This window comes from Panthera uncia, chromosome X (assembly GCF_023721935.1).
Source record: "Panthera uncia isolate 11264 chromosome X, Puncia_PCG_1.0, whole genome shotgun sequence".
Lineage (NCBI taxonomy): Eukaryota > Metazoa > Chordata > Mammalia > Carnivora > Felidae > Panthera > Panthera uncia.
The window spans coordinates 38,007,814-38,151,992 of NC_064817.1; the positions used below are offsets into that span (position 1 = coordinate 38,007,814).

General features: G+C 42.4%; 1 non-coding gene and 1 pseudogene across 1 annotated transcript; one reads left to right on the forward strand and one right to left on the reverse strand.

The window, feature by feature from the left end:
* The first annotated feature begins 6,029 nt into the window (after positions 1 to 6,029).
* LOC125931274 (nucleoplasmin-3-like) lies at positions 6,030 to 69,655 on the forward strand (annotated as a pseudogene).
* Positions 46,516 to 46,600, reverse strand: TRNAR-UCG (transfer RNA arginine (anticodon UCG)). Its single transcript has one exon. It is a non-coding gene; the product is annotated as a tRNA-Arg (tRNA).
* Positions 69,656 to 144,179: the final 74,524 nt, after the last annotated feature.

The window sequence follows — 144,179 nt, forward strand, 5'->3', positions numbered from 1 at the left end:
GGCATGCAAAACGGAACAGCCCCTGCAAAAAATAGTCGGGCAGTTTCTCAAGAAGTTACACACAGAGTTACTATTTTACCCAGCGATTCCCAATGCCTAGGTACATACTCAAAAGAAATGAAAATATATTTCCACATGAAGACATATATGAATGTTCATAGTAGCATTGTTCGTAAGAGTCAAAGAGTAGAAGCAACCCACGTGAATGAATAATAGCTAAACATAGTGAAGAATGCCCATCTAGCAGGATATTGAGGCCATAAAAATGCGCTGATACATGCTTCACCATGGATGAACCTTGAAAACATGCTACATAAAATAAAGCAGTCACCAAAGACCACATATACTTCATTTTGCCTTCCCAAACAGGCAAATCTAATGAGACCGAAAGGAGATTAATGGTTGCCGAGGGCGGGGGGCTATGGAGGTGGAGGTGAGAGCTAAAGAGCATAGAGCTTCTTTTTAAGGTCATAAAAATGTTCTAAAGCTGACTGTCGTGATGGTTGCACGTCTCCGTGACAATACTAAGAAACATTGACTTGTACACCTTAAAATGAGCACTGGGTGCTGTATGTAAGCGACGAACCACGGGAATCTACCCCCAAAACCAAGAGCACATTTTACACACTGTATGTTAGCCAATCTGACAACGAGTTCTATTAATTAAAAAAAATTAGGGGCGCCTGGGTGGCTCAGTCGGTTGAGCGTCCGACTTCGGCTCAGGTCATGATCTCGAGGTTGGTGAGTTCAAGCCCCACATCGGGCTCTGTGCTGGCAGCTTGGAGCCTGGAGCCCGCTTTGGATTCTGTGTCTCCCTCTCTCTCTGCCCCTCCCCTGCTCACACTCAGTCTCTCTCTCTCTCTCTCTCTCTCTCTCTCTCTCTCAAAAATAAATAAACATTAAAATAAATAAATAATAAATAAATAAAATTGGTATACGTGGGTATAAATAGGTCAAAAGAATAAAAATAAAAATAAAATGTATGAATGGTGTGGTAGTTGAATTATATCTCAACAAAGCTGTTACCAAAAGAACCCAACAACATAAAAACAAATAAAAACTAGGTGAAACAAGATGTAGAGTAAAATTTAGACCTGTAAATGCATATAATTGAAAACGAAATCTGAAAATTGATCTCAGGAAAATAAGCAAAAATAAATTCAAAAAAGGAAAAATAATGAAACAGAAAAAATATAGAGATCAACAAAACAAAAGGGTGGTCCTTCGAAAACACCAAATTTATAGACCTCTGATGAGGCCATCCATAAATTAAAGAAAAAAGGAATAACCAATACTAAAAATAAACAAAGGGTATTTACTACAGTGTAAGAGACAAACATTGGTGGAACTGAATGGATAAATACACAAAACCACAATAATAGCTAGAGGGGTCAAAAGCCCTTTCTTAACAAATATATGGAAATAAGCAAGAATATAGAACTCAATGCTACCATCAACCAACAGGATTGAATTCACATTTATAGAATACTTCACCCCACAATAGTAGAACACACGTTCTTTTCAAGTGCCTATAATATATTTATTAAGATAAACCATATTCTGAACCACCAAACAAACCTTAACAAATTTTTAAATACTGAAATCATATAGTGTATACTTTCTGGCCATATGGAATCACTCTAAAAGCTAATAACAGAAAGAGGGGCACCTGAGTGGCTCAGTCGGTTAAGCATCCGACTTCAGCTCAGGTCATGATCTCACAGTTCGTGAGTTCGAACCCCTCATTGAGCTCTGTGCTGACAGCTCAGAGCCTGGAGCCTGCTTTAGATTCTGTGTCTCCCTCTCTCTCTGCCTATCCCCTGCTCACACTATCTCTCTCTCAAGAATAAATAAACATTAAAATTTTTTTAAAAGTAAGTACAATATAATAAAATAAAAACCAATAACAGAAAGATAACAGGAAAATTTCTAAACAGTTGGAAAGTAAACAAAACACTAATAACCCATGGGTTAAAGAAGAAATATCAAAGGAAATCTAAAAATTCACAGGATTAAATGAAAAGACAACTTATCAAGATTTGTACGATGCGACTAAAGCAGTGTTGAGAGGGAAATTAATAGCACTAATTGCTTAGATTAGAAAGGAGGTCTCAAATCAATAATGTAATTTCCTACCTAAAGAAACTAGAAAAAAAGAAGAGCAAAACAAGTAGAAGGAAGGAAATAATAAGTAATACAGGTAGCAAAACTCAAGGAAATGGAAAACAAGAGAACAAGAGAAAAAAGATCAATGAAACAAAAAGCAAGAAAGATCAGTAAAGTTGACGAATCTCTCGCAAGAGTTATAAATACAAAGAGAGAAGACCCTATCACCAAAAATGGGAATAAAACTGGATATAACTTGCAGCCATTCATAAGGAAACTAAAGTGACACAGGCATCCTCAGAGATATTGCGGGTTCCAGACCACCATACTAAAGTAAACATAATAATAAAGTAAGTCAAATAAATTTTTGGTTTCCCAGTGCATATAAAAGTTATGTTTACATTATACTGTAGTCTGCTAAGTGGGCAATAGGATAATGTCTAAAAACAAAATACACATACCTTAATTTAAAAATACTTTACTGCTTGGTATGCCTGGGTGGCTCTGTCAGTTAAGTGTCAGACTTCGGCTCAGATCGTGATCTTGTACTCTGTGAGTTCGAGCCCTGCGTCAGGCTCTATGCTGACAGTTCAGAGCCTGGAGCCTGCTTCGGATTCTGTGTCTCCCTCTCTCTCTGCCCCCCACCCCAACTCACGCTCTCTCTGTCTGTCTCTCTCTCTTCAAAATAAATAATTTTTAAAAAAAGTTTAAAAATACTTTACTGCTGGAGCACCTGGGTGGCTCAGTTGGTTAAGCGTCTGACTCTTGATTTAGGCTCAGGTCATGAGCTCATGGTTCATGAGATCAAGCCCCACCTGGGGCCACTTGGAAGAGGCCACTTGGAATTTTCTATCTCCCTCTTTCTCTGCCCCTCCCCCACTTGCATGTGCTCGCTGTCTCCCTCTCTCTCAAAATAAATGAAATAAAACTTAAAAAATACTTTACTGCTAAAAAATGCTAACCTTCATCTGAGCTTTCAGTGAGTCATAATCATTTTCTGGTGGAGGGTCTTGCTTCAATGTTGATGGTTGCTGGTCAGGGTGAAGACCATGAAGTTTTCCGTATCAATGGATCCTTCTCAAAATGATTTCTCTGTAGTGTGAAATGCTGTTTGATAGCATTTTACCCACAGTAGAAATTCTTCCAAAATTGGAGTCCACCCTCTCAAACCCTGCCACTGCTTTATCAACTACGTTTGTGTAATATAATCCTTTGTGGTCACTTCAACGGTCTTCACAGCATCTTCATCAGGAGTAGATTCCGTCTCAAGAAACCACTTTCTTCGCTCATCCATACGAAGTAACTCCTCACCCCATAAAGTTTGATCATGAGATTTCTGCAATTCAGTCCCATCTTCAGCCTCCACGTCTAATTCTAGTTCTCTTACTGTTCCCCCCACATCTGCAGTTACTTCCTCCACTGAAGCGTTGAACCCTTCAGAGTCATCCATGAGGGCTGTGTCAACTTCTAAGCTCCTGCTCATGTTTACATTTTGACCTCTTCCCGTGAGTCACAAATGTTCTTAATGACATCGAGAATGGTGAATCCTTTGCAGAGGGTTTTTGATTTCCTTTGCACAGAGGAATCACAATCCATGCCGGCTACAGCCTTATGGGACGCATTTCTTAAATAAGAAGTTTTGAAAGTCAAACTACTCTTTGATCCATGGGCTGCAGGAGGGATTTTGTGTTAGCATTCACGAAAACATTAGTCTCGTTGTACGTCTCCATCAGAGCTCTTGGGTGGCCAGGTGCATTGTCAACGAATAGTAATACTTTTAAAGGAAGCTTTTTTTTCCTGAGTAGGTCTCGAAAGTGAGCTTAAAAACATTCAGTAAACGATGTTGTAAACAGATGTGCTGTCATCCTGCTCTGAATTAGGTCTTGGTCTGACAGAATGTGGTGGCTAACTTGATCTTCCGTCTGGACCGCTAAAACTTTCTCCCTACCAGCAAGAAGGCTATTTCCCTTTCTTTCATTTGTGTGTTCACTGGAGGGCCACTTTCAGTTTCCTTCAAGAACATTTTCTTTGCACTCACAGCTTGGCTGTTTGACACGAGAGACTGGCTTTTGGCCTATCCCAGCTTGCAACATGCCTTCCTCAGCAAGCTGAATCATGTCTATGTGTTTCATTTGAAGTGGGACATACAACTCTTCCTTTCACTTGAACACTTGGAGGCTGTTGGAGGGTTAGTAACGGGCCTGATTTCAACATTGCTGTGTCTCAAAGGAGAGGGATGCCCGAGGAGAAAGAAATATAGGAAATGGCTGGTCAGGGGAACAGTCCGAACACACGCATTTGGGTGTTAAATTTGCCGTCGTATATGGGTGTGGTTCATGGGATCCCCAAACAATTACAACAGTAACATCAAAGACTGTTGATCACAGACAAGCTTAACAAATACAATAATCATGAAACACTTGGAGACATTGAAAGAATTATCAAAATGTGACACGGAGACACGAAGCGGGTCAATGGTGCCAGTGGACTCACTCAACCCAGGATTGCCACGGGCCTCCAATTTGTAAAAATGCAGTATCCCTGAGGCGCAACAAAGCGAAGCACAATCAAATGAGGCATGCCTGCATTACAAACAGCTTAATGCACATAAATTCGACAACGTAGATGGAACGGACTGGCAGAGTAGAACCAAAAAAACTCGAGAGCACCCACACACAAAAGGGAAGGAAGACAGCTTCGCTTTGCGTCCATCATCCCCTACCGCAAGCCGCCCCCCCCAGCACTGCTCAGGGTCAAGAGGAAATTCCCAGCTAGAAAGAGCTTCCCTGGTGGGGAAAGAAAGACTGGTGTGAACGATCGTCTTCCCCAGCCTTGGAAGGCCCTGTGCGAGGGCTCCGCTTTGGTTTTCCCCGACCCAGGGACTGGAACAGCTGGTGTGTATAGGGATGGCTAGGAACAAGGAAGAAAAGCTGGGGTTCCCAGGAGCAGGGACTCACTGGGAGCAACTGGGGTTCCCAGTGACCAGCTATGTAGGCAAGCGCAGCAGGTTTTGCCACTGACGAAACCCCCCCGCCGCCCCCCTGCTGCAGACTACACTGGCTTCGGCCCCCACGGGCATTTATATTCCCTGCTACCAGCTGCCTGAGTCCCTCATCACGCCATCCCCCTGCATAAGAGCAGGACACCAGCCTAGACCCTGTGTGGACGACCCACGCTGCTGGATGCGCGCTCTGGGCTAGGCTGGGCCGCTGTGTACCCGCATGCTGCGGGCCTGTTACCACGACCAGCCTCTATTGCCAGACCGAGCACACTCGGAGGGAGGCCTGCAGCCACAGGACAGCATGCCAACAAGCAGGGAACCCGCAGCTGCTTCTGGGGCCAAATCGGGCCCTTCCAGTTAGGTACTTGCACGCCCTTGGCACGAGCCCCGTCCCCAGCCTCCATTGTTGTGCTAGCACGGCCGGACTCAGCAGCCACATTAGTGCACATCACTAACGCTGACACCCGGGGCCTCCGCAGCCGTCAGTGCACCTGTAGGCGGCCCTGTCCCTTGCCGCCTGCCCTGGAACGCCTCACGTACAGCCAAGGATGTGCACCCCGCCAACTCTGGCTACTACCACTGCTTGTCCCGGTCCCTAGCTACTGGGCCTGGAGGGATGGCTGAAGACCCCAGCAGCTCTTGTAACCTTTGTGTATCCCCTGCAGGGCCTGCCAAGGACCATGCAGTTGTCAGTGGCCTGAGTGGACGAGCCACCAGATTTTCCCCAGAGCTGGTGCTGCCACATGCCCTTGCACTTGGTGCCTTATACCACCAGACCCAGGGTCACAGCACGCTTCAGCACGCCCCCACCTGAAGTCGTCCCTTAATGAAGTCAACCCACGACATCTGGAGAAGGTGACTGCTTCTTCAAATGTGTAGATATCTGTGCAAAGCTCTAGGGATCACGGAGAATTAGGGAAACATGACAGGACCAGAGGAACATAATAACCTTCCAGTAACTGATCCCGAAGAAGTTGAGGTCCAGGAATTGCCCAACAAAGGATTTAAAACAATCGATCTAAAGATGCTCAGAGAACTACAAGAGAACACAGAGAAACCAAAACTAACTACTGGAAACCAAAAAGGCCAATGTGATAGTTAATTATATGGGTCAACTTGGTTGAGCCATCGCACCCAGATGTTTGGTCAAGCATTGTTCGGAATGTTTCTGTGAAAGTGTTTTTTGAATGGGCATAATAGTTACGTTGATGGCCTTTGTATAAAGCAGATTACTCTCCATAATGTGGGTGGATCTCATCCAATCAGCTGAAGGCCTTATTAGAACAAAAACTTTCCTGAGCAAGAAATTCTGCCAGCAGACTGCCTTCGAACTCCGACTGCCTCTCTTCCCGAGGTCTCCAGCCTGTAGCCCAATGTATGAGTTGTGGCACTACAACATGAATCGAATTCACAACTTCCCAGGGTGCCTGCCATCAAAGTGAGGGCATTGATTGAAAAGGAATGAGATCCTGAAAACTGGAATGGGGATGTATGGGAAGACCTGACGAAACTGGGGACATTGAACCTCTAAATTTGAATGAATCCTCATGGCCAGAGGAAGTAGCCTCAACAAAATAAAGGCCATGCATGACAAGCCCACAGTTACCATCATACTCGGTGATAAAAGCTTGAAAGCTTTTCCTTTAAAATCAGGAAAAAGACAAGGTGTCTGAGCCTCACACTTTTATTCAACATAGTACTGGAAGTCCTAGCCAGCATCAGGAAGGAAGAAGTTAAATCGTCTCTGTTAGCACACGACATGGTCTTAGACATAGAAAACACTAAAAACCACACCAAAAAAAAAAAATGTTAGAATAAACAAATTTAGTAAAGTTGCAGGATACAAAATTAACACACAAAAGTCAGTTATGTTTCTATACACTAACGATAAGCTATCTAGAAAGAAATTAAGAAAGCAATGCCGTTTACAACTGCATTGAAAAGAATAAAATACTTGGGAACACATTTAACCAAGGAGGTGAAAGATCCTTATACTGAAACCTATAAGACTTCAATGAAAGAAATTGAAAAAGACACAAATAAATGGAAAGATATTTTATGTGCAAAGATTAGAAAAATTAATATTGTTAAAATACCCATACTACCTAAAGTGATCCACAGATCTAATACAATCTCGATCAAAATTCCAGTGACGTCTTCCACAGAAGTAGAGAAATAATATTAAAATTCATATGGAACCACAATAGATGTCAAATGACCAAAGCGATCTTGAAACAAAAGAACAAAACTAGAGACATCACACCTCCTTATTTCAAACTATAGTACAAAGCTACGGTAATCAAAACAGTCTGTTACTGCCATAAAAACAGACACATAGACCAATAGAACAGAATAAAGAGCCTAGAAATAAACCAGTACATATATAGTCAACTCATCTTGGACAAAAGGTGCTAAATACCCAGTGAGAAAGGAGCGGTCTGTTCAATAAAACTGGGTACCCACACACAAAAGAATGAGATTGGACCCTTATGTTGGACCAAACACAAAATCCACTTGCAACGGATTAAAGACTTAAATGTAAGATTTGGAACTGTAAAGCTCCTTCAGAAAACATATGGAAAAGGCCCCTCGAGACTGGTTTTGGCAATGATTTGGGGGTAGGACATCAAAAGCATAAGCAACAAGAACAAAAATCGTAATGGTGAGAGCAGGCATCCTTGTCTTGCTCCTGACCATAGGGGAAAGGCTTTCAGATTTTCCCATTGAGCATATTAGCTGTGGGCTTTTCATATATGGCCTTTATGATGTTGAGGTATGTCCCAGAGATCCCGACTTTGTTGAGGGTTTTTTTTTTATCATCAGGAATGTGTGCTGTATTTCATCAAATGCTCTTTCTGCATCTGTTGAGAGACTCATATGGTTTCTATCCTTTCTTTTATTAATGTGGTGTATCACATTAAAGTCTCAGCCTCAGCAATCAGACAACGAAAAGAAATACAGGGCATCCAAATTGGCAAGGAAGAAGTCAAACTTTCATTATTTGCAGATGACATGATACTCTATGTAGAAAACCCAAAAGACTCCACCGAAAAATTGCTAGAACTAACACACAAATTCAGCAAAGTCACAGGATATAAAATCAACATGCAGAAATCTGTTGCATTTCTATACACCAGTAACAAAGCGGCAGAAAAAGAAATCAAGGAATTAATCCCATTTACAAGGGCACCAGAAACAATAAGACACCTAGGAATAAGCCTAACTAAAGAGATAAAAGATCTGTACTGTGAAAACTATAGGAAGCTTATGAAAGAAATTGAAGACGACACAAAAAAATGGAAAAAGATCCCATGCTCCTGGATAGGAAGAACAAATATTGTTAAAATGTCAATACTACCCAAAGCAATCTACACATTTAATATGATCCCTATCAAAATACCACCAGCATTCTTCACAGAGCTAGAACAAACAATCCTAAAATGTGTATGGAACCACAAAAGCCCCTGAATTGCCAAAGCAATCCTGAAAAAGGAAAACAAAACTGGGGGCATCATGAGTCCAGATTTCAAGCTATATTACAAAGCTGTGCTTATCAACACAGGACGGTAGTGGCACAAAAACCGACACATAGATCCATGGAACAGAATAGAGAACCCATAAATGGGCCCACAGCTATATGGTCAACTCATCTTTGACAAAGTAGGAAAGAATATCCAATGGAAAAAAAGTCCCTTCAATGAATGGTGTTGGGAAAACTGGACAGCAACAGGCAAAAGAATGAAACTGGACCACTTTCTTATGCCATACACAAAAATAAATTCAAAGTGGATGAAAGACCTAAATATGAGGCAAGAAAACATCAAAATCCTAGAGGAGAACACAAGCAGCAATCTCTTTGACCTTGGCCGTAGCAACTTCTTACTAGACACATCACCCAAGACAAGGGAGACAAAAACAAACATGAACTCTTTGGACTTCATCAAGATAAAAACCTTCTGCACAGCAAAGAAAACAATCAACAAAACTAAAAGGCAGCCTATGGAATGGGGGAAGATGTTTGCAAATGACGTATCTAATAAATGGTTAGTATCCAACATCTATAAAGAACTTCTCAAACTCAACCCCCTCCTAAAACAAAAACAACAACAAACAATCCAGTTAAAAAATGGGCAGAAGACATGAATAGACAATTTTGCAATTGTCTATTGTAAAATCCACATGGCTAACAGACACAGGAAAAGATGCTCAACATCACTCATCATCAGAGAAATACAAATCAAAACCATGATGAGATAGCACCTCACACATTGTACGAATGGCTAAAATTAACACCGCAGGAAACAACAGGTGTTGGTGAGAACGGTGAAGAAGGGGGATCCTCTTACATTGTTGGTGGGAATGCAAACTGGTGCAGCCACTCCGGAGAACAGTCTGGAGCTTCCTCAAAAAACTAAAAATAGATCTACCCTACAATCCAGCAGTTGCACTATTAGGTATTTACCCAAAGGATACAAAAGTACAGATTCGAAGGGGTACATGCGCCCCAATGTTTATAGCAGCACTATCAACAATAGCCAAACTATGGAGAAAGCCCAAATGTCCATCGACTGATGAATGGATAAAGAAGATGTGGTATAGACATGCAATGGAATATTAGCCATCAAAAAGAATGAAATCTTGCCACTTGCAACAACGTGGATGGAACTAGAACTTATTATGCTAAACGAAATAAGTAAATCAGACAAACATCACATGATTTCACTCATACGTGGAATTTGAGAGAAGTGACAGATGACCATAAGGGAAGTGGGGGGAAAAAGAAGAAAGGGAAGCAAGCCACAAGAGACTCTTTTTTAAAATTTCTTCTTTTTTTACGTTTATTAATTTTTGAGAGAGAGACAGATTGTGAGTGGAGGAGGGGCAGAGAGAGAACGGGAGACACAGAATCGAAAGCAAGCTCCGGGCTCTGAGCTGTCAGCACAGAGCCCGACGCGGGGCTCGAATTCACGAGCCATGAGATCATGACCTGAGCGGAAGTTGGACACTTAACCGACTGAGCCACCCAGGTGCCCCAAACCACAAGAGATTCTTAACGATAGAGAACAAACTGAGGGTTGACAGAGGGAGGTGAGTGGGGATGGGCTAGATGGGTGATGGGCATTAAGGAGGGCACTTGTGATGAACACTGGGTATCGTATGTAAGTGACGAATCACTGAATTCTACTACTGAAACCAATATTGCACTGTAGATCAACTAACTAGAATTTAAATACATTCATCGAAAGCAAAGATAAACACGAGGGAAGATATCAAATTAAAAAGCTTCTGCACACACCAAAACGAAACAATCAACAGAGTGAAAAGGCAACCTACAGAATTGGAGAAAATATATGAAGACTGAAATAGATATATACCTGAAAGGAGTTAATATCCAAATACATAAGGAACTCATAAAACTCAAGAGCAGAAGCAAACAAACAATAACAATCCAATTTATAAGCGGGCAAAGGACATAAACAGCCATTTTTCCAAAACAGACATACAAATAGCCGACAGATATATGAGAGGGTGCTCAACATCACCAGTCATCAGGGGAATGTAAATCAAAACCACAAAGAGATATCACCTCACACCTGTCAGGATGACTATTAGAAAAACGACAAGAGGAAATGAGTGTGGGCAAGGGTATGGAAAGAAGGGAAGCCATCTACACTGTTTTCGAAATGTAAATTTGTACAATCATCGAGTAAAACAGTATGGAGTCTCCTAAAAAAAAAAAATTAATCATAGAACTACCAAGTAAATCCAGAAATTCCCTAGGGTCATTGCAGCATTATTGACAATAGCTGAGGTATGAAAACGACCTAAGTGTCCATTGATGGATGAATGGATAAAAAATATATTATATCTTACATGCATGTATTATATCTATTTAATGAAATGCTATTCAGCTATAAACATGAAGGAAATCTCGTCATTTTCAACAACATGGGTGAACCGTGAGGACATTATGCTAAGTGCGGTAAGTCAGACAGAGGAGGACAAACACTATAAGATCTCACTTATATATGGAATCTAACAAAGCCCAACTCCTAGAACGGGAGAGTAAAACAGTGTTTACCAGGAGCCGGGGGGGGGGGAGGCAGGTTAGGTTGGGGGGAATGAAGAGACGTTGACCGGAGCGTGCACACTTGAAGTTATAAGAGGAGTACGTTCTGGGGACGTCCCGTAAGCATGGGACTATAGTTAACAAAACTGCCTTGTATACTTGAAAGTTGCTAAGAGACTGATTCTTAAATGTTCTCTCCATAACAACAACAAGAACAGAAACAACCAAATGCTAATTATGGGAGGCAAAGGATGTGTTAACTGCCCTTACCGTGGTAAGCATTTTGCAATATATAGGAATACGAAATCCTCACAGTGCACCCCTTAAACTTACACAATGTTATATATTACCCGTATCTCAGTAAAGCTGGAAAATGTGTGTCTGTTCCCAAATTCCACTCTTTATAAGGTTACCAGTTCCATACTGGATTAGGGACTCGTCCTACCTCAATATGACCTCCTCTTAACTCTCACTAGTTAAGTGTCATCCTCAACGACACTATTTCCACGTAAGGTCACATCCCAAGGTACTGGGGGATAGGACTTAAATATGTGAATTCGGGGGGGGGGGAACGTAAGTCAATCCATAAACATATGTTTCCATTATACGCATCAATTATAGCTAATGGATATGTAGGTAGGTAGTGAAAGCCTGAAACATCATGGAAATGTTATGTACCAATTCAAGGACAGTGATTACCTCCAGAGAGGGAGGGAGACAGGAAGAAAGGTTTAGGGATGGAACTCTCATAGTCTCCTTAACCTTATCTTAAAAAAGCAAAGCAAAACAAAACAAAACAAAACAGTTCTATTATGGCAAAATAACTGTTAAATCTGAGCTCTGAGTGACCGTTATATAGACGTATGTTGCATTATTTTCTAACCTCTTGGGAATGTTTGATACTTTGTATCTATAAAAAAGTAATTCATTCTGGGGCGCCTGGGTGGCTCACTTGGTTGGGCGTCTGACTTCAGCTCAGGTCATGATCTCTCACGTTTGTGAGTTCAAGCCCCGCGTCGGGCTCTGTGCTGACAGCTCGGGGCCTGGAGCCTGCTTCGGATTCTGTGTCTCCCTCTCTCTCTGCCCCTCACCTGCTTGTGCTCTGTCTCTCTCTCTCTCTCTCCCTCCCTCCCTCAAAAATAAATAAACATTAAATTTTTTTTAAAAAGTAATTCATTCCTTCATTCATTTTCTTGAAAGAAGTTACAAAGGACTGACTCACTAAGCTCAACAACACAGATAGCCCTTACTCCAACAATGAGAGTTATGTCATTGTTTTTACATTTTAAAATCAAATGAAGCGTCGCTGTGATTTTAGTGATCCTGCTATTTATAAAAATCTATATCTTTAAAGACATGATTACACTCAATGGGCTAAGATGCTCCTGTCACGAGATATTAAGCCGCATCTGAGACAGGCAAAGAGAACAAAATTCTAACCCCACAGTTTATGCTTATGCCATGGCCTACTCGTTGTGGCTAGAACGGGGGTAGAAACACGCAAAATCTTCCAAATCTTTCTTCCTCCTACCCTTTATCTCTGCGTCTTTTGAAAAGTGGGCTTGTAAAGTTCAGTTCATGTAAGTCCCATCTGTAAATGTATTTTCTACTTAATGCTGGCTGCATCTATTTACACAAATTAAGAGGATACCTGAGTCAAAGGACCTCAGAGTCTAACCCTGATTTGCCAATAGCCGACTGCTTGCTTTGGGACAAGCTTTATTGGTTTGTTTTTTGTTTTTTGGTTTTTTTTTTCATCCGGAAAATGAAAGATTTGAATTGTTCTGAGATCTAAATGTGTTAAGAAACACAAAGATGATTTATGTAATTTGTGAAAATGTCAAACTTTCAGTTGAATATTCAGTTACGTGATGAGTTACCGTAGCTGATGTGATGAACTTTTTTTCAGAGTGGAATACAATCGCTTGTTTGTTCTGGCAACCTGGAGACACAATCTCTGTTAATCTGACCCAATCACACAGCCCCCCCAACGTAACATTATGCACGCATCGAGACTCCTGAAGCGCCTTGACAATGATAAAACACACGTCCTGGGAAGGAAAAAGACGTCTCTGTAAAATCTTGATGTCAGATGCAGCTTTCATCCAGGAGTCTTGAGCATGATTTTTTTCCTGAGCGGAACTTGATGAAGTCTTGGCCCCTTAATCCCTCTCTGCAAGAAAGCCAATCATACCGACTATATCCTAGGTTTTATGGAAGATTTTGGGGGGCCACAGGGAAGAAGCGGGTTAGATGACACACAGTGTTCCACGTGAATACTCCCAAACAGAACCACCTCTGCTCCGAGACTCGTCGTTGAGATTTCCGCCGCTGGCTGTCTCTCCTTCCCCAGATTTGGCCCAAAGAGTGCGTAGTTCGCCTCTCCTCCTTGAGGGACTCTGGGCCTCGGAAATTCAATCCTCCCTCTCTGTATCCTTACTCAAGGATCTTTTCAACAAAGCTGGTCTATGCCTACAAAGAAATTCTTCTTCTTGAAGAAGAATTTGAAGGTAAACTTTTGCACCTGTAGGCATTTGCAGACACAGATCCCTTGCCTATTAATGGCTGTATTTAATGTGCAAGCAGCCTGCTTGACGCTCAGGTCTCGATTATGTACCAAGCCTTTGGACTTTTGCCTCCAGAAATGGTGCCCCTCACCCCCAATGCAGCACAGGCAACAGACCTTCCAGGCTACCTCCCAGGCACCAAAATTATTAGCTGACACTGAAGTTGCCTTGGACCCAGCCCCTAATTGCATCAGAACCTGGCTACTCGAAGACTGGCTTTCTTAATCTATCCAAACTCAATTGGAAAAATCTACTTAATTAAATAGGAAAGTGGTTAACATTGTGCAAGTACAATTTTCTCAGATGATTAGACACTTTTTCTTTTGAAATGAATAAATAAAAGGGAAAGAGGGGCAGAATAATAATGGTACAGGTTTTACTTTTCTAAAGTTGGAATAAAATTAGCATAATTTCCCTTTTATTAAGCTACAGTAGATAGAAGGCACATTATAGACACTGTAGGTGGAGTTGTGGGTGGACACAGAAGAGGGGTAATGAGAGAGCATTGAAAATACAGCTGAAATAATGAATCAGGCTGTAGAATGGAAGGATCCCTGATTTGATCACAGACAAAGGGGATGAAGAATAAAGAATACAAAAAGAACAAGGAACACTTCACCGTTGATGGGGGCTTCAAAAGTTATACTTTGTGCTCAAAGAGGAAGAAAGCACAATAATATCATTCATTAAACTATCTAATTTTATTCAGACTAATCATGATGGAAATGGAAGGTACCTTTGATCTGGAGCAAACTTGCTAGAATGTCAGAACCTTGGGGGTAGTGGTCATTTTGCCCACCCCCCTCAAAGCACGGACAATGCAACCCTCCACATATACCTTCCCTGTGCCATTCATTGTACAGACAAGGAAAGGAAGGCCCAGGGAAGGTTTGCAGAATAAGTGGTTTTTTTGAAACATTGTAGAGCTTTGTGACGCCAGCAACCAAATCTCCACGTGATTTCTACAGAGCGGGCTCCACTGCTTGACGTAAAGCAGAAAGTGAATCAAGAAATTATTAACAGGATTGGGCCAATCGATCTAGATTCTTAAAGGATGTATACAGACGAGGAAGTGACTCTGAAACTGTGATTTCTTCACCTGATCTGTGCCAGGAATAATATTTAGATGGCCCCGTTGTTTCAGCTACAAATCTGGAAAGCCCGAGAGTTACCTGGACAATATTTTCCCTCCCCACACGTAGGCAGTTAGATAGCAAAGTCTCTGGCCCAAAATGCGTCCTGGGATGTCACCTTCTCAGCCAGCTTTCTGTCTGTGTCTCCCACACAATAGTCCCACTCTTGAAATTTTCTCCCTGCTCGGGATCTTCTTCTCAGTCTCCTCCCAGACTTTCTTACTTCCCACTCACACATCGTTTACCCCTCCCCATAGTCCCTACTCTCTTCTTCTCATTATGATTCCTCTTGACAGCTACTGAGAGATGCTTTGATGGCCCACTAAATATGAGGCCCAATTTTTCCTTAATGTGAAAAAGTTAGATCCCCCTTACTCAAAGACGAGGGCCATTCTTCTCCAGAAACATAATTCATGGTGTGGTTTCCCGTGCCCCCCCCCCCCCCCCCAGAGATTTTCTTCCTAGAGAAGAAGGATCTTCTGTATATATTAGGATGAGCCGTTCTGACGCAGTTACAAAAAAATAGTAAAAAGTGAGGTTTTCCCTGAAAACAAAGGGAAACCCTGGATCCTGCTACAAGGTCCGCTTCTTCCCATGATGGATAATCTCTTCTTGGTATCCATCTTAGAACTTGCAAATACCAGCCAGATGCATGCAGTTCGTCCCTTCTTGAGCCTCCCTGCAGGAATTCTGGCTGTGCTTCAAACAACTCACCTGAGATCGTGCTGTTCTCAGCCACCTTAGCTGGTGGAGACTTTCAGCTAGTCTTTGATTCAGCACGTTATTTGTCAAGCTTATAACGTCTGCAATCATTGTTATGTCTGTTTTCTTACATTGAAATTTCGGTTGCGTTCTCTCAGGGCAGCAACTCTGTTGCTCCTGGTTTGGTGTCACTCCCAGTGACAGTTTCTGGCTCATAGCACGTGCTCAATAAATACTTGTTGAATGTTAGGTAAGTGACCTAATACAAGGTTGGTGATCAAGGTTCTGCCACTTACGGACGGCTCTCTAGGGTGACAACTTATCTGTACATATGGCCCAGAAACATCACGAGCCACCTGAATTGAGGATGTTGGGCTGAGCCAAGAGGTTGTCTAACCTTCTGTGGGCAAGAAATTTGCCCCTATGCCACCTATGGTAGACCGAATCATGGAAATCAATTCTTCACCCTTCCTATCCTCGTGCTTTCTGTGGCCTTTGATTTTAGATTCAGTCATGTCTTGCTTTGGCCAACGTCGGCTGAAGTGATGCTGAGTCAATCCTGAGCCCAGACCTCAAGAGCCTTTGCATGTTTCTGTGAAGAGCTGAGCCGAACTGGAAAAAAAAATCTGAGCTTCCAGGTAGTCAGTTAACAAACCCAAAGGGGCGCCTGGGTGGCTCAGTTGGTTGAGCGACCGACTTCGGCTCAGATCATGATCTCACGGTCTGTGAGTCCTAGCCCCGCATCGGGCTCTGTGCTGATGGCTCGGAGCCTGGAGCCTGCTTCGGATCCTGTGCCTCCCTCTTTCTCTGCCCCTCCCGCACTCTCTCTCTCTCTCTCTCTGTCAATAATATAATAAATACATGTTAAAAAGATTTTTTAAAAAAGATAACAAGCCCAAAGGAAATAACAGCCAAGCATTTAATCACTTACTGTGGTATTATAAGCAAGAGAATAAACAGTAGAAAGTGTTAGTTTCCCCAGTGTTCCATTTTCCACCATGAAAGAGCACCAGGTGAAGGTCAGATACATCATTGGATGGGAGGAATCATCTCATTGCTGAGGGAGCCCCAAGCAAAAAACCTCCTTCCATTAATGGATCTGGAGGTGAGGGGAAGAAAGAGAAGGAAAGGTTAAGAGTGGAAAGTACTGAATATTGAGGTAGAGTGGGTAAAATATTCTTTAGAATCCCTGAAAAAATATTCTCGGTAGAGGTGACAGAGAGATGCACTAGCCAAAGGTCCCTAATAAAGAGGCCTCCGAATGGAGGTGCCTTGGCTAGGAAAGCAGATGTGCATAAGAACATGGCTGGTTGAGGGGCACCTGGGTGGCTCAGTCGGTTGAGTGTCCGACTTCGGCTCAGGTCATGATCTCATGGTTTGTGGGTTCGAGCCCCGCGTTGGGCTCTGTGCTGACAGCTCAGAGCCTGGAGCCTGCTTTGGATTCTGTGTCTCCCTCACTCTCTGCTCCTCCCCTGCTCATGCTCTGTCTCTCTGTCTCTCTGTCTCTTTCTCTCAAAAATAAATAAACATTAAAAAAATTAAAAAAAAAAAAAAAAAAGAACATGGCTGGTTGGGAGGCCTGAATCCCTGACTGCAGCTCCCTTTACAGACTGTAACTCATTATCTGTGCACCAAGTCTGGTGTGGAGAGATGACAGCTTTGGCCAATGAGGCCTGGTAGGTAGGCCCTTCGTAATGGCCAGAGTGGCCAGGCCTGAAAGATCACATTTAGATGTTTGACCGAGAGCCTGACTTCTCAGTTTCCATTTGCCATGTTGGACCGCTGCCATTACGATGAGAAGAGCTTCCTCGAGTAGCTACTGCCTCTTTATCCTGGGTCCCAGAATGAACACATACGGAGTAGAGCCACGCCAGTTGACTTAAAGACATACAGTAAAGGCAGAGCTGCCCTAGCCATGAGAAAATGAAGGTGAGCCATCACGTGGAGCCCAGCCTGCATCAGCAGAGCCAATTTAACTGATCCATAGATCCGTGAGAATAAAGGCTGGCTAATTTCAGCCACTAAGTTTGGGGTGTTTGTTACACATTATTGCGGCCACTAAGTTTGGGGTGTTACCCATTAATGTGGCATAGCTAATAGATACACTACCCTCTCTCCAGCTGTCATGGGTGTGGGCCTCTGCCAGACGTCCTTATTTCAATCAAATGTTACCAAAGATGCAAAGAGACTGGAAAAAAAAAACCACTCACAGTGAGAAGACGAATGAATCAATCAAGAGAAGTCCAGAAATGATAGAGCTTAGTAGACAAAGACACTTAACTTGTTAACAAGTGTTCAAGAAGCTACATGACAGATTGAACATGTTGAAAATGGGAGATAAAACAAAGACATCAATTGGGCTTTTAATTCTAGAGATAAAAAGACTACAATTTCTAGGCACTGTATAGAATTAATGGCAGATTAGACATCGCAGAATGTCTAGTTCTGACCTTGAACACATAGCAATAAAAAACATCCAAGAAGATGGGAAAAATAATAGAACATTAATGGGTCGTACAACAATTTCTAGCAGCCTAATGTATGTAAAATTGGAGTCCTCGAAGGAGAGGATTTGGGGGAAAGGAGGAGAAAAAAGTCCCTGAAAAAAATAATAGCAAAAAAAATTTTGATGCAAACTATAGGTGAACATATTTTAAAAGTTCAACAAATCCCTAACACAAATAACAGAGAGAAAATTACATCGAGGCGCATAATAAATTTCACAAAACAATTGATAAAGAAAAGAAATCTAAAAAGCACCCAGAGAAAAAGACACATTAAGTCCAGAGGAACAAAGGCACGGCATATTCAAAGCATTGAAAGAAAAACAACTGTCCACGTAGAATTCTTTCCCAGTGAAAATATATTTCAAACTTAAGGCAAAATAAAGGCGTTTTCAGACACATAAAAGCTGTGCTCTAAAAAGTAAATTCCTTCAAGAAGAAGGAAAATGATTTGAGATGTACATCTGGATCTACACAAAGTCAGGAAGATCAGCGGAAATAATAACTACATGGATGAATATTAAAAATAAGTTCTCATTGCTTAAATCCCTTTTAAGATATTACTGATGGTCTAAAGCAGGAATTGGAAACCTTTTTCTGTACAGAGCCCAGTCCAAAGTATTTTACGCTTGGTAGCTTATATGGTCTCTGTCACAACTACTTAATGTTGCTGTTTTTGCATGAAAGCAGCCATAAGCAATACGCAAATGAGTACATGTCACGATTTTCCAATAAAACTTTATCTACAAAAACAGATGGTGGTCTGGACTTGACTCATGGGCTATAGCTTACCAAACCTTGGTTTAAAACAAAAATAACAATATATTGGAGGGTTTATAACATATATACACATAAGATAGATGCCCCCCAAAAGGCACCATGACTGGAAGGGAAAAAGGAAAATATATGTAACAGAAAGGCTGTTATACTACCCGTGAAGTGTATCATTTGAGGATAGACTAGTATAACGTAAGGATGTACATTATAAAACCTAGAGCAGCCACCAAAATAACAAAACAAAGCATTATAGTCAATAATTCAACAAAGGAGATAAAACAGAATCACAAAAAATCAGCCCAAAAGAAGGCAAAAAAGAGAGCAGAACAAAGAACAGTTCGAAGAAAATAAATAGATGTTTGACTTAAACACAATCAATAATCAAATAAAATATAAATGATCTTGACACTCCAGTTAAAACTTCATAAAGGCTCAGATTAGGTTTAAAAAATCAGGATCAAACTATGCTTTGCCTATAAATAGCTTAAAAATTAAAAGTGTGAAATGGCAGACCATGATAACACTAATCAAAATAAAGCTGAAGATACATTCATATCAAAGTAGATTTCAGAAAAAGTAATATTACTAGGGATAAAGACAGTAAGCTTGTAAGTGGGTCAGTTCATCAAGAGAACACATCAATCCTAAACATGTATTCACCTTAAAACTGAACATCCATACTGAAAAGTTTAACTGTATTTGCAAACAATATGTCATCCGTGAATAAAATCCTATAAATAAAAATGTGGCATGAATGCATAAATGGCTTAGCAAGGTGACAGGATTTTATATTAATGTGCAAAAATCAATCAGCAATTGAAACTCAAAAACAATACCATTCACAATAAGATATAGAAGATACTTGGGGATAAACGTGACAAAATATATGTGAGACCGGCACACTGAAACGTATAAACCATCATCAAGAGAAATTAGAGAAGACTTAATAAATCAAAAAGTATACACAAAAATAAATCCCAAATGGATGAAAGGCCTAAATGTGAAACGGGACACCATCAAAACCCTAGAGGAGAAAGCGAGCAACAACCTCTTTGACCTCAGCTGCAACAATTTCTTGCTCGACACATCTCCAAAGGCAAGGGAATTAAAAGCAATAATAAACTATTGGGACCTCATCAAGATAAAAAGCTTCTACACTGCAAAGGAAACAATCAACAAAACTAAAAGGCAACCGACGGAATGGGAAAAGATATTTGCAAATGACATATGGGATAAAGGGCTAGTATCCAAAATCTATAAAGAACATACCAAACTCAAACCCGAACAACAGGTGTGAGATCCCCTCTATCACAATAAGCTCCCCTCTATTTCTAATGGGTATTGTGTTTTCTCAAACGCTTTTTCTGCTTCTAGTGAGGTGATCATTTGTTCTTTGTTATATGACATTAATTGATGTTTTGGATTTTAAACCAACTTTCCACTTTGGCATCCCATTTGGTTATGTTGCATAATCCTTCTTATATGTAGCTGAGTTTGGTTTCCTGCTATTTTGTTGTGGATTTTTACATGTATATTCATAAGATGTATTGGTCTGCAGTTTCCTTGTGATATATTCTTCTGGTTTTGGTACCAAGGTTGGGAAGTGTTCTTCCTCTCTTTCTTTTGGAAGACTTTGTGAAGAACTGCTATTCATTTGCTTTAACTGTTTGGTAGAATTCACCAGTGCAGCCGTCTGGGCTTGGCCTTTTCTTTTAGGTAGTTTTTTGATGACTAATTCAATCTTTTAACTGCTGTAAGTCCACTCAAATTGTCTAGTTTTTCTTGAGTCGCATTCGGTGGCTCGTGAGTTTTCTAGAAATTTAGCCATTTAAGTTGTGTTGCCTAATTTATTTTCATATAATTGTTCATTGTACTTATAATCCTTGCTAAACATTTGCCAATTTTATTAATTTTATTAAAGCTCATTCTTTCCAAAAAACCAGTCCTCGGCTGCACTGATTTTCTTTATTTTTTTATATTTTCTATTTCTTTAATTTCTGCCCTAATAATTATTTCCTTCCTTCTTCTCACTTTAGGTTTAGTTTGTTCTTCTTTTTTTCCAGTGTCTTCAGGCAGAAAGTTATTAATTTTCACTCATGTTAGATTATTTTCTAATTTTCTTTGGGATTTCTTCTGTGAACTATTGGTCGTTTATGTGAGATTTATGTGAGTGCTGTTTAATTTTCATCTTTTTGCAAGTTACCCTACTACTGGTTTTTAAGTGTTATTCCCTTGTGGTCTGAGAACATACTTCATATTATTTCTATCCTTTTAAACGTAATTAGGTTTGTTTTATAGTCTATCTTGGAAAATGTCCCATGTGCATGTGAGAAAATGTGTATTCTGTTGTCTTGAGGTGGAGTTTTCTACAGATGTCTGTTAGGTATAGTTGGTTTACAGTGTTGTTCTTTTTTATTTTAAATTCCAATAAAATTAATAGTGTTATATTAGATTCAGGTGTACAATATAGTGATTCAGTACGTCCACACAACACCCGGTGCTCATCACAGCAAGTGCCTTCCTTAATCCTCATCACCGATTTAACCCATCTCTCCACTCACCTCCCCTCTGATAACCATCATTTTTTTCTCTATAGTTAAGAGTTTGTTTCTTGGTTTGCTCTCTCTCTCTTTCTTCCTTTACTCATTTGTTTCTTAAATGCCACATATGAGTGAGACCATGTGGTATTTGTCTTTCTTTGGCTGACTTCTTTCGCTTGGCATGAACCTCTAGCTCCATCCATGCCATTGCAAATGACAAGATTTCATTCCTTTTTATGGATGAATAATGTTCCATTGTGCATCACTGCTGATATCGTTGGAGTGGTTATACTACCCAAAGCAATCTACAGATTTAATGCATCCCTATCAAAATACCAACAGCATTTGGTAACAACAAAAAATCCTAAAAGTTATATGGTACCGCAAAAGACCCTGAATTGCCCAAGCAATTTTGAAGAGGAAAAGCAAAGCTAGAGTTATCACAGTTCCAGACTTCAAGTTCTGTTACAAAGCTGTAGGAATTATAGCGTTTCCCAAGTCATCTATTTCCTTGTTGATTTCCTGCTCGGTGGTTCCATTCCTTGTTGAAGGTAGTTTATTGCAGTCTCCCTTTAATTCTGTCCATTTTTGCTTCTGTTGTTAGGCGCACATATCTGGAGCATAGTTTCCACCTCACTGAGCTGGGAGGGGGGAAGATGGGCATAGGTGTTGGTTCAAATACCACAGAGTCTTGCAGTTCTCACTGAGTTTTTGTAGATTTTCTTGAAAAACATTTCTTCATTTCTCATATGTCCTGAGAACAATTTTCAGAGACTTTATTTTATTTTATTTTATTTTATTTTTATGCGGTAAGAACGTTTAATATAAGAGCTGCCTTTCTATTGAATTTTTTTTATGTAAGAAATTTATTTTTTTTAATTTTTTTTTCAATATATGAAATTTATTGTCAAATTGGTTTCCATACAACACCCAGTGCTCATCCCAAAAGGTGCCCTCCTCAATACCCATCACCCACCCTGCCCTCCCTCCCACCCCCCATCAACCCTCAGTTTGTTCTCAGTTTTCAGAGACTTTAAATGGTTGTTTTCAAACTAATTTTTACCAGTTTAACTGAGAAGCATATCCACAAAGCCTATGATGTTGTCATGTCAGAAGTGACATTCTTAGAAATTTTTTTTAAGTTAAATATATATATCCACCATAGGAACTGGCCATTCCACACTTGATTATTTATCGAAGAGAAAAGAATACATATGTCTATACAAAGACTTGTACACGAATGCTCCCAACAACTTTATTTGTAATAGTCCCCAATTGGAAATAACTCAAATGTCCATTAACAAGTGAATATATAGATGAATTATGATATATCAGTACATCAGAATACTACTCAGCGATGAAATAGTGCGAACTGTTTATACACACAGCAGCATGGATGAATCTCAAAATAATTGCACTAAGTGAAAGACGTGAGACCAAAAAAAAAAAAAAAACAAAAACAACCCCACACGTACACTATGATTAGTTTTATACAACCTACTAGAAAACATAAACTAACTGGTAGCAACAGAAAATACCATAGACGAGATGTACTGGGAGTGATTGGAGGGAGGGATAATAACGAAGTGCGAAGAAACCTTTCAGTGTGATGGACATGCTAATTATCTTCATCGTGGTGATTCACGAGCTAATATATGTGTCAAAACATGAAATTGTATGCTTCAATTTTTTTTTAATTTTTTTAATGTTTATTTTTGAGAGAGAGAGAGAGAGAGAGACAGAATGCGAGTGGGGGAAGGGCAAAGAGAGAGAGAGAGAGAGACAGAATCTGAATCAGGCTCCAGGCTCTGAGCTGTCAGCACAGAGCCCCATATGGAGCTCGAACCCAGGAGCCATGAGGTCATGGCCTGAGCCGAAGTCGGCCACCCAACCGACTGAGCCACCCAGGCGCCCCAAAATTGTGCACTGTAAATATGTGAAGTTCGTTGTAAGGCAGTCATGCCTCAATGAAGCGGTTAAACTAAGGATTGATGGGGGCATGGGGGAGAGGGGAAAGTGGGTGATGTGCATTGAGGAGGGCACTTGTTGGGATGCGCACTGGGTGTTGTATGGAAACCAATTTGACAATAAATTATAGTTTTTGAAAAGTTCCATTCTTCTTCTTCTTCTTCTTCTTCTTCTTCTTCTTCTTTTTGCTGAACATCTCTGGTCCTGGGAGGAAACAGCAAATTTCCTCTTGCTCAAGGTGACTTTTCTTCTTTTTCTGTGTGTTTCCCGCTTCTGAGGAACCACCCAAACCACTGCACTCTTCTTTTTTTCCTCTCCTTTTGGTGCTTGGTCTCCTCTCTCATCTGTAATTCACCTGTGCCCTCGATCCATTCAATTTCATTTCTCTGTTCATTTCTTTATCCATTCAACAAACATTTGTTGGGCACCTGCTTGATGTCACATGCGATGCTAAGTTCTAGACAAAAAAAAAAAAAAAAAAAGAAAGAAACATGGTTCCCATTGCCAAGGAACTCATTGTCTGGTAGGGTGGAAAGACACATATACAAAAATTACTAGAAGTCTTAAGTAATATAGAAGTTTACACAATACACAATAGGGCACAAAGAAGGAAATAGTAGTGGGTATTTTTGGTTTTGTGTCCCTTGAGTATTCATTCACACTAATCGGGTAACCACAGCCTGATTTCCCTCTGGGGAATTACCTTTCCCCACTGTGTGCTGTGTCAGCGTGACTATGGGTCTAAGGCGACTGTGCCTTCCCTGACCAAGAGGACTGTATATAACCCAGGCTGGAATACAGGGTTTCTCCATGGGTTTTTCATCTTGAGAAATTCAAGGATGGAAAAACAGATACAGTTGGCTTATTCCAAAACTACCTCTTGGGCCAGGTGGTCATATTCTAACTCCTGCTCCCTAGATCCCAGATCTGTCCTGATGCCTGTCTATTTCTGAATCTGGTACTCCAACCTTGCGATTATATCTGTGATGCACTTCTAATAAATTTCCTTTTTTTTTTTTTTTCCTAAATAAACCCAAGTCAGTTGCAGGTGCTTCTGAAGAGCCCTAAATGGTATAATTTTATGGAAGAGAAGGTGCTGAAGTTATTAACATGGGCCCTAGATAAAACTGAAGCTGGAGAGATTCACAAGGGCCAGACCCTGGAGTCTCTTAGGATAACAACAAGGGGATTTTAAACTAGAAAGTAATCAGTCAATAAAGTCATATATTAGAGGTTCTCAAAGTGTAGTCCTCTGGGCCAGAATTATAAGCATCACATAAAAGCTTGTTCGAAATGCACATTCTAAGGCTCCTCTGAATCAGACCTACCAAATCAGAACATCCGAGCACAGGGTCCACCAATTTATGTTTTAACAAGCACTCTATATAATTCTGACGCACTCTAAGATTTGAGAGTAACTACTCTACATAATTCTTGCTGTGTGATGGAAGGATGAGAGGTTAAAGGGTGTAAGTTTAAAGACAACGAATCCAGTTGGGGCATGATTACACTAGCATATGGCCTAAACTGAGGGGCTGCTTGTAGATAGAGGATAGGAAAAAAATTCAAGAAATTCAGTGAATCCAGAGCCAAATGGACTGCGTCATTAATAGGATGTTCGCAATGAGGAAAATGAAAGAGTCAGAGTTACGTCCAGATTTCTGACTGGGATGAATGGGTGAATTGAGCTTGGAGGGAGAAGTATAGCAGGAAAAGCGGATTTTTAAAAATTGACCGAGGTGAAACTCACGTGACAGAAAAGTAACCGAGCAACCACCACCTATATCTAAATCCAAAGCATTTCCGTCACTCCAAACTGAAGTCCTGTACCAATGAAGCAGTTTCGCTCCATTCCCTCATTTCCCAGCCCCTGGGAAACCCCCAATCTGTGTTTTGTCGCTAGGGATTTACCTGTTTGGCGTATTTCATGCAAATGGGATCGTACAGTATGTGAACTACTGTGTCTGGTTATTTCTACCTGACATAATTTTTTTGAGATTCATCTACATGGTAGTATGTATCGGTATTTCATTCCTTTTAACGGCTAATATTCCACTGCATGGATATAGCGCAATTTATCCATTCGTCGCTTAATGAACATGTATTTTCATATACCCGTTTTCAGTTCTTTTGGGTACGCACCTGGGAGAGGAATTGCTGAATTATATGGTAACTCTGTTTAACATTAGAAAGAACTGCCGAAATGCTTTCCACAGTGACTGCATCGTTTTACATTCCCGCCAACAATGTATAAGAGTTCCAATTTCTCTATATCATTACCAACACTTATTATTTTCCTTTTTTTGTTGTTGTTATAGCCATCCTAGTGATGTGAACTGAAATCTCATCGTGGTTTTCATTTGCATTTCTCCAATGACTGGTGGTGTTGAGCATTTTTTCATGTGCTTATTAGCAAGTTGTTTATCTTCTTTGGAGAAATGTGTATTTAAGTCCTTTGCCCATTTTTTAATTGGGATGTCTATCCTATAGTCCTTGAGTGGTGAGAGTTCTTTATATATTCTAAATACTAGACCTTAATCATATATATATAATTTGTAAATCCTTCCTTTCATTCTGTGGCTTGTCTTTCACTCTCTTGATAGTATTATTTGTTGCGCAAAAGTTTTTCATTCTGAAGAAGTCCAATCTATCTGTTTTTCTGCTGTTGCTCATGCTATTTTGATGTCATATCTAAGATTCCATTGTACAAATCCTAAGTCATAAAGACTTACTCCTATATTTTTAATAGAAAGTTTATGGTTTTAACTATTATATTTAGGTTTTTCATTCATTTTGAGATAACTTTTGCATATGGTGTGAGGTAGGTGTCCAACTTCATTCTTTTGCATGTAGATATCCAGTTGTCCCAGAACCATTTATTTATTTATTTTAAATTTTTTTAAATGTCTATTTGTTTTTGAGAGAGACAGAGTGTGAGTAGGGGAGGGTCAGAGAGAGAGGGAGACACAGAATCTGAAGCAGGCTCCAGGCCCCAAGCTGTCGGCACAGAGCCCGATGCGGGGCTTGAACCCATGAACTGCGACCTCACGACCTGAGCTGAAGTCAGATGCTTAACCGACTGAGTCACCCAGGCCCCCCTCCAGAACCATTTATTGAAGAGACTATTATTTTTCCATTGAATGGTTTGGGAACCTTTAGTGAAAATCAGTTAGCTATAGATGGGGACCAATTGATTGGGGAGTTATTTCTGGACTCTCAATTCTATTCCATTGATTTATATATATCACGTTGTTTCGATTGTTATAACTTTGTAGTAATGTTTGAAATTGGGAAATGTGAGTCTTCCAACTTTGTTCATTTTCTAGGTTGTTTTAGTTATTGGGGATCCCTTGCAATATTATTTGTTTGAATATTGGCTTTTCCATTTCTACAAAAAAAAAAGACACTGGAATTTTCTTAGGGATTGCATTGAGTTTGTAGAAAATCAGATTTTAAGATAAAGCATGAGTTTTACTTTGAGCATGATGAGTTTAGGGTACCTGTGAGACATTCAAGATACTCATCTATAAGTAATTAGATATATGTTCTAGCGCTTAGGAAAGAGGCCTGAATAGAGCTGTATATTTGGGATATGAGTATACATGAAGACAGTAACTGAAGTCCTGGCTACGATGAGATCTTTTGGGAAGAGCATAGAGAGAAGAGAAGAAAATCCTTGGCTTCTCCAATATTAAGAAAGTGTAAGGTATAAATTATATTTTTAAAAAGAGTATGAGTTGTTGACTGTCCGTAACCCCAAACTTTATTTTCTAAAAAAAAACATAAAGAAAATAATTTTTAAAATTAAAGACAAAATAAAGAAAGTGTAAGGGAAGGAGAGCCTGTGAAAATACTTTAATAAAGGAGGGAAAATGATGAAAGTAAGTGAACAGAAGAAGAGTGGTACAGTAGAAACCAAGGGAGGAGAGAGATTTAATACAAGTAGTGTTTCATGTTGCGGAGTTCGTGACACAATTTTGAAAAACGGTCCATGGATTTGGCAGTCATGAGGCCTCTGGTATCTTTGGGCAAATCCATCTGTGTGAAATGTGGAGGCTGAAACCTGGCTAGGGCAGGTTGGAGCATATACAGGAAGTGAGAAAGAAGGGAAGTCTAGAATATTGTTTGTTAACATTTGGGCTGTGAAAAGACTGGAACAGAGAAGGCTAGTGTAAGAGGAGGGAGGATATAGTGTTATTGGAAGATTGAGAAGCCACAGAAAACTCCCTCAGAAAGGAGCTAAGTTGAAAATAGAGAAGAATGATGGTAATGAGCAGAATAATGCCTTGAATCCATAGATGAGGGGGCTATGGAGGGAATTGCCTTGAGCAAGAGAAAGGACAGCCTCCACAGCCTACTTTCTCCTTCATGAGCATCAGTGACCAAATCTGAAAGTAGGTGCAGATAAAAATGACTCATCGGTGTGGCGGGAAATGACACACGTTCAATACCCGATAGGCTTGATGTTCTGGGTGAAATCAGAGGTAAGGCCATCTGCACCGAAGTGATGGAGTACTTGAATTTAGTGGAGCAACCACTCAGAGAGACAAGAGGAGAAACTGGTCAGAAAGTAGGTAACAAATTAGTAAAGGACGTTGAGGGTCTAGGAGAGACTGGACGCCATACATCCATGGCGGTCCTAAACCATTCAAGGATGTGATTTTCTGGAGTGGCGTTCAGCTGCCCAGATGTGGGAGCAGCAAAGGAAGATGGTAAGGTTGATCTAAGGTTGAAGACTGTAGGAGAGATGTGCTGAAAAGATGATGGGCTCGGTTCTGAGTTCAAGGGTACAGGGGTTGAGTAGAGTGGAATCAAGGTTGGATAGATGAGAAAATAAAGCCAACGGGGCTGATGGACTGGTCATAAAATGGCTTTGATGTCTCTGTGTGTGAGGTTAAAGAGCTGAGGGGAGAGAAAAGGCCGGAAGCATAAAAGAATAAGGTCCATAATGGTACATTAGAATATGAGTTTAGAGGCAGAGCTGTTCCAAGTGATCTGAGGTCTAGGGTACGACAATCAAAGTGGGTCACTGAGGCAGTGACAGGAGACGACCGTTGGTGTTGAAGACGTTTTTGAAAACGGCCCTGAGGCCAGGATGCTGGATGGCTTCTCATGGAGAACGTGAAGACAGGACACGGGGAGGAGAAGAAAGGAGGCAGCAGGCATCCAGGCTTTTCATGAATACAGAGGAACAGGTGAGAGGTTCAAAGATAACACAAAGAGGAGAGGGATCAAGGAAGTATACAGAGTTAGCATAGATCTTTTTTTGAATGTTTATTTATTTTTGAGAGGAGAGAGACAGAGAGAGAGAGGGAGACAGAGCAGGAGCATGGGAGGGGCAGAGAGAGAGGGAGACACAGAATCTGAAGCAGGCTCCGGGCTCCGAGCCGTCAGCCCAGAGCCCGACGCGGGGCTCGAACTCACAAACCGTGAGATCATGACCTGAGCCGAAGTCAGACGCTCAACCGACTGAGCCACCCAGGCGCCCCTGGCACAAATCTTAATAAAGGAGGATTTCTTGCCCCAGGATGGAGGAATAATAATCTGCCAGTCGTGCTGGGAGTGTTAGGAGACCTGATCAAGCAGGTGTGGAAGATCAAGCGGGTGTGGAAGAATCAGCCTTTCCCATAGAAGCAGCTTGGAAATTTCAGGAAAGACGTTGTGCTCTGGAGAGAGCCTGGAGAAGTGCTCTGCGAAGTGGTTGAGGATACAAGAGAGGTTATTTAGAGGAGAATGAGGGACTTTGAGGAAAGGATTGGAGGGAAGGCAACAATGTGAGAAATATCCAGGGAGAATAACAATCACGGGTGATAATAATAATGTGTGTCAGAAGCCATACCAAGGGTTTTATATATTTATTTTCTTTCATTATTACCCTCACTTTACAATGTAGGCGTTATCGCTCTTTTTCATATGAAGAAACGGACAATGGGGGCACGCAGAAACTTGTTTCAAGTCACGTATCCAATCAATTTTCCCATATTTGACTTCGAGGCTTAATCTTTCAACCAGCGAAAGGATAGAAGGGGAGTAGTTGCTGGAGAAGCTCCCATTTTGGTCAGTGGCCTCCAATGACCTCCTTGGTCTCTAGGGAGACTTCATGGGTTCATCTCACTGAAAACCTAGAAGTGTGTTCACGAGTTCTTCTGGCTGGAAGGGACCCTCGGTCAGGGTCAGCAGTCTGCCCTCGGATTTCCAGATGATCGGCCAGCAGGAGGAGGTCGCGGACAGGCTCCTGGGGAACCCTCAGAAAATATCACAATTAACAGGATTGCTGAGACCAGAGATGATTGCTTCTCCGGGTTTGTTTGTTTGTTTTTTTCCTCTCTCTCTTTCCTTCTCAACACCGGCCATGCCCCTTCCACAACCTAAAAGCTTTTTAGGTTTTGCCAGCTGTGGCGAAAGCATGGCTTGTACTCAGATCCCTTCAGATTTCTCTTACTGTTTCTGCACCCCCCCTCTCCTGGTTTGGATGTGCGTTTGCTTCCAAAGGCCACATCTGAAGCTCTTCTGATGACCTGCTTTCTTTGCCTGGGACAGCTTTAAGCCAGTGACTGATGGATGGGGCAATAGGAAAGCTCAGCTTCCTTGCCGCAAGTCGGGACATCTTGGAGGCGTAACTTAACCATAAAGTTCCCTTGAGGGATCACCTTGCGTGACGTTTCACTCTGCTTTGGCTTCTTCCCCTTCTCTGTCCTGCTTCCCCCACTTCCTTACTAATTTCTTCTGGGAGCCCTTTTTACATAAATCACATACTTATGAACCCTCAACGTAGGGTCTGCTTCCGGGGAGCTCAAGACAGGAAATCAGATGGCTATTAAAGGGAAATTCCGTTCGATAGACATTTTAAGGCTAAAATTGAAAATGTATTTTAAAAACAAAAACACATGGACAATTTAAGTACTAAAATAAAGCATGGATAAATTCCTTTATAATACAGAAGTGGAGACAGCTTTTGGACATAGGCCTTAAAATCAAGAAGGAATGATGGGGCGCCTGGGTGGCTCAGTCAGTTGAGGGTCCGACTTCGGCTCAGGTCATGGTCTCGTGGGTCATGGGTCTGAGCCCCACGTCGGGCTCTGGGCTGATAGCTCGGAGCCTGGAGCCTGCTTCAGATCCTGTGTCTCCCCCTCTCTCTGCCCCTCCCCCACTCCTGCTCTGTCTCTCTCTCTCTGAAAAATGAATAAACATTTAAAAAAAATAAAGGAGTGAAAAGAGAAGATAGATAAATTCTACTACACAAAAATGAAAATTAAATTTTCTTATAAAACATAAGTAGGGGGGCCTGGGTGGGTCAGCCAGTTAAGCGATTCTATAAATAGAATACCCTAAAAAAACTTCATTAAAAAAACATTATATCTAGGAAACGAATTCTAGTAAAGTTGCAGGACACAAAATCATATCCAAAAATCTGTTGCATTTCTACACACCACAATGAATTGTCTGAAAAAGAAGTTAGGAAACAATCCATTTACAATAGCACCAAAAAGCATTAAGCACTTGGAAATAAACTTAACTAAAGAGATCAAATACTTGTATGCTAAAAACTACAAAACATTGATGACAACAATTAAACAATACAAAATCAAATGAAATGACATTCTATGTTCAAGGAATGAAAGAATTAATATTGTTAAAATTTCCATATCACTCAAAGTTTTCTACAGATTTAATGCAACACCTATCAAAATTCTAATGGCATTTTTTTTTCACAGAAACAGAAAATATTTCTAGAATTTATATGGAACCACAAAGACCATGAATGGCCAAATCAACCTTGAGAAAGAAGAAAAAGCTGGAGGCATCATCCTTCCTGATTTCAAAATATATTAGCAAGCTATAATAATCAAAACAGTATGTATGAGACTAACATAAAGACAGACATATTGACCAATGGAACAGAATAAAGAGCGAAGAAATAAATTCCCATATATATAGTCAACTCGTCTTTGACAAGGAAGCCAAGAATACACAATGGAGGAAAAAGTCTCTTCAACAAATGGTATTGGGAAAGTGAGATATCCACATGCAAAATAATGAAATTAAGCTGTTATTTTACACCATACACAGGTATCAATAAAATAAATTATAGGTTTAAATGTAAGACCCCAAACTGTAAAACTCCTAGAAGAAAACATAGGTTGAAACGCTTCATGACATTGGTCTTGGCATCAGTTTCATGGATAAGACACCAAAAGCACAGACCAAAACACACACACACACACACACACACACACACACACACACTAAACTAAAAAGTTTCTTCACAGCAAAGGAAAAAAAATCAAGAGTGAAAAGGCAACCTACAAAATGGAAGAAAATATTTACAAAGTACACATCTGAGAAGGAGTTGATATCCAAAACATAACAAACTCCTTCAACTCAATTGTAAAAAAAACTAATAACCCAATTTAAAAATGGCCTAAGGACTTGAATAGACATTCTTCCAAAGAAGACATACAAATGGCCAACAGGAATATGAAAAAAATATGCTCAACATCACTAATTATCAGCGGAATGTAAATCAAAACCACAATAAGGTCACAACTGTCAGGGTGGCTATTATTTAAAAAAAAAACACAAGGCAGCAAATGTTGGCAAGTATGTGGAGAACTTGAAACCCTTGCACACAATGTTGGCAGAAGTGAAAAATAGCGCAGGCTTTTTGGAAAATAGTATGAAGGTTCCTCAAAAAATTAAAACTAGAACTACCATATAATCCAGCAATCCTCTTTCTGGGTACTTATCCAGAAGAAATGACATTAGGATCTCAAACAGATATTAGCACTCTTATGTTCATTCAAACATTGTTTACCGTAACCAAGATGTGGAAACAACCTAAATGTCGATGAACAGAGAAATGACTTAAAAAATATATGGTATATACATACAACGGAATACTATTTGGTCTTTGAAAAAAAGGAAATGCCACAATATGTGACAACATGGAGGAACACTGAGGACATTATGCTAAGTGAAATGAGCTAGTTGGGAAAAACAAATTTTGCCTGATTCCATTTATTTGAGGTATCTAAAATAGTCAACTTCATAAAATCAAAGAATGAAATGGTGGTTGCCAGAGGCTGGAGAAAGGGGGAAATAAGGAGTTAGTAATCAATGGGTATAACATTTCAGGTAAGCAAGATGAATAAATTCGAAAGATCTATGCAACAGGGGCGCCTGGGTGGCTCAGTCGGTTAAGCGTCTGACTTCGGCTCAGGTCATGATCTCACAGTTCGTGTGTTAGAGCCCCGCGTAAAGCTCTGTGCTGACAGCTCAGAACCCGGGGCCTGCTTCGGATTCTGTGTCTCCCTCTCTCTTTCTGCCCCTCACCCACTCGTGCTCTGTCTCTCTCTCTCAAAACTAAATAAACATTTAAAAATTTAAACAAATAAAGATCTACTGTACAACATTGTATATATAGTAAACAATATATTGTACACTTAAAATTTTGTAAAGAGGTTAAATCTCATATTAAGTGTCCTTACCACAATAAAATAAAAATAGGAAAATAAATAAATATATGAACTTTTTTAAAATTGAGAAGAAAGATACCAAAAGCCCAACAGAAAAACGAGAAAAAGATGTGACAGAGAAATTGCAGGGAGAAATATAAAACGGCCCTTACACATAGGAAAATATGCTTAAAATCACTCAGAAATATAAATTACTACTACCCAAAGATCCTTTATGCTTATTAATTGGCATAAATGAAATGTTTGGGGCACCTGGGTGACTCATTCGGTTAAGCATCCAACTCTTGATCTCAGCTCAGTTTTTGACCTCAGGGTTGTGAGTTCAAGCCCCTTGTTGGGCTCTGCACTGGGTGCAAAGCACACTTAAAAAAAATTTTTTTTAATGAAATGCTTGACCAAACGCTCTGTTGCAAGATAGTGCCCAAGCATATGCACACTCATCGTTAATGACGGGAAGTGCAAAACAGCACAAACGCTTTGGTGGGATTTTGGCAATACGGAATGGAATTAAATACATACATACTCTTTTACTCAGCCGTACTGAAAATATACCTCCACAAGACTAACACAATATATTCTTAAGTTTATTAGTCATGTATTATTTATCACATGACTGAAAATAATGCATCTCTGTTCCTGTAGAGTGGTCGAACAAACTAGCCCCGCAATGGAGTACGATACAGCTATAAAGAAGGAATGGAGACAAACTCCATGAATCGAAACTGAGTACTTTCCGGGGCACCTGGATGGCTCAGTCAGCTAAGCGTCCAAGTCTTGATTTCAGCGCAGGTCATGATCTCACTGGTTCGTGAGTTCAAGCCCCAGATCTCTCTCTCTGCTCCTCCCCTACTCATTCTCTCTCTCTCAATCTTTCTCTCTCAAAATAAATAAATAAACTTAAAAAAAAAAAACCTAAGTACTTCCCAAGATGTATTAAGCAAAAAAAAAAAAAAAAAAAAAAAAAAAAAGAATCAAGGTACAGAACAGTCTACAGTCGGCTACATTTTGTGTACGAAAGAAGGAGGAAAATACCACCTGCCACACACATAGGTATAACAACGTGTGTCTACACACATATACATTATTTACATTGTGTATATTGTGTATATATATATATATGCATATATATATATAAAATATAAAACTATATATAACCCCATATGTATAGTTACATGTACATGGGCTTAATATTTGCAAAAACAAAAAAATATGCAGGAAGGACCATCAGAAACAAAAATTGCTACTATGGAGGTATGAACGGAGAGAAAGGTATCAAGATGGGACTGAGACTTCTTTGAGGATGACTTTCTGTGTAGTTCTCGCTTTTGAAATCTATTAATATTTTACATATTCAAGACTAAAATTACATCAAAAAAAGCAAAAAAAAAAAATCAAATCCTAATATGGACCATAAGCAGAAACCGATGAACCTTGCTGTGTATCAAAGAATAGATAGTGTACCTGGGTGGCTCAGTCAGTTGAGGGTCTGACTTGGCTCAGGTCATGATCTCAGGTTTGTGAGTTCAAGCCCCACCTGGGGCTTGCTGCTGTCAGTGCAGAGCCCGCTTTAGATCATCTGCATCCTCCCCCGCCTCAACCTTTCCCCCGTTTGCACTCTCTCTCTCTCTCAAAAATAAATAAACATTAAAAAACTTGATAATATAATCACACAGGGAAAAAAACCACAAATCCTTTCAAGCAACTTATGAGCACTGTTCTCTGACTCCAATACACTATATATTTAGTGGCATATATTCTAAAGGTAAAAAGAGCTGCAATATATATATATATATTGCTATCTTAAACTTTACTCCCTAGATTTATTGTCAATACTATCAGTTTGGTTGAAATATATTGTAGGATAAATATTGTATATTTATTGTATATAAATATATACATATATATTTATACAATATATATACAATATAAATATATTGTAGGATATCCAAATTGCAATTTGACAATTTGGGCATGAGTGAGAAAATTGCTGTATTTTACTGTAGCAGGAAATAAGTAAAAATTTAAAGGCCTGTGATACCCAAAGAGAGGGAGGGGTGGAGAAAAAAAGTGAGAGGAGAAGAAGGAGAAAAGGAGGAGAAGGAGGATTTTGACTGTGGTACTGTGGTTATTTAAGAGAATGTCCTTGATCTCAGGAAACGTACAGTGAAGTATTCAGTAATGGGGCTTGATGTTGCCAGCTTACTTTCATTTTAGAGTGTTCAATTCAGAAAACAAAAAACCAAAAACAAAACACATAGGGACACCCGGGTGACTCAGTCGCTTAAGTATCTGACTTCAGTTCAAGTCGGGATCTCACAGTTTGTGGGTTCGAGCCCCACGTCAGGCTCTGTGCTGACAGTGTGGAGCCTGGAGCCTGTTATGAGTTCTGTGTCTCCCTCTCTCTCTCCCCCTCTGCCACTCATGCTCTGTCTCTGTCTCTCAAAAATAAATAAACATTAAAAAAATTAAGAGAAAAAAGCATATATGCACATTCATGTAGAAAGAAAGAGAGGGAGGGGTGCCTGGGTGGCTCAGTCAGTTAAGCGGCCGACTTCAGCTCAGGTCATGATCTTGCAGTTCATGGATTTGAGCCGCGTAGGGTTCTGTGCTGACAGCTCGAAGCCTGGAGCCTGCTTCGGGTTCTGTGTCTCCCTCTCTCTCTGCCCTTCCCCTGCTCGCGCTCTGTCTGTCTGTCTCTCTCTCTCTGAAAAATAAACATTTAAGAAAAGAAAAGGAAGAGAGAGAGAGAGAGAGTAAAACAGATGGGGCAAAACGTAAACAATCGGTGAATCTGAGTGAAGAACGTAAGAGAGATCCTTACACTTATACGTGGAACTTGAAACCAAATCAAAGTAAAAAATTAGCATACAAAAAGTTACTCCAAAAATACTACCTTGGCGGCGGGTGCAACATTTGAGAGCAGGCCAGGTGGAAGGGTTTCCCTTTGTGCTCAAATCTTAACCCCGGTGCAGGAGGCAGGGTGATCAGAAAACAGAAGAAGGTCCCGTTCCGTATCCCCAAGTCGACCCTTCCATAATGGAGAACACATGTTTCGCAGGATGGAAACGTCTCTGGGTTTTGTCATTAGACGTCAGTAGGGCGTTAACTGCACAAAGCAAATGTGCAATTTGGTGTTTCAGGGGATGGTGTTTTAGAGATCGAACAACAAGTGCTAAAACCAGGTATGGGCCACACCCCAGCTTGGGTTGATTGTGCCTGCGACAGGGAGGGGTCTGGTGTATACATCGGGACGTGCGTATGTGCACAGAAGTCAAGCCCCAAAGAGGGAAGGAGTGGAGGAATTCAAGAAACTTGACCGCAGGAGCATTCTCCTGAATAAAAGCCCCAGAGGGGGAGCAGCAGGAGGCCACAGCATCAGGCCTTTGCCACCGCCTCATTAACACATCATTAAGAAGAGTCCATTCCTGGGGCACCTGGGTGGCGCAGTCGGTTGAGCGTCCGACTTCAGCCAGGTCACGATCTCGCGGTCCGTGAGTTCGAGCCCCGCGTCGGGCTCTGGGCTGATGGCTCGGAGCCTGGAGCCTGTTTCCGATTCTGTGTCTCCCTCTCTCTCTGCCCCTCCCCCGTTCATGCTCTGTCTCTCTCTGTCCCAAAAATAAATAAAAAACGTTGAAAAAAAAAATTTAAAAAAAAAAAAAAGAAGAGTCCATTCTACCCAAGCGAGTGCTTCCCAGAAAAATGGGTTATTTCGGTCCCCTTAAAATTCATAAATGCTGCCCAGAAAGCCCCAGGTTTCCTGTAATGTCTATTAAAAATTCTGGATATTCTAGCAACAATATCCAACCGCCACTGGAGAGAAGGCATAACATTGGATTGAATATTCAGTCTCTGGGGATCATTCCTAAAATACCTGATAGTCTCTTAAAAATGTGTAATATGGCAAACCGTAAGAGACTCTTAAACACTGAGAACAAACTGAGGGTTGATGGTGGAGGGGGGGAGGGGAAAGTGGGTGACGGGCACGGAGGAGGGCACCTGTTGGGATGAGCACTGGGTGTTGCATGGAAGCCAATTTGACAATAAATTACATTTAATATAAAAAAATAGGATACATCTTGGGAAAGGACGAAAAAATGTGTAATACGTCTCATTCTCTAAAAACTAAAATGCAAGAAAACCATTTCCATTATGAGGGTTTGGGTGGGGTTTTTTCTTTTTGAATTATCAAAACTCAAAGGGTTTACTCTATAGTGAATGTAAGTTGAGGTTGGCCTTGATTCCTGAAGCGTTGTTTCTCTAGGGCTATAAAACTACTTTTATTTCAGAGTATCTTCTATTTCACTGGAAGGAAGGAAATTGACATTTACTCCAGAATGAAGCTCATTCCAAACTCAGAAGAGAAAGAAAGAAAACACTAGGAGAGTCTTTTGCACTAGAAAGGATTAGCATTAGCACCATTTTGTCCATGTCCCCCTGGGTTGTTTTTGTCACTGAGAATTTCTTACTGCAACTATTTTTTCCTTTCTTCATTTCCCAGTCGTTTCTTCTTTTTATAGAAGAGAATGCTCACAATATTACCCCAATGAGGCAGATCGTGTCTTATTCTCTCCTTGCCACTGAAAGGCCATATAAAAGCGTTGCAGAAAGTTTGGCAAAACGATGAAGAAAACCCATCGAACATCTCACCATCCTACAACAAGGGCGCTGTCCAATTCTGTGCATTTCTTCCCAGCCTCTGTTCGTAGCCCCACGTTTTTACACAGCCCCAAAGTGTGTGCAAGTGGGGGCTTTTTACTCACCTTTACATATCTCATCGTGTAAGTGCCTACTTTCAACGTTATAATTCTTAGTGCTAAGATGACATCCAATAAAGTGGCTATGGCGTAATTTCTCTACCATTAAACAGCTAGATTGCTCCCTATTTTTCAACATTAAGCAAATTGTGTCAAAAATGTCTTCACCTCTACAGCGTTCACTTTCTCTTTCGATCGTTTCCTTAAGATAAATCCCTAATAGAATATGAGTGCTTTTATGGCAATTGACCTGTCTTGTCAAATCGCTTTCTAAAAGTACCGTTAATCAAATGACAACCTTTCAGCGTCAAGTACCTTCCAGATCTGCCACATTCTCCTCAGCACTCCTGCACATGATTATCTTAATCATCATGCTTTGGGCCCATTTAGTAGATGAGACATGGCCTCATTTAGTATTCTATGCCATCACCTATTTGATTTTTTTTTTAACTTTAAAGGCTTTATTATTATTATTTTTTTTTAGAACAGGTTCACTGTAAAACGAAGAGGAAAATTTTCTATATACCCGCTGCCCTACACATGCATAGCCTCCCCCCCTTATCAACATCCCGAAGGAGAGTGGTACGTTTATTACAATTGATGAATCTGCGTTGACCTGTCATTATCGCCCAGCGTCCATGGTTTCCATCAGGGAGCCGCTCTTGATATCGTACATTCTAGGGATTTGGACAAACGTATCATGACACGTATCCACCATCAGAGAATCATACAGAGCAGTTTCACTATCCTAAAAATCCTCTGCACTCTGCCTATTTATCCTTTCCTCCTCTCCAATCCCAGGCAACCACTGATCTTTTACGGTCTCCATGGTTTTGCCTTTACCAGAATGTCCTATAGTTGGAATCAGACAGTATGTAGCCTGTTCAGATTGGCTTCTTCCATTAGTAACATGTATTTCAGATTTTCTCCATGTCTTTTCATGGCCTGGCTGCTTGTTTCTTTTTAATACTGAATAATATTCCATTACCTGGATGCACCATAATTTATTTTATCCATTCACCTGCTGAAGAACATTTTGGTTGCTTGTACGTTTGACATTCATGAATGATGCTACTGTAAATATCATGTGCAGGCTTTTGTGTAAATATTCTATTTGATTTTTTTAATGTTTATTTCTGAGAGAGGGAGCATGAGCAGGAGAGGGGGGGGGGGGGGGGGGGAGGGCAGAGGATCCGCAGCGGGCTCTGTGCTGACCACAGTGAGCCCGACGTGGGGCTCAAACACACAAAGTTCATGAGATCATGACCTCAGCTGAAGTCAGACGCTCAACCGACTGAGCCACCCAGGTGCCCCATTCTGTTTGATTTTTATTTGCCCGTCTTTAATTGGAACCAAAGTTGAAACTTTCATCTTATTTGTATTTTCTAAAGTAGGGAATTTTTGTGTGAATTTTCTTTGTCCCAATCTTCCATGGATATCTGCATGTTTTATATTCTGGTCAATTTCTACTTCTGGGGGGGGGAGGGGTTTAAAACTCACATCCCTGCAAATCATTACCTGAAGCATTCTTCTCAGTATGTGGCTTGCTGTTTGATCTTGTTTTTCAAAACGATGGTCTTGATGTTTATATGATTGACTCTATCTTTCCTCTTGTGCTTCCTTCGAAGGCTTTAAAGTTTTTAAAGTTAACTCTCCTCCAGAAACCTGAAAGATATTCGAATACTCTTCTACTTAACTTGCCTATATGCTTATAATTTATTTAGGTGAATTCGGTGACATTCACTTCTAAGTTGTTCCTTTTCTACATTGCCCACCACTTATCTGAATTGCAATATTTTGGATGCCTCCTTTATGTTATCTGTGATCAGATCGATTTCTGGATTTTCCTTTCTCTTCCATTGATCAATGCCAGCTCTTCCTCTACTACTGTGCTCTTTATGTTTTTGTTGGTGATGAACAGGCATTTGGATGGCATCTGTAATGGGGTCTGTATTAGCTCAGGTTGTTCTGACAAAATACCACAAACTGGGCGGCTTAAACAACGGACACATATTTCTCGTGGTTCTGGGGGCCAGGAGTCCAAGATCAAGGTGCCATTTGACTCACTTGATAGTGAGGGCTCTCTTCCTGACTTGAGGATGGCTGCCATTTTGCTGTATTTTCACATGGCAAAGAGAAAAGAAGGAACTCTCTGGCACCTCTTCTTATAAGAACACTAATCCCATTAGATCAGGGCCCCACCCTTATGAACTGATTTAACTTTAATTGCTTCCTGACTCTAAATACAGTCACATTGGGGCTTGGGGCTGTAACATGAATTTGCAGGGGACACCATTCATCCAGAGTGGGGTCACGTTTCCCAACAAGTATCCAGTCCAGTTATGTTCCTGACCCTATGGTTTCAGACTGCTGAAGATTCTAAAAGCCAGCCACAGCCCCCAGCATCTAATTCTAATCATCGTTCTAGATCCTCAGTCTCAGCCTCTACTCCCGTGATTTGTCTCTGGCCTCTTTTGATCGTGCCAGCCCTGTACATCCCTCCTGACCTTTGGAATCTCAGTAACCCTGCGTGGCTCTGGCTCTCTACTCCATTCTTCCTTGGAGACCCTGTGGCCTCAGGTGAGAACTTTTATTGAACTGTCATCAGGCTGACCCCCAACTCCCTGCAGATCTAGAGTTTCTTCTAAAAGGGTAAGGCACGTAATGGCCCCACAATTCACCTTCCGGTTGCACACTGACTCATAATACAGGGCTCTATGACACCTTTATCTCTGATGACTGTGGTTTAGGTCAATGTAATGGGTCTGTATGTCAGGCTTCTTAAGTAAGAACCTTAGGACAGGGCTATCCATATGTAAGGGATGGCTAAAGTCAATACTGCTTGCATGTAATACTCTCTTGCCATGTCTTCAAGACCGTTCTGTTACTCTACATGCTATTCCACATCCTTTTTGAAGAGATTGGTGTTCTCATTGTTAGGTTTCCAACTGGTTGGACATGTCAGCAAGACGACAGAGACCCTCTCCTTAAGTTTTGGAATCTTCAAGGCCATGGAGAAAAACCAGATCCTATTTGGAAGGATGGACATTCTTCAACAACTCATCCACCCCCAGAAAACATGGTCTTTTGTTCTCCATTATGAAAAATCTCTTAAAATGGCCGCTGAGAATAGGAGTCTTTGGCCAGGGACTATTTTATTTGTCCCTCCATCTCCAGCTCAAAAGGTAGTACCTGGCCCATAGTAGACACCTAACAGATATTTATGGAAGACAAGAAAGACAAGGTGCATTGAAGCCTGGGAGCTGGGATCAGTTTTTAATTTTATATATTCGAGTTATTTGATGGTTTCTTGAATGTGTGACCCCTTCTCCATAGGTACACCAAGATGCTGCTCACAGAGACAAAATGCTGAGTCGCAGGGTCATTCTTCCAGTGGTTTGGCCAGAAATGTGCTTTCCAAAGAAGGGTCTACCAAAGATCTCTGCCTAAAATTTAGAAGAGGGAAGGAGGCTTGTACTCATTCTTCAGTTCTGTGGGTAGTTTCAAAGATGAGTAAAAGTAATGTGCCCCCATTAGACACTGTTCGTGTCGAAGAAAGATGACTCCGAAATTAATGCTGAGCCTGCACTTTTATTTACTTATTTATTTCTTCATTCATTTATTTACTTACTTTTGAGCCTGCAGTTTTAAAGGTGAAATTGCTTTACGTATTTTGAAGACAGTGGAGATCGGTGATAAGACATTTACTATCCTTTCCTAGTCCACCACCCCCCCCCAAATTGGACCTTACAAAAGTTATAAGATTGATGTTCCCATGACTTAGCGTCAAAAACAGCATCACATCATTCAGACACATCACTTAGAAATTGTAATTCATGGAGTTGAGGATCAGGAAATCAATCTGGTGTCAATTCACGTCAAGTTCCTGCTGTGAGAACTTTCTATTTTATAGCCTTTCTTATCTGAACAACTCTCCTGCATCTTTCTCCCTCATTGCTCCCAGTTTCTCTTATCCTCTATTATTATTTACCATTTTAAATCTGTGTGGCTTGACGGACAGTCTATTTGAAAGTTGTTAACACAAAGTTTCATGGCTAAAGCACCACACTCTTGGTAGCCAAACAACTTGTGCTACCTACCCCACAGATGGTAGAACATTCTCAGAATTCTGTTCAGGGCTCCCAGGAACGTGGTCTTAGGGACTTAGCCGGGCTCTTACATTATGAAGGTAGAAAGTCCTGAGAACGAAGAAGCAAACAGAAATTCATGAGTATGAAATCTGCACCCATCGATGTGACCGTGCTGCAATTAAAAAAAAAAATTTTTAATGTTTATTTATTTTTGACAGAGAGAGAGACACAGAATCGGAAGCAGGCTCCAGGACTCCGAGCTGTCAGCACAGAGCCCGACGCGGGGCTCGAACTCACAGACCGCGACGTCATGACCTGAGCCACCCACTGAGCCACCCAGGCGCCCCTGACGTTGCTGCAATTTACTGTTGAGGACTCCAAGGCACCAAACAGAGGGAGTGCCTCAGCACAGTGCTTTTCCAACTTGAATGTGTACTTGGATCACCGGGGGATTTTGTTAAATGTAGATTTTAATTCAGTAGATCTGGGGCGAGGCCTGAGATTCTGCATTTTCTAACACTCCCAGGTGATGCTGATGACCCGTGGACCACACTCCGAGGAGAGTAGTCTTTTTATGATTTCTTTATGTACATCTTCTTGGTTGAAAGAAAAAAAAATTGTTGCCGTTTATGAAGCCATGAGTGATAAAACAAGATAAAACATAAAAAAGGTGAAGAAATTGAGATTTTTGCCAATTGACACACGTTACCGCATAACTTTCAGATGTACAATATTTACATATTCGGTTTACGTATGTTGTGAAATGATTGCCATGACAGCTTCAGCTAACATCCGTCTTCTAACCTACATACAGTAAAAAGGAGAAAAAGGAAACTATTTTCTCCCTGTGATGGAAACTCTTGGGATTCACTCTCGTAACAACTGCCCGGTAATATCACACAGTAGGGTTGGCTACAGCCGTCATGCTGTATGTTACATCCCTGTTACATTCTCTTATAACTGAAAGTTTGTACCTTTGATCACCTTCCTCCACTCCCCCCGCCCCCGCCTCCCTCTGCCTCTGGTCACGACAATGCTGAGGTTAAGGAGGGAAATGTAGGAAAGGAAGAAAGGAAAAAAGCAGAAGTCTAGAAGGATCAGATGATGCGGGAACTGCAAACCGTCGTGACCTTGAACAATTGCTAGAGAAGGGAAAGTATTTGTGTACTTTTTAATGTCCAGAACAAGATGAAACACTCGGCCTGTTACAAATCTTCTGGTGTTTGTGAGATAAAGCCTTCTCGGTGTTCAGCAGAAGCAAGCGCCAGGGGCATCATTTCCTGTGGGTGAAGCAGTGTTCTGAGAGGAAATAGAATGGTTAACTCTTTGCTTTAATTTTTTTTTTTTTAAATCACACGTGCGTCTGTGTAGGCCAACGGCAGAACGCCAACATGTAGATTTACGGCTCTCTGATGCTCTCGCTTATTTCAAGGATAAGATTTAGGATCTCTAGGATGGGAGGACTGCACATCCTTCAGTATGGATTATTTATATAGAGATAAATCATATGTATGTATCCAGCCCAGGAAAAGTTTGGGTAACAGGTTACATGAAAAGGTATGGAATGATTTTGTCCAAAGTTGAGTACAAGGCCTCCATTAGGCACAGTCCCCCAAGGTTTGCTAAGATGTAGGCTAACTGGTCCTTCAGTTACTCACCCCATCTCCAATCTTTAGAATATATATATGAGGCTAGATGGCCACTAATGTGATCTTCAGCTTTATGTGTTACCCCAAGGCGAACCAGTAGAAAAACCATCAATCTGAGCCTCTTCCAAATTACTGACCCACAGAATTTTGAGCAAATAAAGCGGCTGTTGTTTCCATCTACTAAGATTTGGAGTGTTTTAACCCACTAAGTCTGTATGCAACAGTAGATAACTGATATCGATCCTGGTAGAGTAGATCATGAGGGCATGGCATGGAGAGGAACATCAGTACTGGGTCAAACTGTACTGCCACCTTTGGGCGAGCAAAGTCAAGTCCTTGCCATGAAGGGGATCCTTGAAAGGACTCCACCCAAAAAAGCTACCTGCTGGGGCAAAAAAAAAAGACCCCACAAGAATAGAGATTATGGTAAACCCCCTAGAAGCAGAAGATGAGAGGTATTATTAACAGAGGTCTACCAGAAAGCTTAAAGGTAACAGAAAGGTATAGTGAGGTAGCTTCCGCCAATGCACTTCATGGAAGGTATCCAACGGCCAAGAGAAACATCGACAACACCAATCCAAGCTCTCTTTTCTCCATCCTTTCCTTAGCAGAGCCACTGATGGAAGTCGAATAAAGAGTAAAGTAGAATAAACCTGTTGCGCGCTTGTACCAAATCTGGGCAATTCCATAACTCGCAAAACTTACATTTACATTTAAAGACCTTTCAAAGAATATTCTATGCGCAATAGGTGGCTTACAGACACCTAATAAAAATGAAATGATATTATCTTATTCATTCATCCATCCATCCATTCATTCAATAAACACAGATTTAGGGTGATTTTCCCCAGGCAAGCTGTAGGATCTAAGAATTCACCAATAAGCAATATAAAGTTCTTAAGCGTCATCGAGCTTACATTCTAGTGTTGGGGACAGATAAAAGAGGTAAATACATAGTCTAGTATCAGTGGGAAGTCCTCGAATGAAAATAAACATGTATTTTCTGATACCATTCCGGTGAGTGAGAGGGTCACCTCATTACCGTTGGGTGAGGATGATAGTTCAGGTTCTCCATTCAGCTTCCATTAACCCTTGGGTGAAAGGGGCTCCTTGTCATTCCTTGGTGGCAGTTGGGTACCAAAAATGTGGATGAGGAGAGGACAGCAAGGGAGTAACGGAGGGCAGAGATGCTACCCTTCATTAGGTCCTAACACTTCCCAAGCAGCCAGCGAAGTTCTCAATATGTAGTTACTTAAGACAACTTAAATATTCAACATCGGGACAATGGATAATTAATTGTGACATATTTATACAATGGAATACTATGCACCAATGACCACAAACAAATGGTAGCTACGTGCGTCAAAACGGATGAATTTCAAGAACATAACGTGACAAATAAAAAGCAAGTCACAGAAGAAAACATATACTGTGCTTATAACTAAATAAAGCTTGAAAATGGGCAAAACTAAGTGAGCAGGGGAGGGGCAGAGAGAGAGAGAGAGAGAGAGAATCCCAAACGGGCTCTGCACTGTCAGCGCAGAGACCAAGGCGGGGCTCAAACACACGACCGTGAGATCATGACCGGAGTTGAAATCAAGAGTCGGACGCTTAACCGACTGAGCAACCCTGAGCAAAATATTTTTAGGGATACCTGAATGAGTGCAAATGAAAAACCATAATGAACAATGAGGGAATGGTTAACAAAGCTTGAAGACAATAGTTGAATCTGGAAGGAGTGGGATGTGACTAGGGAGAGGTACACAGAAGCCTTCAAAAATATTGGTAATATTCTAGCTCAGCAGTTCTTAAACTTTGATCTGCGTCGAAATCAGGAGGAAAACTCGGTCAAAGGCTGAGCCCTATCCTGCTTCCATGAACTTGAACCTCTTTCTTCTCTATTACCTCTCCAGTTGATTCTGGTAGGCAACAAGGGTTGAGAACCAAGCTAGGTAGTAGGTAAACAGAAGTTTATTTTGTAATTATCATTTAGCTATGTGTGTGCGTTAAATACGTCCTTTATACGCGTAATACGTTCCATCTGAAACCTTCACGGAATTGTCTTGACAGCCTTGTCCCTACTTCGTAGGCTTGAAAACTTCCAGCAGCCTAAGACTCTTGACCATGGCTGGACAGACCTCAAGATGCTCTATGGGGCAGTCTACGTTGAGAAATTAGAGTGTTCAGTCCCGGTTGAGTCAAAACTCCAAGCTTGATGTAGCATTAAACTACATTTCTCTCTCACTCTGTATGTGCTTCAGACTAGAAGTCTGCGACAGAAAAGATTCGGTGTGGTTGACACGGTTGACTTCTTTTTTCCCCCTTAAATCCCCCTCCACTAGCTGCTATGGTCAAAGTTAACACCTACTGTTACTACTGTCTGTTGCTACTACCGTTATGATTCTCTATCAACGGGTCTGTCTTCTCTCACTTTTGCTTTCCCTGCAACCCATTCTCCACACAGCGGCCTGGATAACATTTGTTTTATGTTTTTTAAGTGTAACTAATTTAGGCTTATTGGAAAGGTGTATAAGTAGTACAAGAGAGTTCCTTGTATCCCTCAATCAGGTTTCCATAGCGTTCGCACCTTATATAACCACGGCACACTTATTAAAACCGGGAAATTCGCATAGGCACAATAATACTAACTAAACTACATGCTTTATTCTAATTTTAGTAGTTTTCCCACTGCCTTTTTTTTTTTTCTTTCTCTTTCAGGATCCTATGCAGGATCGCACATTGCATTTGGTTGTTGGTTCTGCTTAATCTCCCCCCATCTATAAAAGTTCTTCACTCTTTCCTTCTCTTTCATGACCTTGACACATTTGAAGAGTAATAGTGAGTTACTTCGGTCAGATGTCCCCTGGTTTCGGTTTTTCTGATGTTTTTTAATGATTGGAAGGAGGCGTTGGAGTAGGCCTTATTGAAAGATTTTTCAGAGGTCTCCAGTACACTAGAATTAAAAAATCACACACGGTGTGGTAGTTTGAGCTGCCCAGGAAGCAGACCATGAGATGGAGTTTACTGTGCAGGATCTTTTTTTTTTTTTTTTTTTTTTTAAGTGTATTCATTTTTGAGAGACAGAGAGAGACAGAGCGTGAGCGGGGGAGGGGCGGAGGGAGAGGGAGACACAGAATCTGAAGCAGGCTCCATCCAGGCTCTGAGCTGCCAGCACGGAGCCCGACGCGGGGCTCGAACCCACGGGCCGCGAGATCATGACCTGAGCCGAAGTCAGACGCTCAACCGACTGAGCCACCCAGGCGCCCCTGTGCAGGATGTTTTTTAGAGAGGGCTTGTCTGCCCTTAGCACTCCCAGAAGTTGGGACAATAAGTCCTTCAGTGAAAGGGGATCTAGATGGTACATGATAAGCATTCCGCCAAGGTGTCTTTCAGTTCAAAGTCATTTCTCCTTTAGAAAATGTCATGCACTCATCCTTCAGAAACGAGCTAAAATATCAGTGTCACAGTGAGGCCTTCCTGCTTTCCTTCTTCCTATTTCATGATTTATGATGACATATCTGTGTATTAACTTACTGGCTCCTGATGGGGCCGGGAGCTCCCTAAAGGCAGGGAGCACCTACATCTGATTCACCTCTGTTTACCACCACTTAAGTTGGGGCCCAGCCCATAGCAAGCCCTCAATAAATTGTCTCAAAATGAACGGATCACAGGATAAGTGGATGAAATAAAATATGATAAATCCGAGTTTGTTAGACACAACTTCAGAGTTCCAGACAACCCGGAAGTGATCTAGGATATGTGGTGTGGTGCAATCTCCTGAAGTAAAGGGTTCAAGAGGTGGATAATTGAAGTGAGAGACTCAGAAGTCAAGGAGAGAGTCAAATCTGACGTTGACGATGGATGGCTTTAGTCTGCTCAGGCGACCGTAACAAAATACGGTAGCTTAAACAACAAAAACTGATTTTCTCACAATTCTGGATGTGGAGCATTCAAGATCAAGGTGCCAGCATGCTCGGGCCCTTTAGCTGGCTTACAGATGACTGCCTTCTTGCTTGGACTGCTGGCTTGTCTTCCTTTGGCGGAGAGAGAGAAGGCAAGTTCTCTGTCGTCTCCTCTTATAAGAATACTAACCCCATCGGGAGGGCCCCACCGTCATGATCTCATCTAACCCTAATTATCTTCCAAAGTCTCCACTTCCCACACCCCAACACTGAGGGTGGAGGGCTGCAACACAGGAATTGGGGGGGTATACAAGTCGGTCCATAGCAAGACGCGATTCATTTTCGATTAAGTCTGTTTAAAGGACCATTAACTTACGGAATGTTGCCTTTCGAGCTTGTCTAAAAGCCTAAACGCATTCACTCGTTAGCCTTTTCTAAAGCGTATTCTCAAAGAATAATACCGCCACACATGAAGTTTGAAATACTAACGATATACCCCTGCGGGCAACGCGTACTGTTGAAAATTGACTATGAGCAACACACCACGTTTGAAACATCCACTTTCAAGCATCCACGCGCATTCAACGCTCCTGGGGAATCTGGCTGAAATACAGATTCCTGGGCTCCAGATCTGGTACCGCCGTCACTTCAACCGGAGCCCCCAAGTGATTTGGGAGCGTGCTGGTGAGGGTTCGGGTGCGTGTTGGTGCCAGGGCGCGGCAGCATCTCCACGGGGTCTGGTTGACGTCTATGGCCGTGCCAGGTGTTCAGGCAACGGGAGAAAAGGAAAGGCGCCTCTCGTAGCCAGCAATCCTCTGCTTCCGTTGTGCAAGAGCGTGCATGCGTGCACGCGCACGTAGGCGCACACGCACAACGGGAGAGAAATGGTGCGAAAGGATCTGATTGGGGCTGGGAAGAGCTGGTGGGTAGCTCTGGGAGAGTCAGGAGGTGAGGGCCGCCTGCCACAGGATCATCACTGAGTGGAGACGCATAATGACTGACAAAAACGTTTTTTAAATTTTAAAAAGGATTTTTTTTTAACATTTTATGTATTTTTGAGAGAGAGAGAGAGAGAGAGGGCAGGGGCAGAGGGAGAGGGGGACACAGAATCCGAAGCGGGCTCCAGGCTCTGAGCCATCAGCACAGAGCCCGACGCGGGGCTCGAACTCACGAACCTGGAGACCGTACCTGAGCCGAAGTTGGACGCTCGACTGCCGGAGCCACCCAGGCGCCCCTAAATCTTCTTTAAATCAAACTTTTAAAGCAGTTTTAGGTTCATAGAAACATTGAGGTGACATCACAGAGATTTCCCATGTACCCCCTTCCCTGCTTCCATACACCCACAGCCTCCCCCATTACCAGCATCCCCCACCAGAATGATGCATTTGTTACAACTGAGGAACCTACATGGAGGCACCGTCATCACTCCAAGCCCATTGTTTACTTTCCGGTTCACTCCTGGTGCTGTACATTGTATGGGTTTGGACAAATGTATGATGACATCTATCCATTATTACAGTACCACACAGAGTATATTTAACGCTCTCTCACCCCTAAAGCCTGGCAATCACCGATCTCTAGATTGTCTCCGTAGTTTCGCCTTTTCCAGGAGGTCATGCAGTTGGAACCATACGCTAGGCAGCCTTTTCAGTTTGGCTTCTCCCACTTAGTAACGTGCACTGAAGGTCCTTCCATGTGTTTTCATGGCTTGAGAGCTCATTTCTTTTTTAGCCCTAATATTCCATTGTCTGAATGTGCCACGGATTATTTATCCGTTCACCTACCAAAGGGCATCTTGGGTGTCCCCAAAGTTTGGCAACTGTGAATAAAGCCGCTGTGAACGTCTGTGTGCCGGTTTTTGTGAGAACATGAGTTTTCAACTCCTTTGGGTAAGCATCAAGGAGTACAGTTGCTGGCTCGTATAGTAAAAGAATATTTCGCTTTGATAAAGAGCTGCCAAAGTGTCTTCCAAAATGGCTGTACCACTGTGTATTCTCATCAGCAATGAATAAGTGTTCCCTACTGTTCTACCTCCTCACTAGCATTTAGTGATCAGTGTTCCAGATTTTTTACATTCTTAAAGGCATGCAGGAGTAGCACAATAGTTTTAATTTACATGTCCCTGATGATATAGGATGTGGGGTATATTTCCATATGCTTGCCTGCTCTCTGCAACTGCTTTTTGACCATAAAAATGTGTCCATAGAAATCTTTTACCCTTTTTTTAATTGTCTGTTTTTATAGTTGAGAGGTTTTTTTTTAAACTTTATTTACTTATTTTGAGAGAGAGAGAGAGAGCGAAAGCAGGACCGGACAGAGAGAGAGGGAGAGACAGAATCCCAAGCAGGCTCCGCACTGTCAGAGAGGAGCCCGACGTAGGGCTTGAACCTCGAGATCATGACCTGGGCGGAAGTCAGATGCTTAATAAACTGAGTCATCCAGGCGCCCCTATTGTTGAGTTTTAAGAGATCGTTGTACATTTTGGATAACAGCCCTTTATCAGAAGTGTCTTTTTAAAAATATTTTCTCCTGGGGGGCACCTGGGTGGCTCAGTCGGTTGAGCACCCGACTTCGGCTCAGGTCATGATCTCACGGATTGAGGGTTCGAGCCCCGCGTTGGGCTCTGTGCTGACAGCTCGGAGCCCGCAGCCTGCTTTGGATTCTGTGTCTTTGTCTCTCTAACCCTACCCCACTTGTGCTCAAATATAAATTATATTCTACCCCCCGCACACACACACACACACACACACACACACACACATACACTGTGGCTTATCTTCTCATTGTCTTCACTTTGTCTTTGGCAGAGCAGAGAGTTTTTATTTATTTTTTAGTTTTTGTTTTTAGCTTGTTAAAAACATGTTCATCTCAAGGGTTGTTTAACACTTCACTACCTGCATCACTGAGTGGGGATCACTTCCATTCACTGAAATAACACTGTGCCGAGCACAGCTTAAAACTGTGGGCGCTTAAAAATCTTCAATAAGATAGACTTTTACACTTCACTACATACATTAAGGAATGAGTATGAGTTCCCGTCTCTGAAATAACACTGTTCTGAAGGCAGCTTTCAGGTAGCTTGTTAGAAACATCACTATTACAAGTTTTTAGACACTTCTCTACACGCATTACAGAATGTGTATCTCTTCCATTCACTGACATAACATTGCTGTTGATGAAGTTTGTACGTAGCTTGTTATAAACATGTTATTACAAGTATCTTTTCTTTCCAGTTTTGTTGAGAAACAATCGACATACATTGCTGCTTAAGGTTCAGATATACAATATGATGGTTTGATTTACATACGTAGTGAAATGATTACCGTGATAGCTTCAACTAACATCCATCTTCTAACCTACATGCAATAAAAAGGAAAAAAAGGAAAATAGTTTCTCCCTGTGATGAAAACTCTTAGGATTTACTCTCGTAACAACTGTCCAGTATATCACACAATAGGGTTGGCTACAGTCATCACGCGGTATGTTACATCCCCAGTACTTACTTCTTTAAAATTTTTGTAATGTTTATTTACTTTTGAGAGACAGAGAGAGACAGAGTGTGAGCGGGGGAGGGGCAGAGAGAGAGAGGGAGACACAGAATCCGAAGCAGGCTCCAGGCTCTGAGCTGTCAGCACAGAGCCCTACATGGGGCTCCAACCCACAAACCGTGAGATCATGACCTGAGCTGAAGTCAGACGCTCAACCGACTGAGCCACCCAGGTGACCCTCCCTAGTACTTATTTATCTTATAACCGGAAGTTTGTACCCTTTGACCCCCTTCCTTCACTTCCCCCCACCCTCTGCCTCTGGTAACTACAATTCTCATCTCTTTTTCTATGAGTTTGTATATTTGTTTTTTTCCACATGCAAGTGACATCATACATGATTTGTCTTTCTCTGTCTAACCTATCTCCCTTAGCGTAATGCCTTCAAGGTCCATCCATGTTGCTGCAAACGGTAGGATTTTTCTCATTTTTATGGCTGAATAATATTCCACTGTATGTATATACCACAACTTCTTCATCCATTCATCCATCCATGTCCTGGTTATTGTAAATAATGCTGTGATGGACAGAGGGGTGCAGATGCCTTTCTGAGTTAATGCCTTCATTTCTTTTGGATATCGTCCCAGAGGTGAAATTGCTGAATCATATGGTAGTTCTATTTTTCATGTTTTGATGATTCTCCATACTGTTTTCCATAGTGGCGTCACCAATTTGCATTCCCGCCAACAGTTCGCAAGGGCTCCCTTTTCTCCACATCCATGTCAACATTGGTTACCTCCAATCTTTTTGATGATGGCCGTTCTAACTGGCGCGAGATGATTTCTCATGGTGCTGTTCATGTGAATTTCCCTAAGGACTGGTGATGTCGGGCATCTTTGCATGTACCTTTGGCTTTTTGTGTATCTTCTTTGGACAAACGTCTGTTCGGGTCTCTGGCCCATTTTTACATCGGGTTGTTGTTATCACTATTATTTTATTATTTGCTAGCAAGTTGTCTGAGTTCTTTTTTTTGAGTTCTTTTTAAAATTTGAATCGACATACAATGTTACATTCATTGCAGGTATACAACATGATGTTAAGCAACTCTATACGTTATGCTGTGCTCACCACAAGCATAGTGACCATCTGTCACCATGCGACATTATTACGGTACCACTGACTCTATTCCCCAGGCTGTGCCTTTTATTCCTATGACTTATTTGTTTCATAACTGGAAGCCTTATCTCCTACTCCTTCACCCATTTTGCTCACCCCTCACCCCCCCCCTTGTGGCAGTCACCAGTTTGTTTTCTACATGTATAGGTCTGATTCTGCGTTTTATTTGTGTATTTATTTGTTCTTTCTTACATTCTACATGCAAGTGAAACCATATCGTATTTGTCTTTCTCTGTACTTATTTCACTGACCTCTAGGTCCATCCAGATTATTGCACATGGCAAGATCTCATCGTTTTTTTTATGGCTGAGTAATATTCCATTGTGTAAAATAGACACGTGGATCAATGGAACAGAATAGAGAGCCCAGAAATAAAAGCCATGCATTTATGGTCAATGAATCTGTAAATGGTCGCTAAGTCTCTTCAATAAGTGGTTCTGGGAAAACTGGAGAGCTACACGCAGAAGAACCACTTTCTTATACTGTACACAAAAATAAACTCAGAATGGGTTAAATATCTAAATGTGAGACCTGAAACCATAAATTTCCTCGAAGAGAGCACAGGCAATAATTCCTTTGACATCGCCATAGCAACATGTTTTCCAGCTATGTCTCCTAAGGCAAGGGAAACAAAAGCAAAAGTCAACAATTGGAACCACATTAAAATAAAAAGCTTTTGCACAATGAAGGAAACCATCAACAAAACAAAAGAGACAGCCTACTGAATGGGAAAAGACGTTTGCAAAGGATCCATCTATAAGGGGTTACTATTCAGAATATATAAAGAACTGATGCAACTCAATACCAAAAATAAACCAAATAATGCAATTAAAAATGGGCAGAGGCCCCAACTAGACATTTTTCCAAAGAAGACACACAGATGGCCAACAGACATATAAAAAGATGCTCAGCCTCACTCATCATCAGTGAAATGCAAATCAAAACCACGATGAGTCTGAGTTCTGTATATATTTTGGATATTAACCCCTTATCAGATATATGGTTTGCATATCCTTTTCCCATTTTGTAGGTTGTCTTTTCCCTTTGTTGATGGTTTCTTTTGCTGTGTAGTTTTTACTTTGATGTTGTCACACTTACTTATTTTTGCTTCCGTTGCTTGTGTTTTAGGCGTCATATCCAAAAAATCATTACTAAGATCCACGACAAGGAGCTTTACTCCTGTGTTTTCTTCTAGGAGTTTCATAGTTTCAGGTCTTACATTTAAGTTCTTAATCCATTTTCATGTTATTTTTTGTGAGTGGTGTCAGATATGAATCCGGTTTCATTCTTTTACATGTGAATATCCAATTATCCCAGCAGCTTTTCCTGAAAAGACTATTTTTCTCCATTGAGAATTCCTGGCTCCCTAGTCAGCTATTAGTTGACTGTATATTCTTGGGCTTATTTCTGGACTCTTTATTCTGTTCCACCGGTCTCTTTGGTTTTATGCCAGTACCATACTGCTTTGATTATAACTTTACAGTATAGCTTGAAATCAGAAAGTGTGGTGCCTACTGCTTTGTTCTTTCTCAGTATTTCTTTGAATATTCGGGGTCTTTTGTGATGTCATGTAAATTTTAGAATTGTTTTTTCTACATCTGTAAAAAATGCCATTGGAATCTTGATAGAAATTGCATTGGATCCATAGATGGCTTTCGGTAGTATTGACATTTTAACAATATTAATTCTTTCCATTCATGAACACAAGGTATTTTTCCATTTATTTGTGTCTTCAATTTCTTTAATCAGTGTCTTATAGTTTTCAGAGGGGAGCTCTTTCACCTCCTTAAATTTACTCCTAAGCATTTTATTCTTTTTTCCTTTACTTCTTTTTCAGATAATACGTCATTAACGTATAGAAATGCTGCTGATTTTTGTTTGTTGATTTTGTATCCTGCAATTGTATTGAATTGATCTAACAGTTTCCTAGTAGGATTTTCTATATGTCAAATCATATCATCTGCAAACAGACAACTTTACTTCCTCTTTCCTAATTCTAGTACCCTTTATTTCTTTCCCTTGCCTCATTGTTCCAGGCTATTAGTACTGTATTGAATAACAGTGGTGAGAATGGGCACGCATGTCTTGTTCATCTTCTTAGAGGAAAAGCTTTGGACCTTTCGCTATTGAGTATGTTGTTAGCCATGGACTTTTCATACATGGCCTTTATGTTTTAAGATATGTTCCTTCTGTACCTAAATTGCTAAGAGTTTTTACCAAGAATGGATTTTGAATTTTGTCAAATACTTTTTCCGCATCTATTGAGACGACCATATAATTCTTTTCTTTCATTCTATTTATGCGATGTATCATTTGGGCTTATTTGCATATGTTGAACCGTCTTTGGCATCCCAGGGATAAATTTCACTCATCATGGTGTTTGATGATCCTTTTAATGTGCTGCTAAATTCGACATGCTTGTATTTTATTGAGAAGTTTTGCGTCTATATTCATCAGTCGTATTGGCCTGTAGTTTTCTTTTCTACTAGTGTCCTTTTCTGGGTTTTGTATCAAGATAATCCTGGCCTCCTAAAATGAAGTTAGGAGTGTTCCCTTCTCTTTGATTTTTTTTTTTTTTCCTTTGGAAGGGTTTGAGAAGAACCGGTGTTCTTTTTTAAATGTTTGGTAAAATTCATCAGTGAAACCATCTGGTCCTAGGATTTTCTTCACTGGGAGGTTTTTGATTATGGATCCAATCTCCTTACTGGTAATTGATTGATTTGGATTTTCTATTTCTTCATGATTCAGTCTTGGTAAGTTGTATGTTGTTACGGTTACTTTCACTTCTTTTGGTGGTCCAGTTTTTTGGTGGAGAGTTTCTCAGAACAACCTCCTATGATCCTTTAAATTTCTGTGATATCAGTTGTAATGTCTCCTTTTTCATTTATAACCTTGTTGGTTTCGGTCTTCCTCTTTTATGCTAACTTAGCCTAACTAAAGGTTTGTCAATTTTGTTGATCTTTTTAAAGAACCACCTTTTAGTTTGGTTAGTCTTTTCTATTGTTTCTCTGCTCTCTATTTCATTTATTTCCTCCCTAATCTTTATTATTCCCTTTCTTCTGCTAGCTTTGGCCTCAGTTTGTTCTTTTTCTAGTTCGTTAAAGCAGAGAGTTAGGTTACTTATTTAGGATCTTTCTTGCTTCTTAACGTAAGTGTTTATTGCTATCAACTTCCTTCTTAGAACTGCGTTTGTTGCATCCCACAAGTTCTAGTATGTTGTGTTTCCATTTTCATTTGTCTCAAGAAACTTTCATTTCCACTCTAATTTCGTCTTCGTTCAGGAGAGCATTGTTTAATTTCTATGTGTTGTGAATTTTCCAGTTTTCCTCTTGTTATTGATTTCATGCCATGTTGCTCAGAGAAGATATTAGATGTGATTTCAATCTTGAGTTTGCTAAGACTTGTTTTGTGGTCTAACATATGGTCTATCCTATCAAATGTTCTGTGTGCACTTGAGAAGAATGTCTATTCTGCTGCTGTTGACTAAAATGTTCTATGTATATCTATTAGGTCCTTTTGGTCTGTAATGTTGTTCAAATCTGCTGTTTCCTTATTATCTGCCTGGATGATCTATCTATTGTTGAGAGTGGTGCATTAAAGCCTCCAGCTATTACTGTACTACTGTTTATTTCTTCTTTTAGCTCTGCCAGTTTTTGTTTTATATATTTAGGTGCTTCTCAGTTAAGTGCATAAATACTTATAATTGGTATGTTTTCTTGATATAGTGACCCTTTGTCATTATATAATGATCTTTTTTGTCTCTTTTCACTATTTTTAACCTAAAGTCTGTTTTGTCTGATGTAAGTATAGCCTACTTCTGCTTTTGGGGGGAGGGGCGTGGGAGGAGGTTACCATTTGCTTGAAATGTCTTTTTCATCCCTTCACTCTTCATCTATGTGTGTGTCGACGGCTAACGTGGGTCTCTTGCAGGCAGCATATTGTTGAATCTTGCTTCTTTATTCGTTTGCCCATTCTATGTCTTTTAATTGGAGAATTTAATTCATTTACTTTTAAAGTAATTATTGATAAATAAGGACTTACTATTGCCATGTTGTTAGTTGTTTTCTGGTTGTTTTGTAAACCTGTTGTTTCTTGTTTCTTATCGTGGTGTCGATTTTTTGTTTTGATGTCTTTTGGTATCAGTATGCTTTATTGTATTCTTTTGTTGTGTTTATTGTGTTCTTCATTGTATTCTTTCGTGCAATTACTACAGGATTTTCCCTTGTGGTTACAGTGAGGCTGACAAAATATCTTAAACTTGAACACCCTATTAAACTGATAACTACTTAACTTCAAAAGAATTCATAAGCTTTCTACTTTTATGTCTCCTCCTCGCATTTTAGGTTATTGCAGTTACAATCTATGTGTTTTTTATATTGTGTAACTAATGATACATTATTGTAACGATGGTTATTTTTATTCCATTCATTTTTTTAACTTTCAAACTAGAGTCGCAAGTGAATTATGTCCCACTATGACCATATTGCTAATCTGACTATGACTATATATTTACCATTACCAGTGAGATGAACTACCTTTTAATGTTTTTATGACGTCAATTAGCATTCTTTTACTTCTACCAAATTCCCTTCATCTTTCTTTGCAAGGCAGGTCGGATGGTAATGAACTCTCTTACCTTTTCTTTGTTTGAGAAAGTCTTTATCCTTTCTTTGCTTCTGGAGGACAGCTTCACCAGGTATAGAATTCCTGGCTGACAGCTATTTTCTTTGACTATTTTGAATATGTCATTGCATTCTCTCCTAGCCTGAAGGGTTTCTGTTGAGAAAAGGCCTGAAGACTTTCTGTTAAGAAATCCACCAATAGTCTTATGGGGGCTCCCTTGTATGTAACTTCTCTTTTTCTTGCTGCTTTTAAAATTCTTTCTTTGTGTTTTGGTTTTTGATAATTTAATTATAGTGTGTCATGGGGCAGCCCTATTCAGGTTCAACCTATTTGGGGTCTTTTGGGCCTCATGCATCTGTATGCCCATTTTCTCCACGGATTCAAGACATTTTCAGTCATTATTCCTTTAAATATACTTTTTGTCCTGTTCTCTTTCTCTTCGCCTTCTGGAATTCCCATAATGCAAATATTGTTTCTTTTCATATTGATCCATAATTCTCATAGGGTATTTTCACTCTTTTTCAGTCTTTTATTCTTTTTTGCTCTTCTGACTGGGTAATTTCCAGCGTCTTATCTTCCAGGTTGCTGAGTCCTCTACATGACTAAGTCTACTTTTGAAATTTCTATAGAATTTTTCAGTTCAGTTATTACATTTTTAAACTTTTCTATGGGTTTTTTTTGGTGGCTTGCTTTTTCCTTGTCAAACTTCTCATTCTGTTCATGCATTGTTTTCTTAATTTTGTTCAGTTACCTGTTTGTTTTTTCTTGTAGTTCCCTAAACTTCCTTAAGAGAATTATTCTGCATTCTCTGCCTGAGAATTCATAGACTTCCATTTCTTTAGGATCAGTTATTGGAGCTTTATTAATTTCCTTTGGTGGTGTCATATTTACCTGATTTTTCATGATCCTTGATTCCTTACATTGGTATCTGTGCACTTGGGGAATCAGGTTCCTCTTTCAGACTTTAATGGTTTGCTTGGAAAGAGACAGTTGACCAGTTAGCTCAGTTTGGGTTTCTGGATGTGTCTTCTGGTAATGTCCTTGGGCAGGTCGGGACTGGTATTATGGCCTATTTGGGGGCAAGACGAGTGTTTGAGCTCTAAGGACAGAAATGGGGTGTGTGCCACTTGCTGAGAACAGTTAGATAGGACAGCTGGCTTGGCTCCCTAACCAAGTGAAGATATACGATTAGCTGTGAAGTTGCGTGGATTCTCCAGTAAAGCTTACTAGATGATTGGGGCTGGGTACTATATTTGATAATAGATGGGGCTATGAACTAGCCTCCTTATCTGGGCGGAGCATAGGATAAGACTTAGGGTCTGTACAGCTCATTGTTTGGGGACCCAAATCAGGCCAGAGAGTGTACTATATTCCCTGGTGAAGTGAAGTCGTCAGTTTTGCTCTGCAGGTGGAAGAAGCCATGGGATGTGCTCTCTGTTTAAGTGCCATTGTACAGAGGCCTGTTGAATGGACTATGCAGCTTCCCATATGCTCTAGTTAGGTTCCCTGGCCAGGCAGGCTGAAGGCTGTATTCAGTGATGAGCAAGGCTATAAATTAGATTCCCTGCCCAGGTGTAGTGGCAGAAGTCATTCTAAGGCTGGTAAAGCTCTTTGTTGTCTCAACTCAAGCTGACCCACACTCCAAGTTTCCTAATTGAACAAGGCCGATTCCTTCTACAAACTACCAGCTCTTCCTGCTCACTTCTTGGCTCGAGTGCCTCTGGGCTGCACAGCTTCCAGGAGTTGTTACCAGCCCTTCTGGTCAAGATAGGACCAGAAGACACTCTCCGCAGAAGGTGGGACTGTGATTATTCAGCCTCTTGCTTGCATGTGGACAAGTCGGGCTCCTGAGCTGGCAAAAGTTTTCATGTGAGGATCCAAATCAGGCAAATCCGCACCCCATCACTTTCCCTGGTCAGAACGTGTCTCTGCCTTGGTTCTGCGGAGGAGCAATGCCACTGGTTGGGATTACTACTTGGGGCACTGCAGATATGAACTCGGTCTACTAAGATCCACGCGCTGGTTGTTATGAGCCCCTTCCCCCCATCTCTGTGTTCCCCTTTCTCAGATGCCCCGTGGTGGAGCCCCATAGATCTCCCCACAATCCCCATGGTGCAAGATCAGAGTAGCGCCTACTGCTGGGTAACTCACAATGCTGGGAGGATGAGTTGTCCACCTGGGCTGTCTTTTCCTACAGAGACTGGAGGCTTAGAGGAGACATCTCTGCGTGGTGCTGCACTGGTTTGGGGGAGGGGTTATGTGGCCAATGTGTAGCCACTTCCTTTACCCCTTGAATGCAGTCTGCCTTGGTTTCTGTGATACGGGAAGGTGCTTCACCTCGCCCCCCACGTACTATAATTCCCTGAGTGGTGTCTTGTTTTTAAAAAGCTGTCAGTTGTTCTTCTAGTGATAGGGAAGGAAGTCAGGAACAACCTGTGGCACCATCTTGGTGCTGTCACTCAGAAATTTTTAATTGTAGTAAAGTTCAGCTTATCAACGATTTCTTTCATGGATCGTGGTCTTTGGTGTTATATCTAAAAAGTCATCACCATACCCAAAGTCATTTAGGGTTTGTCTTCTCTTCCGGGAGTTTGATAGCTTCATATTTTACGTTTAGTTCTGCAATGCATTTTGAGTTAATTGTTGTGAATGACGTAAAGACTATGTCTAGATTCATTGTTTTACATGTGGATGTGCTGTTGCTCCAGTGCCATTTGTTGAAGACCAGTTTTGCTCCATTGTATTGCCTCTGCTCTCTATCAAATATCAGTTGACCATATTTATATGTCCCTATTCCTGGGCTTTTTCGATTCTGTCCCATAGATCTATTTGTATATTCTTTCACCAGTACCACTCTGTCTTGATTACGGTAGTTTTATAGTAAGTTTTGAAGTGGAGTAGTGGCAATCCTGCAACTTTATTCTTCAGTGTTCAGTTGGGTATTTTAGGTCTTTTGCTTCTCAATATAAACTTTACAATCAGTTCATTGATAGCCACAAAATAACTTGCTGGGATTTTTACTGGGATTTTATTGGCTGTATAGATCAAGTTGGGAAGAACTGACATCTTCATAGTATTGAGTCTTCCTATCCATGAATATGGACTGTCTTTTCATTTATTTAGTTCTTCTTTGATTTCGTTCATCAAAGTTTCGTAGTTTTCGTCATATAGATCTTATACACATTGTTTTGGATTCATACCTATGTATTTCATTTTGGGGCTGCTAATATTGCTATTGTGATATTAATTTCAAGTTTCACTTGTTCATTGTTGGCATATAAGAAAATGACTGGCTTCTGTATAATAACTTTGTATCCTCCCACTTGCTAGAATCATTTATTAATTCCAAGAGTTTTTTGTTGATTCTTTAGGATTTTCTACATTGACCATCATGTCATCTGTGAACAAAGATAGTTTTATTTTCCCTTCCCAATCTGTATGCCCTTTATTTCCCTTTCTTGTCTTATTGTATTCACTAAAAATTCCAGGATAATGCTGAAAAGGACTGATGGGGAGGGACATCCTTGCATTGTACCTGATCCTAGTGGAAATACCTCTAGTTTCTCACCATTAAGTATGGTGTTATCTATAGACTTTTTGTAGATATTCTTTATCGAGGTGAGGAACTATATAAATATAGAATATTAAGAATATTATTATTAATAATATAAATGTAATATAAATAAATATAATATAAAATATAAAAATATAATGTAATATAAATAAATATAAAATATAAAAAGTAATATAAACATAATATAATATATAATATATAATAAATATAAATATAATATAATATAATATAAAATAATATAATATAAATATTAATATAATATAATATAAAATAATAATAATACATTAGCATTATCATTCAAGTGTTAATACACATATTTTTGAACCCACTCTAATCTGGTAACAGAGCCAATCATGGAAAGACGAATTACTTATTTTCTTGCTTTACCTATTTGTATTATGACTGAAATTTACATTATTTCATTTAATTAGAAGTTGAAATAAAAATGAACTCGCATGAGTCAGTTATCAAAATGGGAGAGAAAAATTAAAACATAAGTAAGTTTTGTATTCATCATTTAACTATTTTTATCTCATTTTATTTTTTTACATTTTTTTAAACTTTTTTTTTTTATTTTTGAGAGACAGAGACAGAGCATGAGCGGGGGAGGGGCAGAGAGAGAGGGAGACACAGAATCTGAAGCAAGGCTCCAGGCTCTGAGCTGTCAGCACAGAGCCCCACGTGGGGCTCGAACCCATGAAACCACAAGATCATGACCTGAGCCGAAGTCAGACGCTTGACCAACTGAGCCACCCAGACACCCCCATCTCATTTTAATGGAAGAGAAAGTCTTTTTTCCTTCCTTCAGCTGTGATTTCACTGTAGGTTGAAAGCTAATAAATAAGCCATTTCTGGGCTTTCTTTTTCAATGAGGAAACATTTAAAAAAAAAACAACTATTGCTTAAAACATCGTTCTCTCGTATGAGGAACAAATACAACAGAATCCAGTGATTAGACTATGTTTGCAACAATTGTTTGTTATGCCTGGGACTTTTTAGAAACAAGTATACTGTTATTCATATAATCTAAACTTTGCATTTTTCTGTTTTCAGGTCAAACTCCAAGAGTTTGAGGTCGAATTTTGATGGAGCACCCAGATGTCCTCAGCTGTCATGAGGAACACTTACCATGTTTGCTTGGACATTTTCCCCATTATGTTGGCAGATACTTCGCTATTGACACAGAAAAAAACAATGGATTAAGGAGTTGACCTATCAGTCACTGAAGCGTAGGGCCAATATTACCCTTGACCTGTGTGATCTGTATCCTTTTAGAAAGAAGACATTTTTTTCACATGTGACTAATAATAATAATGATGATAGTAATAATAGGAAGAAAAAGAACAGACTCCTATTGGGCACCTACTACCCAAGTACACGAGCATGTATGTACACACACACACACACACACACACACACACATTCTGTCTCTTCTTTCCACCATAGTTGTTATCGCTTCCTCACACACCCATTTTCCTCCTTCTTGGTGAAAAACTGGTATAGGGGCTTCTGGGAGGCCTATGGAAGTCTTTGAGATGCATTGGTTTGGTATGAAGTACCCTCAAGGTCTGCAAATGTGACTTTAACCAAGGGATCTTCAGCTTGAACCAAATGTTTGCAGCATTACCTAAGGCATTGTTTGCACTCCAAAAAGAAGGATCGGCACGGGAAGAAATGATGCAAAGGACTCGCTGGAAGTTTGGGGGGGAAAAATGTCTTGGTTAGTTAGAGACTTAACTTCTCTCCTATACTCAAGCACAAAAAATTTAAAAATAAAATTAAAAAAAAATAACAGCCCTATAAATAGAACAAATGTGGAAATACTGCAGGACTGAAAATCTCAGCCCATCGCGACTGCCAGTCTTAGGGAGCTTCCAGAGGGGAGGTTCCAGAAGGAATTACTGCTATTTGCTCCCAGCAAAAATTAGGGGGGAAAAAAAGGTTCCCTTACCTGTTGTTAACTGCCAAAATGAGCATCAAGAGCTTCTTGGGAAGTTTACACACGTATGGAGAGAAAAAGGAGGCAATGACAGCGTTTAGCTTTCAATGAGTTACCTTTTGTAATTTTCTCAAGGATAACAAATGTTGAACATCTCAGAGGAATAAACTCTAAGACTTGGAAAAGCTGGACACCAACAAGATGCACCTTTTTCATCTTTATCAGGTTAAGATGATCTAAATAGCTCCTTCCGTTTCAAATGTCTACGGACGCCCCCGAAAGGACAGATTCACTGGCAGTGTGTACCTAGACCTGGTTGTGTCACTGCGCTTGGGTAAAGCATTTTCATTAAGCCCTGTGCTATGTTCCGTGGCACTATTGATGAACTTAGGCGCTACTCTAGTCAATCAATTTCATGATCAATACACTTAGACGGTGGCTTTGTAATTTGTAGCTGAATCGGCGAGTTATTTTACTGGATTGATTGAATCAACTTGCAACATTAGGGCTAGAGGGAAGAGGTTGCATGCTCACCGAGAAGAAAACGGGAGAGAAATGATCTTACTCTCACAATTGATGAAGATCGTCACTTGTTTGTAATGAAAAATCCCATACACTTTGGGTTTCTTTAAAATGATTGCTGAACTTGTTTGTAACTACTCACTTTTATGCTCAACATCAGGCAAGGTATAGGTATGCAAAACTGAACAAACCATTGTAATTTTTGCCCTCATGGAGCTGATAGTTTAGATGACAAGAGAGAGGGTTTGAATACATAATTAAACAAATATATACACATGATGAGTGTGATTTACTTTATACTTAAAAAATGAAGAGAAAACATTTTTTTTTAATTTTGAGAGAGAAAGAGAGAGAGAGAGAGAGGCAGCAAGAAGGGGAGGAGCAAAGAGAGAGAGAGGGAGGAAGAGAGAATCCCAAGCAGGCTCTGCATTGTCAGCACAGAGCCTGATGCAGGGCTCGAACTCGTGGACCGTGAGATCATGACCCGAGCTAAAGTCAACAGTCCGACGCTTAATCAACTGAGCCACCCAGGTGCCCCCAGAAAAAGCATTTTTTTAAAGGAATGCAAAGTAGCTTTAAATTTTTTCTTTTCTTTTTCTCCCTTCCTTCCTTCCTTCCTGCCCCCTCCTCCTCCCCTTGTTGCTTATTGGAGAATGTATAGGTTGAAGGAGATTGGAATATATCAATATGAGGGAAACCTAAAAGACAACGTGAACACTTTCCTCAAGTAGAAAGCATGGGAAGAAGAAGAACAAGATGTAGGAAAGGAAGTGGAGAAAGGAAGGAAAACCACCAAAGACCCGGTGAATTCTGTTTAAAATATTTCATAATAGAAACTAATGGCAGAGTTGGTAAGCTTAGAGAAATAAATCCAGAAGAAGGAAATCACTTAAGAAGGAAGATTCTTGGGGCACCTGGGTGGCTCAGTCAGTTAAGCCTCTGACCCAGGTCACGATCAGGTCATGATTCGGCTCAGGTCATGATCTCACAGTTTGTGAGATCGAGCCCCGCGTCAGGCTCCACGCTGACAATAAGGAGCCTCCTTGGGATTCTCCCTCTCCCTCCCCCCACCCCCACTCTGCTCTTCCTTCACTCATGCTCTCTCTGTTTCTCTCTCAAAACAAATAAATAAACATTTTTTTTAAAAAAGAAAGAACAGTCTTAATTTTTCTCTAAGTGGACGGTTTTGTTTTGTCTTGCTTTATTTTGTTCTGAAACTGTTCTCGCAGAGTGTATGTTATTGGCAGAATCTTGGATGGAGTAATTAGTTACTGGCTCAGAGGAGTGAACTGTAACGCCCATGGTCGTACAGGCAGAGCTGGGTCGGGCCACCAGGTCTCCTAATGCCTAAACTGGGGTTCTTTTCACTGTATTGCCTCCCTTCTGGGTAGAGAAAGCTTTCCAGATGCCGTGCCTCGCTATTTGTAAAAGGACACCTTGGTTTACATGTGAACAAACTGTAGAATTTGTCTACAATTTCTGACCTCTCCTGATGGCCTGTGGTCACAATCCTTGGCTTCTGTCCAGCCCGTGGTCAGATTTACCTAGTGGGTGAGGTTGGGAGAAAGACCTGGGCCGCTGTGACTGTTTCGGCCTCTCCCTGGCATCTGCCTGCAAAGAGCTTTGAGTTTCCGTGGGAGAGGCCTGGGACAGGCAGATAACCCACCTAAGTTTCATTTCTCCCAACAGCATTAGCCACAACAAAGCTGGTGTTTCTATCTCATAGTGTGCGTCCTGCGAGCTCAGATGGAAAAGAAGGGTGGCAATTATTGGGGCTCCCCTAAGCCCAATATATTTTATTGAGAGACGTATTTCCTAGTGGTTCAAAACATGGACACTGGAGCCAGATTAGCTGTGTTTGTATCCCAGCTCTGACACTTAACTAGCTGTGTGATCTTGGGCAAATCGCTTAACTACTCTAACAAAATGAGACAAAAGTAGCATCTACGCCGACGTGGTTATGTCACAATTAAAAAAAAAAATTTTTTTAGGTGTCTGACACGTAGGATAAAATTTTAAAAACCAGTGGTTTATTACCATGTACAAGGGACAATTTTTCAAGAAGACTTTCAAGAAGACTGTGGATTTTTATTATACACATATTTCAGATACCTATTTTTATATGGAAGCAGTGAAGTTTATGGTTGAAAGCATGGGCTCTGGAGTCAGACACCTTGGTTCAAATTTTGGCCTCACGACTTACCAGTTGTATGACTTTAGGCAAGTTACTTAACCTTGGATCTCAATCTTGTCACAGTGATATAAGGATACTGGCCGTACCCACCTTAAGAGATTGTTGTGGAAAATGACAATATTTATCATGTACTTATTGATCTAATATTCATTATATATTTATTCAAGAAAATACATATGTAAAAATGGAGTGGAATTGCTGGGGCCTGTGGTAACCCTATGTTTAACCTCTGGAAAAACTGCAAGACATTTTCCAAAGCGGTTGAAATATTTTACATTCCCACCAGCAGTACATGAGGGTTCTGATTTCCCCACATCTTCACCAACAGTTACTCTTGCCCATCTGTTTTCTTTTAGCCATCCCCGTGGATATGAATTGGTAGCTCATTGTGCTGTTGACTTGCGTTTCCCTGAAGTTGAATGATGTCAGGCATTTTTCTTATGTTGATTGGCCATTGGTATATCTTCCTGGAGAAATGTGTAATCAGATCCTTGTGCATGGTTCAACTGGGTTACTTGCCCTTTTATTACTGAATTATATTTTATATTTCATATATTCTAGAATTTTATATATTCTAGGGGCAAGTCCCTTAACAGACATATGATTTGCTCTCATGCTTTTGGTGTCATATCTAAGAAGTCTTTGCCTAACCCAAGTCATGAAGATTTACTCCTATATTTTCTTCTAAGCGTTTTCTAATTGTAGCTCTTATATTTAAGTTAATGATACCTTTTGAATTATTTTTTGTATACGGTGTGAGGTAGTAAATCCCTTTTTTTTTTCCAGGTGGATATCCAGTTGTCCCAGAACCATTTGTTGAAGACGATTCTTACCCTATGGAATTAACTTGGCACTCTTCCTGAAAATCAATTGACTATAGGGCACCTGGGTGGCTCAGTTGGTTAAGCACCTGACTCTTGATTTCAGCTCACGTCATGATCACTCTGAGATTGAGGCCCAAGTCAATACACAGCCTGCTTGGAATTCTCTCTCTCCTTCTGTCTCTGTCCCTCCCCTGCTCTCTCACACAGACACTCGTTCTCAAAATAAATAAATAAATAAATAAATAAGCACTTTTAAAATAAAGATAAAAAATAAAATCAATTGACTATAAGTGTGAGCCTTTATTTATGGACTCCAATTCTATTCCATTGATCTATATGTCTATCTTTATGCCAATATTACACTGGTTTTATTACTGTATCTTTGTAGTAAGTTTTGAAATCAGAAAGAATGCGTCCTCCAACTTTGCTCTTCTTTTTAAATATCATTTAGGCTATTATGAGAACTTTGAATTTCCATATGAATTTTGGGATTAGCTTTAGGATTGGCTGGCAAAGAAGCCAGCTTGGATTTTCACTGAGATTGCATTAAATCTATAGATCAACGTGGGGAGTATCTCCATATAACAATATTAGGCTTTTTGAATCATGAACACAGTATGGCTTTCTACTTATTTACATTTTCCTTCCTGTCTTTTGACCCTGTTTTATAGCTTGCAGACTATACATTTTGCACTTTTTTGGTTAAACTTATTCGTAAGTATTTTTTTTTGATATTCTTTTCTTTCCCAGAAAAATACAGTTAATTGATGTATATTGATCTTGTACCTGACAACCTTACTGAACTTCTTTATTCTAATAGATTTTCTGTGTATGTATTCCTTAAAATATCCTATATACAAGATCCATTCATGTAAAAATAGAAATGGTTTTACTTCTTCCTTTCTAATCTAGATAATTTTTATTTCTTTTTCTTATCTAATTGCCCTGACTAGACCCTCCAGTACAATGTTGGAAGGAAGTAGTTAGAATAGATACCCTTATTTTGTTTCTGATCTTTGGGAGAAAGTATTCAGTATTATGTGTGATGTTAGCTGTGAATTTTTTGTAGATGCCTTTTATCAGAAAGAGGAATTTCCCTCCTATTTCTAGTTTTTTAAGACTTCTGTAAGATTGGAGGTAACATTCCCTCTTTCATACGTGGTTTAGCAATATGAGTTTTCTCTCTTTTCACCTTGGTCGATTTGGCTAAAGCCCTGTCCATTTCGTTGATCTTTTTTAACAATCAACTTCTGGTTTTGTTGATTTTCTCTATTGGTTTTGTATTCTCTATTTCATTAATGTCTTCTCTGATCTTTATTATTTCCTTCCTGATTTCTTTGGGCTTAGTTTCCCTTTTTTTCTAGTTCCTTAAGGTGGGAGATTAGGTTGTTGATCGCGAGATCATTTTTATATAGGTGTTCAGAGCTATAAATTTCTCTTTAGTCACTGCTTTCACTGCATCCAATAGGTTTTGGTATATTTTATCTTCACTTTTATTCAGCTCAAAGTATTTTCTGATTTCCTTTGTGATTTCTTCTTTTACCCATTGGCTATTTAAAAGTACATGACTTGATTTCTTCATATTTGTGAGTTTCACAAACTATTTGTGTTGTTGGTTTCTCATTTCATTCCTTTGTGGTCAGAGAACGTACTTCGTATGGCTTAAATCCTTTGAAATTTATTGAGTCTTGTTATATAGCTCTGCGTATGGTCTGTCTTGGATTGTGTTTTGTGTGCACTTGAAAAGAATGTGCATTCTACCGTTGTTCCATGGAGTGATCCGAAGATGTCTTTTCTAGGTCATCTATAGTATTGTTCGTATCTTCCATTTCCTTGTTGATCATCTATTTTTTTTTTCTAGCCACTATTAAACATAGGCTAGTGAAGTCTCCCATTATTATCATTGATGGCATATGTATTTTTTATTTTCGTTCTACAAATATTTCCTGCTTAGCCCTCTACCCATTTGCTATACTTGAAAAGCATATGTAAACCTTAAATGCCCCACCAGAGGTCATCCACCTCTCTGCTCCTTTTGTCGACATGCACACCAGAGAGGGACACAAAACTTTGGGGATGGATAGGAGTAAATGGGGGGGGAGGTCCCGGAGCTTGGTGGTACAAAGGATCAGCATGGCAGACTTAAAAGGTCATGTCAGGTCAAATACGATGGAAGTCTGAATTGAGTTAAACTAGGAAATTTCAAAGCTCAGTCAGTACTCTAAGTTGTAGAGCAGAAATCACAGATAAGTATGATCTCATGGTTAATTGATTTTTGACAAGAGTGCCAAGACAATGCAATGAGAGACAGAATAGTCTTTTCAACGAATGGTGCCAAGGCAGCTAGACATCCACATGCAAGAAGAAAGAAAGAAGAAAGAAAGAAGAAAGACAAAAGAAAGAAGAAAGAAAGAAAGAGAAGAAAGAAAGAAAGAAGAAAGAAGGAAGAAGAAAGAAAGAGAAGAAAGAAAGAAAGAAAGAAAGAGAAGAAAGAAAGAAAGAAGAAAGAAAGAAAGAAAGAAAGAAGAGATAAGAAAGACAGAAGAAAGAAAGAAGAAAGAAAGGAAGAAAGAAAGAAGAAAGACAAAAGAAAGAAGAAAGAAAGAAAGAGAAGAAAGAAAGAAGAAAGAAGGAAGAAGAAAGAAAGAAGAAAGAAGAAAGAAAGAGAAGAAAGAAAGAAAAAGAAGAAAGAGAAGAAAGAAAGAAGAAAGAAAGAAAAAAGAGAGAAGAAAGAAGAAAGAAAGAAAGAGGAAAGAAGAAAGAAAGAAGAAATACAAAAGAAAGAAGAAAGAAAGAAAGAAGAAAGAGAGAAGGAAGAAGAAAGAAAGAAAGAGGAAAGAAGAAAGAAAGAAGAAATACAAAAGAAAGAAGAAAGAAAGAAAGAAGAAAGAAAGAGAAGAAAGAAGAAAGAAAAAAAGAGAGAAGAAAGACAGAAGAAAGAAAGAAAGAAAGAAAAAAAGAAAGAAAGAAAGAAAGAAATTAGATTCCTACTTCACACTATATACAAAAAATAATTCAAAAGAGATCATAGACCTAAATGTAAGAGCCAAACCTATAAAACTCTTGGAAGAAAATAAAGGAGTAAAACCTCATGACCCCGGGTTAGGCAACGTCTTCTTAGAGACCACACCAAAAGCATAAGCAATTAAGGACAAAATACGTTAATTAGACTTCATCAAAATTAGACACTTTTGCGCGTCAACAGATGTCTTTAAGAAAATGAAAAGACAATTCACATAAGTGGAAAAATACTTGCAAATAATATATCTGATAGGGCGTTGTGCCCAGAGTAAATAAAGAACACCATTTAACAATTTTTTTAAAAAACCACACACAATTAAATGAATTAAAACAGAGGCAAAGGATTGAATGGACCTTTCTCCGAAGAAGATATACAAATGGTCAACAAGCACTTGCTTAACATCATTAGTCATCAGGGAAGAAATGTAAACCAAAATCACAGCAAGCTTGCAGCACGGCCGCCGGTGTTGCCACCGCCTTAGCATTTTAGAATCAGGAGAGCCGAGCCCAGGCCCGGGCAGGGTAGAGGGTGGTCGGCAGGTCTGGCCTCCCGTCACCATGGACAGTTTTTCCTTTTCCTAAGTGGACTGTCAGCAATCCAGCCAGATCCGCTCTTTCACCTTCAAGGTAGAGGAAGAGGATGATGTGGGGCGTGTGCTGGCTTTGACCACGCTCTGCCTCATCAAGGGGGCCAAAGGTCAGTGTAATGTCCTAGAAGTCATGGTCGGGAACCAGGACCGACAGGAGACTGCAGTCCCGGTGGCCAACCTCAAGTTGTCCTGAGTTGTCCAACTCACGCTCAGGTTGGAGGACGTCCAGCTCCAACCCCCTGTAACCTTCCATCTGGAGTCGCGTTCCGGGCCTGCGCGGATCGCGGGGCAACGCGAAAAGCAATGACGTTTCTGATGAAGAAGAGAGTGAAGAGGGGAGTGAGGAGGAGGAAGCCGAGTTGTGCCTCATCCTGCTTGCCAAGAGGCAAGGGGGCAGGCCCCAGTCTCCTTGGGTGGCAGGACCTCTGAACTTCTATTCTGACCTTCTTTCCCCATTTTACCTATGAGATCAGAGGTCAGCATCGGAAGCTCAGGACTACACATGTTTAATACTTCCCACATTTTTTGATAAAGGTTGAAATACAACGACGTGGAGTGGGGTTTTTTTTTCTGCAAAAACAAACAAATCAACAACAACACGGCACTAGGATGGCTATACTAAAAAAGATGGACAAGAATAAGTGTTGACGAGGATGTGGAGAAATCAGCACTTTTACACATCGACAGAAGGAATGTTAAAGGGCGTAGGCCCTTTGGGAAATAGTTTAGGTGTTCTTTCAATAATTAAACATACAGTTATCACACGACCCAGAAATTCTATCCTGAGCTGTATCCTCAAGGGAAAGCAGATGTCCGTGAAAAACTCGGACATGAATGTTCGTAGAAGCATCATTCATAAAATCGAAACTGGAAAAAAACCTGGGGCGCCTGGGTGGCTCAGTCAGTCGGGTACCCGACTCTTGATTTTGGCTCAGGTCATGATCCCAGGGTCGTGGGACTGAGCCTCATATGGGGCTTCGCCCTGAGCGTAGAGGCTGCTTAAGATTCTCTTTCTCGAAATGAGTCAGTCCAAAAAAAGGACAGATATCATATGTTTTCACTCATATGTGGAAGTTGAGAAACTCAACACAAGACCACGGGGGAAGGGAAAGAAAAAGAATAGTTACGAAGAGAGAGGGAGGCAAGCCATCAGAGGCTCTTAAGTACAGAGAACAAACCGAGGGTGCAAGGGGGTGGCGGGGAAAACGGGTGATGGGCATTGAGGAGGGCAGGTCTTGGGATGAGCCCTGGGTGTTTTACTTAAGTGATGCATCACGGGAATCTACTCCCCAAACCAAAAGCACACTGTATACAGTATATGTTAACTAACTTACTAACTTGTCCGTAAGTGATACAAAAAAAATAAAATAATAAAATCCACAAATAAATAAAATAAGAAAGATTCTCTTTCTCCCTCTGCCCCCTCCCCTGTTCTCTCGCTCACTCGCTCCCGCTCTCTCTCTCCCTCAAAGAAAAAAAATGGAAAAAACCATCAACTGAAAACTGGATAAACAAAATGTGGCATAAGCGTACAATGTAATATTATTTGGCCATAGAAAGGAATAAAGTTCTGACACCTGCTACAACATGAATGAATCTTGAAAACATTATGCTAAGTGAAGGAAGCCAGACAAACTGCCACGCAAACTGTGTGCTTCATAAAAACCACTGAATTTCATATTTTAAAATATTGAACTTTATGTTCTGTGAATTACATCTCAATAAAGCTACCAGCTTTTAAAATACACATAAGATCATTTCCCGACTCTTAAGAAAGTCACGCTTTAGCATGGGTAAAAGGGTCATTGCCGGTGTTTAGAATTGAGCCTCTGCCTTCACTTCTGACTCGAGAAGTCAGTGCATTCAGGATAGACTCCTGTTACCCACCTGGAAGACGATTGTGAACATCAGGGTAATGCCATACCCGTTGTGCCAACCGTCTGCCCAACTGTGGGCATACACAAAGTCAACACCCAGAAATTCTCATTGAACTACACTGGTTTCTACCAAATTCCCTCAGCTTGTCTGTGGGAAGCTCAGTTAGTCCCCTGCTGGATCACTCTGGTTCTAAGTTTTTTTAACACTTACTTATGATTGTTGAGACAGAGAGAATCAGAGTGCAAGCGGAGGAGGGGCAGAGAGAGAGAGAGGGAGAGAGGGAATCCGAAGCAGGCTCCAGGCTCCGAGCTGTCGGCCCAGAGCCCGACGCGGGGCTTGACCTCACGGACCGCGGGATCGTGACCTGAGCTGAAGTCAGATGCTTAACCGACTGAGCCACCCAGGCGTCCCTCTGGTTCTAGATACCAGTCCCATCTACCTGGATGATTTACTATCTCAGAGATCTTTCTGGTTTCACTAACCTTCCTGGTGGATATGCGTCTGGCTTGTTCTAACTCAACCAAAGTCCATTTCTGACCATGCTGAGTAAATCTCCTTTCAGCTACCTGTCAAGTGACCTCATATGGCTGGAGAGGCAATATGGTCTAATACGAGAGCATAGCAGTTAAAAGTCCAAGCCCAGTCCAAGTCCTCTCTCCAGTTCAGATAAATAGCAAAGGTAGGTCTCTCCTCTTTCTCCCCCAACCTCCTCTTTTCTTTCCTTTTTTAAAATTAAGCATAATGTATTGTGAAACTGTTTTCCCTACAACACCCAGTGCTCATCCCAACAGGCGCCCTCCTCCGTGCCCCTCACCCACTTTCCCCTCCCTCCCACCCCCCGTCAACCCTCAGTTTATTCTCAGTTTTTAAGAGTCTCTTATGGTTTGCCTCCTTCCCTCTCTGTAACTTTTTTTCCCCTGTTCCCCTCCCCCATGGTCTTCCGTTAAGTTTCTCAGGATCCACCTATGAGTGAAACCATATGGTATCTGTCTTTCTCTGCCTGACTTATTTCACTTTAGCAGAAGACCCTCCAGTTCCATCCACGTTGCTGCAAATGGCCAGATGTCATTCTTTCTCATTGCCGGGTAATACTCCCTTGCGTATACAAACCACATCTTCTTGATCCATTTGTCAGTCGGTGGACATTTCGACGTCACGCTGCAGGAAGAATGATCTTGAAAAAGCGTGCCTCGGATCAGGCCCCTTCCTTGCTGAATTGCTACAACAGACCAAATGCTTCATGTCAGGTGCACTCCTAAGCACCCTGTGTCTATTGACGCCTTAAATATTCACAAGGGTGTGTATTCCTCTTCTCACTTTACGGATGAGCACGATGAGGCACGGAAAGGTTAAGTTGCTTACCCAAGAGAGCACATTCACTACCAAGACAGCGTGGCTCCGGAGTCCTTGATCTCGGCATCGCACCATCCCCATGCCGTCCCCCTCTCGGCCGTTCATCCCAATGACAGGACAATTCTTACCATGGTTTTCAAGGCCTATGTGATCTACTCCCTGCCTTGCTCGTCCTCTACCGCTGCCCAGTACTTGAGCTCACCAAGCCCCAGTCACAGGCCCGCCTCTTCCCCGAGGACCTTTGCACTTTCCGTTGGCTCTGTAATGCGTCTCCTCCCCTCTCCCCTCCTTCACGCGTCTGGCTGTTTAAATGTTACCATGCCCGAGATCTTCCCCCATCTTCCTTTCTTAGCAATACTCCCTCTCCAGCTCTCTCTCCCCAGATGATTCCAGCAGCCTCCTCCTTTTTGTTCCCGTCACTTCTCTCAATGTGTCTACCAGACCATGAGCGGCCTCCCCCGTTGGGCTGTGGGATCTTGAAGACAGGAGCTGTGTCTGTCTATCTGCTCTCTATCTGGCCCAAGGTCAGCACTTAATCAAAATTGGCTTCATGAACAATGAAGAAGACTTCACCCGAACCTTTGTTACGGGACATGTCCACATATATTGCCATTACCCTGAACTTGTTAAACCAGGGCTCTGTTTTGTTCATTTGTGTGCCCCTGTGTCTAGTATATTCACACCAGAACGCTTTAATATATACTGAATAAGGAGAATGGATAAAGGAGTGAGCCATTAAGGACCAGGATTTGCCAAGAAAGGCTTTATAGAAGAGGTATACTTAAACGTCTTACTTCAGTTGCCAAAAACATTTTTCAAGCATAAAAGATATGCATTTTTAAGGCTCCTTATGAAGCAAACAGTTCTTGCTAAATAACATATCAATCATTCAAATGTAACCGAGAAAATACCATATGGATACTTTTATTGCAAAAAGAAAAAAAAAAGCCACGGGTTTAAGTCCTATATGAACTTACAGAAAGAGAGACTTTTGCCAAACATTTAAATAGTGACAAGGTGTTAGTGTTGGTTTCCAAATCCCCAAAGTGGCAGACCATATATCTGAACAGGATCAAGGCCCAGCTGATTTAATCCTCAACAACAGTAGTTAGTGGGGATCAACTCCTTTTTAATTCAAATGAGTTGACGAATAAGACAGACATGGATGAAATGAGCTGTTGTATAGGCTGTTTTATTTTACTCAGACTTAACCTATAATTTATCTGAAGCCAAGAATGACTTGCTTCAGACAAATCTGTGAAGCCAGAGTGCAGGCTTAGAAGCCTAAGCTCTATCATTTACCTGCTGTGTGACTTCAGGCAAATTATTCTCTAAACGTTGGTTCCCTGGCTTATAAAGTGGGGATAATGGTAGTATCTGCCTCAGTGAATATAAAATGCTTCCCATAGTGCCTGGCATGCAGAAATTCTTTACGAAGTGTTAGATATTGATAGTAGTGTTTTGGGTACTGGATTGGTCAAGAGATCTGAGTTCTAGTCCCCATTCTTTCGCTAACTAGTTGCAGGACTTTGGGCAAATTCCTTGGCCATTTTCTGTCCCAGGTTCCCCTTCGGAAAAGGAGGGCATTCCCATGACTATTTGTTTCAGATATCTGCTGCTGGATCGTAAGCCACCAAAACTTAGTGTCTTAAAATGACAGTTCAGTATTCTCATAACTCTGTGGGTTCGCTGGTATTAGCTGGAAGGTTCTTTTGCTCTACGTAGAATCGCTGAGGTCACTCAGGGAGCTGCATTCCGTTGGGAGTTTGGCTGGGGCAGTACCATGTAAAGTGGCCTCTCGCCACCGACCGTCTCTCTCCCTGTGTCCTCTTTCCACCCCACGGCCTAGCCCAAGTATCTTTACAACAGTACTTCCAAGATGCAGTCTTCCCATAGGGCAAGTTCCAACGTAGAGGGTTCATCCAGCCTCCTTGTCATCTTGCTTGCTCACGTTCCGTTGGCCAAAGCCAGTCAGATGGGCAAACCTAAGTCCGTTCGGAAGAAGACTACACAAGGTATGAATGCCGCGAGGTGTGTTTCATTGGAGGCCATCAATGGAACAGTCTACCCCACCATGATTCCAGATTTTCCTCAGAATCAGCATACGCCATCATAGGTCGAATTCCTTTGTCTTCAACTGCCCCCCCCCCCAAAAAAAAAAGCGCTGTAGACAAATTTTCCCCTTCTGTTGTAGTTCTCCCTAACTGTTGACTTGGCCCCTCGTCTTCCTGGATCCAATACACTACTCGAACACGCTAACGTTCTGATCCCTTCGGATTCCAAGTACTATTCCCCACCCCACAAAAATGTCAATACCTTTCCTTAGGCTTCCCTTACTTAGTCTGCTCTCTTTCCCCATCTCTTTTCTCCTTTTGTGCATCCCTGAGAGGCACTTACATAAGGTTTGCAGCTATAGCCGCTTGGTGTTTCCACAGGTCTGATCTTGCTATTTTGTGGGGCTTTCCCTTTACATCCTACTGGGAACAGAACAAGGGTGGCTGTCTTTGCCTAACGTTCAAGTGCTTCTTCTGTGTCACATGCCTCAGCAAATGCTCATCACCTGCCTCTTGATGCTGGAAGGAGAAGTTTCGAGTTTTCTATCCATCTGGAGCCATCTAGGGGGTGTGTGGGTGCAGGGAAACCCCCAGGGCCCCAGCCGACAGCCCCATGTGCTTTGGTGCCATTGCACCTGTTCTGTTCCTTGTCACCTACACGCATTCTGAAAGCCAAAGCGACAAACCGCTGTTCATTCCTACGATCTGTTTCACACTCTCTTCAGGGACATACCTTGTTGCTGATATAAAAACTGTATCCAGGGGCTGGGTTTTTCATCTCAAAATACCCCCCCTCTCATCTCTGGGGGAGTCATTTCAGGTTGAAATGGAAACCTAGCAACCATCTGGTTAATAGGATCAATTCAGGCAGCAGGAGGTCTGGCCGGAGGTACAGAGTTTAGCATTTAGTAACAATAAAGAGCTCGGCGTCTAGGCTTTCCACAAAGCTGAAAAAAAAAAAAAAAAACCCTTGTTTAAAAGGCATTTCAGGAAGCTAAACAATCACTTCCCTGGGATTCTTCTCTTTAGAAATCCACAAAACAAAAATCACACAGATCTTATCTGATAATTGCTATTAACTATACTGTCGTGTTTTCCCGATATCATCTAATATGTCATTCATAAGACCTAGAATAGAGCTAGGGTGGTTCCTTCAAAAAAGCCTCATGCCAGGAAGTTACTAATGTGTCAAACAGTCACAGTTTCGAGAAGGCACACTGACAGAATTTTTGAAACTATATATTTTATAAAGTAGTATGGATCCATGAATGAAACATCAGCATTTGAATACAAACCACCTGACGTGTGTGGTCCTTTCTTTTTTAATTTTTTTTTTCAACATTTATTTTTGAGAGCGTGAGAGGGACAGAGTGCGAGCAGGGGAAGGGGCAGAGAGAGAGAGAGGGAGACACAGAATCTGAAGCAGGCTCCAGGCTCCAGGCCCCAGGCTCCAGGCTCCGCGCTGTCAGCACAGAGCCCATCGCGGCGTTCGAATCCATGAACCGTGAGATCATGACCTGAGCCAAAGTCGGATGCTTAACAGACTAAGCCACCCAGACACCCCCATGTGTGATCCTTTCTGAAGACAGATTAAAAATATATGCTTGACATGAATTTGCTCACTTTTAACTTAAGTGTAAATATATCTGAGGTTATGTAAGTGTGTTTTGAAAAAGAACCCAACTACCAGTAAAAATCGAATGTTCCCCAAATTCTCCAGTTTATGTAAATGATCCGAGAATATTCTGCTGCCTATATGTATGCGTTTTTTAAGAAAATCATTTTAAGAACAAGAATTTTAACACGAGAAACAGTAGAAAGAATAATAAGTTAAATACACTAAAATAGAAAATATATTATTCATTGTGTCTGTTTCTAGCAGTCCTGCATAATGGAAAAATTCTTCTCTTAAAAAGACTAAGATCTTTGTGCATGCGCAGAAAATATCTGAGCAGATCTACAAGAAAATATTAACAGTGTTTGACTCTGGGTAGAGAAACCAGGAGTGGCAGGGAGATTTAGTTCACATTTTGTATATTCATCAGAGGGTGGACTTTTTAACATTCTCGTGCATGGCTTCATCATACAAACTTAGATGAAAAAAGGCAAACTTAAGCTTTTAATTTTATTTTGTAGCCTTATCCCCAAGTCACAACTAGAACTTAATAGGGATAGAATTCATAGAATTTGTGGCACTTTGGAGCTGGAGAGATCATCCGTCCTGCGACATTAGCTATTTCTAAACCAGTGCAAAGTTTACTCAGTTTGCCTAACACTAGATGCAACTATATTCCAATAGAGCTACAGAATTTGGGCAGCCGTTGGAATTCACCTTGATGGACCCTGACCTACAGTTGAAGGTGTGTAGGATAGGTTTCCCTTTTGCTCCTCAGTGCCATTAAGTGTCAAGATCATTCCTTCAAGAAATGGGCAGGATGGGCAGAAGAGGTGTTTGCCTACCAGGGCAAGGGTTAAGACACCAGAAGGGTTCCCTCCCACCTACCCCCTGATTTCCAAATACATTCCGTTACAGATTTCGACTTTGAATGGAGACACTGCCGTTTACTGAGGTGCGTATGTCCCTGTGAGGGGTAAGCAATAAAACACAACCCAAAGAAGAGTTGAACCTGCTGCTTCTTTCCTGAACATTGGGAAGAAAGCAGGGGAAGGGAGAAGAAAACTTGGGGGTACCAGAGAGACGAAAAGGTAGACTGAGGAAAGCTTGGTCCACTTCACTCTTCTGCCTACAGAATCCTACTGCCATGTCATAAGCTTTAGAAAGTGACTTTGGGTGATAACTTGAGCCTTTGTAAAACTGAGCAACCCCAGAAGTTCCTCACGTTTGAAAATCCCAGTAGCTCCCCTCCTTGTGATCTCTCCGCTGTCTCCTCACCCTTTTCTGGGGAGAGCATGACTTACCGGTTTGCTCTATCCTCGTATGGAGACTCCTGAGCCCAAGGCTTTGCTTGGAAACAATGTTGTCAGTGTTGAGTATCACAACCTAATGAGAAGGAGAGACATTGAACAACTGAAAGGAGAGTGCACACACGCATACACATCACCTCCTCATTAACTACTACTCATCTTTCAGGGCTCCAGGAATTGGGTAATTATCATTATCATGTTTCTTACCTTCTTCGCCACGCCATAAAAATCTTTGTGGGTAGCGACTGTGTCTTCTATCGCGGGATCTCCCAGCCACCACACCTGGCATACAGTAGGCGCATAATACATTTTCGGTGAAGGAAGGAAGGAAGGAAGTGAAGCCACTTAACTGAATGTTAACACAAAAACTATAAATTTCACTCTATAGAGAAGACAAATTTCAAAAGAATTATGAATGCACAGCCTCCCACCCCCGCCCGCCACCCAGCGATGATTCTTATGAATTCTCCATGGCTGTTGCAGCCTCCTCCCAAGTCTTCCAGGAAGAGAGAATTCTAAATGATGCTTATTTAAGAATTCTCAGGTTTTAAGATTTGGAGTTTGTAGGGAGGAATGTTGGACAGTGAGCTGAAAATGAGAGAAGAATGAGAAGGAATGGAAAGGACCAGCCGTGCTGGGTGGGGAAATCCAAGGCAAGAGTTAAGAGAGTTGGCAGAATCCCCAGGGCAAACTTGTGTCAGGTTGACTATTCCCATCTCAAGTTTGCACACGCCTCTGGAACTCCCTGAAGTCTTTTGTGAGGGAAAACCCCACCTACAGGCTCTGGATGAAACGTCCCTCCCGGCTTCTAGAAATGAGTCCCCTGGTCCTACTATGACTCATTTCCTGGAAAAGTCGTAACTGGTCTAGCCTGACCTTCAGAGCCTGAAGGAGTGCAGATTCGTCTTTCAAATTCAAAAAGAATTTAGAGAAATCATTCAGAGAAGCCTCAAAGACCGCTCGCTCTGTCTCCTGCTTTATCAAGAACTTCATGAACATCATTGCCGGTACTTTCTTCGGCATGTTCTGAGTGAATCAGCACGAAAACAAAGTGACTCCACTGCCAAGTTGAAATTGAATTCTGCAAAGGATGTTATTTCTGGTTTTGAAAAAACTGCACTCAGAACTTGAACCTAAAGTAATAACACACCCTTTCCGGCCTTAGGGAGTCATCCCTATAACCTGAAGCTTGGCACGATCTCTGGGTTTAGCGGTGCTGCGATTGCTTATGGCTCTTTGTTTGTCACAACAATTCCCGTCTTGTTTTCTACCTTGGCGTTGGTAACCGTAGCTTACCTTTCAGGAAAAAATGTATTTGTATTGCCCTCACCTGTGTATGATTACCCGGCAAGCGGAAAACCCAGTCTTGAGAAGATGCCACCCATGATTCCTTCCTCTCTTCTGCCAAGCTCTTGGGACTTTAACCGTTTGATCGGGACAGGTTCTTTTCTCCAATCCAGTCGTGTGCTTTCAGGCTGCGTGTGAGTATGGCCTACGGACTCAGGCCCTACACTGTAGCAAGCCGCAAAGTTGTCGGTGGGCCTTCCCTAAAACAACTGCAGTCAACCAAAAAGACGCGGATAATGCCCCACCATGCGCAAGTTGGTGTGTTTGGCAGTGTGGTGTTGCGGGAATGCCTGTGTGGCTTTGTGAGTGAATCTGGCCTGAGTACATTAGCATCTATGGACGAGCAAGTCGAAGCCTTCCGGCACAGGACGGATGATACGTGCACCATGATGGCAATAAGGCCCCGGCTGTGCTCCAGAAGGGCTTCCGGCCAGCAACTCTGCCCCAGAGCTGAGCTAGTGGCCCCCGTATGACTGGGGAGCATAGTGGGCAGTTCTGCCTGGTTCAGAGCCACACGGGCAGGAAAGCCAATGTGAAGCCCCAACTGCCACCTGGAGTGTCACCTGCCAAGAGAATCTGGGCAGCTACAGAGCCCATCCGATAGCCATGCTTGGGCCGGAAATGAAGCCGGTGTTGCAGCCCAACAGTGAAGAATAGAGCCTCTGGCTCTGAATAACCGGAAAGCCTTAACAGTGACACTGGACGGCCTCAGAAGCTAGTCCACAGTCCCCCCCCCCCCCAGCCCCAGAGCCCAGCCAGTGATGCAGTCCAGTCATGACGCATTCCCTGCGGCCCCTCCCCACAACAACGACCACAAAAAGCCCGGGAAAAGTGACCCCACCCAACCGTGGAGCCAAGTCTCTGGCCCCACCCAACTGCAAGACACAACTGGACGATCTTCCTGACCAAAGGGTCCGGCCAGTGAGCCCGATCAGCAAACGAGCACAACCAGGGGCCTTACCTGATCACGAAGCCCAGCCTACGGCCCAGCCCGACTCCGGGGCACAGCGCGAATCCTCGCCTCATCGCAGAGAACCGTCGGGGATCACAGCGTGTGAGACCCCACCCCCAAGGCTGTGGCGTGTTGCCCAAATAGAGACCCTCAAAAGGAAGCTCCACCTTCCCAAGGATGGCACCGACTGACCCATCCTGGGCACCAGGCTGAGCCGAGTGGTGCAGAACTATCCCCGCCCAGGTGAATCTATAATGTCTACAGGAGGAGACCCCTTATTCAGATGAATAGAGACCAATGCAAGGGATCGAAGATCATGGAAAAAAAAATCAGGTAAACATGACATCGCCAAAGATACTAACGAAGCTCCGATAACTGACGGTGAGGAAAGAGAGATCTATCAACCGCCAAGGAATTCTGATAAGGAATTCAGAATAACCCTCATAAAGATGTTCAGCGAACTACAAGGACACACAGGCAGACACCAAAATTAGGAAAACGGTGCAGGGACATAATGAGAAGCTCAGCAAAAGAATAGAAACCATAAAAAAACCAAACCGAAATCCAAGAGCTGAGAAATGCAACGAGTTAACTGAGAAATTCGATAGAAACTGTCACAACCAAGAAGTTACTCAAATGGACAGCAAGGACACGAAAATGCGCTCAACATCACCCATCGGCAGGGAAATACAAATCAAAACCACAACGAGACATCGCCTCACACCTGTTAGAACGGCTATTATCAAAAAGCCATAACAAGTGCTTGGAAGCGTGTACAGAGAAGGAACCCTGGTGCACCGCTGGTGGGCATGCCAACTGGTGCAGCCACCTCGGAAAACAGTATGGAGGTTCCTCGAAAAGTTAAAAATAGAACTACCCTACGACCCAGCAATTCCTCTTCTGGGTGTATATGCAAAGGAAATGAAATCATCATATCAAAGAGATATCTGCAAACTCATATTCATAGCAGGATTATTTACAAAAGCCAAGACATAAAAACAAACTGAGTGTCCATCAATCACTGGATGAATGGATAAAGACTATATATGTATATATACATATATATATATATATTCATTTTTAAATTTTTTTAAACATTTATTTTTGAGAGACAGAGTGTGAGCGGGGGAGGGGCACAGAGAGAGGGAAACACAGACTCCGAAGCAGGCTCCAGGCTCCGAGCCGTCAGCACAGAGCCCGACGCGGGGCTTGAACTCACAAACTGCAAGATCATGACCTGGGCCGAAGTCGGACGCTCAACCGACTGAGCCACCCAGGCGCCCCTGGATATACTCTTCGTATTTATATTTAGCCATAAAAAAAACTCATGAAATCTCGCCATTTGCAAAAGCATGGATGAAACTTGAGGGCGTCATGCTAAAGAAATCAGAGAACTAAATCGGAAATAAATCAGACAGAGACAGACCAATACTGTATGATCTTACATATACGTGGAACCTAAAACACTTGAACTCCTAGAAACAGAGGACAGATTGGCGGTTGCCAGAGGTGAGGAGTGTAGAGTGGGGGAAATGGATGACAGTAGTCAAATGGTACAAACGTCTAGTTATAAGGTGATTAAGTTCAGAGGATGTAATCGACAGCATGACAATACCGTATTGTGTATTTGGAAGTCGCTAATGAAGCAGAATGTAAAAGTTCCCACCACACACACACACAGATTATAACTATGTGAGGTGATGGAGGTGAGGTAATTCACCCTATCGTGGTAATCATTTTGCAATATATGCATATATACAATCATGACATTGTACACCTTAAACTTACACAACGTCATATGTCAATTACATCTCCAGAAAGCTGGAAAAAATGGGGGGGTGCCTAAATGATTGAAAAATGGGCGGGGGCCCCTAAATGATTGACACGATTAATATCTAATCAAATCTAAGGAGGTGGCCCATTCTCCCATTTCTGGAGTAGATTGTTACAGTTTATATTTTCCTGTTTGGGGCAGTTCAGCCACAGCACAATGTGTCATCACAACTTAGCAATGTGGCTCCTGTGACTCTTCCAAATTGGGACAACTAGCAAAATGTGTTCCCATAAATGGTAGTTTCACTACTAAATTCTGGGGAGAAACCAGGAGACATGTAAGACAGACTCGCATGGGGAAAATGGTAAGTACGTTTTGCTAAAGTAAAATACGTTGGTTATGTCTTTGGGTGAACAGGGTCCAAGTCAGAATGACTTGAGCATTTTTAAGGGTTACGATTAGAACTCCCAGCTGACTAGCAGTCACAGTCTGTAGCAATTCGTGAATGGGAAAAACAAATAGGTAGGCTTTAAATATTAGACTCAGGAGAATAGCGTACTTGTAGGACTAAGCAAACACTCCAACGTTAGCAATTCTAAATTTAGACCCAATCTTGAACTGTTGGAGATCTGTGTCCATCCGGGCTGAAAAAGGGAAGTTCTTGGTTTCTGTTCCTTAGTGCCTAATAAGAATAACAGCTCCTTGATCTCAAGATCAATGGGGACAAGGAAAGGATGGATTTTTTTGTCCTTTATATCTCAAAGTTGAGTCAGTTGTCAACTGCCAAGTTGGCCATGATGCAAAACCATGGACCCGTGTTTCCCAGGGACGCGGCTGTGACCTTGTGGTGATATGAGGAGATGCAGGGAGTTTTGGAAACTAGAGCTCCCAAGTTACCAATATATAAAACAGATGTAGGGAAGAATGAGAAAACAAGGTTCTACAAATGCCTTCCTTTCCTGCCCTGGAGGCCTCCTTTGGCCTGTACTCTGGTGCGGGTAGAAAAGCATTTCTACCTGGCTTCCTTCAGGAAATGAAGTTTGACCTGAGCTTTGACACACCCAGCATGGAGCCTACTGGAAACAATCAAAACAGTAAGGGGCACTAAGAGAGGATCAGACATTGGAGAGAAAGCATAAAGTCCAACGTGGACCTGTTGAATTGGGGTGTCTGACGTTGGATGCACTGGTCTGAATCTCAGAGGGGCGATTTGGGATGGGGTTATACCGTTTTTAATAATCACCTGTGGGGGCACCTGGGTGGCTCAGGAGCTTGAGGGTCCAACTCTTGATTTCGGCACAGGTCGTGATCCCAGGGTCATGGGATCGAGCCCTGCATCAGACTCCGTGCTGAGGGTGGAGACTGCTTGAGATTCTCTCTCTCTCTCAATCTCCCTCTGCCCCTTCCCCACTTGTGCTCTCTCTCTCTCCAAAATAAAAATAAATGTTTAAAAAAATAACAATCATCCTTGGATGTGGATGACTTTGCCTCATAGGAAGAGTTACAGAGAGAGAGAGAGAGAGAGGGAAAAGGGGCCTCAAACAAACCAAGTCTTGAGAAACTCTATTGATGGGCCTCCAGAGGAGGATGCCCCTCCTACATAGAAGTAGGAGAAAAATCATGGGTACGTGATGTCAGGAGGAAAGAGTTTGAAGAATTAGCGAAAATTTAATAGTGTCAGAATTCAAGGAAGTGCCCGCATAAGGGAATCTATAAGGTAGAAGCTTTAGGGAACTTCGGCCTGCTGCTGGGGATAAAAATAGTACTGTTGATCAAGAGACTGGCCAGTGGGGATAAAAATAGTACTATCGATCAAGAGAGGGGTCAGTGGCAAGAATTCCAAGGAGTAAAAAGTTGCAGGTGCATCGGAATGCGTTGCCCTCCAATGGGATTTGCAGTTGCGGGTTTTGCTAGGGGTTGGTCTAAGGTCTGTTGACAAGACAGGTGGGGATCAGGCCTGGGGTTTTTTTGGGGAGTAGCTGTTTCAGGGACTGGCCTGGGGGGGGCCTAGGGGGTCGTTAAGGAATGAGAGGTTAAGGTTTCTTTTCACAGGGAGGATTGTCCTTTTCTTGGTCCTCAGCCCATCCAGTGATCCCGACTGCCTTCACAGGTGCTGACTTCTTGCTACATTGGCTCTGCTCGTTTCTAAAATGATTCTTAATCTAATACAAATTTATAACAACAAAGTAATGGCCCGGAAACCCTCGATTTGGTTAATTATAGACACACACATTTATTTTAGTTGTAATCTCTCCTCTTTCATTTATGATTTTATATGTTGGAGTCCTCTCCCTTTTTTAATTAGTCTAGCTAGAGCATTGTCAATTTGGTTTGTGTTTTTTTGTTTTTAAAAAAAAAAGCCCTTCATGTTGTTAATCTTTTTTTTTTTTTTTTTTTATTGTCCTCTGGTCTCTATTTCATTTATTACTGCTCTGATCTTTGTTATTTCCTACCTCCTGCTAACTTTGGGCTTAGTTTGCTCTTTTTCTAGTTCCTTGAGGTGTAACGTTAGGTTATTGATTTGAGATCTTTCTTTTTTCCTAATGTAGGTGTTTATCACTATAACTCTCCTTCTTAGAACTGCTTTTGCTACATCCCGTAAGTATTGGTATGCTCTGTTTCCGTGATCACTTCTTTCAAGATGTTTTTTTATTCTCTTTTTGATTTCTTCTCTGGTCCATTGGCTGTTTAGGAGCGGGTTGTTTAATTTCCACATATTTATCAATTGCCTTATCTTCCTCCTGCTACTTATGTCTAGCTTTATATTATTGTGGTCAGAAAAGATACTTGGCGTGATTTTAATCTTCTCAAATTTGCTAAGGCTTGTTTTGTGATGTAACATGACCTATCCTGGCGAATACTTCATGTGTGCTTCTGAGAAGAGCGTGTATCTGTTGCCGTTGGATGGAATGTTCTGTGTATGTCTGTTAGGTCCTTCCGGTTTAACGTACAGTTCAAGTCCAACATTTTTGCATTGCTTTTCTCTCTGGAAGATTCATTCGTTGTTGAAAGTGAGGTACTGAAGCCCTACACTGTTGTACCACTGCTGATTTTTCCCTTCAGATATGTTAACAAATGTGTCCTTAGAACAGAAGCGAGTCTCTTGTAGGCAGTATATAGCTGAGTTTTGTCTTTTGTTTGGAGAACTGAAGCCATTTATGTGCATTTAAAGTAATTATTGATAAGTAAGGACTTATTAATGCCACTTATTCATTATTCCCTGGCTGCTTTTTCTTTTCCTCCTCTCTTCAATGTCTTCTTTTGTGACTTGATTTTTTAAAAATCTTGTAATGTTTCTTTTATTTTTGAGAGAGAGAGACAGAGCGCAAGTGGGGGAGGGGCAGAGAGAGAGAGGGAAACAGGGAATCCGAAGCAGGCTCCAGGCTCCGAGCTGTCAGCACCGAGCCGGACATGGGGCTCGAACTCACGAGCCCGTGAGGTCCCGACAGGGAGCCGAAGTCACCGCTCAACCGACTGAGCCACCCAGGCGCTCCTGTGAATTGATTTTTTGTAGTGATATGCTTTAGTTCCCTTCTCTTTATCTTCTGTGTATCTACTGTAAGCTTTTTCTTTTTGGTTCCCGTGCAGCTTACATAACACTGTTTATAGACATAATGGTTTATTTTAAGCTGATAGCAACTTAACTTGGATCACTCTACCCTTTGAGTCTCCACCTTTTTATGCTTTGGATGTCACCATTCACACCTTGTTATATTGTTTATCCATTAACAAACTATTGTCGAGGACAATCCGTTCTTGAATACAACTTCCCCCCGCCCCGGCCCCCGGCATCCTGCTCAACTTTTTACAAATTCTAATAAATTGGGTTTTCGATAGAGACAATAATCTCACTCTTGAAAAACAGCAGTTTACTATTTCTTGTTTTTGAGCCCTCGCATCTTTGATTTCTCTCCTTACTGTGCTCATTATGACGATTGTAGATATAGAACTTCTGATAACACAGTCCATTGTCTTTTGTTCCTGCTCTTTAAGGAAACGCTTTTACCGTTCTTACATTAAGTATGAATCTTGCTCGGAATTGTTTAAAAGTTCATTAAACACATTTGCGTGTATTCAGATGATTTTCTATTTCATCCAAGCTTCTGTTGCCGGGATAAACCCAATATTGTCATGATATATTACTTTTATTTTACATTACACTGTCCTATTGGGTAGTATTTGATTTAGCTTTTTGCGTTACATCAATCATTCAGATAGCCTATGATTCTCCTTTCTCATACTGTCGAAGGTGGGTTTTGACATCCCGCTTATGCTGGTCTCATAAAAAGAGTTGGGCAATTCCCCTCTGGAATCACTTATAGAAATGTGTATGTTCTTCGTACGTGTCCTCCTTGTGAAAGGAGTTTTTAAAGTAGTATTTCAGACACTTTATTTCATCTTGAGTTAATTTTATATTTTTCTAGGGATTTGAGCATTTTCCTGAAATTTTCTTGTACATATTTTTATTTATTTTGTAAATATGAAATTTATTGTCTGACTGGTTTCCATACAACACCCAGTGCTCATCCCAACAGGCGCCCTCCTCAATGCCCATCACCCCCCCCCCCCACCAACCCTCAGTTTGTTCCTGGTTTTTAAGAGTCTCTTATGATTTGGCCCCCTCCCTCTCTTTTTTTTCCTTCCCCTCCCCCATGGGTTTCTGTTAAGTTTCTCAGGATCCACATAAGAGTGAAACCATATGGTATCTGTCTTTCTCTGTATGGCTTATTTCACTTAGCATAACACTCTCCAGTTCCATCCACGTTGCTACAAAAAGCCATAGTTCATTCTTTCATTGCCACGTAGTATTCCATTGTGTATATAAACCACAATTTCTTTATCCACTCGTCTGTTGATGGACATTTAGGCTCTTTCCATAATTTGGCTATTGTTGAGAGTGCCGCTATAAACATTGGGGTACAAGTGCCCCTATGCATCAGCACTGCTGTATCCCTTGGGTAAATTCCTAGCAGTGCTATTGCTGGGTCATAGGGTAGATCTATTTTTAATTTTTTGCCTGAAATTTTTAACGTATTGAGAAAGTTCTTTTTTTTTTTTATTAATTAAAATGCATACTTTATTCAGAATAATTTCCTGATTTTGTTTTGTTTTGTTTTGTTTTCAATATATGAAATTTATTGTCAAATTGGTTTCCATACAACACCCAGTGCTCATCCCAAAAGGTGCCCTCCTCAGTACCCATCACCCACCCTCCCTTCCCTCCCACCCCCCATCAACCCTCAGTTTGTTCTCAGTTTTTAAGAGTCTCTTATGCTTTGGCTCTCTCCCACTCTAACCTCTCTCTCTCTCTCTTTTTTTTCCTCCCCCTCCCCCATGGGTTCCTGGACAAAGTTCTTTTTAATGCCTGTATCCTTTCTCATTCTTTTTTTCAAAGTTTTTATTTAATGTATTTAATTTGAGAGAAAGAAAGAGAAAGACAGAGAGAGAGAAAGGGGCAGAGAGGGAGGGAGAGAGAGAATCCCAAGCAGGCTCCACACTGTCAGTGCGGAGCCTGATGTGGGGCTCGAACTCAGAAATCGTAAGATCATGATCTGAGCTGAAATCAAGAGTCAGGTGCTTAATCGACTGAGTCACCCAGGCACCCCTGTATCCTTTGTCATTCTTAGTATTTTTGTATTTTTGCTTTTTTTCTTGATCAATCTTACCACAAGTTTGCACATATATGAGTCTGTTCAAAGAATTCACTATTGGTTTTATAGACCCTCTATTAAGTCGGATGCTTATCCTGTTAATTATTTTTCTTTTCTTCTTTTTCAGCTTAAGCATTTAAGGCTATATATTTCTCTCCAGATGCCAAAAGTTTTCGTCTGTAGTTGGATTTATAGTTTTAAATTTTTAAAAAATGTTTATTTAGTTTTGAGAGACAGAGAGAGAAACAGAACCCGAGTGGGGAAGGGGCCGAGAGAGAGGGAGACACGGAATCGGAAGCAGGCTCCAGGCTCCGAGCCGTCAGCGCAGAGCCCGACGCGGGGCTCGAACCCGCGGACCGCGAGATCACGACCTGAGCCGAAGTCGGCCGCCTGACCGGCTGAGCCACCCAGGCGCCCCTCGATTTATAGTTTTTAAGGCATACTTTCAAAAATTAAAATCCAAAAGGGCTTTTGGGTGAGAAGGGTAAGAAACCAGTACATGTGAAAAGGAGAGAAGATGATCTAGCGACATAAGGAGAAAGAGGGTGAGAGCCAGAGGAGAGAAAGAACACCCTGTCCTCTGTGACTTCACAACCCTCCACGGCCTTTGAGGTCTACAGCAAAGTTGCTGAACTCTTGGTCGTCGTAGTTGGGGGGTGATTTTCTGTGAAAACAGGTAAAGAAGCCAGCCGGTCTTTTCACTTTCAATCATGTGGAAAGCGGAGAGGCACATTTGGAAGTAAAGCTCAGGGGCAATTAAAAGCCTGAGTTTTGCCAGGGCTGTGGACTTGGGGTCCCTGCCAAATGAGCCAAACAGTGATTAGTGTTATGGAGAAGCTATGCAGTTTCCAATGTGATAGCGACAGGGGAGATCTGTGTTAGCTGAGCCTTTAAGAGTTTGTGCATCCTTCCTTGAAATTTCTTCCCCTCTAAAACATCCACGTCTCACTCGCCATACAGAGTAGACTGATAAGAGACGGCCCAGAGAGGAGTAAAAACAGTCCTTTTATTCGTGTCCTCCTGAATAGGAATCAAAGAAAAGAAGTCTGAGTAACCCCGTCCTCAATGCTTTTTCTTGTGTCCACCAACTCTGGACTCTGGTCTGCCAGAAATCTCAACACCCAGGGGAAGTATGCGCCCACTGGAAGACAGAATGATTGGAGTGTCTGAAAATGTAAAAAGCAATTATGCGCTTGAACTTTTTTCAGGCTGATTTATTTATTGTGTGACAGAGAGAGAGAGAGAGAGAGAGAGAGAGGAAGGGAGAGCACATGCGTGTTGGTGAGCAAGAAAGGCGCAGAGAGAGAGAGAGAGAGAGAGAGAGAGAGAACCCCAAGCAGGCTCTGTACTGTCGGCACTGAGCCCAGAGTGGGGGCTTGATCCCTCGATCCCACGTGAGATCAGGACCTCAGCTGAAACCAAGAGTCAGGGGCGCCGCAGATCCACTGCCCTCTGCTCTCTCTGCCCCTACCCATCTCTCACATGCACGCTCTCACTCTCTCTCTCTCTCTCAAAAATTAAAAAAAAAAAAAAAAAAACGCAAAAAAAGAGTCAGATGCTTAACCGACCAAGCCACCCAGGCACCCCCGCAACGTAACTTTTTATTTCATAGGTCAGAACTGTTTTTTGCAGTTTGAGTTAGCTTAACGAATGGAGGCTTTCCGCTCACGGGTAAATATATCATTTGCCCACAGATAGTTGAGTGGTTAGAAAAAAAAAAGTACCAAATTTAATAGAATCACACACACACAAAGGAAAATGGGCACTACCTGGTGATCATAATTTAACAAGAGTCTAACACTTTACTAATGTATCTGAAAGGATACAGTTTCTTTTTTTTTTAATTTTTTTTAACACTTATTTATTTTTGAGACAGAGAGAGAGCATGAACAGGGCAGGGTCAGAGAAAGAGGGAGACACATAATGTTTATGTATTTTTCGCAGAGAGAGAGAGACAGAGACAGAGGGCAAGTGGAAGAGGGGCAGAGAGAGAGGGGGACCCAGAATCCAAAGCAGGCTCCAGGCCCTGAGCTGTCAGCACAGAGCCCGACACGGGGCTCGAACCCACGGGCTGTGAGATCGTGACCTGAGCCGAAGTCGGACGCCCAACCGACTGAGCCACCCAGGCGCCCCGAAAGGATACAGTTCCAATTGGCTATTAGCCCGCGCCACCACAAAAGTTAGCCGCCTAGGGGAACAATTATTTTATCATTGCTAATGGTTTCTGTGTGACGGGAATTTAGAGGAGAGTTGGGAAAGAGCTCATCTGAATGGTTCTGGCTCTGATTTTCTCATGTGGTTGCCGCCGGGCAAAGACTGGATTGGAAACAGCGGGGGCTGTTCAGGTATCTCTCTTCCAGGAGTCTCTGGGACTCTCCATGTGGTCTCTCTACATGGGCTAGTTCGGATTTCGTTGTAACTATCAGACTGCTTGATGGTTGCCGAAAGCTTCAGCAGCAAATACTCCAGGGGCGTCTGGGTGGCTCAGTTGGTTAAGCGTCCAACTTCCGTTCGGGTCATGATCTCACGGTTCATGGGTTTGAGTCCCGCGTCGGGCTCTGTGCTCACAGCTCGGAGCTTGGAGCCTGATCCGGATTCCGTGTCCCCTTCTCTCTCTGCCCCTCCCCTGCTCACGTTCCCTCTCTCTCTCTCCCTCTCTCTCTCTCAAAAATAACAAACATTAAAAAAAGAGCAAATATTCCAGCTCACAAGGTAGAAACGAATCGTCTTTATGACCAGCCTTGAGAGTCACATAACATTAATTCTGTCATACTCTGTTTGGTCAACCCAGTCACAAAATCCCACCCATTTTCAATGGGTGGGGATCTAGATCCAACCTCTCGATGTGGTGAGAGTCAAGAAATTTGCAGACATATTTAAAAATCACTGCAAATACACCAGAAAGTAGAGGAGGACAATTTACATTCCTTGTGGAGAATGACTGAGTGCCGGTCAATCTTAAGACAGACCTTCTTTCGCCCAGATATTCACCCCCACGGATATCCACATTTTCAGTGTTTTAGGTATCTGGAATCTTGACTTTTGTCCTGTCATCACCTTTATTCTCTTTCAGCATCACGACTTACATAAGAATAGAGTCAACCATGGGCATGTGGGCCACATGATGGAAGGCCTCTGGAGGAAAAAAAGGAAAGAAACTCATGTTAGTGAACATCCATTTTATGCCAAATATCAAGGTAAACCTCACGTTTGTACTCATGTCACCAAAACTGCCCAGGAATCTGCTGCTGCCTACCAAATTAGCCTACACCTTAGTGTCACAAAACAGCAACTGTATTCATCTCACAGCCTTTGGGGCCAGGAATTCAGACAGGGCACGGTGGGGCGGTCTCGCCTCTGCTCCACAATAACTAAGGTCTTAGCTAGAGTAGATTGGATGGCTGGAGAAAGCTGTCACGGCTCTACCTGTTGGTCGAGTTCCTGGATTCTTCTCTGCATGACGTTTGCTAGAGCTGGGGCGTCTCAGATGACTTCGTTATCCACACGTCTGATGCCTGTTCTTGGATAGCTGGCGTAGCTACGTATTTCTTTTTGGAGACTCAAAAAGCACATTACTATCTAAAAGGCACCGAGATGTCAGCTTAGCTTTCCCGAGCTTGTTGGACTAAGGAACCTCTTTTTTAAACGTAAGACCCGTTAACATCATCAGTCCATGGAATATGCTTTCACAGACGTTGTATTTCTCTGTTGTGCAGAGAAAATGTTCTATTGTTGATGTTATAAAATGTAATATTATAGGCGGAATCTGATCTTAATGAGTACCACTGAACTGTCATAATTACATAACGAGCCTATTTTCATGATCTGATTAACCATCCAGGTTGAAATTGCTCTGCTGGTGTATATATAGTAAATTTTCATGAAAAAGAAATCTGTGTGGTCAGAGTCCCTAAGTCCCTGTCAATCTAACGGTGAAAAACATGTTGAATGTAGTTTCTGCCGATTTAAAGAATTGGGGTGTCTATATATTTTTTTTAGTTTTTAATCTTCATTTATTTTTGAGAGAGAGAGAGAGCGTGAGCGGGGGAGGAACAGAGAGAGAGAGGGAGACACAGAATCCGAAGCAGGCTCCAGGCTCCGAGCTGTCACCACAGAGTCCGACGTGGGGCTCGAACTCACGAACTGTAAGATCATGACCCAAGCCGAAGTCGGACGCTCAACCAACTGAGCCACTCAGGTGCCTCCGGGGTGTGTATAGCTTTAATGACTACAGAATGTTCAATTTTATTAGTAAAATATTATACAAATCAAATTTACTTGTATTATATTGAAGAGAATATTTGTTATATTGAAGAAAATTTTCTCAACTGTACATATTTATATATGTTAAATATATCTTGTCTACATTCAGATAATCTCAGTCAATCTCTTTGGTACTTTCTATATGCCAAGCCCTGTTGTGATAATATATGTATATGTAAATGTATATGTAAATGTATATGTAAATGTATATGTATATCTATATCTATATCTATCATCTATGTATCTATCATCTATCTATCATCTATGTATCTATCATCTATCTATCAATCTATCATCTATCTATCAATCTATCTATCATCTATCATCTATTTATCAATCTATCATCTATCAATCTATCATCTATCTATCTGTCAATCTATCATCTATCTATCATCTATCTATCAATCTATCTATCATCTATCTATCTATCATCTATCTATCAATCTATCATCTATCTATCAATCTATCATCTATCTATCATCTATATATCTATCTATCATTTATCTATCTATCTATCATCTATCTATCTATCATCTCTCTATCTATATATCTATCATCTATCTATCTATCATCTATCTATCTATCTATCATCTATCTATCTATCTATCTATCTATCATCTATCTATCTATCAATCTATCTATCATCTATCTATCTATCTGTCTACGACAACATACCACTAGTTCTCATTATTTGGAAACATTATTTGGGAGAGATGGGCCTTGCATATCTCAGACAATGCTACTGCCAAACCAGGCTATATATTAAGCTGGAAAATAAAACAAAATCCCCAGCCAAATGCCTCCAACAGTCATAGAGAGAGGAGGGGGACTTGACTCCTCTGGGTGGATGTCACAGAATTTGAATGGTCAGAGAGAAGAAAGGAGCACCGGGTCAGCACAGCGCGATCAAAGGCAAGGTGGCGAATCCCATTTCCCTGTGGACGCGGCAGTCCTTGCACACACTGCTTCTGTTCCTTGTCCTTGCTTTCTGTCTCAACCTGCCTCTGCCTGTTTGCAAGTCAAACCAATGCCTGAGTGTGCAGCGGGGCAGCTAAATCTGATGGATCCGTTATTGAGACTGATGAATGAGCCCATTGAAATAGTAAAGATTGATGTAAACGCTTTCTCTGGGCACAGTCGAACGCGAAAGAATAAAATTTAGAGCTGGGGAAAAGCAGGACCCACGGTGGTGGGTTGATTAGCCCACTGAAGACCATCGGAGGTGCTCTAAAAGGGAAGTCGCTGGGCAAAAGTAGGGTTTTGTGAGGATCATTGGCACAGGAGAAAGGCATAGAATTAACTGAAGGAAGGGGAGACCGTAGACAGGGAGGTTCAGTGAGGGGGTAGTGGACTCTCCCAAGTGAAGCGGTGAGAGCTGGTTTGATATGTGAGGAGAACACACAAGAAAGAGAAGATAAATCTGCCGTGTTTCAAAGAAAGGTTTGTGCAACTTGGTAACAGAGGGACTGGAGGGGGCAACTTTGGCTCTCTCGTTTCGAAAGGGACGGGGTTAAAAGAGATGCTTGAGTTTACATCAAGCTATATAAGATCTCTGAGTCTCGGATAATCAAGGGGAAGGGAAAAATTGAAAACACACACGTTCTCGTGGTGTAACTCAGGCTGCTATACCCGACCACAGACTGGGCGGCTTAACTAACATTTATTTTCTCACAGTTTCGGAGGATGGGAAGTCCAAGGTCGAGGTGCTGGCAGATCAGTTCCTATGAAAGTCCCTTCCTGGCTTACTGAAAGCTGCCTTCTTGTTGTGTCCTTTCATAGCAGAAGGAGAAAGAACTGACTCTGGTCTCTTGCAAAGGCATGAATCCCATCATGAGGTGCCCACCCTCGTGACCTCAACCAACCCTAATGACCCGCCAAAGACCCCACCTTTGAATGCCATCACACTGAGGGCCAGGGCTTCAACATATGAATTTGGAGGGGACACAGACATTTTGTCCAGAACAGGTCCCCTTTCTCAACATCCTGCTGTTGAATTCGACCATACTCCCAAACAACGGCGTTATCCAACTGTGCCTATGTTTGTGGATATGTTTGTGCACATCATAATTCGGTTTGCAGTGGAACTATTCTTGCGTTGTGCAAGCATACCCATCGCTGATATTAATGAACCATCTTCACTCTTGATAATTTTAAGCTAGCCTTTCAACTGTTGTCTTCTGACTTTATGTATGTATGTCTTATGACTATATGTAGCAACTAGGATCAAGGTTGGTTGAAGATACCACGGAAGCCAACTAACCATGTTTTAGACGCAACACCAATTTCTTGCCCACATTATACTGTGATGATAAGCTCTCTAGAACTGGTATAACAGGTCTACAGATGTCAGAGACGGACGTCCCTTTAGTCCCTTGACTCTAACACATGGCTCTAACTCATCCTAACACACGGCTCCCTTTGTTAAGACTCTCATCATTAGACATGGTTCTAGACCTCCAACAATCTCGCATCAGAAAGGAAGGAAAGGGGAAGAGGGGGAAAGGTACATTTCCCAATTATATCAGCACCCCTTATCGGCCCCCCCATCTGTAACAGATGGTAGCATTTAGCCAGGCACATAGTTGCTTCCATTAATACAGGGTTCCAGTAGGTAAAAGAAGGCAAGAATGGATATTATCTCTCCTATAATATGCCTAGTAATCAACAGTACAGTCTTCTGAGTATTGAATTCTAAATCCCACTGGATTATTTTATAAAAGCAAGGGAACATGAACATGTTGTCTAAATTTTGTTATTAGCATCAAAATAAGATATTCTGGGGGCATCTGGGTGGCTCAGTCAGTTGAGCATCCGACTTCGGTTCAGGTCATGATCTCACAGCTTGTGAGTTCAAGCCCCGCGTTGGGCGGGATCTGTGCTGACAGCTCGGAGCCGGGAGCCTGCTGTGAATTCTGTGTCTTCCTCTCTCAATCCTCTCTCTCTCTCTCTCTCTGCCCCTCCCCTGCTTGTGTGTGCTCTCTCTCTCTCAAAAACAAATACATAAGCATTAAAAATAAGATAGTCTGTATGTATACGTACGCAAGATCACATTATCTTCCCACTTTGTTAAAATTTGCCTCAACTTCAGAAAATGGACTGTAAATTTCACCTTTAAGGATAGAAAGATGATACCATTGAGCTACTGTCTACTAAACCTGTATTTTGACTTTTTGTATTTTGAGGTGAAAGAATGGGCTTTCTCCAACCCATCCCGCACTCTAACTTGGCCTCTCTAGTCGCCAGTGGCCTTCTCCAGTAAGGGGAATGGCCAGGCTTAGAAGTACAGGAAACTGATGCTGGCATTCCCTATGGAATAGGAACAGAGAAGTCGACAAAATGCCTGAAATCAATCCTGCCATGAAATCTGGTATTCAGGTTTGCTCTGAATGCGTTTTCTCTGCTTTTCTTCAACACCACCTCCTGTCAATTTAGGTGACGCCAGTGGGTTTGATCCTCTGTCTTACTTTGGGCTTCTCCAAATGCAGGCTGTGAAACAAGGACTTGGGTGTAGGTAGTTGATTTGGGAGATGGTCCCAGAAGCACACGTGAGACAGGAAGAGAGGAAAGTCAATAAAGGGTGTGTTAATGGGTAGTTTGCTCAATCCCACCGTGACCCTCACAGGAATTGTGTCAAACATGCCTCACAATTGTTCCATCAAGGGCGAGGGAGGCCGCAGCATTTATCTGTTGACTCCCATCCCTCAGCAGCTGGAGCGGCCCCGGGGTGGGGAGGGGGGGTGTAACATGGCTAATAGTTCTGGCTTGCCCTACTGGAAGGCTGAGCAAGCCCTCAGGCAAAAAAAAAAAAAAAAAAAAAGCAGAAAGGCTCAGGAATTTGAGGTTGAAAAACTTCAGCTACCAGTGGACTAAAGATGGGCTGAGGGAAAAGGCATTAACAGGGTCCGCTACCTGCCCTCGGAGACTCTGTGTTCAGGGTAGTTACAGGACACAGGCCTGATCAATCCGAGTGTCACCTTCTGTGGCCACACTGATTGGATCATGTATGGGCACGTGATCGGGCATCTGTTACCTCACAAACACAGAGCCCCCCAACCCAACCTCTCTTTCTTTCCTCCACCCTGCCTTCCCTTCCGTATTACTGACTGGTTGCTGAACGAAGCAAATTTGCCGCGAGTGTAGCAGCTTAAAGTATCAGTTTATGGAGGTCAGTCAGGAGTCTGAGCCTGGCTTAGCTGAGTCCTCTGTCAGGCTCGGATCAAGGTGCTGGTCAAGGCTCAGTTATTATTCAGAGGCTCAATTGGAGCTAGGTCTGCTTTCAAGCTCCCTCAAGTTGTTGTCCGAATCCATTCCAGGCTTTGGTTCTTGCTGGCTGCCAGCTGGAGGCAGCCCTGGACTCCCAGAGACTTCTCACCGTTCCTGAAGGCCGCGTGGCTCTCTCCCTAGGCACCCCAACAACATGGCGGTTTGCTTCTCCAGACTCAGAAACGGAGGAAAGGAGTGAGTCCGCTAGCAAGATGGAATGGTATATAACCAAATATAACCACAGGAATTGCATTCCATCACCTTTGCTAGGGTTCTATTAGTTAGAGGGAAGCCTCAGGTCCTGCCTACATTCAAGGGGAGGGGATCATAGAAAGGTGTGAATCCTAGAAGGTTGGGATCATAGGCACCCCCTTAAAGCCTATCTGGCACCCTTTTTCTAAGGTTCTCAGTCCCACCATGATAAGAAAGTTTGCTTTCAGGGATTCCAAGGCCACCACTCCTTCTGAGGCAGGTTCCTTGCTTCTGCCTCCATGGTGATGATCTTAGAAGGTCTCTCTCTAAAGACATGAAAAACCTCACATACTTAATCTCTCATAGAGCACTCTCTCTAATAGAGCTGCTGATAAATTGGGATTTACTTCAATTGCTTTGGACATCATATCTCTCTTGGTGAATCCCAATACCGCATTAACCTTCTTGGCAATCACGTCACGCCGCTGATTGAAATTATATGAAAGCCAACGTCACCTTTCATTATGGGCTACTGTTACGTCAAATCTGTTCCTTCTTGCACTTTTGGACCTCAGGGAATTACTTTACATTCATTCTTCCTAAATTTCATTCTGTTGATGTTCTGGACACGGTTTAAAAAAATACATTATACGTGTTTTGGGTTTGGCTAGCTTTCAAACTCTAGGTCATCTGCAGATTTGACAAATGTGTCTTATATGTATTCCGCCAGGCATTTGACTTAAAATGCTGAAAATGGCAAAGCTAAGTGGAGTTTAGAGGGCTGTCACCATGATGGACAATAATAAATTCATGCATGTAACACTGTTCCCAATGATCCTACCTAGGTTCTCTTTTTTTTTTTTTTTTTAGTTTATTTATTTTGAGTGAGAGAGAGAGGGAGAGAGAGAGAGAGAACATGAGGGATAGGGGCATAGGATGAGAAAGAGAGAATCCCAAGCATGTACCACACTCTCAGCACGGAGCCCGATGCGGGGCTTGATCTCATGAACCATGAGATCATGACCTGAGCCAAAATCAAGAGTCAGTCACTCAACCGACTGAGCCACCCAGGCACCCCGATCCCACCTAGGCTCTTAGTGGTCCCCACTTCCTTTTCTAAAGGCCCCAAGAGCATCTATCTGATAATCCTTCTACAATTTGGTTGAGGTACAATATCAAGACTACCAGTATATAGTTTCTGGAATCCAAATTTCTCCTCCTTTCGTAAATCGGGATACTCTGACGGTGCACGGCTGGATACCCCATTAAGACCAAGGAACTCATTTCTCCAACTTCTGGGAGTTAGGTTATTGACAGCTTATAGCTGCATCCTTCTCTGGGCACTGCCCCCTGCTAAAGAGAAGCCACCTCTCCTAAGGCCACCTCCCGCTCCTGGGTGGGGGGAGGGGGTGGTTAATCTTCATATTTGTCAACTGGTGGAAGTGAGTTTATAAAGACCTGGTTCTCTTGCCTCAGAGCCCACCATGGGATCAACCCAGGTCTTTGTTGTAACTGAATTTCCATTCAGTTTCTCTCTCTCTTTCCTGTTCTGCTTCCCCTCTTTCTTCACCAGCGTTGGTCCTGAAGGCACACCCTAATGTGAGTCTCTGACTCAGAGTCTGTTTCCCAGGGAACTAGACTCATAGGACCATCCCCATTCTTCGGGAGCCTCTCACACCCTCTTTCAGTGTCCAGGGTATAATTTAAATCCATTTTATTGGGTAAGAGCTCTTTATAGCTCTCTAATTCTCTGGCGCTTTTGTCCCTCCGTGCATTGTTGACTATATATTTGGGAGGTTGAAGATCCTTTTTCTCAATTGTGAAGGCAAAAAAAAAGTTGAGGCATTTTGCTTTTATCCCGTGACCTGCTCCCGTTTGGTGAACAGCTCCCTTCCTTGCATTTCTTTTGTGTATGACTAAATGAGCCCTTTTTGTGTTCTTTGTGCTTTCCGCATGCCTTAACTCACTCTGAAACTTGGCCCTTCTGGCACCCTTCGCGCTCCCCTCACGCTTTGCAGAGCTCAATAGAGATTGATGGTGGACGCACAGGCCACCTGCTCAGGGCACCTGCTTGCTAATTCAGAGGTGAAGTCTGTGCTTTGATACAGAAAAGTGCTGTCTCGGTTTTATCACCGTCTCCTTTTTAACTTCTGGCCCATATACAAAGAGGTTTCTTTTTCCTCCATCCCCAAAACTCACCCTGCCCAAGCCCTGCTTGGGGTAGCAATTTTCCTACAACCAATGCCTTTGAATACCCTTTCTGTGCCACGTTGTTTCAGGCTATAAGAAGCCAGCCTAAGCGGTGATAATCCATGTTGATGGTTTCCAGCCAAAGATCTAACTGAGTTTATTTCTATGACATTTTAGAGCTGCCCACTCAACACCAAAATTTTTCAAACTGTCATTTGCACCTTTGTTCTTTGCCACCACCTAAACATAACTCAGCACACTCCATATTTTTCTTCTGGGCGGGGGAGAAAAAATAACAACCTTCTGCGAATAGGAGAATGGAACTGCTCCATTCTATGGAGTCCCACATAAAACAGAAGAATGGTGGCTGGTAGAATAATGGCCATGTTTACGTCGCCCCGAGACATAAAATTATCCAGGCACACGCGAGCACCATTTTCCATGGATATAAAGTTTAAGGCATTTCCCGTTAAAGGGGAAATCATTGGTACTGTCTCGACTTCAACAGATCTGCTCAAGTTCTCCCGCTCACTACTAAATTCTCAGCACATATCAAACTCTGATTGAAAAGGCTTCCTAATTGTGGGTTTTTAATGAAAGATTTCCAAAGTTAATAGTGTAGATGGAGACCGTCTTTGCCCACGGGAAGGGTACCCATCCCTGGTAATTGGTCCTGAATTCTGACTCCAAGACTTTTTAACTGTGCGACCTTTGGCAAATGGCTCAACCCCTTTGGTCTCGGTTTGTTTCTCCGTAGACAGGGAATAGTAATGATGATTAGTTCCGAGATCGTTGCAAGGATCAAATGAGATATGGCATCAGAAGAGCTCAGCACAGCGCCTGGTTATAAACCAGAAGTTGGATGAATTTGAGGTACAATTGCAGTTGTGATTATTACAATATAGCATGAATCTTGACGACTTTTCCTATGTGACCCCTCGATTGGAAATGCATTATGATTAGTTAAGGATCAACAGAGGGAGTAGGTTTCCCCATGAGTGGACATCGCGACGACCAAGTTAGGGGAGAAAGAATGCCTACAAAGGTGGGTAAGGTCCTGTGCGTTTTATGGGCCTATTGCCATTTTCGTGGGCCTGGATACTTTTCAATTCTCTCAGCTAAATCGTAGTGGTGAATGTAGCTAGCTGCCAGCTCTCCGTGGCCTCAGCACCTTAATTATGATTGAGACAAAGGTCTGACTCTTAATGAGAACACAGCCTCATCAGACTGCAGAGCCCTGCCCACAAGTCTGGGGCGCTTTTTATTTCACGGGGCCCTTATTTTGTCAGAGATTTCCCAGCCTTGGAATATGAGGGCTGATGTACTTATTCTCTGCTCTCTGGAAGGAAAATGGAAGAGAAAGCAAACAGTATTTTGGCCTCCAGGTCTCTTCATAGACTTAACCTTCAAGGATGGTGCCCCTCCCATGGGCAGAAGAGACCGTCATGTACTTCAGAGGCCTTCGACTCAGATGCCTACAGCAGCCCAGAAGTGAGCGAAATAGACCAGAAAACCTGTAGGGCTTGTGATGACAGGAGAGCTTGGATCTCACCAGAGGGCAGCTCCAGGAGGTTGCTGTCACCGAAGAATATGGATACGGTCATGTCAGGTCCTCTGATTTTTCAGGAGAAAGTACAAAGCTAGCTTTCTAGGTTGAATCGCCTAGTTTTTAAATGTTGGCGGATATTCAAGTTTTTAAAAACACCGTGTGGGTCAAATAAAATGCTTGCCAGCCACGGACCAAGGATTGGGGCCGTCCGCTATACGGTACAACTTCAGTTTCCCGGAGAGGTTTCTTCTGACCCCAAACGTGTGCCCTACCATATGCTACTCCCCCGGAAGTCTGCAGCGGTCTTTCCCAGTTCTACGACCTTTCTTTCAAGGTGCAAAGCCACCCATTCCGTCTGACGTCTTTTAGTTTTGCTGATTGTTTCCGTCATTGGTGCAGAAGCTTGTTGTCTTCATGAGGTCCCGAGGGTTCATTTTTGCTTTTATTTCCCTTGTCTCTGGAGTCGTGTCAAGTACGAAGTTGCTGCGGCTGAGGTCAAAGACGCTTCTGCCCGTTTTCTCCGTTTGGATGGTTTCCTGTCTCACATTGAGGTCTTTCATCCATCTTGAGTTTATTCTTGCGTACGGTCTAAGAAAGTGGTCCAAGTTCATTCTTCTGCATGTCGCCGTCCGGTGTTCCCAGCGCCATTTGCTGAAGAGACCGTCTGTTTTCCATTGGACGCTCTTCCTGCTTTGTCAAAGATTAGTTGGCCATACGTTTGTGGGTCCAATTCTGGGGCCTCTATTCCATCCCATTGATCTATGGGTCTGTTTTTGTGCCAGTACCATACTGTCTTGATGATTACAGCTTTGTAATACAGCTTGAAGTCCGGAATTGTGATGCCTCCAGCTTTGGTTTTCTTTTTAAACATTACTTTGCTTGTTCCGGGTCTTTTCTGGTTCCGTACAAATTTTAGGATCGTTTGTTCTAGCTCTGGGAAGAATGCTGGTGTTACTTTGATAAGCGATTGCACTGAATGTGTACATTGCTTTGGGTAGCATCGACATTTTAACAATATGTGTTCTTCCTATCCAGGAGCATGGAATGCTTTTCCATTGTTTCATGTCTTCTTCTATTTTTTTTCATAAGCTTTCTGTCGCTCTCAGTGTGGAGATCTTCTACCTCTTTGGTTAGATTTATTCCTCGGTACCTTATGGGTTTTGGTGCAGTTGTAAATGGGATCGATTCCTTGATATCTCTTTTTGCTGCTTCATTAATAAGAGACTCTTAAATACAGAGAACAAACTGAGGCTGGATGGAGGGGAGGTGGGCGGGGAGATGGGTTAAATGGATCATGGGCATTAAGGAGGGCACTCTGGGGGATGAGCACAGGGTGTCGTGTGTTCGAGAAGAATCACTGGGTTTTACTTCTGAAGCCACAGAACATACTACGCTGTATGCTAACTAACTTAAATTTAAATTTAAAAGAAATGCAAAGTCATCCTTGTGGGGAGCACATTGAGAACTCATCACTCACTAGCTGCTTAGATCATGCTAGCTCATTGCATCCATTTCAGGGATGAGAAAAGGGGAAGGTGTCCAGGTGGGTGTGGATAGGGTCGTCCAGTGGAATGAACACCCAGAATTCTTTGATACTCACTAGGTGTCGTAACCTCACTTTTCCTTACTTGTAGAAAGGGGCTACTAATGGGATTGCGGTGAGAATCAAGTCAAGTAACACATACCAAACGTCCGGCCCAGAAGAGATTGTCCTTAAGTAAAAGTTTAACCTGGAGGGAAGAAGGAAAGCTGTTCTGGAGCTCAGAGGCAGTTCTGCAGTGGTGGGGCATGGGGGGGTGGCCACACAGCACCTCTCAGAGGAGGGGTAAAAAGGGTGGGAAGGCCGGAGGAAGCCATGAGCAACCAGAGATATCATTCTCTGGCCAGCAGCCCCGCCAGTACAGAGGGGATACTGTATTAAAGGAGAAGCCACAAACGCAGCCTGTTATACTGACCCGCATCCTAAGCTTGCACGAGTCTAATTCATCTTTCCAACACGTCTGGCCGCTATGGACTCCGTTTTCTGGATTTCTTCGCTCAAATCAATGTTCCCTGCCCGCGTCCCTTGCGTCTGTAACACGTAAGTGACTTGCCAGCCACATTTTTTTGCTTTATGGAAAAAATAAAGCCAACCAAACCTCTTAGGCTTTGTGCTGTGCAGGACGCAGGCGAACTTTGAGAAGAGAAGCCTTGATCAGAATGAAACCAACTTCAGAGGTCTACGCAGGGACAGGAGTGTAGGGTCGAGGAAGGATTGGGAGATAAACATCCATGAGTAAGACAAAGGAAAAGGACAAGTGAATCGAGTGTGATAGAATCACATGTCAGAAGCTTCGCTCTGTAAACATGTCCAGTGCAATAACAAAAATGGTCATTGAAAAAAGCAAGAGAAATCCTGTACCACGTACCAACAACAGACCTTCAGGCCTTAGCTTCTAGCCCGTACCGTTGCTTGGCTATTCCAATGACAAGAGCCTGCCGCGTTGTCTGTTTTGAGAGTTCATAAAGGAAGAGATTGGGTTTGATCCAGGAAGCAGATTACAAGACAACGTGTTTCCCAGTTGAATATTGAAGCTTCCGACACATGCACACGCTTCTTCATGACTATGGCCAAAGTGCTTTGGGTTCATGTTACTCTATGTGACAAATCAAAGGAGTGGACCAATCTCCACATTCTGTGTTTTTCTGTGGTTGGCCTGTTGTCTGAGGCAAAAGATTAGTCGGGATGTTAACCAGGGGTCCAGATGTGGCTTTTCAGAAAAACACATTCCTTAGCTTGGCTTCTGTGTGTCTTAGTTGCCAAGATCCACTCTTCTGGGCTTAACTCGGCCTCATTGCACATCCCCCCACCCCGCCCCGTCTCATCTCAAATGGCCACCACAGTGGTTGGCTTCAATACTGGAACAGAAAGAAGGAAAAGGAATACATATTTGGCTCCACAACAAGCTGGAGAAAATGTGTCAAATGCATGCCACTGCCGTATGTCACTCTCTCTCCATATCTAAGTCATCTCTGCAGAAACCCAAGTTTCGTTTTGTTTGGAAAGGTCAATATGTGAAAACAAATACAGGCTGGCCCTTTAAGAAGCCCAATTCAATCTGGGACAAGACCCAGGAATCTGCATTTTATAACAAGCTACCCAGATGGCTCTGATACAAAGAGTTCCCTGACCTTACTTTGGGAACCATTGTCCTGGGCCACCTAGGCCAACACCTCTTAAATTTTTGGAGCCTAGAATCCCCTGACAGGGTCGAAAAATTATTTAGGACCCCAATGAGCCTTGGCTTATGTGGGTTATATCTGTTGAATCTTACCATATTAAAAATTAGAACCGAGAAATATTGTAAATATCTATTTAGAAATCATCTTTGAAATAACAACAACACCCGTTTTACAATTTAACACGAGTAAAATATTTTCGTGAAAAATAACTTTTTTTTCTCTTCCCAAACCAAGAAGATCAGTGAGAAGAGTGGCATTATTTTGTTTTCAAATCTCTTTATCATCTGGCTTAATAGAAGACAGATGGGTTCTCATATTTGCTTCTGCATTCTAGCTGTTGCAATATGTTGTTTTGATGGAAGCATACATATGAACAAAATCCAGCTCAAGCAGACATGTAGTTGGAAAAGGGAGGGAGTATTTTCATAGCTGTTTTAGATACTACACCAAAATGCAACAAAGTGTAGAGTCCTGTAAAGGTTCGTTGCAACATGGAATCTGAGACCACGTCAGTGAGCTTTTCATTCTCTATCACATTAAAATTCGTCGGGACGTCTCACGCGTGGAATACATTTTTTTTCCCCCGTGCATACTTTTAGAAAACCATGAACTGGTCATTTAGAAGATATTGGTTCACCAAGTTATGCAGATATTCCAAATGTTGACACATCTCACGACACAAAAACTTTTAAATCGTATTTGTTAATATCAACACTAATCTCAACAGCAAACGTCTTTAAAGTTCGGGAAGCTGCCAGGCACATGGTGATGGATGTAAGCTTTCCAAAATTTTAATTTTCTCTTGAAAGTTGGAATTTTATCTTTGGCAACAAACACCGTCAGTTGTTTTCCTTGAAATAACAGACTCACTTTGTTCATTGTCAAAAAAAAAAAAAAAAATGTATCTGCCAAATACCCGAGTCCGAATAACCGTGATTTGTCTCTCAGTTATTTGTTCAAGTGAAAATGGCCCTCCATGAAAAAGGCAGCTAGTTCAGCTCACGACTCAATTGTACAACTACTTGTTCTTCAGACAACTATCACATGTTAGTGGACAGAAGTGCTTTGTGCGTATTTCTCACTTTGTCACACAGAATATTAAAATTTTTTTTTTCAACGTTTTTTTTTATTTTATTTTTGGGACAGAGAGAGACAGAGCATGAACGGGCGAGGGGCAGAGAGAGAGGGAGACACAGAATCGGAAACAGGCTCCAGGCTCCGAGCCATCAGCCCAGAGCCCGACGAGGGGCTCGAACTCACGGACCGCGAGATCGTGACCTGGCTGAAGTCGGACGCTTAACCGACTGCCTCACCCAGGCGCCCCCAGAATATTAAAATTTTTAAGAGAAGGCGCAGGCTAAGCGTTTTCCAATAAACATAGAGATGCAAGCTCATGTTTGAGAATCCTCAAGCACTGGGTGCTCCTCATAGCTCTGGCCAGGTGAAAGTCAGATGTCCCCTGGGGGTTAAGACCTCAACATAAGAATTTGCAGCGGTACCGGGAAGGGAGACCCAATTCAACCTAAGAGAGAATCACTCCTGGGTTGTTATGGATGGATGAAATTTGAAAATTCACTTCAACAGGAGCTCTCTAGATTATGAGTGGCCCACCTTACTTTTGAATAAATTACCCAAATCCTGGGAAACGCTGGGAACAACAACAACAACAAGAAGGCCCCACACACCAATAAAGAACCTTTCCCCACAACAATGGCCAAATCTGGTAGACACACAATTCCAATTTGGTGGGCCGAGGTCCGATCCATTGTTTTCTACGAAAAAATACATATTAGAGTAGATGTCAAAATCATCTTTTTCTTTCTAGAAGGGCAGTTATTGGCTCCAGAAAGACCCTGCAGTTGGGGCTACGATGGAATACGACAAAGGCATGATACGATGGTGTTGGGCTAGAGATCCAAGGACATTGTTTCAACTCATCTGTCTGTCATCCTTGCAAGGACCTCAGAAGATAGAAACAAAAACACTTGCAAAGTGAGACTCAGTAAAACTTGATTACGAACTAGCATTTTGCTTCCAAACCCAAATGTGAAGGAAGCTCTGATAATAGGCTGGATTCCACAGATGGCTCATTTACCCAAGCCAAGTTAGCTTCGATGTTCTAGAACCAAAGCTTCCTAAAAGCCCACTTTGCATCTCTTTCCTAAGTTTAAAAGTTACCACTTCACTAGGGCAGAAAGCCATCCTGTAGAGCAACGTTCGCCAAAAAGTGGAAATAACTCAAATGTACGTGACTGGATGAATAGATACACAACATGTGGTCTATACATACATGAAATATCGTGAAGCCTTAAAAAGGAATAAAATTGTGGGACGCCTGGGTGGCTCAGTCGGTTGAGCGACCAACTTCGGCTCAGGTCATGATCTCACGGTCCATGAGTTCAAGCCCTGCGTCGGGCTCTGTGCTGACTCCAACATGTCTAGGGACACCTGTAGAGTCGGGCAAGTTTCCTTTGCAGTGGCCAAGCCCATCCCAAGAATCTCCCCCCTATCTTTTCCTCCCATCACCTTCAGCACCCCTTCCAACTGAACCTGGAGGACGTTAAAGAGACACGCAATATCTCCAGCACACATTAGCCCACTTAATTCCCATAACTACCCTATAAATCAGTGTGTCTTAATCTGCCAAGTTGCTATGACAAAACACTGCACTGGCCGGGTAGCTTTTAAACAACAGAGATTTAGGGGTGCCTGGGTGGCTTGGTTGGTTAAACATCTGACTTTGGCTCAGGTCATGATCTCGCAGTTCACGAGTTCAAGCCCCACATCAGGCTCTGTGCTGCCAGCTCAGAGCCTGGAGCCTGCTTCGGACTCTGTGACTCTCTCTCTCTCTCTCTCTCTCTCTGCCCCTCCCCTGCTCATGTTCTGTCTCTCTCTGTCTCTCAAAAAATAAGCTTAAAATTTTTTTAAAAAATAAAAAATAAACAACAGAGATTTATACCTCACCGTTCTGGAGACTGGGAAGTCCAAGATCAAGGCTCCAGCATGGTCACATTCTGACGAGACCTTTCTTTCGATTTCATAGCAAACTCCTTTTCGCTGTGTCTTCACAGGGAAGGGGCTAGGGATCTCTTTTGGGTCTCTTTTATAAGGCACTACTCTTGGGGCACCAGACTGACTCAGTCAGTAGAACATGCAGCTCCTGATCTCAGGGTTGTAAGTTTGAGCCCCGCATCGGGTGCAGAGATTACTTAAAAATAAAATCTTTCTAAGACACTACTCTCCTTCATGAGGGCGCCACTCTCATGAACTATGCACCTCCCAAAGACCCCGCGTCCTAATACCATCAACGTGGGCAGCAGGATTTCAGTGTATGAATTTTGGGGAGCCACATTCAGGCTATAGTAGTCAGGTATTGTTGCTTCCATTTTACAGAAAAGGAAGTTGAGTTCCAGAGGTCATGGAATCTATCCAAGATGATGCAGTTATGAGCTGCTGGGCGGATGACATTGGCTTCCACTGTGCAGCTTGCACGATGATAGCATGGCAGCCTCCCTCTGCAACTGGACTATTTTTAAGTGGGAAAATGGGTTTGTTGTTGTTTGTTTTTGTTTTTGTTTTTGTTTTTGCTTTTGTTTTAGAGAGAGAGAGCACACCAGTGGGGTTGAGGGGCAGAGGGAGAGAGGGAATCTTAAGCAGGCTCCATACTCAGCCCAGAGCCCAGTGCAGGGCTTCACCCTACAACCCTGGGATCATCAACTGAGCTGAAACTAAAAGTCGGATGCTCAACTTACTGAGCCACCCAGGTGCCCCAGTGGGAAGGTGTTTTGAGTGTAGAACTTAATATTTATCTCACTCAGTGCGTTTCTTTTTCCAAAGGCAGCCCATGGGTCTAAGATATTATAATCATTCTTTTTCCTAGATATATTGTCATTAACAAAACTAAAGGTTTCTAATAAAATTAAGTTACAATTGTCACTTCAAAAGTTATACGGGCCGGGGGCGCCTGGGTGGCTCAGTCTGTTAAGCGCCAACTTCGGCTCAAGTCATGATCTCACGGTTCGTGAGTTCCAAACCCGCATCGGGCTCTGTGCTGAAAGCTCAGAGCCTGGAGCCTGTTTCGGATTCTGTGTCTCCCTCTCTCTCTGCTCCTTCCCCGTTCATGCTCTGTCTCCGTCTGTCTGTCTATCAAAAATAAACATTAAAGGAAAAAGTGACGCATGCCAATTAAGGACATTTTAGACATTCCATGGAAATCAAAGTAAGAAACTTTTAGCAGACATTTCTTGAACAACTATAAGGTAGTAAGTGCTTCAGGGGTACAGGGTTGAGCAACACACGGTGACCACTTGTCCTCAGGTAGTCAAAGAAACTAATAATAAACACTCACAAAGATATGTGATCTCCTATCTCAGGAGAAATGTGACCTCACTTCTACACAGGTGGCTTCTTCAACTCATCAGCAGTTTCCCTCCAATGTCGGCACAGTCTTGTTTCTAAAATATTTCCATACCATCCCTCCACATTTTTCTTCGTCCTTTGAGATCAGATTTCTAACTTTAGGCTCTGTGAGTTTTACAGGTGCCTTCCCTTCCTTCCCTTCTTCCTACTTCCAAAGACAAAGCCTCCGTTTGTCACGCTTGCCTCCAACTCCTTCCCAGGTGCAAAAGGCTTGTCCTGCTCCTTAAAATGCCATCTTCCATTCACCGTGGTACAGAACAAAATTTGAACTAATGCTTCATCTTTTTGGCTTAAGCCCAAATTGCAATCTTCTGTGTACATATGTGTGTGTCCGTGCATGTGCCTAGATGTCCACGTACATGCCTATATGTCTTAGCTCTATTCTCTCAGAGGCTCTAGAAACACGGACACACCAGGAACAACGAATATGTCTAGTGCCATATCTTGTTTTCTAAATACCATTCTCCATTCAACGGAACCCGGGTTCCTTGGAGAAATGTGTGATTCCAGGGCTGTGGCATAGAAAGCAGAAGATGATCCTGAAATATCTTGTTATGCTGGAAAACAAGGAAGTGCTCGAAGAATAGAGGGGACTTCACAGAACCCAGCTTGGAGGAGCTCCCACTGGTGAAATCTTGGATAATTTGAGATTAAAATAAATAACTACAGTAATAGATTCTCATCCAACGAATATAATAAAGTCTTAGGAATGTATACTGTTATCAATAAACAGGGGGAAAGGGGAAAGCTTTCCCTGAGAGTAGAATGTCAACCAATAAATGTGGAAGGCATAATGGAGTTAGAAAATCATCAACAGATGCTAAATCTCATGAGTAGAAATTGGATGAAGAACGTATTTACATTGTTTCACAGAATCTCCCCACAGCACTTATTAATTACCATGGGAAAATAATAATTATATGATGGAGAAGCCCAGCAGACACCCTTTTAAACAAAGGGATCAAATTTAACATCACCGATATTATGACAAAATAACGCCGTGTGCCTCCTGCTATGATGCACTGGGAAAGCGCAACCTCGCTGCTGTGGTGGTCCTTCCAGAGGATCTGATCACGTGGCAACACCAGCCGGAGCCAAGCTGAGGGACATTCTACAAAATAGTTTGTACTCTGCAAAAATGCTAAGGCCAAAAGAGACAAGGAAGTGCTGACAGATGGTTCCAGTTTAAGGGAGGTTGGGGTTACATGACAACCAAAGGCAATGCATGATCCTGAATCAAATTCTGGATCAGCAAAGACAAAATAGCTCTAAAGCACATCGGGACAATGGTGAAATCTGAATGCAGAGCAGGGATTAGACAATAGCATTGTATCGGCGTTCAATTTCCCGATTCTGATCGCTGTGCCGTGGATATGTAAGAACGTGTCTGTGTTCTTAGGAAATGCACGCTGAAGTATTTGGAAAAGGGGTTGATGTCACCAACTTACTCTCAAATGTTTCCCCCCAAAATTAACAAATAAGCTAGAGAGAGAGAGAGAGAGGAGGAGGAAGAGAAGGAGGAAGATGAGGGGGAGAAGGAAGAGAAGGAAGAGGAGGAGGGGGAGGGGAGGAGGGGGAGGAGGAAGGGGAGAAAGAGGAGGGGGAGGAGGAGGAGGACGAAGAGAAGGAAGAGAAAGAGGAGGAAGAGGAAGAGGAGGAGGAGGGGGAGGAGGAGGAAGAGAAGGAAGAGGAGGGGGAGGAAGAGAAGGAAGAGGAGGGGGAGGAAGAGAAGGAAGAGGAGGGGGAGAAAGAGGAGGGGGAGGAGGAGGAGGAAGAGAAGGAAAAGAAAGAAGAGGAAGAGAAGGAAGAGGAGGGGGAGGAGGAGGAGGGGAGAAGGAGAAGAAGAAAGCAAATGAAGCAGCACGTAAACAATTGGTGACTCCAAGCATAGGCTGTATTGTTGCAACTTTTCTGTACATCTGAAATTATCAACATATCGAAACACAAAAGCAAACCATCACTTTTTTTAAGGCATGCTTTTTGGCAAAGCCACCATGGGCGGCTTATTCGCCATATATTCCTCAGTGTGGGTGAGGCTGTAAGTTCCGCAGCTGAAAAGGAGTTCTGATAAACTGCACAGGGGCGAGAAGGCTTGAGGACGCCGGTTGTTCTGGAGGAAAAAGGAAGACCACTGTGAAAAAAAAGGATGTGTAGAACACAAATGAGATGCTGGGGGTGGCCGGGCTTCCTGTTGCCATTATGCCGTTATTCCCCTCTCACGCACCTCCCCGTCCTTGCGCCCAAAGCAGATGGCATCACTCAGAGCAAGAATATGGGATCAGCTCTACACATGTTGTTTTGAGCGAGATGACTCTTATTTCTGCCCAGTGCTTATGTCTCTTCCCCCACCCCCCATCTTTCTCGGCTCCAAAAATTATGCTTAGGTGTAAGCATCCTCCTATTTTACCTTATTACCTCCAAGAAAGCCAGAGCATGACTGCTGAAAATATTTATCCCCACACCTGCTAATAATATATAGATGGGGGCACTCTGCCGTTTTCGATGATCTGGCTGAACAATACAAATAGCTTACACTCTTGGACGCCAGGGTTTCATTTTCATTAACTTACCAATCCTCGCGACCATCCTGTATGGGAGGTTCTGTCATTAGCCCCATTTCACAGACGAGAAAGCTGAGACCTGGGGGAAGTTGCTACCACGATGGCGGAACTGGGCCATCCGCTCGAGGGTCAGCACGCCTAGCCACGACAACACCGGGCCTTTATTCAGTGCCTTGGATCACCGGTGCGGTGGGAGGACTGAACTTCATCACTGGCAGCTCAGAAATCGGACTCAACAACCTCCTGAAAGTGGGTTTGTCTCTCCGAGACAGCTTCTCATCAACCCAGGGTATGCAAGAAGGGGATTTATTAATGTGCTTTTGGATATCAGAATCATAGGAATGGGGATTATTCGGCCTCCCTGACCAGCGTATTCTCTTCCTGTAGGCAGCCCTCCATGGGAAGCCAGACCATAGCCAAAGCAAAATATAGACTCCAAAGGGCGTTGATGAGTCCGGGGTTGCATGGTATTGGGCCAAGTTTGTCTGAAATTCACGCATCCCTCAGACTAAAGACACCTTCTCCACCAAAGAAATTGCTCAACTGTCTTTAATCCAGTCGTCTCTCTTACGGAGAAGGACGCTATAAATGCTGATGCAAACTTTTCCCCAGTAAAACCAGGACTGATTTTGAGAATACCAGAACCCACTCGATGCTCGTCATCCAGAGTTGGTGTCTACCATGAGTACCTCTGCGTGTTAATCCACAATTAGTCTGCGTCTTGGATCACCGTCTTGGGCTGAGATGCTAAGTAAAATGCTATAGCATTCAGAATTCAGTTGCGTTACAGTTTATGAAGCTTTCCGCATCCCTGGACAAGTTATACCTTTTCTTGTCCCCAAACCTTAGTTTATGCCATTCCTTCTCTCTACGTCCATCATCTTCTTTCTTATCAAGATCCCTCCCCCGTTCTTCTGTGGTTAGTTTTTATTTTTTTAATTTTTTAAAATTGACATTCAAATTACTTAGCATATAGTGAAACAATGATTTCAGGAGTAGATTCCTTAGGGCCCCTTCCCCATTTAGCCCATCCCTCCTCCCACAACCCCTCCCGTAACCCTCAGTTTGTTCTCCATATGTATGAGTCTCTTCTGTTTTGTCCCCCTCCCTGTTTTCATATTATTTTTGTGTCCCTTCCCTTATGTTCATCTGTTTTGTCTCTTAGAGTCCTCATATGAGTGAAGTCATATGATTTTTGTCTTTCTCTGACTAATTTCACTCAGCATAATACCCTCCAGTTCCATCCACGTAGTTACAAATGGCAAGATTTCATTCTTTTTGATTGCCGAGTAATACTCCATTGTGTGTGTGTATGTGTGTGTGTGTGTGTGTGTGTGTGTGTGTGTATAGTGGTTAGTTTTTATGTCACTATTTTACAAACAGTTATAAGAGAATATTGTGAAAAACTATATGCCAACCAATTGGATGACCTAGAAGAAATGAATAAGTTCCTAGAAGCAGGTAAATTACCAACACTGAAGCAGGAATAAATAGAAAACTTGAACAGACCCAGAACCAGCAAAGCAATTGAATTCGTTTCTCTGTCAGTATCCTGATGTACATGATTTCCAACTCTCGTCCATCCCTCCGATACACACACAAACGAAAATTCTAGTGATCATTTTATTCTGCCTTATCCTGGACTTTCTTCTTTGAATCCCTAGCCCAGCGCATACAACCCAGGCTGGTCTATGTTGGCCCTGCGTGTAGAATCTGGACAGAAGCAAATTTGTAGTGTAGCTTTGACACGAGTAAGCTCTTGTTTCTATGATTGCATCACAAATTTGACATTTCTGGCCCAAGTCTCAAAAACCCATTGACCATAAGCAGAGTCCGATAGATATTTATACAGTGCCTGCTACTTACCAGAACATGGGGCTCCATTTTGGAGGGACAGTGATAAATAAGATAATCAAGGTCCCTGACCTCACATAACTTACAATCTAGCAGGAAGCCCATATAAGGAAACAAGCAGTCACACAAACCGAGGGGCATCAGATATGTAAGGGGAGTTCGCACTACAGGGTCCTAACCTGGTTTGTATTTGCGGCGAGGTAGAGAGAATATCCACAAAAAGCAGGCATTAGATACCCAAGAAGATGGAGAAAAGGGGTTCCGGTGAGAAAGGGTGGGGGTGCAAGAGGGATGGACATGTTAAAGGATGTGAATGAAGTTGTTCAAGGACAGAGAGTGAGGAGGCAGGGGTGGCTGAAAGATACCGCTGAGAGATAAGGGGCACCAGCAGCCATTTTAGGGCTTTGGTTTGGACTTTGCCCTTAAAAGTAGCCAGAAGTCGTTGATAGCTTGTGTTCTGTTGTTAGAAAAATCACTCTGGCTGCCACCTGATGAAGAGCCTGAAGAGGGGCCAGGGAGGATGTGTGACCTTGGACAGCTTATGCATCCTCTGTGGGTCTCTGTTTCTTCACCGGCGAAACGTGGTGATGAACGGTTGCTTCCTCATAGGGCTGTGATGAAGGTGAAATAGGTTAATATATGTACAACATCCTGGAATTACCTGGCCACATATTTGCCTTTCAATAAGCATTAGCTATAATCATTAAGGCATTTATGCCTATGCTTCCAGAAAAGAACACATAGGAGAGTGCATCATAGATTTTTTCAATTTTTTAAATGTCTACTTATTTTTGAGAGAGAGAGAAAGAGAGACAAAGTATGAGTAGGGGAGGGGCAGAGAGAGAGGGAGACACAGAATCCGAAGCAGGCTCCAGGCTCCGAGCTGTCAGCCCAGAGCACCACACGGGGCTCGAACCCACGAACCGTGAGATCATGACCTGAGCCGAAGTCGAACACTTAACCGACTGAGCCACCCAGGTGCCCCAGAGCGTGCATCATGTTTTATGTTGGGGACTTCAGTTTTTCCTTTATTTCTGTTGTTAAATACCGAGTTTTTACCCTTTCGCTACAAACCAAGATGATTCTAGGACATGAATTATGTGGTACAATTCTGTAAGCATGGTCTCGACAATATTTCCAAGAGAGTCAACTTCTATGAACAGTAGAAATGAGGCCAGTGTGAAGGGCATTCATTTTCGACTGACAGACTCTTAGCTTCTGTGATGTGTGTGGACCGTACTAAGACTGATGATACAGCAAGGTGGGAGGGTGTCTCCAAATTTAGAGCCCATCAGACCAAGGGGCTGATCCACTTGTCTTAAACTTGTTGGGCAGCACAAAAAGTCAGATAAACTCCCAGAGCATCAACAGCACAGAGGCAAATCAGCGGTCCCAAAGTGTGTATCGAGTGGGGCTCAACAAAGAATACATATCCTTCGCTGACAATATGGCAACTCGAACCAGTATTCAACATTTTCCTTCTCAAATTGGAAACACAACCTCAAGAGTTTGTTTTGTTTTTATAGCTCTCTATACCTGGTCTTCTGAAGTCGTATTTATTTATCATTTACGTGCAGGTATAAAAGATTAGGTCGGGATATTTTGCTCTAATGTTGCCAGTAGCTTCTACAGTGCACAAAACAGAAAGAAACCCTCTGCTTGGCCTGAATGGTTATGATTCATCCTTCTCCACCACCTACCTCATAAGACAAGGCGGACGTAGGTCTGTAAAAAAATATATTTAAGCATCTTGGTCTCTATAAAGTAAATATTTTCACATGGGACATATCCCCAAACAGTACTCACTCTTTTGCTTTGTCTCCAATAGTAATTGATTGACTTTTTAAAAACTTTTTTATTGTGAAATAGAACAGGGATACAAAAAATCCCACCACACAGTGGAGTTAGGTCTTTAAAATCATCACCCAGGTCAAGAAAGAAAACTTTGCTACCCATTCTAGAAACTTCTCAGTTCCCTGCCTTCAATCCCAACCCCTTCCTTCACCACAAAACAACCACTATCCTGATTTGCCTCTCTTTACAGTCTTCTCACCCAACGGTGCATTTCTACGTATTTTGGTTTAATCTTACCCATTAAAAAATGCAGTCTTAATTAACAATTTCCTTTTCCATATCTTTCTTTTTCTTATTTACCCGTTGAAGAACTGGAACCATTTGACCTACAGAATTTCCCACAGTTTGAATTTTTTTAATGTTTATTTATTGGGGGGTGGGCAGAGAGAGGGAGGCACAGAATCTGAAGCAGGCTCCAGGCTCTGAGCTGTCAGGCCAGAACCCCACACAGGTCTCGAACCCACGAACCGTGAGATGGTGACCTGAGCCGAAGTCGGTCGCTCAACCGATTAAGCCACCCAGGCTCCTGTCCCGGTTTGAATTTTGTTAATTGCATGTGCAGTGGTAATGACGTACAGCATATTCCTCTGTCCCTTGTACTTCAGGCGAATTGGCAGCTGGATCCACAGGCTCAATCAGAATTATAGTCAATCATTTTGGCAAGACAATATATATAGGGGGTGCTCTGTTCTTTCATTCGTAAGATTTCATAACATCTGATGGTCTCTCCCATTATGATATTATCAAGTGTCGACGTTTAATGCCTGGATCCACTAATTCACTGGAGGCTGTAAAATGGTGATTTTCTAATTCTATTGTTTCCTATTTTTGTTAAAATACTTTTATAAGAGACATTACTTCTCATTTATAACTGTGACTCAGTGAGAGAGTTCACGTAGGAAAAGCAGGATAAGTGCCTGATGATTTTCTCTTTATTATCCCCTGGTGGTGACCAATTAATTTTTTTAAACGTTAAGAACAAATGGATTTCAATGTACTTAATGGATTGCAATTGCAATTATTATCCATTTTGAAGTTCGAATTGTCCAGCCTTTGGCCAGCAGGAGCCAGGTAATTTTGATGAACCCTAAAATTTGAGAACCATGGCTTAATGACAAGTGCTATGGAGACCTCCTTGAATGCATTGCTATAGCCCTAGCCATCACAAAGATCTGTTAATGTTGGAATTGGTTTTCCTTCCATATATTCTGTCAAATGCCTGTTACGGTTGACAGGTGCTCCAGGAATGGTATCTCTGTTAATGGGGCCACAGCTTCTGTTTTATTTTACCTGAGAGCTGGGAAGCCTGTTCTTTGCTGCTAACGTGAGCATGATAATGTCCCACTTGGTAGTTTCTAGGCAGAGTCGCTAGGATTCAATATGCATTTGTTGTGTATTTGCTGAGACCTAGATGTGATGCTAAGGGAAAGGGACGCCACATAGGCTAAGACACAGCCCTTGCCCTTGAAGAGTTAAAAGAAAGGTGTTTGGGGGCCTAGGGTAAAGATCCTCATGAAAGCAATTTCCACCAAGGCAGAAGCTTCGCTATGGCTCACTTCAGTCAATGCAGCTCAAGGCTGCATTTGGCCTTGCCGAGGTCTCTTGATAGAGCCAAATCCATTTTGACCAGGAGCTCGTGCACCCTTGATACTATCCTCGCCCAGCCATGGACAGTGACCAACCTTATGACCCGACCTATTAACTTATGATCAGAGAGAAGCAAAACCAGAGGTTTAGATCAGATTCTTATGAATGGAGCGAGATTCCAATGAACCTAGCTTTCAGCCTTGGGTGGAAAAAAGTGGATCCATCTTTAACATTTGTGGGATTTGGGACAAAAGGACCAGTGAGGTCTTAGGCCTGTGGCCAGTCCTTCCCTTCTCATCTCTAATACAACTATACACTGTGAGGGACCATGCACACACCTATGTAGACACAAGACATTCCAGATTCTATAGCACTACTCTCAGGAGAAGCATCCCTGTGGTTTATCTGTCTTCAGGAAGAAAGAGCCAGGGAAGAGGACTACATGGGTTCTAGAAGCCAGCTTGGGGTCATCTGGGCAAGGAATCTCAGGGTCCTAGCTACCCAGAGCCTCATCTAAAAGAAGGATCAAGCCTCTGAATGGGCACATCTCCTTGGATTCATAGACTTGTCATCACATAGACAGAGGCTGGGCTAGAGAAGGGCCAAAGCAGGTCTTTCTATGGAGCAGGGTGGAAGTTACCTATGTCTAAGAGTACTACTGGAGGAAGATAGCGGAGGTAAAGTGTGCTCATAAGTCCTTGGTTCACTGAGAGAGCACACTCTCAGAGCCTTTTGGGTCAGCTGCTAGTCCTGATCTTGGCCAGTTTGCCTGATAAAGATTGTCATTGAAGATGTCAGCAAAGTTACTAGCTCTGGCTCACAGCTGGACTTCAGAAAAAAGAGTTACACATATTAAAATCAGAAATGAAAAAGGTGACATTACAACCGACACCACAGAAATACAAAGGATCAGAGTAGACTACTATGAATAATTACATGTCAACTAATCGGATAACCTAGAAGACATAGATAAATTCTTAGAAGCATACAATTTACCAAGACTGAATCATGAAGAAATAGACCAATAACGAGTAAGGAGATTGAATCAGTAATCAAAAACCTCCCAATAAAGTAAAACCCACACCAAGTGGCTTTGCTGGTAAATTCTACCAACCATTTAAAGAAGGATTAATATGAATCCTTCTCAAACTCTTCCTAAAAAATTGACAAGTAAGAAACACTCTAAAGCCAGCATTACCCTGACAGCCAAACAAGAAAAGAACACTACAAGAAAGGGAAATTACAGGCCAGCAGTATCTTTCACGAGTATAGGTGCAAAAGTCCTCAACAAATATATTAGCAAAGTGAATTCAACAGTACATTAAAAGAATTATACACCACGATCGAGTGAAGTTTATCCCTGGGATGCAAAAATGTCTCAACATCTGTAAATCATTCAATATGACATACCGCATTCACAGAATGAAGGAAAAAAATCATATGATTATTTCAATCGATGCAGAAAAAGCGTTTGATAAAATTCAATGTCCTTTCATAATAAAAGCTCTCGGCAAATTAGGTACAGAAGGAATGATGTACCTCAACATAATAAAGGCCATATATGACAAGACTACAGTTAACATCATACTCACTAGTGAAAAACTGAAAGCTTTTCCTGTTGCTGTTCAACACAGTACTGGAAATCATAGAGCAAATAAGCAACAAAAAGAAATAAATGGCATCCAAAGCAGAAAGGAAGAAGTCAAATTGTATCCATTGATGGATGAATGGATAAAGAAGATATATCTATATCTATCTATCGATATCTATCTATCTATCCACACACTAGAGTATTTAATTACACCAGCCCAGTTTAAGCCTGACTCAGAGGGAAACTTTTATAAAGGTCTTTTAAGTTCTGATATTAATAATGTCTCTTTTCAACCTATATATAGAGAAGATCAGGAGGACAGGTTTTCTGCTCCCATCAAGTTTAGTGTTCTTGCCATCATTTGATATCCCAAATGGATCTCAGGGTCACATGCCTTTGTGTGTGTGTGTATGTGTGTGTGTCCTAATTACTAGATTGTGTAACATATGTTCTCTTTCTTCTTTTCCCATCTATGCTCATGTTCATTGGGTTGCTAGAAGCTGTAATTGCCCCCAAGCAAATTTTCCCAGGCCTAACAGCAGCTGGCGACCGCTAAGTGGTTAGCTGAGAGTGAAACCAACCACAGGAAGTTATCATACTAAAGTTACGCCCTTCTCGGCTCTCAGGCCTCAAGGAGATAATGGTGGAGATTGGGAGCAGGGCAGAACTCCAAATTGTCTATCTGAATTCACTCAAAATCTATTCGATTATAAGCATGTTATAATTAATATTATTGGGCCTCTGAATCATCAGGACCCTGACACCATAACATAGCAAGATTACTCTGTGCTCTTCACCTCTAATTTAAAAACGCTTGTTTATTGTACCCCAAACCTCTTAGTAATGGTTCCAAACCAATCCAAAGAGCAACATTTCTTCTCATCCTAAACCCCACCCACGATCATCTTTGGAATGCTTATATGGGGTGTTCTTTCGCATTCTGGAACCTTTCTGGGGATTAAGTCTTTGCAAAATAGGTCAACATCTTATAGAGTGTGAAATGTGAATATGTGGAAAGATTTTTTTTCTCAAGTACATTTTGGCTCAAAGAGGAAAAGGATGCTTGTTAAAATGCTTGCTTACCTATAATAATTAATTTTTTTCTAACAATATAAACTTGGCCCTTCTTCGTTTATTAATAGATTTTAGAGCAGTGTCCTCTCTCCCTCTCTTACCTGCTCTCTTTCCTCCTTTCTAAATGTTATATATTAGTTATATTTTCCAGACCTGGTTGCCTCAGAAGTAGATTAGTGGAATTCTTCATCTGTTACATTATTCTCGTTCCGGAAGGGAAATCATCAGGACATCTATGTCAACAGCCATCTTGGAGAAAGACAAGATACTGAAGACATTAAACTGAATTACACTGTGGTTCTAAGTTCAACTGTCTGAGACCTGACTTCCTCGACAGCTCTGATTCAGGCCTCCCAAAATGTTGCACACTATGACTCATGCTTCCTTCTGGAAATGACGACACTTCCTCACCACCCTGATCTAAGCTGCCTGCTTTTGGTTGTCTGTGCTCCCAGGAAGGGATTTAGTTATATGTCATATTTTTTTCCATGGTGGGCAAGGAAACCCGTCTTTTGTTTTTCCAAAGGGAGAAACACACACACACACACACACACACACACACACACACAATGACACACTGAAAATTCTGAAAATTAATACCCAGGCAGAGAAACAATGCCATCCCCCCCACCCTCCACAGCTCTGGAAAATAAATACATGATTTATGAAGAGGGGATTGATTTTTTAAGCATTTTTGTCTCAAAGCTTTTCTTAAAATGTTCAGATTTTGAAGGAAAGAAATGTGCAGCAACTTTGCAAAGCTAATGTTTTATTACTCAAGGTGGTTTTTTAAAAAAAATTTTTTTATGTTTATTTATGTTTGAGAGAGAGAGGGAGAGACAGAGTGTCAGCAGGGAAGAGGCACAGAGAGAGGGAGACACAGAATCCGAAACAGGCTTCAGGCTCTGAGCCGTCAGCACAGAGCCCGACGTGGGGCTCGAACTCACAAACCGTGAGATCATGACCTGAGCCGAAGTCGGACGCTCAGCCGAGTGAGCCACTCAGGCACCCCTCATTACTCAAGGTGGTCTTAAAAAGTTTACATTTTGGGGGCGCCTGGGTGGCGCAGTCGGTTAAGCGTCCGACTTCAGCCAGGTCACGATCTCGCGGTCCGTGAGTTCGAGCCCCGCGTCAGGCTCTGGGCTGACGGCTCGGAGCCTGGAGCCTGCTTCAGATTCTGTGTCTCCCTCTCTCTCTGCCCCTCCCCCGTTCATGCTCTGTCTCTCTCTGTCCCAAAAATAAATAAAAAAATTAAAAAAAAAAGTTTACATTTTGTAGGTAGCTAAAAATCAGTGCTGATACATTGCCCAGGGTGACAGCATTCCTTGTGTCTCTAAAGAGATGTTTGTGGAAAGGACGAGTTTGGAGCAGAAGAGAAGAGAAGAGAGGGAAGAATGAAGAGAAGAAAGGGTATAATTGCCAGTAATATTTTGTCTTTCTGAAAGGTGCTCTAGGCTGCCCCATAGCAGCCCCAAGTATGAATGTGTACCAATTTGTATATTACAATGTATAACCCCAGGACTCATTAAAAAATACTGTTTACTGGAGTGAAAAAGCCCCCAGAATATTAATTCGCTAAAAACATTTGCCATATGGTAAATAAGGATTTATTTTGAGGGTAAGAATTTTGAGATTAGAAACTTAAACATATTTTTCTGTTTTCCAGCTACCTTAAGGTGAAATTTTTATGAATGCTACATATAGATGTATATATATATACACACATATATGTGTGTATATACATATATATACACACACACACACATATATGTATATAGTATGAAATAAAGAAGGTGTGCCTATCTATTTACATAGCCTTATATTTGTTCTCTGAGAGTTTTCATACATCATGGTGGAGAATGAGACGATTGCCCTACGTGGTCCGTCTCTTTTTTCATTCCTCGCAATAAGGCAATGGGCGTCAGTCCTGAGTTATATTCCCAGCTCCGCTACTGGGTTGTTGTAAGCTAGTGACTTAATTGAACATGGGAAAATGGATCAGATGACTTCTGAAGACACTTCCAAGTTTGAAATTCTACGGCCCCAAGTTTTTTGACTACCGCCATGGAGTTTCTCTTCCTCTTTTCAAAGAGACAGCAAGATGTAGTATTGCCTGTTCTTATTGACAATTCTTGACTGTGACCTGGGGACCCCAGTTGCTCTGCCAAGCCCCAAGTCGTAGGAGACGGAGCCTGGGAACAGGGCACTCATCCACCCCACTCACTGGACCCTCTCTCCACTGGTAGATCAGCTGGCCCCAGCCTCATTCTGAGAAGGGTGAAGAGGTCTGCCAGGACCCAAGGTAGGTTTCTTGCATTCTTCCCTGATTGTTACTGATTTGCATTTCTTTCAAATGATTTTGTGAATAGGTAGGCGAAGACCCTGTTCATGTCACATGTATTTTTGAGTGCTTGTTGTATGCTTAAGTCACCATGTCAAACACTGGGAACAAGACAGACTTGGGCAAGACCTTGACCTACATGAGCCCATGAGCAACTGTGCACTTGTGTTGTAGATCAAGGAGGTAAAGGGATCAAAAATAGCTCCTTATCAACCGACAATGGCCTGTGAGGTTTCCCTTGTAATGATTCATTTTTTTTGTCTTGTAAGTTTCTCGGATTTTAAGAGTGCTGTATCATAATTTTTTAAAGTACTTGGAAGGAAGGAGAAGCTCATGTTATGGCCCTGATGGAATGAGGTGAAGAGGAGGAAGAGCTGGGAAGGGATGAAGAAACATCGGGGGGGGGGGGGGGAAATTAACAAGGGGGGGGCAGGGGGAGGGGCATGGATCCCAAGAGGTAAATTCTTCTAAAAAACAAAAATTTCAAATTCATACGCTAAACTAAGATCTGTATTCTGATGGTAGTCTATTATCAGTTGGTCAGCTGGCCAACTAAAACCCCTGTCATGTTCCAAGCACTGTTCTAGGTGCTGGATATAAATCAATGAACATGATATTCATGATGATCAAGCCTATAGAGAAAGAGAACGGCAGAGAGGGGAAAGGAAGCCGATTTCAGAGTTTAATCATGGTCGAAACCTAACGGAATAAAAGAAAACAGTAGTACAGGGTATGACTGGGAAGGATGGAAACAGCTACTATAGTTGGGGTGGTCAGAGAAGAATTTTCTAGGATGTAATATTTGAGCTAAGGCCTGAACAATGAGATGCAGGTAGCTTTGTAAATATCTGGGGGAAGAGTTCCGCGTTAGAAGAACAGCAAATGCAAAGACTCTCACAGCCTGCTTGAGGGTCAGAAAGAAGGCCGGTGTGATCGGAACACAATGGACGAGGGGAGAGAACGGTGGGAGACGAGGCTGGGGAGGTGGCAGGGGCCAGCTCACGAGGGCCAGCTGATGCAATAATAGTAATAATAGCTCAGTAAGCATCATTATAGCCTTGCACCTCGCTAACCACAGTCTGTGGGTTAGCTTCTTATCCCATCTAGTTTCAGGAGGTTGGTGCTATTTCCAGTGGGCACATAGCCACTGCTTCACGCTAGAGCTGGGGCGTGAGCCTCCCCGGGTCTGACCCCAGAACTAGTTCCAGTTCTCAAATGTTGTACTCCACTGCTATATACCAAGGAACCAGGTGGCTTCAAATACCTTGATGTACACACATAAAATGAAGCACGCCTAGTATCGTCATCCAACTTAAAGTCTAGAAGGTACGATGAGAGGGACACTCTTTAAAAGTCTAAGTAAGAGTGGAGAGCAGTGCCTGGGAATACAGTTGCTGCGTGGCGGCTTTGTCCACTTCCAATGGGTAGAATGCCATTTCCCTTCCTTTACCTACCTCAACCCCCACCCTTGCCCGATGTTACCCAACATGGTGCCAGACTCACTCCAACATTTCTTTAGGACATACTTCCTGACAGAGGCACTGGAGACCGGTGAGAAATTTGCCAGCCGGGCATCAAGAGCCCATGTTCCAGATTTACTCCTGCCTTGCTCCCACCGGAGGGCTGTTGGAGATAATTGTTTTGCTTTTCGGGCTTCTGTTTCCTCATATGTAAAACAAGATTGGCCCTACATGGGGACGCATAACAGGAAGCCAAGGTAACTCGGCAGTCCCCAGAAGGTGCGCCAATTTTGGTACTTCCTTTTGTTAAAGATTTTATTTTTAAGTAATGTCTACACCCAAGGTGGGGCTCAAACTCACGATGCTGAGATCAAGAGTTGCATGTTCCCCTGACCAAGCCAGCCATGGTGCCCCTAAACTTGATGCTTTAAAGGAAATCATAATGTTTACTTGCTAAACTGCCATCCTCTAGAGCCCACTGAAATTTGTAGTGTGGCTAGTTTGGTGGGTAGTGTGATAGCCCCCAGAGATGTCCACATCCTTCCCGATCCTGGGAACCTATGAATATGGTATCTTACATGGCAAAAGGGGTTCTGCAGATGTGATTCAATTTAATATCTTGAGTTAGGGAGATCATGCTGGATTATCCAGGTGGGTCCGATGTAGTCACAAGCATCCTTATAAGACAGGCAAGAGAGTTAGTGCCCGAGTGAATTCATATGAATAGGACTTATCCCACCATTGCTGGCTTTGAAGGTGGAGGAAGGGGCCATGAGCCGAGGAATGCAGGCAGCTCTAGAATCACCAAAAGAGGCAAGGGAATAGATTCTGCCTTCTGAGCCCCCAAAGGAAACCATCCCTGCTGACGCCTCAACTTTAGTCCAGTTTGACCGATTTGGGGCTTTTGACCGCCCAAACTGTAAGACGGGACATTAGTATTGTTTGGGGCCACTAAGTTGGTGGTAATTTGTGGCAATAGGAAACTCGTACAGTTGGCCTGACCTTTGGCCTCATGACTTGGTTCCTTAAGTTGGCGAGCAATGTTGCGCACTGATTCATTCAGATGTTGTAGAGAATCTTTTTCTCCTACACACTCGTTCCTCCTAGTTTGACTTCTACGACATCAGGTTGGTAGTTGTCACTTCCAATCTCCTAGGACTCTGTTGTGCAAAGGGAAAAAAGGACAAAATCAAAAACTAACTCTAGCTGTACGCAAAGGTATCTGAGTTCTTTTATTTATTTATTTATTTATTTATTTATTTTTAATTTTTTTACATTTCTTTATTTTTTGAGAGACAGAGTGAGACAAAGTGAGAGTCGGGGAGGGGCAGAGAGAGAGAGGGAGACACAGGATCGGAAGCAGGCTCCAGGCTCCGAGCCATCAGCACAGAGCCCGACGTGGGGCTCGAACCCACAGACCGTGAGATCGTGACCTGAGCCGAAGTCCAGCGCCCAACCGACTGAGCCACCCAGGCGCCCCGGAGTTCTCTTTTAAAGAAATGTGCTGTAACTGGGTGTTGTCCGTAAGCGATGAATCACGGGAATCTACCCCCCAAAACTGAGAGCACACTGTATACACTGTATGTTAGCTAACTTGACAATAAATTATATTTAAGAAAGAAAGAAAGAAAGAAAGAAAGATGCCATATGCTAGCACCATGTCTCTTCTGTGAAGGGTGTGGCACAGATGACCACCTTTCTCTTTACCCGGTGAGTGGAATTCTGTGAAAGCACAAAACATCTCACAGCACTCATTCATCGACTAAATACAACGAGAGCTGCGAGGGTTTCAAAGGTGGAGTTGTGGCCTCTTTGGTTTAAGAGGGATCTTAAAAATCACTTAGTTCAACCTGTCACTGGAGCAAACGTCTCAGAAACGGGGTGTAAGTGGGCATCAGTCCTTGGATAAATTACAGCGGATCCTCTCCGGGTCCCTGTAGATTCTCACGTGTCCCTAAAATAAACACAGCAAGGTCCCTTCCTGGCGCTACTCTGAAGAAGTGAGAAGCAGGCCTCTTGGTCCATTCCTGTAAGAGAAGCTGGGCTGCCCAACTTCTGAGGCTGGACATGTGTTTTATTTATCATTAGCTTGAGCTTTGCCATCATTGATTGCTATAGAAGCCAACCAAACAGACGCGATGCTGATATTCGTAGAAGAGACCACTTAATTTGAGAGTAATTATCTACATCAAACGAAGATTCTGGAAGAAACATGCACTGCAGATTTCCTTCTAACCCAACATTGAGTAACAGACTGTGGTTTAAGGTACCGTAAAAAAAAAAAAAAGTTTTTCTTCAGGCGTTTCGAGTTTAGTAGAGTAACAATCATGGGGGTTTCTTTTTAAGATACGAAACTTTGTGTTTTCAAGTGACACGACGGACTCAATTGCCTTTATCAGTGACACAAAAATCTCTTAAAAGGGCAACACCGAACGGCTGATACCGTGTTCCCTTCTCTCGTACTGTAACCCCGAATGACCAAATCTCATTTAAACTTCTCTTTTCTTTGAAACAAATGAGAAAGAGGAAAACACCACTAAAACACTGGTGTCAATACGGAGCTTTCCTAGGCGTGCAAGAAAGCTCTGCGCATGTACAATTTCTAAGTCTCACAAAAATTTCCGTAGATCTTTTTGGAAAGGTCAACTCGAAGAAAATGTACGTTAATCCTTCATCAAAACGCTGTCTGTTTTTGCTCAGATTTCACTTTCCCGGAGCGGCATTTCCTGGCAACTGGCACAAATAGCCCACTCTCCCATCACACCCCACCTCTCTCTGGCCCCTCATCCTGCTTCATTCTCCTATTTCTTATCACTAATCTAACACTCCAGAGGAAATCGGCATTTTGCATGATAGCGGGGGACCGTAAAAGCCGCCATGTGAGCTGAAACCATGCAAAGCATCCTTAATAATAAATGAGGAAAATTATAACTGCTCCACGAATGACCATTAAAAAGGTTTGGTCAAACCATTAGAAACTCTTCTCTTGTTGGTTATCCGCATATAGGAAAATTAAAAATAAAAAACAACTTGCAAAACGAACGTTGATTGAAAACATTAATAATATTGTGAATTAAAACCCTTTGCACATTAATAATATTGAGAATTTTGCACATTAATAATATTGAGAATTTTTCCCTTTGCACAACAGAGTTTTATTCTTGGGGCACCTGGCTGGCTCAGTTGGTAGAGAGAGCATGGGATTGGACCTCGGGGTCGTGAGTTCAAGCCCCAGGTTCGGCGTAGAGCTTATTTTAAAAAGATGTTAAGGGGCGCCTGGCTGGCTCAGTCGGTTGAGCACCAACTTCGGCTCAGGTCATGATCTCACGGTTCATGAGTTCAAAGCCCATGTTGGGCTCTGTGCTGACAGCTCAGAGCCTGGAGCCTGCTTCGGTTCTTGTGTCTCCCTCTCTCTCTCTGCCCCTCCCCCGCTTGCGCTCTGTCTCTCTGTCTCTCAAAAATGAATAAACGTTGAAAAAAAATTTTTTTAATAAAATAAATAAATAAATAAATAAATAGATGTTAAAAATAAAATGTTCTATTATTTGGTAGAAAACTTATCAGCTGAATGGGTATTTCTCATAAGAAGATGTACAGATTGCCAAAAGGTGACGAAGAGATGCCCAAAGTCACTAACCATTGTGGAAATACAAATCAACACACAATGAGATACCGTTTCAAATCCGTCAGGAGGGCTATTGTGAAAAAAAAAAAACCCAAACAAATAGAAAATAACAAGAGTTGGAGAGGACGTGGAGAAATTGGAACTCTTGCCCATTGTTGGTAGGAGTGTAAAATGGGACCGCCACGAGGGAGACAGGATAGCAGTTCCTCAAAAAACTAAGCATAGAATTTTCCTATAGCCCAACAATTCCACTTCCACATCCAGGGTGCACACCAAGGAGAATTAGAAGCAGATATTTCCACAGCAATACTCATAGTAGCATTATTCATAATAACCAAAAGGTGGAAATGACCCAAGGTGGATAAACAAACTGTGGTCTGCACATACAGTGGAATATTATTCAGCCTTTAAAAAGAAGGGGCGCCTGGGTGGCTCAGTCCGTTAAGCGTCCGACTCTTGGTTTTGGCTCAGGTCATGATCTCACGGTCCGTGGGTTCGAGCCCCATTGTCAGGCTCTGCCTTGACAGCTTGGAGCCTGCTTGGGATTCTCTCTCTCCTTCTCTCTCTGCCCTTTCCCCCGCTCACACTCTCAGTCTCTCTCTCTCTGTCTCAAAATAAATAAATACACTTAAAAAATTTTTTTAATTAAAATGATAAATTTTATGGTATGCGCATTTTACACTTTAAAAACTTATAAAGAGTAGTTTGAGCAGGGCTTGCCTCCTTCTTCTCATGGTAAAACTCCTAAGTTTTTGTCCTAATATGGAGACAACATTAATTATATCCCTTGGTGAACCGTCAGACCCCCTTCTAAGTTTGGATCCGCTTCCAACCGTTTGCCCTTTGCAGTTTCAATGTCATGAAAAATCACTAAGCATTCGCTAAATGTGAATTTTTTCACTGCTGTGCCTTCCTCCGGGACATCGTCATCGTTCTCATCGCAAGTCACAGCCCTTTCTTCATGGTGCCCATGTATTTGCCTTTGCTAAGTTCCTCTGGCTGCAAGTCTATAACTCCATTTACCTCTGACTAGAAACCTGTAAATATACTTACACAGCACAGTAAAGGTTCCTGACAGGCTGCGTGCGTGCTCCTTGCCGTATTCTTGAATACCTTCAATTGCATTCCTTATGTCATATTTCTTTCAAAACTCAGCTAAAGGAATTGCGTGAAATTTGCCCTCCTTCCCTCCCTGTCCTCTCCCCCCCCCCACCCCACCTGTTGCCACCAAGCTGTAGTATCGATAACCTGCCCGAAAGACCATCCAATAGGGTTTAAGAGTTGAAATAACTCCATGGTCCGTTGAACGGGCTAATGAAGTTGTGTTGGGTGAGAAAAGGCAAACTTTCACACTTTCGTTCAAGAGAATCAGGGTGACCTAAAACATTATCCAACAGCAGAAGTCCTTTAAAAGTTAAATTCTTGGGTGGGGGGGTGCCTGGGCGGCTCTGTCAGTTGAGCATCCGAGTCTTGATTTCAGCTCGAGTCCTGATCCCAGGGTTGTGGGATCAAGCCCCATGTTGGGCTCCACACTCAGCATGGAGCCTGCTTGGGATTTTCTCTGTCTCCCCTTCTGCCCCTCCCCCCGACTCGTGTTCTCTATCTCAAAAAAAAAAATGAATAAAAGTTAAGTTCTTTTGCCTGTAGTACCTTTCCACCACTGGGAGATGAGAAGGCATTAGAGCTACACGCTTTACTGTCTTTGTGTGACCCGAACAATAGGTGAGCGGTGACCGGTCACCGGTTGCTTCTGAAGAGGAGAGACGTGACCGGTCACCGACCATAACATGCACCTGTCGTTTGTGGATCGTCGCAATTTGTGGACTGGAGAGATGGCAGTGAAATTTGTACCTTGTGCAATAACTCATAATTAATACATGGCGGTGACCGAAATTTGAATTGGGTTGTTGGCGGAGTGTTATTAACCAAACCACGGTGACTGAAACTCATGCATGTTAGAACGAGGCAAAGTGAGGACCTTTTGCTTGTTCTGTTTCCCCCACTAGAATGTGAGCGACACAGGAATGGTGACTTAGCCTATTTTGTTGACAGTTTTATTCCCAATGCCTAGAACAAAGCCATAGTGGGGGCTCAACAGATACTTGCAGAAGAGAAGGGAAGGAAAGGGAGAACGGAAGAAAGGGAGGAAGGAAGGAAGGGCAGAGGGAGGTTAAAATCACTGAATTGGATCGCTGCCGTGTGCACACATATGGTGCTCAGAGAAGAAGCAAAATAACTTTGCCAGAGGCACCCAGCCCTCCAAGATTCTGCTCTAGAACCTTACGTGTACCCACTGACCGACACTCTTCTTCTCGTTCTCTCCTTCTCTCTCTCTCCAGACCTTCTTTGAGGTTATACATTCACACGCAGATGTGACTAACAACATTGTAGGGGTCTTTATCACTTGACCTTTGAGGAGGGATCAGATAGATCCTTAACCTCAGAAGCCCACAGCCCTGTGGGGGGGGGGAGGGAAGGTGACATTAGGGTCTTCCCAGGCTCCCTAGCGTCAGACCACAGAGGCTACTGATTCTTAGTTTACGTCAAACCTATTTGCATTTTCTTTCTTAAATGTCCTTGTGTGGTGCCACGTTCAGAGTGTACAGGATGCTGGGGTTTTTCTCTGAGTATCCCACTCCCCTCAAGTTAGGTTTCTAATTTACTCACGGGGTTCCAGCGTCCCAGAGCAGGTGGGGCAGGCTGGCCAACTCAGAGAACAAAAATACTGACATCAGATGAAAAACTTCTGTTTCTGTGACTAAGGACTTAGTCAGCTACCTGGTCTAGGATGTGCTATTCGTCAGAAAGTCGATCTGGAGGAAATACCACTCATCCTGGCTAGAGTAATGGTTTTCAGTGCATTTTTTAGTCATGAAATTAAAAAGGAACAGGGTGCCAGTTTAACCTTGTGGTTGAGGTTATGAATGAGAAAGGAAGTTTAAATGACCCAGGAAGGCCATCCCCTTAGTCAGAGTTTCAGCACCTTCCAGATTCTTATGTCAAGTAAAGCACACGGAGCTCGAATAAAATACCAAAAGGCAAACATGGTCTGTTTGGAGATTCAGTCCTCCTTTCCCCCTACCGCTTTGCTCTCTCTCGATCTCTCTCTCTCTCGTTCTCTTGCTCCCTTGCTTTCGTTCTCCCTCTCTTTCTCTCTCTCTTTTCCCTCCCTCCCTTCCTTTCTTCCTGTCTTCTGTAGACAAAGCAGCTGTTCTTTACAAGAATAAAATTACTTGAGTAATGAATGGGAAATAACCTTGTTTCTAAATGATCTTTTCTAAAGATCTCTTCTAACTGATCTTTTCTAAATTTCTAAATCCAAGCTCTGCATCCACAATCAATTATATGTTTTAATTTTCAGGTCCTTTGCGGGTTTTTTTTTTTCTTCCTCTCTTTCCCCTGTGCCCTCAGATCACCGTACTTTGGACCTCCCACTAATGGTCCGAACCTGAGAAAAATCAAGCTTGACTCCCCGAGGGGACACTTGCAGGGGGTCCGTGGTGTCTGAGCCTCTTCTTGTTAGATGTTCTTGCAGAAAGTTTGGTGAGAGGAATTAGTTGGCTAGAATTAGCCCTGGGTTTGGTCCATTTCCAAAATCTGTGCTTTTCCTGGTTGTCATTAGCATAAATATTTGAGAGTCAACAACTGAAAGAATTTGAAAAACGTGTTGACTGAAGATTTTTGTCACAGACACTCTATTTCAGCTGGCATCTTTCACTCTTTAAAAGGTCTCTCATTTTACATAACACTTTCTTCTTTTGTCCTATTGAATTCCAATTCTGTGCAAGTCCTGTAGGGAGGGACGAAGAAGGATATGACACATTTTCTACCCTTACGGCTGAGAAAGTGCCCATGGACGCCCTGTTTCCTTTTCAGGTTCCATCACAGAAAGAACACGCCAGAAGGGGCCTGAGGAGAGGGGAGCACCTTGGGGGTCGTGGTCAAGAGAGGATTCAAGGATGGAGAAGAGAATTCAGATCCGAGATGCGTCTGGAAGGAGTGGGAGGGCAAAGTTGCAGGGGAAGAAATGTCAGCTGGGGATTATGTGGGCCAACCGGGCCGCCACGTGAGGTCGTGTGATAGACAATTCAAGGGGTTACAATTCCTGTCACATTCGCTCTGCAGAACACAATCTGTGTGGCCATGGTGGCAACCCTAGGGCAAAAGTCTAAGAGAAATGCAGCACAAAGCCTCTTGTGGAGTAGACTTGCCATCGTGACGTAAGTCCTCAGAGAGCGGGGACCTGGTCTTCTTTGTTTTGGACCCTCAGACCTTTGCACAATGTCTGGCACGTATTAGGCATTTGATACGTGTTTCCCAAATGAGTGAACGATACCTCAGCCTCGTCCAAGCCCCGCCACCTGGACGGTACAAATCGGGGCGAGATTACAAAATGGTGGTCACCTATATGTATTTTTTAGGACTCTAGACGACGTTGGGCCTCAGCCCCAGAACTGTCTCCCCTCTTAGTCATTTCGGTCACCTCTAGGACCGTTTTACATGTGCTCGTGCATTGTCCTCTCTTATTCTTCCATTCTGTCCTTTAGCCAGTGCTCTAAAAGGGGAAGCCCCCCAGTCGTGCCCACTGTGCAGAGCCACCGCCCCCTCTGCAAGCATGGGGTATGTGCCCAGGCTTTTCTCTCGTGCCCCCACAGCTGCCATAGTGGAGGCCGTGAAGGCATCACAGTCACTTCTGACTCTTGGCATTGAAGATGTATTAATTCTACGGAGAAATGAGGAGAACGGCCTCTTGCCTTCTAGGGTCATACACAGACATGCCTCATGTCTGACACAGGATCCTCGAAACCTTCAGCTTCTACCTGTCCCAACCCTGAGCAGACAATGGACACCATGCAGCTCCTTCTACCCACCATCCCTTTCTTTCTGCGCTTACAAAAGAATACACACTGGAAAGCGTGGGTGGTGGGGTGGGGTATGTGAGGATATGAAATGTTTTAACTTGGGTTGAGCAAAAGGCAGGTCCGGGTGAACAAGGGCACGAGTTGGCCTCGACAGAAACTGAGTCAAGCCCTGATAATGGAGGAGTGGAAAACCATTTAAACGTTATTTGAGGAGGGGTCATAGTTTTACCCTTCAATATGGAGAAAAACATCATTCGGGCTGGTTGGAGATGTAACAAAGTCCAGGCAGAACAGGACAGAGGAGTCACACAGACCTAGGTTTGAGTCTCGGGGACCTTGGTTTCGTCGCTTAACCTCAGGGACTCTGTTTTCTTATCTGTAAAATAGGCGTACCTACTTCTCGAGATTTTTTATAAGAATAATGTTCATTAAATGCTTAGCACAAAACCTGGCACATAGTCAACGCCTAAGCAAGTGTCCACGAAAAGCAGTGTATTATGAGGCACACCCACTTCTAAGGCAATCGCTCATCAGGGATCCCCCAAAGATAGCCACATAAGAAGTAGGCAAAACCATAGAGGTTTTGCTTACTTGCCGTAGAGGAGACCAACGGTCCTGACATTAACTAGGGAACCAGTTCCGTTAATTAATTCACTTCCTGGTGGCAGGCACTTGTTTTTCTTCCATAGACCCCAAGAGGAGGGAAGCTGGGGAGTGACTGGTGGTAGAAGATTAAGGATCAGTAGCAGCTGGGGACAAGGGTGATGAACTTTTGAGTGTAAACTCCTGGTCCCTAACCTTTTGCACCATATCCTTAAGGTGAGTCGTCATTACCCAGCGTGTATTTGGATACAAATGACTCAAGGCTTTTACTCCATCGAGCACTGTGTGCATTTCAGTCAGAGGTCATTGTAAAAGATGGCGGACAGGTAGCGATAAGCCACACATCTTTCCCATCTTATCGCTACCCATCCGCCATCTTTTTATTTATTTTTTTTTATTTTTTTTAAAATTTTTTAACGTTTATTTATCTTTGAGACAGAGAGACACAGAGCATTAACAGGGGAGGGGCAGAGAGAGAGGGAGACACAGAATCTGAAACGGGCTCCAGGCTCTGAGCTGTCAGCACAGAGCCCGACGCGGGGCTCGAACCCACAGACCGTGAGATCATGACCTGAGCCGAAGTCGGACGCTTAACCGACTGAGCCACCCAGACGCCCCCCAGCCATCTTTTTAAAGCATTCTTTTCCCTGAAGCCAGAAAGCCACGGATTCGAGGCCAGGTTCCACTTACCAAAGGTTTTTAAGCTCCTGGCAGATCAACTTCTACCTTATCAAACACCTTCCACTTATTCTGGAATGGGTGACAGCACGATCTCTTTTCGGGATCGTGTGCGCAAGTCTAGAGGTTCCCAAAGAGCCTTTACTGTCGCATATTTTATATCTGCTGACGCTACTTTCAGTAACAGGAAGAAGAGAACGTATTTAAAAGTACCTGTTTGCGAATCTTGCCCATTTTGAATCTATGACGTGGCTAAGAATCACTCATACCAGGTGGCACTAGACTAGCAAGAAGTTTCTTGATGTTCTACTTCCCCGAAAGACACAAAACCACCAAATCTTGCCTCAGTTTGAAGACTGACTTTGCTGTGGGATATCTGATTTTGGAATAGGGTAATAGGGCCATGCCACGTCCGGGGGACTAGCCTAAGCTTGAGGAAACCTGGGTTCTTCATTCTCTTCGCCCCCCTCTTGGAGCTTTGGAGACGGGAGTGTCCAGGAACCTCCTCACAACATGCTCGTTTTGGACCGTGAGAGTTAAGGACAGAAAGAGCTTGGTAAGAGCTTCAGACTAACTGAATGCGAACCTTACAGCCAATATTTCTGACATTTCAGGAGGCTGGGAAATTCCAGTGGCTTTCTGCTGTCTGAGGCAGAGCCTCCTCTGAGGAAGTCCTCCTGAAGCGACAAGTGTTTTCTTTTCCACTGCTTGAAGGTCACACCAAATCACTTCTTCCTCAAATAGATCTCACTTTCACAGTCTCATAAAATGGCCGGGTTAGAACGTGTCTCGGTGGATGAAGTCAGTGGAGGGTGTGAAGCTGGCTCAGGCCTACCCGAGTTCCCCTGTTTATTCAGTAGCAGAAATATCTAAATCCGAGCTGGTCTTAAAATAGCAACTTTTTTGAAAAAGGGCTCAGTGCTGACTCCTGAGGGCCTCCTGTAGTCTCCCTTCTGACTTTTCTATTCCCGCGATCGCTGCTTAGAAAGTCCGTGATGATATATCCCTTGTGGCTGATCTTTTCATTTTCGCTGATGAACATTATTATGCTACATCAAATGCTAAAATTCATGAGGGCTAATGAGACTACCTTAAGTCCTTTTGCTCACTGAGAGAATGTTAATGGAAGATTTTTTTTTCTTGGTTGAAGGGATGCAGTTTTTAAAAATTATTTTACTCAGGGGGCGCCTGGGTAGCTCGGTTGAGCATCCAGCTTCGGCTCAGGTCATGATCTCACCGTGAGTGGGTTTGAGCCCCACGTCGGGCTCTGTGCTGACAGCTCACAGCCTGGAGCCTGTTTCGGATTCTGTGCCTCCCTCTCCCTCTCTGCGCCTCCCCAACTCACACTCTGTCTCAAAAATAAACATTAAAAAAATAAAAATAATAAAATCTTAAAAATTATTTTATTCAGGGGCACCTGGCTGGCTCAGTCAGTAGAGCACATGACTCTTGACCTTGGGGTCGTGAATTCAAGCCCCATGTTGGGTGTAGAGCTTACTTTTTAAAAAAAAAAAGGAAAGAAAGAAACTACTTTATTGAGGGATAATTGATATACAATGTCCTATAAGTTTCAGGTATACATCATGGTGATTTGATGTTCTCATAAATTACAAAATTATCTCCTCGATAAGTCTAATTATCATCTGCCACCATAAAAGTTATTGCAAGATTGCGATATATTCCTTATGCAGTACATTACATCCCTGTGACTTATTTAGTTTATTAGCGGAGGTTTGTGCCTCTTAATTCCCTTCACCTATTTTGCCCATCCCCAACTCCTCCCTCCTCTGGTAACGAACAGTTTCTTTCCTGTATCTACGAGTCTGTTTCTCTTCTGTTTGTTCATTTGTTTTCTTTTTCAGATTCCACGTATAAGTGAATTTTTATATACTCCACATATAAGTACTTTTTTTTCTCTGATTTATTCCACTTAGCATAATACCCTCTAGGTCCAACCATGTTGTTGCAAATGGCAAGATTTCATTCTCTTGTGGCTCAGAAATATTCCATTGTGTATATATATGCCGCATCTCCTTTATCCATTCATCTATTGACGGACACTTAGGTTGTTTCCATGTCTTTTTTTTTTAATGTTTGTTTATTTATTTTGAGAGAGACAGCACAAGCAGGGAAGGGGCAGAGAGAGGGAGAAAGAGACCCCCAAGTAGGCTCCGCACCGTCAGCCTCACGTGGGGCTCGAGTTCACAAACCCTGTGATCATGACCGGAGCTGAAACCAAGAGTCAGACGCTCAATGGACTGAGCCACCCAGGTGCCCTGGTTGTTTCCATGCCTTGACTATTGTAAATAATGCTGCAACGAGCGCAGTGGTGGCATATATCTCTTTGAATTGGTGTTGATGTTTTCTTCAGATAGATACCCAGAAGTGCTGGATCCTAGGGTAGCTCTATTTTTAGTTTTTTGAGGAACCTCCGTACTGTTTTCGGTAGCGGCTGCACCAATTTACGTTCCTTCCAACAGTGTACAAGGATTCCCTTTTCTCCACACCCTCGCAAACACCTGTCTTTGTTTTTTGAGAAAGAAAGAGTACACATGCAAGTGGGGGAGAGGGTCAGAGGGAGAGAGGAGAGAAAGAGAGAGAGAGAGAGAGAGAGAGAGAGAGAGAGATGGTATTTCACTGTTTTGATATTTCACTGGCTTTGATTTGCACTTCCCAGATGATTAGTGACGGTGAGCATCTTTTCATGTACCTATTAGCCAACTCTGTTTCTTCTTTGGAAGAATGTCTGTTCAAGTCCTCTGCCCAGTTTTTAATCAGGTTGTTTGGGTTTTTTTATAGTAAGTTGTGCAAGCTCTTTATATATTTTGGATATTAACCCTTTTTCAGACGTGTGATCATTCAGTAGGTTGCCTTTTCATTTGGTTAATGGTTTCCTTTACCGTGCCAAAGATTTTTAGTCCGATGTAATCCCATTTATTTATTTTAGCTTTTGTTATCCTTGCCTGAGGAGACTGGTCCAAAATTTTTTTTCTAGGACCAGTGTCAAAGAGCTTACTGCCTGTGTTTTTGTTTTGTTTTGTTTTTCCCCCTAGGACTATCATAGCTTTGTGTCTCACATTCAAGTCTTCGGCCCATTTTGAATTAAGTTTTGCATGGGGTATAAGATAGAGGTCCGGTTTCATTCTTTTGCACATAGCTGTCCAGTTTTCCTAACCATTTATTGAAGAGATTGTCTGTTCTCCATTGCCTCCTGTGTCATTGATCAATCGGCCATATATGTGTGGGGTTATTTCTGGGCTCGCTATCCTGTTCTCTTGATCTGTGCATATTGTTTTGATTACTATAGCTTTGTAGTAGAGTTTGAAGCCAGCCCTGTTCTTCTGTTTCAGGATTGCGTTGGCTACTCAGGGTCTTTTGTGGTTCCATAGAGATTCTAGGATTCTTTGTTCTAGTTCTGCGGACAGTGCTGTTGGTATTTTGATGGGGATTGCAGTGAATCTGTAGATCGCTTTGGCCACTATGAAGACTTTAAAACTATTAATTCTTCCAGTCCAGGAGCTCATGGTCCCATCTGGCATTGCCTCCAGTTTATTTTATCAAGGTCTTATCATTTTCAGACTACAGGCCTTTCACTTCCTCGATTAAAGTAAGTACCGCCAGGCATTTTATTCTTTCCGGTGTAATTGTAAATGGGATCGTTTTCTTAATTCCTCCTTCTGAAAGCTTGTTATTAGCGTATAGAAATGCAACTGATTTCTGTATGTTAATTTTGGATCCGGTGGTTGCACTGAATTTTATCCCCTGCACTGAGATCCTCAGAAATGGACCTGCATGTATGTTTTTGATTGATAGATATCTGAAGTACAAAACTCTTCAGATAACCAGAATGCCAGATTATTTTCTTGTCCTTTGATGTATGATGGTCAAAGCCATTTTGATCATTCTGACTATGATATAATGCCATTGCCCCTCAGACCTCTCTTAAGGTCCAACTGGCTGCTGTAACTTTTCACACGGAACGGTTCTTAGCCACCCCAGACTCCGCGAGGCTGAACGAGAATTCAAGCCTCGCCTGCCTTCTGTCTCCGTCTTAGCTAGTGACACAATAACGGTCAATTCTCCTAAACTGGAGAGGCGTGTATTTATTGGTTCTCGATGTCTCCCTCTTATTCATGCTTAGCGTGCAATATACTACAGAGTCTCTTGCAGGAATGTCTCCCGGACTAGTCTACATCCCCTCGGCCTGCGTTCGGGGACTCCTATCCTTTCTTGGATGCTACCTTCCTTGCTCTGAAACTGAAAATTCAGGCTGTTGGAAGATCAAAACTCAGGCTCCTCGGCTTGGTACTCACAGTTCTACTGAGCCTGGCCCCAAACACCGCTGCAGCCTAATTTCCTGCCAAGTCACACACACACCCTCCACCGTCCCCTAGACTGTAGCCAGCTTTTCACCGCCCTAAAAATAAAACAAACCTGTTTTCCACGCTTTCTCTGGCTCGGTCCACCCCCACCCCCTCTCTCGAACGCCACCCCCGTCCCATCTTGGCCTAGCCAAATGCTACTCATTCTTCAGTACCCATTTCAAATGTGTCCTCCCAGGAGAGGGCCTTCCTTGACCGGTTCCCCAGATCTACCCGAAGGTCATGACTCTACTCTTCACGTTGCCTCAGGATTTTGTTCACTCTGCAATAATGAAATTCTCACCCGCTCTACGTGAGTGCTTTGTAAAAGGGTCCCCGTAGAAGGGACCTGCTTGCAATTCACTTACTGCTTTGCAAAAGGGTCCCTGTCTTGTAATTCATTTTATCCTTGGTACTACTCAATAGCATCTGATAAATGAATTAGTGGGTAGATGGATGGGGTTGAGTAGTAGGAGCTTGGGCTGACATTGGAGGGAAGGTACAGTAAGAAAATGGAGAAAAGGGAAAGGAAACCAGAAATCATGCCTCCTCATTCATTGATTCACTTCTAATCTTTTAGCCAACTCATCTTTTTCCTTCAAACACAGTTAAAATGAATATTGATCTTCTTAATGTCCCCTGCCCTTAAATACAATCTAAGAAGCTGGGAGATTAAATTTGGCTTCTAACTCTGCTTACTAAATCCATGAAAACCATTTTCTACGGAGCCCTGGGTGGCTCTGTCAGTTAAGCTCCGACTTCGGCTCAGGTCGTGACCTCGCGAGTTCGAGCCCCGTCTCGGGCTCTGTGCTGACAGCACTCTGAGCAACTTCCTCCTCTGGTCAAGATGGAATAACAGGTAGAAGATGTATCCTCTCCTCTTAAACAAAGAAGGAATTGGACAAAATCTACAAAACAGTTGGACAAGGAATTGGAATTGGACAAACAAGGAATTGGACAAAATCTACAAAACGGTTATGAAGGCGTTGGATAGCAAAGACAGTGACCCCTAAAAGATAAGAAACGAGGGAGGTGAGTCCTGTGATTGCTTCTGCTTACTGCCTGGAGAAGGTGTCTCGGTCACAGTGCAAGAAGGGGGAGTCCAGAGAAGGGAGCAGAAGACCCTTTGAGCTGAAGTAAAAGAGTTGAGAATCTGGGGAGACCAAGGCAACTAGAGGTGACAGTGTATAGACAAGAGAGCCGTACAGAGAAAAAACTCAGTAGAGCGGCAGAAGGTCCCCCTTGAGTACTGAACAGAGTACTACTAATCCACATGAGCATGTGAGGAACCTAGACGAGGCTGGGGAAGGAATCACCCAAGAGATACAGAAAAGAACAGTGTCCAGTGTCCCTACAGAGCCAGAAATAGTGAATAGTGCCTGGTCTCCCCAGTCTGGGAGGGGGTGTGGGGAGGCAGAGCTATAAGGAACGGGAGGGAGAGATTATAAAAGGTCATGAGGAAATTTTTGGAGGTGATGGACATGTTGGTTATCTTGACTGTGAAGATGGCTTCACACATTTATACATACGTGAAAACTTATCAAAATGTGTACTTTAAATACGTACAGCGTATTTAATATGAAGTATATCTCAATAGAGCTATTAAAAATACAGCAATCTGGGGCATGTGGAGGACTCAGTCGGTCAGTCGTCTGCGTTCGGCTCAGGTCATGATCTCACGGTTCGTGGGTTCAAGCCCCGTGTCGGGCTCTGTGCTGACAGCTTAGAGCCTGGAGCCTGCTTTGGACTCTGTCTCTCTCTCTCTCTCTCTCTCTCTCCGCCCCTCCCCTGTTTACACTCTGTCTCTCTCTCTCTCTGTCTCAAAAATAAATAAAAACATTTTTAAAAATTTAAAAATAAATAAATTAATAAACTTAAAAATATTTTTAAAAAAAGAAAAACAAAAATTACATAACAAAGTAAAACATAGGTCAGCGAGACAATATACACTGGGGAGAGGATGGAAAGTGAGCCACTTCTGTCCCAGAGAGAACCTTGGGGTAGAGGGAGCAGCCCCTCCAGGAACACCTCATCACTCAGCTGGCGGGAACGGGCAAGGCCCAAAATCTGACTTAATCACTGGAAAAAAAAAAAAATCTGTGTTTTTTACAGGTGCTCACCAGAATGGAAGGAGGATCTATGAACACGTTTCAAGGACCAAGATGGCAGCAGAATTAACAGTGAGTCTATTCACTCCCATTTTTAGGCTGGCAGGGGCGTGAAGGAACACTGGAATCAAGCAGAGTGTAATTGGAATTACTGTAATTTTCCCAATGGCTTCCCCATAATCTCCGATCACTTCGGGCTAGAGTAGGGGGACAGAGGTATGTGTGGGGTTGGGCAACGCTAGGCAACTTATTTTTCCTTTCGTTGTTTCGTATGGCGCTTTCCCACACAGGCCTCACAGCCTTTTACAATATGGAGGTTCCATTCGTTGTGTCTTTTTCGAAGACCAGTTGTGGCAAATTTGGATTCTCATTTTCTCTGTGGTCCTAGTATTTGGCCTCCCGTGGGATGCTCCTGGAAGCCCGATCACAGGCACAGATAGCAGAAGAAGGATGGCATTTGCCTGTGAGAAACAGGGTGGCGGGAAACCAAAGTTTCAGAAATTCTCCCGGAGACCTCAGAATTGTTTCATTTGCTTTCTTTTCTGGAAACATGATCAGAATGACCATCAGAAATAATTATCAGGGCAGATCATGCAGAAAAGGTTGACCAAAATTGGGATGGGCGATTTGAATCAACACTTACTGAAGCCTGGTAGGTACAGAGTTGTGCTTGGTGCCATCGGAGATATCCCAGAGGGTAAGCCCCAGGCCCTGCTTTCAGGAGGTCAGTAAGTAGCCTATTAAAGACGAAATGACCAGTAGGCAAATGGCTGGAACACAAAACGGAGTTAAAGTAGAGGCAGATTTAAGCTGGGGAAGGACTGGGGGTTCTTCCCATGTTATACAGGCACCAGGCAAATTAGTTTAAAGTGAACCCTAAGATACAGGAGTACTGATGCATGGGGCACTTGTACCCCAATGTTTATAGCGGCACTCTCAACAATAGCCAAATTATGGAAAGAGCCTAAATGTCCATCAACTGATGAATGGATAAAGAAATTGTGGTTTATATACACAATGGAATACTACGTGGCAATGAGAAAAAATGAAATATGGCCCTTTGTAGCCACGTGGATGGAACTGGAGAGTGTGATGCTAAGTGAAATAAGCCATACAGAGAAAGACAGATACCATATGGTTTCACTCTTATGTGGATCCTGAGAAACGTAACAGAAACCCATGGGGGAGGGGAAGGAAAAAAAAAAAGAAGAGGTTAGAGTGGGAGAGAGCCAAAGCATAAGAGACTGTTAAAAACTGAGAACAAACTGAGGGTTGATGGGGGGTGGGAGGGAGGGGAGGGTGGGTGATGGGTATTGAGGAGGGCACCTTTTGGGATGAGCACTGGGTGTTGTATGGAAACCAATCTGACAATAAATTTCATATATTGAAAAAATAAATAAATAAATAAAATATTTCTGGTAGAATTAAAATCTAAAAAAAAAAAAGTGAACCCTAAGGCCACCATTGCAGAGAGCCAAAGTCACAAAATGGCTTCCAGAACAGAGAGCAGGCTGGGATCCTGCTGGCAGGGTGTTGTGGCAAATTGTTAAAAACCACGCCTACATGTGTCCACACCCCTTTGCAATGTGACTTGGTCACCTTTCCTTTTAAGAGCTGACACTTCTTTCTCCTCCTCTTGAAGATGGGCTGGTCTTGTGACTTGTTTTGACCAGTAGAATGGGTCAAATTTATATCGCATGAGCAGGACTTTTTTAACATAACGAGTACTTCAGGTCTTCCTGAATCTCCCACCTCCCCACCGCCCCGCCAAAAAAAGTAATTAGCTCAGACTCCAAATGTTTTAAGGTGTCACTTCCTTTGCTACCCTCGACTGTCAAGAATTTGCGGTCTCCCTTGCATCTAGGTGTGGCCTTTGTGACTAGTTCTCATTACCGGAAGTGCATGCAAGTGAGGCGTAACTTTCGGGTTGAGGCATTAAGAGGCAGGGGGCCTTCTCTGTGTTCTCACTACCCACCCTCTGCCTGTAAGCGAATGTCCCGGGATAACTATGAAGCCGTCTAAAGATGGCGGAGCCCCACAGTGAAAGGAGTTGAAGTCTTGGATTATTGCCTGCAGCAGAGTCCCCCGTCAGCTGGTATTACACGGGATGTAAGAAAAATCCATTACATCAAGTCAACTGAGATACCGAGATGGTCTTGAACAGTAGTTCAGATAACCAGTTGCGTGCCGGTCAACGCTTAGCGACTGGATCTCCAGATGAAACAAAAACCAAACCCCGATTTGTAATTTGCTGATTTCCATGGTGTCAAATACTCCCACCGTGGCTGACGTCAAGCCACCAAAGTGACGTCGCCCAACGCAGAATGGGGACGCGATGCTAACCATTGGTTCCTGTGAGCTTGCACGAACTAAGTCCCGAACACGGCCGCGCACAAAGTACCCTGACTCGCGTCGTCTGCCATCTTGAATGCAGGCTGGGTTTGGTAAGAATCCAGTCTGTCACATGGAGTCACAGACTGCATAAAGCCTGGGGCACCCTACCATCCTGAGGCCACTTTCTGGCTGCATTAGTCTTTGACTTAAGGGTTCAGTTGCTGACATTGGAGGATTATTTATTAAAAGAAATTCAATACCTTCTTAGAATCTGGCACAGGTGCTTTGCACAGCGAAGGCATCAATAAATGTCTGAGATCCAGAACCGGAGGGTCTTCTGCTAAGTGAAATAAGTCAGTCAGAGAAAGACAGATGTCATATGATTTCACTCCTATGTGGAATTTGAGAAGCTTAACAGAAGACCGTGGGGGAAGGGAAGGAAAAATAAGTTACTGAGAGGGAAGCAAACCATAAGAGACTCTTTTTTTTTTTTCAAAAATTTTTAATGTTTATGTATTTTTGGCAGAGAGAGAGAGAGAGACAGAGACAGAGACAGAGGGCAAGTGGAAGAGGGGCAGAGACAGGGGGAGACACAGAATCCGAAACAGGCTCCAGGCTCTGAGCCGTCAGCACAGAGCCCTACGCGGGGCTCCAACGCACAGACCGTGAGATCATGACCTGAGCTGAAGTTGGACGCTTAACGCACTGAGCCACCCAGGTGCCCCAAGAGACTCTTAAATACAGAGAACAAACTGAGGGCTGATGGGGATGGGAAGTTAGGGGGTGGGGAAAATGGGTGATGGGTATGGAGGAGGGCACGTGTTGGGATGAGCATTGGGTGTTATATGTAATTGACGAATCACGGGAATCTACTCCTGAAGCCAAGACTACACTGTATGTTAGCTAGATTGACAATAAATTAAAAAAAAATAAAAGTAAAAATAAACTATCCCCAATTAAAGAAAAATAAAATAAATGTCTGCAGAATTGAATTCTCAAAGCCAGTTCTTTACAAAATTTGCATAGTGTTCAAGCCTCGTGTCCATTTTTTGGTGTTATTCTTAACAATGCAGACTAAGATGGGGCGCCTGCGTGGCTCAGTCGGTTAAGGGTCCCACTTTGGCTCAGGTCATGATCTCACAGTTCGTGGGTTCGAGCCCCACGTAGGCTCTGTGCTGACAGCTCAGACCCTGGAGCCTGTTTCGGATTCTGTGTCTCCCTCTCTCTCTGCCCCTCCCCAGCTGGCACTCTGTCTCTGTCTCTCTCAAGAATAAATAAATGTTAAAAAAAAAAGAAGAATGCAGGCTAGGAATGTTCAAAATTCAGTCAAATTAGCCTCTTGTGATATATGTCTGAAATGTATATAAATAGATATTATAAATATAAACATAATATTTTTTTCTTGTCATCACATTTATTATGTGCTAACAAAATATTCCAAATTGGAAATATATATATCAGTTTGATACATATACGCTGATGATGGAAATTCTTTAAAGTTATTTTGCCCAAAGCAGAGACATATCTTGGCTTTCTAGCTGGGTCTCAGTACCCTCATCTGGTAAAGTGAGGGTGATGATCTCTATCTATTGCTGACATCCTTTGATCTAAAAGACTTTGAAAAGCTAATATTGTTAAAAAGGAACTTAGGCTCTAGAGTTGATTTTCTAATTTTTTAATTTCCTCCCAGCTATGAAGTTTACTCCATATTTGCCCTTTTGTTCAAACGTTTCCCTTAATGTGATGTACAACTTTGGAAATGTACATCGTCAACTGGGAGATGTATATTACAGGTCAAAAACTTCCTTCAATTCTATGTTTAGTCTCGGGACTCACTGAAATGTGAATACCGATGAACCACGTGTGTAGATTCCAGTCGCTGAAAAGGGAGAGAAGGACATTTCCACAAAGAGATCAGACGTAAGCTGGAATGATGACTTTTACCAGAGGCCATGGAAGCCACCTAACTGACAGAAGAGGTTACCCCCCAAAACCCTCTTACGCTGCAAAGCAGCAGAAAATGCCGTTTGTTACAGCTTTTTCAAAAACGTCATCTTGAAATTTGAGTCTGTGCCCTCTTTAATATGCCTGAAAAACGTGGATTTGAGGGTCTTTTCTTACATTTCTGATTCAGAGTTCTAAGACATAGGACTCTGGTGGCTGAAGAATTGTACTCAGCTCAAAATAGCCATCCTGGAGGAAAGAACAAAATGGAAATCAACTTTACTTATTCCTCGATGTGAAGGCTCAGATTTAGACAGAACCCCTGGCAGCTGAGATGAAATCAAACGAGAAAAACCCAGGAGCAAAATTTGGGGCACATGAGCTCAAGCCTTCTTTTTTGAAAAAAACTTTTTCTCGATGTTTATTTTTGAGAGACAGAGAGCGAGCAGGGGAGGGGCAGAGAGAGGAAGACACAGAACCTGAAGTGGGGTCCGGGCTCCAAGCTGTCAGCACAGAGCCCAGCGCGGGGCTCGAACTCACGAACTATGAGATCATGACCCGGGTCAAGGTTGGACGCTTAACCGACGGAGCCACCCAGGCGCCCTGTGAGCCCAGCCTTCTTTGGCTTATGGGTGACATCCCTTTCAATGGCTGCTTTCATAATGTCTACAGCTCACCGAGTTCCGTTGGGGTAAAAATTTCCACACTTACCGTCTCTGTACCCACAAAAGTCTTTGTTTAAACAGCAATTTGGAGTGGCAATTTTTTAAAAAATGGAGGATATTCAGCTTACTCCTTTCGGTCACATATTATGTTCTTTTCTCTTATGAATGACAATGAATTATTTCGCTATTTATACCTTGGTGACACACGCTCACTCTGTTTCCAATTACTGCCCTTTTTGAACTCACTTATGTTTGCTATTATCTAGAAAAGTGTTCTCTGCAAATAAACTTGCACCGAACATTAGGGTCCTTGTAGCACCCACCGTAAGGCTGTATGAAGGTTTTGAGCACCTTATAACACTCTTTGAAGCTTCTGCAACTAAACCGATCCCTACTAAACAGAGTCCTACTCCGCTCCATTACAAAATACCAAAATGTCTTACTGGGAGAAAGACCATATGCAAAGTAAGGTAAAATTAAAATTCTTCTTTAAAATTACAAGGTTGAGGATCATACACGTATGTCAGTAACTACTTAGAACTAAAAAAGTACGATGTCACGGGGCGCCTGGATGGCTCAGTTGGTTAAGCGTCCCACCTGGGCTCACGTCATGAACTCTCAGTTTGTGGGTTCGAGCCCCACGTAGGGCTCGGTGCTGACAGCTCAGAGCCTGGAGCCTGCTTTGGATTCTGTCTCCCTCTCTCTCTGCCCGTCCCCCGCTTACACTCCATCTCTCTCTCCCCAAAATAAATAAATATTTAAAAAGTTTTTTGAAAGTGTGATGTCAAAAATATATTAATGGTCACAAGCGTCATAACTGGCTTCTATAACAAGACTTTGGACATCAACATTGCCATATTCCATCAACGCTGATGTCCAACATTTGGGGGACTGTTTTAAAATATAATGCTATATGATCTTTTTACCAAATGTAGGATCAGAACCACTCAAGCAAAAGGGGTATTCTATTGAAGACTGTGGACAGATCACAGGGAAACAGGCTTTCTAGGACACTGAGAAGATGAATTCAGAGAATGTCCAGGGACGTATTGTTTTCCTTTGAACACGAAGGGGGCTTACTGATGCTACGTTTAGCCCAAGAATCGCTTGCCCATCTACTCTCCAGCTTGCCTCTAATGTGCTAGGATATCTCCAAATATTTCCCTCTGAGGGCATACATTATTTCTATAAATTCTTCTTCAGGGATACTGTGGTGTGGTTTAAAAATATGTTTCCCTTGGGGCGCCTGGGTGGCTCGGTCGGTTGAGTGCCCAACAGATCTCGCGGTCCATGAGTTCAAGCCCTGTGTCGGGCTCCATGCTGACTGCTTGGAGCCTGGAGCCTGCTTCGGATTCTGCGTCTCCCTCTCTCTCCCTCTCTCTGCCCTCCACCGCTCATGCTCTCTCTCTGTGTCAAAAATAAATAAACATTAAAAAATATATGTTTCCCAGATCAAA